At 41.7% G+C, this 144,179-nt stretch overlaps 3 protein-coding genes across 8 annotated transcripts; 2 read left to right on the top strand and 1 right to left on the bottom strand.

Moving 5' to 3' along the window:
* Window positions 1-19,371: 19,371 nt before the first annotated feature.
* On the bottom strand, window positions 19,372-61,274 carry RBM27 (RNA binding motif protein 27). Of its 2 annotated transcripts, none has more exons than XM_034778620.1 (21): window positions 61,115-61,274; window positions 57,003-57,121; window positions 54,639-54,763; window positions 52,185-52,276; window positions 51,493-51,686; window positions 50,418-50,678; window positions 49,532-49,774; window positions 46,742-46,876; window positions 42,822-42,971; window positions 38,836-38,983; window positions 38,101-38,251; window positions 36,470-36,745; window positions 36,193-36,333; window positions 34,971-35,093; window positions 32,711-32,785; window positions 32,401-32,565; window positions 30,295-30,399; window positions 29,992-30,183; window positions 21,666-21,752; window positions 21,077-21,187; window positions 19,372-19,808 (listed from the first exon to the last, which is right to left on the bottom strand). In XM_034778620.1, the coding sequence occupies exons 1-21, from the start codon at window positions 61,171-61,173 to the stop codon at window positions 19,722-19,724; spliced, it is 3,039 nt and encodes a 1,012-aa protein (XP_034634511.1). In that variant the 5' UTR covers window positions 61,174-61,274; the 3' UTR covers window positions 19,372-19,721. The 2 variants fall into 2 exon arrangements, with proteins under 2 accessions (XP_034634511.1, XP_034634512.1); XM_034778621.1 differs by having other exon boundaries at window positions 36,491-36,745.
* Window positions 61,275-73,639: 12,365 nt separating this feature from the next.
* On the top strand, window positions 73,640-125,042 carry LARS1 (leucyl-tRNA synthetase 1). Of its 2 annotated transcripts, XM_034778971.1 has the most exons (32): window positions 73,640-73,748; window positions 77,825-77,943; window positions 83,714-83,801; window positions 85,311-85,391; window positions 86,574-86,714; window positions 88,193-88,354; window positions 89,766-89,878; window positions 90,326-90,389; window positions 90,927-90,994; window positions 93,368-93,593; window positions 94,905-94,992; window positions 95,093-95,169; window positions 96,045-96,098; window positions 97,109-97,249; window positions 98,893-98,970; window positions 101,104-101,189; window positions 101,276-101,341; window positions 101,448-101,530; window positions 102,943-103,081; window positions 105,991-106,203; window positions 106,932-106,989; window positions 108,459-108,522; window positions 109,224-109,407; window positions 109,666-109,756; window positions 110,601-110,741; window positions 112,847-112,987; window positions 113,087-113,197; window positions 114,634-114,744; window positions 117,744-117,848; window positions 118,749-118,844; window positions 120,264-120,396; window positions 123,930-125,042. In XM_034778971.1, exons 1-32 carry the CDS (start codon window positions 73,746-73,748, stop codon window positions 124,133-124,135), a joined length of 3,531 nt encoding a protein of 1,176 aa, XP_034634862.1. In that variant the 5' UTR covers window positions 73,640-73,745; the 3' UTR covers window positions 124,136-125,042. The 2 variants fall into 2 exon arrangements, with proteins under 2 accessions (XP_034634862.1, XP_034634863.1); XM_034778972.1 differs by lacking the exons at window positions 73,640-73,748; window positions 77,825-77,943 and adding an exon at window positions 83,111-83,330 and having other exon boundaries at window positions 123,930-124,135.
* A 6,972-nt stretch (window positions 125,043-132,014) lies between these two features.
* On the top strand, window positions 132,015-143,949 carry PLAC8L1 (PLAC8 like 1). Of its 4 annotated transcripts, XM_034780243.1 has the most exons (4): window positions 132,015-132,314; window positions 136,712-136,845; window positions 142,356-142,492; window positions 143,712-143,949. In XM_034780243.1, the coding sequence occupies exons 1-4, from the start codon at window positions 132,190-132,192 to the stop codon at window positions 143,853-143,855; spliced, it is 540 nt and encodes a 179-aa protein (XP_034636134.1). In that variant the 5' UTR covers window positions 132,015-132,189; the 3' UTR covers window positions 143,856-143,949. The 4 variants fall into 4 exon arrangements, 1 of the variants encoding a protein (XP_034636134.1); XR_004646948.1 differs by lacking the exons at window positions 132,015-132,314; window positions 142,356-142,492; window positions 143,712-143,949 and adding exons at window positions 135,073-136,587; window positions 139,840-140,962; XR_004646949.1 differs by lacking the exons at window positions 142,356-142,492; window positions 143,712-143,949 and having other exon boundaries at window positions 136,468-138,978.
* Window positions 143,950-144,179: the final 230 nt, after the last annotated feature.

Raw genomic sequence — 144,179 nt, 5'->3', positions numbered from 1 at the left:
GCCAGCCCTAGTAACTTTAAAAAATATACAACGCCCCTAAAAAAATAAAATACCCAACTGTAGGTGCTATCATACTTCCAGTCCCCACAGGCAATCAGGCTATACCCAGAAGTATAAAGGACTGTTTTTTATACTTTGAAACAGACTCCTGGTTGACTGGAGCTACCATGTCATCTGACAGGAAAATTGTTAAGCTTCATGCACTCATTTTAGGTTCTTTGTATTTGGGTCCTGGCAGATGCACGCTAGTTATGGAACTCTCAGAAAATATCAGCCTTCTCCAACCTACTACACACTCAGGCAACTAAGTGAACCATTAATAGCATGTCAGCTCACTGAACCATAGCAGAGTAAGAAGCATGCCTGGGGCAGTGTGCAGCATTTTATTTTAAAACAATATTATTTGTAAAACACTGGGGGAGGGAGGCAGAGGACCCTTATTTGAATGCAGATTAAGTACAAGCAATTAAGTAGCAGCACTGACATTTGTCTTCCACAAGCAGCACTACCTCTACTGGTGCAATTTACCCCTCTTCTGCTTAAAGGGGGATTAAAGGAACTGAGGTGAGGGGCTCTTTTCCCTGGCTAGCTATGAGTTGAATACATGTAGGAGGGTGTCCCAGTAGCCATACAGCACATACCACTGAGATTGGACTTCCTTAAGAAGCCTGTTTAACTTAAATGCTGCTCCCTGGGACACATCCCTCTCCAGCGACACATGGCGTCCATTGATACCACTGAATAGTGACGTGTTTAGATGATTTAGTAAGGGTAGAGCGTGCCACTTTTGCTGGAGCTGGGCAGGAAGCAGCAACAGTTCTTTATTCAGGGCAAACAAAGTTCCACCCCAATTCTGTGGCCACTGACAGGATTAGGTCCACTTGCAGGAAAAGAGCATTGCTCTTGAAACTATCCTCCATTTACCAGGAATTTCTCTTGATGGAGAAGCAAGGTAGGATCCTAATTATCTGCTATCGCCTTTTGCTCTGTTAGTGTCACAAAGAAGGAATTCTGTACTAAGCATTGGTGACTATATAAGATGAAGATGAAGAACTGAAGCTTGTTCCTGCAGCAAGTCAGTCTGGACTTAAGTTACACACTATCCGAGATGCATAAAGCTTTATGTCATGAAGAGTGAAATCAGCACAGCTGCGCCCGGGGTAAAGCAATCTGTACTCATCCGTCTGGGAGAGAGAGGGTAGAATCTATAATTCACTGCATTCACTGCCACCGATGAGTGCTTGTCTGCCTGTGACTCGCAGCAATGAAATGAACCGTCAGTTCCAAACGAGTGTTGCATGCCTTTCCAAGAATCTGTACCTCGTACCAAGAGGCAAATACTGTATGTTCATAAATATACTTAAGACAACACCAAAATTGCATTAAGATTTGGTAAGGAGAAGTTTCTCACTTAGGTCAATCCTCCTGCACTCCTGTTAAAACTTCCATTATACAATACACAAATAAAGTCAAAAAAACCTTCAAGACCTATATTAAGCTTAGTATAGAAATACGGTCTATGTAATAATACAAAAATAAGTTCTATCCCCCTTTAATAAAATCGATTTTTGAGATGTGTTCTGTTAAAAACTGTTCCTCAATTTTTTCTGACCCACAGATAATCCAGTCACTTTAAAATGTGAAACTGAAGAGTGGATGAAATTGTTGTTTGACATATTTTTGGCCACAAGAGACCACACAGAAGTACATTATATTGAGCTGACTCCAAATAATTTTCACATGAATTACTAAAGTGCCAGAAATGTATAATTTATTAACATTTAAATAAATCACATGGAGTAGAAGCGCTTTAAGGTTATCAGTGTAAGATGCACAGAATACCAAATTATAATTACCAAAAAAGGTTATCAAGTACAATAGACCCAATTGTGTCATAATTTTACATAAACAAGGCAAGACAAATATTGAAAAGAAGAGGGGATCTGTCTTTTAAACACACTGAATGATCATAAATACAATACCTGGTTTTAAAAAAATGCACTAGTTAAAAAACTAATGCCAGAACTGGTCCCGTTCATTTGGATCCATTGCTCTTCCTGACACTTTCACTGGCAGTAATTCTCCCTAGGGTCTACAACACATTTTTCCTCTCATCCTCATATGTGCAACTTCCATAGCATGTTTTCTATCAATTAGCAACCAACCAGTTTACAGTGCACAGCTAAAATAACCTATTTGGGGGAAATTCTAACAGATCATGAGTATTCAACGTACTGCTTCATCTGTGGCGTTTCAATCTTGTATACAATAAATAAAGCTTGCAATGAATGGGGCCCACCACAAATTGTGTTAGGGTCATTCCATTTTGACAGTGTTCCTATTACTCACTTTCAATATAGTCAGATACTTAGAATGAAGACATATCTGCAATTATTTCCATCAACTACTGGTTAGGCATATATACAATGTAAATAAAGTGTGTAACACTTTTTTTGTTTTTTAAATAAAGTTCAAAATCTAAAAGCTACCTTAAAAAAAACAACCCACCTTTCTCCAGAAGCCACAAAAACTGAGAAATGGTAAAGAAAAGGGGTACCTGGAAGGCAGGAGTATAGGATGAAGGATAGTGTTGAGAAAACTTAAAGGACTTTAGATAAATCTTGATGGAATGTTTGACTCCCTGGTGGTAAAACAGGACTAAGAAAATAATGTCAATCATTAAAGTCTAGTTTTCAAATGTTCTTTACATATCTAAAACTTTTTAAAATGTTTTCTCTGTAACAACTTTGACATTAACCATCTCCTCCTGGAAGACCATGTCCCAAAAGCAAGTAGGACTTAATTCAAATATCTAATAAAAATCAAATGTTTTCATTTTACCTCTTTAAAAAAATGTAACAATTTCATCCCTTTATTGTAACAGGATTTGTGCTATATGAACTCTATGACAGATTATCTGAAGACAATGTTCTGCAAAAACATTCCCCCATGTATAATATGTATTTAATGTATTTTGCACACAAACATACACCCTAGATGTGATCACGACCACCATGGAATAAGCAATGTTCATTTTTTACCTTCTCACCTGCTGTATGCCCTATGAATCTAACTTCATTAAGATGGTTTATAACACTCTAATCCTGTCACGTCTTTCTCCAATCAGCTCTTAAAACAAAATCACATAACCACAAGTTTTTCCTCCACAGCTACCTAACTTATACATTTAATACAGGCAACTCCATGGTTTTAATCACCATACGCACAATTTAAACAATCTGAAAAGATCCTACTCCCATTCCACCACTGATTTAGCTGCTTCTGCAGGGTTGCTACCCCGTGGGAAGAGTTCATTTGGTGGTGGTTGGGGGAATATCTGTGAAAACACCTGTCTTGCAAGTCTGGCTCATCCTGATGTCCTGAGGAAGAAGGTTCAATGGATATGGCCTTTGGCGATAGAGGTGTGCCCCCAAAGTTGCACTGCTGGCTGTTAGCTTGAGCATTGCTACTGACTGAAGCTGTTGAGGCAAGTCTCTGGAAGAGAGGCAGACCAACAGTCATGCCTGCAGTCCAAGGTCTAGATGAAATGTCAAAGTTGAAGTGGATCCAATATGACAGGGAAACAGCGTAGAACAGAAGAATTAGTTTGATGTGCTCATCTGTATTGCTTTAGACTACCGGCTGCCACGACACCCAAGCGAAGCTTCCGTGACCCTCACCTCTCTTTCTAGAAAGTGTGCATGCCCAGCCTGAAGTTGACTGAAGAAAGCACAGATCATCCTGGCGGGATCCACATCTAGCAAAGGGTGCTGCCTCACAACCTGTATCAGGTAAGAGCAGGGACTGAAGGGTGGTTACAATGAGACTTGTCTGTTATAGTCAGTCCTAACCGGATGCTAAAAAAAAACAAAAAACACACAAAAATACCACTGCTACTTTTCAATAGCACTGCAAGCTTTACACAGTTCAGTATCTCTTGAGGTGTCAGTGCTAAACACAAATGTTTCGTGTTACAGGTGTTCTAGGAATCCTGGCTGTTCAAAACTATAAAAGAAAATCCTGTTTTGCCTTGAACTAATCGGTTTGCTTCAATTCTAGACTTTATAGGAACTAATTCGTACTAATTTTTCTATCCTGTAGTGAGTGTAACACTTTAGTTACTGTATTATACTGAAGAAAACAATCAGAGTTTACAGGGGAGCAATAGAAGAACAAAACAAAATTAAAACATAACTACTCCATAATGTCTATATCACACCATATTTTTATGTATTGCATTTTTATTGGCATTTTGAAATGATCTGCAGAACATACAAATGGCACAGCCATGAGTAATTGTTATCTCAAACTCTTTCCAATTAGCTGCATATCACACATCCATTTGGTATGTAATGCCAAAGCCTTTTATGGTCATGACATTACTGAATGAAAGTGAAAAATCCAAAAGTTTAACATAGGATTGAAAGTATAATAAAAATGAATGTACCATTGTTGGAAGAATGAGGGTCATAATTTCTGGTACATTGACAAGATTCTACTTTATGCATGCAATCGCAAACTAAAAATACTACATCAGCTCTTTCTATCAATACAATTTTACAAAACATATGAAAACTGCAAGAACACAGCTAAATAAGTTTATAAACTTTCATTTTAAGCTAAGGTTAAAAGAAAAGGCATCAAACTCACAAAAATATTGAAAAAAAAACATACAGAGGCACCATATAAAAACTGAAAGATCATCGTAATCCAGTTTGCTATTGTGAAGGCACATTTAAGATTAAATTGAAAATAAAATAAGCAGCCAAATTACTGCAAAATGCTTCATATTTCCTGGATAAACATTGCTAGGGTCACAAAAGATATTGCTTTAAAATATGTTTATCTACAGATTAGCATAATCCTGTTCTATATGGTTTCCAATAAACTTTTCTGTGCTGCTCTTCCCAAGGGATACAATACTCATACAACTTGCAGATGGCGACAGATGAAGCTAGGACACTGACACTTGACAGACACAAATAAAATGGCCTGCTGACAGCGTTACTATACTTACCTCTACATAAGCCCGCAATAAGCCAAATGGAGGGAAAAGCTATGCTCATTTTCTAAGACATGCTCATGCAGTTTTGTGTGACGGGTCAATACATTAATCTAACACAGGGATTCCCAAACTTGGTTCGCAGCTTGTTCAGGGTAAGCCCCTGGTGGGCTGCGAGATGCTTTGTTTACCCGAGCATCCACAGGTATGGCCGCTCGCAGCTCCCAGTGGCCGCGGTTTGCATTTTACATGGTCTGACTTAATACCATTATGACGCTGTCAGACAAGTTGCCAGCTCATGCCCAGGCCCCTAGGCCTCAACAGGGCACTGACCAATACATAACTGGAAACCAGTGTGTTAGTATTGTTTAAATAGATGTTAAGTTTATACAAATGTGTTTAGTGTTAAGGTTTTATGAAATGCTTATAGGATGCTGCACGTAGTAATCTCACTTACAACTCAGTACCCTATGTCATAAGGTAATACTGAGTGTTTGCATTGCCTGGTCCATGCTGCAAAGTTAGGTCAATGTAAGGTAGCTTATGTTGACCTAATGATGTCGGTCTACACTACAGCCTTGCTCCTGTTGATGTAAGGGCCCTACTACACCGACATGTCTGCACCTCCATGAGAGGTGTAGCACGTATGTCGGTGTAATTAGGGTGATGCAGTGTCCATGTAGACACTGCATTACTTACATCAACTGTTGGCTGAAATTCTTACCAATTTTATAGCTCCCCTCTCTGGCAGGGGGCTCAGAGCTGGAGCCATGAAACTGACAAGGCTGGTAGGCTCCCTACTATGAAACTGAGCCAGGGACCAAGCTGACAGCTGCCCCCTCTCCCCGCAGCTGTCAGCCAGGTGCTGGGCTCATAGCTGGAGCCCTCATCCCCCACCCCGGGGGTGACAGCCCCAGCTGTGAGCCCCGTGCTGGGCTCAATTTCACAGGAGGAGCCTAACAGCCTTTCTTGTCAATTTCACAGCTTCAGTTGTGAGCCCCTGGCTCTGAGACTGGCAGCAGCCCTGAAACTGACAAGAAAGGCTGGATGGCTCTATGCTATGAACCCCGCGTGGGGCTCAAGCTGATAGGTCTGCCAATGGGTACATCAACTCATCTAGATATTTGCCTAGTTTTACAACAGGCTACATAAATAACACTAGCAAAGTCTGTGTATATGAAATGTTAGTTTGTACAATGACTTGTTTATATTGCTCTATATACTACAATCAGCAGTTCTCAAACTTGGGTTGCAACCACAAAGTGGGTTGTGAGTTTATTTTAATGGGGGTGCCAGGGCCAGGGTTAACTTGCTAAGGCCCAAGGCAGAAAGGCAAAGGCTGAGCGCCACCCCCTCGGGCTGAAGTTGAAGCCAAAGTCCGAGCCCCCTGGATGGAGCTGGAGCTGAAGCCTGAGTAGTGTAGCTTTGCGGAGCCTACGGCAATTGCCCTGCTTGCAAACCTTTAAAGCTGTCCCTGTGTACAGAGAGAATACACTGACTTTAGGAACTATGTTTTGGCTTTCGGGTCAACATCTCTTTGTAAAGTCTCATTTTCTACTAAGACTGCCATCAAGACAAAGAGTAGGAATAGACTCAATGTGGAGAAAAATTTAACTGCTGCTATGCTTCACTGCTTCCCAGAATGACAAGGCTCACAAGTGAAAACAGGCTCCAGTACCACACTGAAATTTAAGTGCAATATTTACATTCCAATTGATTTATTTTATAATTATATGGTAAAAATGAGAAAGTACATTTTTCAGTAATAGTGTGCTGTGACACTATTTTTATGTTTGATTGTGTAAGCAAGTAGTTTTTAAGGGATGGTGGTGGTGAAACTTGGGGTATGCTAGGTAAATCAGACTCCTGAAAGGGGTACAGCAGTCTGGAGAGGTTGAGAATCACTGCCCTACCTCACCTAACAGGAAAGAAGCATTAACTCACGTAAAATGCTGGCTTCCTACAGAAGGTGTTACCTCCTGCCAACAAAAAGGCCCATTGAAACCAAATGAGCCACTGTGAAACATCAAAGAACAAAGACTTAATTGTTCTTCCCCACCCATGATGAGTAGATGCTTGAACTCTGGAGGAAGGGAATAAAAATCCCTGACAAGAAGAAACTACCTCTATGCTGCTTTGACTTTGGGAGGGCAAGATTTCTAAGCACAAGCAAGGGATCCCCAGCTGCTTACCCTGGATTAACCCTAAAGCTTGCATACTACAGTAGCTTCTATCATCTTTTGAAACTGAAGACTAACTCATTTGTATGTTTATGTTTATCTGCTTTAACCTTGTAAATAACTCATTTCCTTTTCTTAGTTAATACATCTTTAGTTAAATTATAGGATTGGCTACAAGCATGGTCTATGGTGTAAAATCTAAAGTGCAATTGACCTGGGGTAAGTGATTGGTCCTTTGAGATTGGAAATAACCTGAATATTGTTGTGATTTTTGATGTAAGGGGCCATCAACCACAAAGGCAAGTTTGCCTCAGTGGCAAGATAGACCGGAGCACCCAAGGAGACTGTCCGTGACTCCATGGTTATGCTGTTATAATACCGGAGGAATTTACACTTGATATTTGGTTAGAGAAATCGAAGTATAGAACTCATGCTTTTGAGTCGCTCCAGACAACTTGGCGACCACAGCTGATAAACAATCCAATTCCTGAGGAGGCCTCCCAGATAATCCATAGTACCTTATTTTAAGTAAGGTAACACACAACTAAATCACTCAGCTGGAGACCATGGCTTTTTCAGTCTGGGTGTTGTGAATAGGTGTTAAGGAATTATGACCACCCTGTCCTTCCTATATATTGCTAAAGGGAAGAAGGGGCTCCAGTTCCTGGTAAAAATCAAGCACTCCCGTTCCTTTCCTAACCTGTACACATGGTCAACTCTGATAGGCATTTTGAGAGCCACAATCCAAACAGCCATTTCAGACTAGAGAGATGAGCCCCTCTGCATGATGAGAATAGTGCTTACCTCCCTTATTACAAGGATTTGCTACAGTGTGTAAAATGCTTTGGAGATGTAGAGTTCTATATAAATGTAAAGTGATACTAATAAATGCAAAAGGTAATTGCAGGTTAGAAGTTTAAACAGAAGTCAGGAAATGAAAACAGGATTAACTCACTCACATTGAAGACCTCCCTTTTCATTGCCTGATCTGTATGCTTAAATTCATATTGCCACATTAAAGATTTTTACATTTAATTTCGCTTCAGAAAAAGGGACCTGCCTTTGCTTAATAATGTTAGCATTCAAACAGAAGGTCACACCTCCTTGATATGAAGAGGGATGGAGAGCAAATGTCCCTATTACTGTTATGTGTGTTCAGGTTTAGGTGCTATTAATCGCCTTTTGCTGGAGACAGGTCTTCTGCAAGGACTTGTCTACAGAAAGTTTCGTATTTGAACAAGATTTTGATTAACTGATTTGTGGTTGCCATCATGACAGCTAACATGATTCTTCACAGTGGTGTTCAAACACTCCAATGTTGACAAGCCCCAAAACTGATTTGGCATACTGGGCTGACACAGTTTACTTTTGCAAAAGGAAGTGTGATTAAAAAAAAAAATTAAAATTTTAACAATGCAGAAAAAATTGCTGAGAAACTTTTAAAGTCATAAGACGCTCAATTTTCACATTATCCCTGAAAAGGTTTTTTCAAAAAAAGTTTGTGTTGGTTATTTCAACAAAACATTTAATGCCAGATTTTTAAAAGTGCTTAACGTTGGCCTATCACTGCTTCAACTGAAGTAAAGGGAGTTTTACCATTGATTTTCCTGGAAATAAAATTAGGATAACGCTAAGCGCTTTTGAAAATTCACACACTCAGCATTTCTTTTGTTCAAACTGTCCAAGAAAGCAGCTTGAGTACAGAAGCCTCTATGTCTGTCAGGTCAGGCAGTGAACTGAGCTTTATTATGCTTTGCTAAAAACTCATGCCTACTGAAACTGTTCAAAAAAGTTTGTTTTTTATGGGGATTCATACCCCTTCCTCCGAAGCATGAAGTACTAGCCACTGTTGAAGACAGGACACTGACTAGATGAACTATTGGCCTGACCTGGTATGGCAAATATTTTGTACTTGTATTCATTTCTCATCTATTTTACCCCCAAATAAACATCCTCAAAGGACTAGCCACACATCAAGTATGGTGGGGTGTTACCAGAAACATTTTCTAGGTGCAGAGATAGGCGACTCCAGTAGGTTTTTATGATAAATATTCACTATCACTTACTCTCCAACATCCCTTCCACCAGTATTTCACCTTATATTATTATTATTGTGTCCTATTAAAACTCCTGAAAAAGCCTGCAGGCACCTTATCTGTTGGACCCTGATGGCTGTTTTTTTGGACTCTTAATACTTAGGGTGACCATACACCCCGTTTTGATGAGGACAGGCCCCTTTTTTAAGCCCTGTCCCTGCCATCCTGACTTTCTTGGCAAAAGTGGGCATTTGTCCCATTTGCTCTTGCCAACTGATCAAGTTGGCAAGAGCAAATGGGACAAATGCCCACTTTTGTGTAAAAAAGTGGCATGTGGCGGAACATGGGGGGGGGGTGAGCGGTGATGCCAGCCCTATGTGGGGGGAGGCAAGGCTCAGGTGGCGGGCAGGCAGAGCTTGAGCCAGCAGCAACGCCACCCCAGCCTCGCAAAGGGAGTAGTGAGGGCTCCGGACGCCAGCCCCACATGGGGAGGTGGCTCAGGCGAGCGGTTTGGGCCAGCCCTGCGTGGGGGGGGAGGGCTCGGGCTAGCCCCATGATGGGGGAGCAAGGCAGAGGGCTTGGGTTAGCCCCATGCCCTGTCCCATTTTCCCTTTGGGAAATATGGTCACCCTAAATATCTGAAGCTAGAAATCTTTCCTCTGGAAATCAAAGCTATTCAAACTTGCCTTTTCCCTTACAAAAATGGGTTAGAGGTACTGGAGTGTGAATGTTTAGACTGGTATCCAGCTTAAAATGCCAAGTTATTTCTTAAAAACAACTGGCATGGATAAAGGTCAGTACAAACCTATGGAGCAGGAATTTCTTTACTGAGGCTATATCTACACTATGGACCTTACAGCAGCTATGCCGCTGTAAGGTCTCCCGTATAGCCACTGTATGGTGATGGGAGAGAGCTCTCCTGCATAATTAAACCACCCCAATGAGCAGCGGTAGCTATGTCAGCAGGAGAGCATCTCCCACGGACATAACTCTGTACACACCGGCGCTTTTGTCCGTCAGGGGGTGTTTTTTTTCCCACATCCCTGAGCGACAGAAGTTTTACCAACAAAAGTGCTCGTGTAGACAAAGCCTTAGTTACAACGAATAATGGAGATGTTGGCTGCTACAGAGAGGCAATTTGTTTAACTTTGGCTCTGGAAATGACAAGCTTTAGGTGTAGAGTGCTTTATTCTGAATGACAAACTTATCACACTAACTTAAAAAATCTGGTTCTTTGTGCCTAGCTTAGGGCTTTAGTCTTACAATGTTAAGACCCACGACATCCATTATGTGACTTTCAAAAGTACCTACATGTCTAACTCTCCACCTATCTACATCTTTAGGCACCTAAACACCTTTAAAGTTCTGGCAGCAAATACAGAGGTACTCTTCTGACAAGCTTTAGCAACTTGTGATGCCACAGATGTATGAAAGTGGGTTTAAGAGCAGACAGTCACAGTCAGAGTTTGTGGTGTAAGTGTAAGATCTCTGTATTCTTGTGCCCTCTACAGGATAAACTTCCTACAGCCTCAATTTCTCACCAATTCTTATTTCAACCCACAAGGTTTTCAGCGTACAAAACTGAATTAAATGGAAACATGAGAAAGAAAGCATTACTACAAGTTACAGATGTCAATGTAATTGTAACCAAAAAATGCATCAAAACCCAACGAGTTTCAGAAGATCAGGTATAACCACACACTTGTCAGGAGATTTGAGCACTTTATCTTAAGCTTTATAGTGTCCAGTAGAGTTATGAATGTAAGCTCCCACACTCATCTTTTAGAAGTGTTGTGGAGGTTTCCGTTGAGGTCTTCATAAACACACTGGATTTATGGCTTATTACTCCAATCTGTAACCCACTAACCCTCCTTTTTTGTCCTATGACTGCAGAGGTGTTAACAGTCCACTTCACCGGTCTCTTAAGCAGTCATGTAGACAAGCCCCAAATCGATGCAACTTATGTCACTCATGGGTGGGAAAAAGCCACCCCCCCGAGCGACGTAAGTTACATAGACTTCAAGAAGTATCTACACTGTGCTATGTCGGTGGGAAACGCTCTTCCGTCAGCATAGCTTCTGCCTCTCACTGAGCTGGAGTAATTATGCTGACAGGAGAACACTCTCCATAAGCATCAGTTCATCTGTGCTGATGTTGCCTGGTAGCGTAGACTAGCCCTTAGAATGTGTGTTAACTACCTACGCTAAACAAACTGTTCCACCTTGTATTTAGCTGTGATACTCTACCTTTCCCAGATCCATATAGCTCGAAAGCTTGTCTCTCTCAACAACAGAAGTTGGTCCAGTAAAAGATATTGCCTCACCCATCTTAAACTTTATAGTTTAATAGTAACTATTTAAATTGTGGTAGCACCTAAAACTCGCTAGACACTTTCCAAATAAGCATACTACAATTATTTGAATAGTTAGCGCAATTCATTTTCTATACAGATATTCTCTTCAAATACAGATTTTTAAAGCTGTGAATGGGCAAAAAAGGTGATGTAGGAGAAGACAGACCAGAGAACCAAGATGTATTGTGAGAAAGCACTGACCTAGCAATCAGAGACGACCCAGGCCTGCTGATAGTGGGGGAGAAGGGGCAGAGTGAGGGCAGCTGGCTTCAGCAGTGTAGACAAGCAGCAAATTTAGGGGGCACGTGACCCTGCATGTGCCCCTCCCCAATGCGTCGCCTCTGCTAACACTTCTACAAAAGGCTCCTTCAGCAGATGTTGGTCTCAGTGAAATACCTTTTATCACTTGTTTTCTAGTTCAACCCTACGCTTTATTACGCTCATTTGAAAAAACAAAACTTGTCACCCACCAACTTATTTTTTATCTTCAGTATTTAATCGTTTTAATCTTTGATAAAATAGCTACAGATCAATGGTTGCTATCAAAATACCAGGCTGTACTACACGCAAGACCACTATAGACGTCTAACAGTTACTTACCACAGTCCTACCTATATCAAGTAGCCTAACTCCAAAACCTGGACTGGTTGGTTAACCTTCAATGGACTGCAGAAATGTGCGTCAATGGCAGATCCTGTAGAAAAATAAATAAATCTACAATTAATCTGTTTGCATTTTGCCCCACGTGAATTATTCCACAGCTATAGCTTTACTGTGCAGAAAGTAGTGTAGCAATATGTATGTAGGCTTTAGTGAGTTAAATATAACTGACAGGCACTGTTCAGTTGGCTTCCACTCCCCACCCCGGCCCCCTGTGATGAAAATCTTACAACTGACAACAAGACCATCAGTTAGTTGCCACTTTTATGTCAATTTTAAGGACAGGCTGAAATCCTCCTCCCTTATTCGATATACCAGGATGTGTTCGTAATTACGAAGGAATTGTCATACCAGACCAGACCCATCATGCCTTAAGTGTAACATTGTGGCTGAGACAGGGGCCAACGCTAGATGCTTCAGAGGAAGATGCAAAAAAAGCCCTCCTAATAGCTAGCAGTTCAAGATTGGTTCAAATTCTGAAGCATGAAGGTTAACATCTCTTACAAAATTTGATCGCATTATCCATTAAAACTTTGGATATTCTTGTCCATTAATATCTAATCCCTTTTCGAATCTTGCTATTTTTTTTGGTCAATGGCATCCTGTGGCAATGAGTTCCACAGTCTAATTATACATTGTGTGAAGAGTATTTCCTTTTATAGGTTTTGAATTTACCACATTTTAATTTCACTGAAAGTCTTTGTTTCTATGAAATAAAGCAGAAGCTCCTGATCTACCGTCTAATACCATTCTTTTTATATCCTTCTCTCATGCCTCCTTTTATCTAGTCTTTTCCAAGGTAAATCCCAATCCTTTCAATCTCCTCACACAAGTGTTTTTTGAAGCAACTAATCGTTTTCATCTCCTTTCTCTGACCACCCCCTAATTCTGAAATAGCCTTTTTGAGATTGATTCCAAGACCAGAAGGGACCACTGTCATCATGTAGGCTGACCTCTTATATAATACAGGCCACAAAATTTCCACAAAACAATTTCTAGAGCAGATTTTTTAGAAAAGCATTCAATCAGGATTTAAAAATGGTCAGTGATGGACAACCCACCATGACACATGGTAAATTGTTCCAATGGTTAATTGCTCTCACTGTTAATATACGTCATATTTCCAATCTGAATTTATCTAGCTTAAACTTCCAGCCATTTGATTGTGTTGTACCTTTCTCTGACAGATCGAAGAGCCCATTATCAAGTATTTGTTACCCTTATAGATACTTACAGACTGCAATTAAATCACCACTTATCCTTCTCTTTGTTAAGCAAAACAGATTGACCTCCTTGAGTCTATCACAATAAGCATGTTTTTTAATCCGCCAATTATTGTTGTGGCTCTTCTCTGAACCCTCTCTAATTTTTCAACATCCTTCTTGAATTGTGGCACCAGAACTGGACACAGTATTCCAGCAGTGGTCATGTCAGTGCCAAATACAGGAGATAAAATAACCTCCCTCCTACTTGAGATTCCCAATTATGCATCTAAGGTCACATTTGGCTCTTTTGGCCACAGCTTTGCACTGGGAGCTCACGTTCTATTGGATTATCTCAGATGACCCCTCAAATCTTCTTCAGAGTCATTGCTTCCAAGGATAGAGTCCTGCATCCTATAAATATGGCCTAAATTCTTTGTTCCTAGATGAATGACCTTACCTTTGGTGTGCTTGCGCACAGATACCCAAGTCAGCCAGATTACTCTGTATTAATGCCCTGTCCACTTCATTATTTGCCACTCCTCAAATTGTGAACTTCAGTGATGATTTTATGTTTTCTTACAGGTCACTGATAATGTTAAACAACATGGGGCCAAGAACAAATCCCTGCAGGACGTGACATGAAACACCCCTGCTTTATTCCTCATTTAGAATTCTATTTTGAGACCTAGCAGTTAGCCTGTTGTTGACCCACTGAATGTGTACCATGTTCATTTTATAGCCTTCTAGTTTTTTTAATCAAAACATCGTGCAGTACCAAATCAAATGCCTTAAAGAAGTCGTAATACATTACATCAGCCATTACCATTAGCAATCAAACTTGTCATTAAAAAAAAAAAAAAAAGTGGGGCGACCAGTCCTACACAAGCTCTAGACAAGGCCACATCACTGAGCTATATGATGGCATAATATTCTCCCTGTTCTCCACCCCATTCTTTATGTATCCTAACATCTTGCTGGATAGACAAATACAAGCCTACCCAACTGGGTGAATCATCAATACATTTCTAAAAAAATTTTTTTTTAAACGGTGAAGAATAAGACTTAAGAACATAATTTTAGTTTAAGGAACTTCATGTTATCACATCATGTGCTTGGGTCAACAATGTTTAAATGGGTAACGGTTATCAAAAATCTGACAAGTATTTCCTAGTACACATTTTATTTAATTAATTACACAAGCTACAATCTGATCTTGTATATTTAAAAAGTAAAAAAAACAAAAAAAAACAAATCAGTTATTAGCAAGTTCTAGTCCCACCTCTGAGGAAATTCTATGCATAGAAATGCCAATCAACTCCACAGGAGTCCTGCATATAGGACATGCATGTTGGTTTCCTAATTAGCAATGGTTGAAGTATAATGTAAAAATCTTTGAGTTAAATGCATTTACCTTCAATTTGTTCTGTTAATAGATTCCTTAATAAGTCTTGTTTTGACCATAAATAGTTTTAAAGAATACTTTCTTCTCTACCATAAGTGTAACTGCCACATACCAGTAAAAGGGCATTTATAAAATTCAGGTGCAAGACAGCTATATTCCCATACAAAAGATCTGCAAAAACATGAGAAAAAAAAAAATAAGAGTCCTGAAATACACACAGGATGATTTCTATTACCTTTTCTTGCTTAGAAAACATGTTCAATTAGTGGTTTTTGGGGCAACTATTTATTCTCTATTCCAAATCTCACACCCTAAACATCCCCATTTCAAAGCCTCTTTCCTTCAAAAGCCCTTATCTCGTAAGACAGATATTGCGCCAAGACTTTATATTTTAGGCAAAGGAAACAAGCTCCAAAAATGAAAACCTTTTTTTATTTCCATTATGGTACTGCCTAAGGCCCCCAATTGGGTTTGGGACCCATTGTGGAGAACACTGTAAAATACAGAAAAGCCAATTCCTGCCTTGAAGTACTTACAATCTAATGACAGACAGATGAAGGGTCGGGTAATAGGGATACAACACACCAGTGAATGAGCATGGTGAAGAAATGACACCACTGTTACATGTAGCATAGCCTTTTTTAAAAAATTGAGACTAGAAGTAAAAAAAGGGAGGAGGAAAAGTCACAGCTTGTCACCTGCCTGGCCATGATCAGTAAGCAAGGTTTTGTAGGCATCGTGATAGAGCGAATTCTAAGGAGTAATTTGAAGAAGGATAAGGATGAGGCTGGATGATTACGCCCCCCCCCCCCGCCCATGCGTAAGAGACAACACGGAAGAAAATGCAGAGGCATTTAAGGAACTGATTGGTGGACATTAAAGGATAGAAACAGTGGCAGTGGTAGAAGTTCTGATTAACAGATTGGATCAATTGGGGGCGGGGGGCGTGCTATGTTGTGACAAACTTTAATCTTATTTATACTCTGATACCATCCCGCCTTAGAGATCATTAGGTGATATGCATTTGCTCTAAGTGGCTGTAGGGTGTGTAACTCACTCCTAGTCTAAAATAATTCTCCATTCATTGCTACTTTTAAATTGAACTTTAGAAAGGAAAGAGAAGCTCTAAAGATTTAGTATAAATATGGGACCAACACTGGTTCTCACTTTGCATTAGATCACTCTTAACTTGGTTTTACAATTGGCACATTGTAGTTTTATTGTTTCAAATTGTTTCAAAAGGTCGATGGACTGGAATTCATTTTGTTCAGTGCACTGGCAAAGGTGCATTAAAATAATTAGTTTACCCTTTAAATAAAAAGATATGAAATGCTTTGCCGTTTTCTGCAAAACACAAATATACTCACAGTTTGCTGACCACATTACTTCATACTGGCTCTTACAGAACTGTAATGCTTTCCACAGAGAAACTGTATCTCTCTCCAGCTGCTTCAGCAATATTTGTTAACTATAAGGCAAGCAAAAGCCTGCACATACAGGGACACACGCACACACACACACATTTTTCAGAAGAAAAGTGATACAGCTCTTTTTGTGATGGTTGTAATTTTTTGGAATGGTTCTTCAGTTTTCCAATTTTTTTAAGTTAGAGTTATTTGTAGCTTTTTCTTTTTTCAAATTTTGAACCATTCCATATTATATCTTTATTGCAAAAAGTCAACATGCATCTTAGAAATTCAGATTGTAATCAATAAAACAAACATTACATATATGAATTTAAATGTATAAACAGTTAGAAATTCAACAATATCTCCTATTATACTATTACACAAGTTCACAATTTTGTAAAAACTATAGTACAAGTTTACTATACATCAAGAGGAACTTATATTCCTTTTCACATGATTTTGTTAAAAACTGTTGAAACATTTTCATCATAAATGGGCAAGTGTTTTCAAATGAATCTTTTCAGCTCATGGGCTTTGTTATGCTTAAGAACTTAATTTGATGATAAAGAAATGAAGAATAATTCTTCATACCAAGGTTTAATGTTTAGCATATACAGTTGTATTGTCTGTAAACTAGGCTTTAGTTTGGTAACATTTTATTTTAAATTTCCTATACATATGTTGCCTGGTATTCATATATAGATATAGTACTGATTAGGAATTAAGTCAACTGTACTTTCTGAAGGTGTACATTACAATTTCATAATAAAAATAAAATGTTACCATAAAAAAATAAAATGGGCATTCTCAGTTACTACTTAAAAATAAACAATTTAGTATTACCTACTAAGCCCTAAAATACAATACAGGGAAATCCTCTAGCTTTGGCAAAATGAAGGTCACTTTCAAACAGCTTTCCCACTCCTTAAATACCAGAATTAAGTCAATTACTGTTATATTATTGGGAATATAAGTGATAGGCAGCATAATAGCATGTTTTAAATACACAAGCTAAGTTCAGAGGCACAACTCATTTTTGTGCTTCAATGCTTAGAAATCATGTTTGGGATGTCACTTGAGGATTTATGTAAGGCTACCAATGTGTATACCAAAAGAAAATGTTATATAAATCTCTCCAAAGCCCATTAAATAAATCTTCCTCCCTTGCCTCTCGCCTATCTCACCCAACTAAAAAAGCCAATACATATGAGCAAGGGCAAAAGTGTCTCTCAACAAAGTCTGCCGATAAGGTGTGTCCTTTTAGAGCTAAAACCATATGAAAAGGAAACCCCATTCTGTTTAACTGTGTCAAAGGCTACTGAAATTTCTCTTACAGCTTCATTCGTTCACTGTAATCTTCAGTTTCCAAATACAAAAATACAACAATTCTTATTGAAATCTATACGCTGGTAGTTTTAGTACACAAAAAGCAAAATATTTACAAAATTATACAGTTTAAGAAAAAACTCTGTACAAAAAAAATATATAAATCCTTTGTTCCCTCTATCATTTTTTAAACCATCAGGACTCAAACATCTGCTGTAATGGATCTTTCAAAATATACACTGAGCCACAGACATTAAGAAAATATTAGAGATGGTGGGAGAAGAGCAAGGATTATTCTTCTAGGTTCAAAGTATTAATGTTTTTTCATCATTCCTTCATAAATTTAATTTAAACTCAGCATTAGTAGGAATGCAGTATTTAACTAGAAAATGGAAGTCTTAATATGAAGGGGGAAATATTGAAGGACATATTCCCTCCAACTGACACCGAAACTTAAAGCGATAAAGTTTTGGCTTCTTTTACATATTACCACAGCAAAAGGATATTCAAATGGAGAGGAAGAGTACAAGGGGCAACTTGAAAGAACATGACTTCAAGTAACTAGCTATGTTCAGCCTAAATTAAAATTTCTGGTATATGTTGTATTTATTTTGAATCAGGAACCAGTTGCCAAATACTCTGGTGTGCTAAATATCTGAAAGCAATATATGATTTCTAAAGCCAAGAATGTATGCATTTGGTACATGTATATAACAAGCTGTTTAGAATCCCAGCAGTTGGTAAGAGTGTTTGCTCTGCTCCTTCAAACTGACATTCAGAATGCAAAGACCCTATTTTATATGACTACTTACATAACAGATAACTCCAACTGTACAAAGCGTACAGTACAGATGCCTACAGAGTGAAGGAAAGCCTACTGGATAATGTATTTATGCTCACGAACAGCAAGACCCACATAACAGAGTTATGAAGATCTATGGCTCTTGAGGGTCTAAACTTCTTAGCCCCATTTTAACCAAAATCACCATCATTTCTTTTTTGGTGCTTTTTTGTTTTAAAGTGGTATAAAGACAAAGGCAATTGAAAATTTCATAGTGTCTGTTTTACCTGCTTTTAAACTAAACTGCACTTTAAGATATAAATACAAATAGTTTTCCTAAAGTGAGTTTTAAACACTAGTCTTAAGAATCATATCACTTAAAGTGCTGGTTTAGTATAATAGGATATCGACCTTCCGTGGGCCAAAAAACTTGCTCTGAACACTGTATGGGTTTGGCCCGAATATTAATAAAAGTGACAGACTTGGTCACATTGCGGAGGTGGGAGAAGAGGGTTCTCACGGTTGATTGTTTTAGAACTCTACACAGTTTAACAGGATTGACATTTACCAATACTGACAATGCAGTAAATCAACAGCCTGGATTAAGCTTGAATCTTGTATCCAAACTGTAAGAAGGAATTGACACTGACAGTGAAAGAATGTACACATATCAGTGTCACTGCTAATGTTTCACAGTGAAACAGGATTTAAAGCAATTTACAGTGAACTAGTACCAGGCAGTATCATACTAATACCCTGTTAAAGTATGCAAGAGGAAACAGAAGACAAAAACACTAGAATGCAGAAAAGTTGGGGTCTTCTACACTGAAGTTGTGTGTGGCTCTCAAGACAGGTCTTGAAGCAAAAAATGAATTCAGACATTTCCTACAATAGCTGACTTCACATGTAATAAAATGCTACCCTTTTTGAGTTAGCAAACATGAAACAATTGACATTTAATGAAAATGTGTCTGCAGCTCTCTCCTGCAACCCTATAATATTACTAAATAAAACCTGTAATATTTTTTCATTTATATCTAATAAATCAAAGCATTAAAAAACAAGATAATACAGGTGGTGTGAAAAAAGGGCTTGACAATATTGATAAGTTTCTTCTTTATAGCAGGACTACCACCACTGATGATCTTTATAACTCTGTAAAAAGTCATTGGGCCTTTGGCTGACCTAGTATCACAGCTAAGTATCTGACATGTTCATATCACAAACTTGTTCTCACTTGAAATCTACTGTGTGTTTTGAAAAGTAAAATAAAATAAAAATTTTTGGCTCATCAACTTTCTTAAATAAATTTTTAAAAGTTGTAGTTCAAACTATATTCCTAAAACTATACAATTCCAAATCAAGTTTCATCTTCTCCAAGAACGGGATTCATCTTCATCTTCATCATCATCGTCATCATCTTCGTGCAAAAATAAATCTGAGGTTTCAGTCTCCTGGATGAAGACAAAATTGCAGTCTGGTTTTAGAGCTGACACGCCAATGCACTTTTATATGTAAGAGGCAACATACTATACAAAGCAGCAGCAGCATCTTGATATTATTTTAGGGTTGGGTTTACACAATGGCTTCTAGATACTATTTGAAAGGATTCCCCATATAATATGCATACACAATGTGTTGGCTCTAAAAGAAGGAGCCATGTCCCCTCCTCAATGGCATCAGCATGTTGCAAAAATAGTAGGATCTTTTTCAATTAAGTGAAATAAAATTCTTTACTAAGGGGAGAATAATTTGCAACATTCCTATTAAGTTCTGGTTAACAATATATCCATATCCCTCCATGTCAAGGGAGGGAAACAATTATCCAACTTAAACTTTGCTTGGTTCAGGATGGCATGTGATTTGAGGAAGCAATACATAGTTTAAACTTAAAGATTATGTACTTTGCACATTTTTGTTGCTCTAAAGGGGTTTTGCACCATCTGGCCAGGATTAATAATACAAAATGTATCATCTAGTACCAATAATTAAGACTAGTAATTTCACCTTCTTACTAAATTGATTCTAGTAAATATTAGATTGTTAATGTTGAATTAGAGTCTCTTGCAAATATCTAGTAGTTTACAAGTCAAAGGGATAATCTTATCTTGAGATGTGAATAATTATTTCTACCAAAATTTATAAAAAAATACTATTTTGCCCCCATCATAAGAGAGGAAAAAGGGTAGGAAGGAAACAGCTACCAGTCGACAAATCAAATACTGTACTATGCTGCTTCTGAGCAGTCTTTATTAACTATAGTTGGTTCTCAGAAATGAGTACTTTCCTTTGCAGACCAGGCTAAGGCAAGTTTGTTTATCCATCAATCATTTATAAGTGCCCAAATCAGGGGGGGGAAAATAAATAAATAAATAAAAATCAGGTACTAGAAATGAAGGATTTTACCCCATATCAGAACCGCTGATGTGCACCTTTAACAATCAGCACACAGAACTCAAATGTTTGGTCCTGATAGTTTATACAGGTATGCATATTTTACTCAAAAATACATATTGCTCTCTTAAGGATGCACGTGCAGGTACAATATCCAAGTAAGGTTTCAACATTTCTATCTTGTAAGAATTACTGTGAATTTTGACACAATATCTCAAGACAATTTCCACAGCAAATAGAGAGAAAACATTCTGCACAACCAAAAATCCCTACACTGTTAGGAATCCTGTGAAAATGGATAAGCCACTATTCCAATGCACTACAGTACCTCTTCCTTGGACTCCTCTTCCTCAATTTCTGTGGACACAGACGGTACCTTAGGTTTGTGCCATGATATCTGAAGTCTTCGGTCTTTGAATCTTGATCCTTGGTTAGCAGCCTGGGTTTTATTTTAGATGTGTTTTTAAAGGGAATTAAAAACATATGGTTCATAAGAGTAAAGAAACAAGGTAACCAATAGTGAGCTAGATACTTTAATCAGAAGAGGTTATCCCCTTACGAAGTGTCAGTGTACATCTCCCAAATCTATGCTACACAACTACCACCTCCCACTCCCATGAGGATATTTCTGAGCAGCAACTTCAACACAGCTCCTAATTGGCGGGGTCACTGTATGTACATTGGCATTCTGGGAACAGCGACAGGGCTCAAAGATAGCTTGGCTGGAAGACTCCAGCCTTGAAGCTCCGTCAATACTGAGTTCACCAACCATTTAACTAATGGCAACAAATATCCACGCTGTCCATTCCAGACTGGTATGGAACAAAGCACCCCGAAGAAAGTTCAACTAGTACATTGTACCAAAGAGTAGGATTCTTACCCTCAAATTACAGGAAGAGTTCCCTTACTGAACTTACATTTTCAGCTTCTGAGCGGGACTTAAAAGTCAGAACGACACTTAAAGGAGAATCCTCTTCTTGGAGGTCTTCAATATCTCCAAATTTCTGTGAAACAGATGTACAACAAGAAAAAATCATCATTAAACAGGTGTTCTAGTCGGACAAACCATCATATTGTAACACGGGCCTATTCAAAGCTGAAATTTAAATATGGCTTTTTTGGTGGAAGGAAGAGAGAGCCTGAGGCTAGAAAGGTGCCACAGCTTGTACCATCCAGCAGCACTGTATAGCCTCGAGCCTCTCTCTCAAGAAACAGATTTAAATTACTTGCAATTAAAATTCACTGCTCAACTAGGAACACACATCCGCCCCCCTACAAAAAGGGGCCTTCACTTACCAGCGTGTTAAGAATTCTTTTTTCCCCTTAATCCGCTCCTCCACACACATACACACCCCTCCCCCATCACATAACTTCTCTAGTCCCATGAAGTAGTTCCTTTGGAGCTCATTAATTTGCAAAAGGGAAATTGTTCAGCAAGAGAACCATAGCACTCTGCCAGAAAACAGAAGCTTGATCAATCCACTATCACTAGATCAATCAGATGTTTACATTTTACAACTAACCAACTCCCTTTAATCTGAGTATTAGAGTGGCAATAACACTGGATCACAATACTAGAGAACTAGATTGTACACTAAAGCCAATCTTGCTGAAATGAGAGCAACTTAAATACAGTATGAAAGTTTGTGTCTTCAATACAAAAAGTATTTGTCGTGAATGAAAGCATTTCTTGAATCGTAGTCTGAGTAGGAAAATGAAAATTATTCTTGTCTTCTACCTTAATTTTATGTAGAAAACTACTAAGCTTCTTGGAAACACTTTATTAACTCAGTTAATAGAAACGATGGTATGCCAAATCTCTTACTGCAGGTCTAACAGCTGATGCTGCTGAACTAGCAGAGAACATTTTCATAAGAATGCAAGTCACTTAGAAAACGGGGAGAATTCCTAGAGGATGGGCACTATAGTGCAGTACTTCACGTTCAGCTAAAAAGTACTAGAGCTGGTTGAAAAAAATTCCAAAACAAAACATTTTTTCATCAGAATTTACCAGTCCATTGAAATCTAAAGTGTTTTGCAGATATAGTTCTATTTCTAGGCTCTCTTCCCCCCCCCCCCCCCCCCCTGCCACCTCAGGCCTGGGCTCCCCCCACACCAGTGCTGACTCCACCCACTCCCCCTTTGCCTCCAGCCGGTCCGGCGCTGGCAGGGTCGGGGTAAGCAGCGGGGCTCCTGGGCCGCACCTCAGCCCAGGGTCCCTCCAGCCAGGGTTCCCGCCTCTAGGACCGGCTGGGATCCGGGAGGGCAGAGCCAGGGGACCACCCGGCAGGAGGCTGAGGAGCCGGGGCAGGGTAGCCCCAGAGGGAGCGGAGCCCTGGAGAGCTGGACGCGGGCCCCGCACAGCAGCGCCCTGCCCTCTACGGCCCTCCTGCTGCTTCTTCTGGCCACCCTGCTGCAGTCCCTGGGCAGCTCGGGCTGGCTCCGGCGCTGGGGGGCAGTGGCGCTGCGGCACCTGCAGGCGGCTTCATGTGCCCCGTGGGGTGGCCCCCAGCCCGAGCGTCCCCTGCTCGGAGCCTGCCCGGCCCAGTCCATGGCGTGAACTGCAGCGGCCCCAGGGCGTGACACGCTGCTGCTGCCAGGGCCGGCTCTAGGCTTTTGCCGCCGGAAGCAAAAAATTGCCAGAATGCCACCCTTGAAAATTTGCTGCCCCAAGCACATGCTTGGTTTGCTGGTGCCTAGAGCTGGCCCTGCCCTTATTTCAGGAGCCCAAGAGAACCCGCCCTGGTCACATGGCAGGCAGGCAAGTTGGCAGGAGGACTGCCTCAGAGTCCTGAACCCTAGGTCTACCAGGGTTTGCAGCTCTGGGTTAACCCAACATATGGGACACAGCCATGATTCCATTCCCTTCTACAGAGAACTTTGAAATTTTTGGTTTTAGTTCCAATTTGGAATAAAATCAATTTCTGAAATATGAAAATTCTCTGTGAAATGAACTACCTTTCTCTACTCAACTCTAATAAATGGTTCTTAATATTGCCCAGTTTTTCCATATCACCACTTTCTCTTTGCAAAAGTTTAGGTATTCTTTGCATTAACTTGGTCAAGGTTCAGTGTCATGTTTCACAAACACGGCATGTGTTTCAATTGCTCAAAACGTTAATCGGCTTCTTGATTAAGAAGTGCCAGGATGCAGAAGACATTTAGGAAAATTTAACATGATAAACTGGTATTAAATTTAATTGTGTCCCATACCGACATTGGATGCAACAGTTCACAACCCAACAAAGGGACCTGAAAGCTGCAATATGAACTTCCTACAAAGTTAAATTTGTGAAATTGCTGCTTTGCTTGGAAAAGAGACAGACAGTTACCTTTTCCATAACTGGTGTTCTTCGAGATGTGTTGCTTATATCCATTCCATATTAGGTGTGCGTACTCATCACATGCACCAGTACCAGAAGTTTTTCCCTCATCAGTATCTGTAGGGGACCGGCTCTGGCACCCTCTAGAGTGGCGCCCGTATGGCATGGTACAAGGGACGCCGCCCACCCTCAGTTCCTTCTTGCCCAAAACTTCGACAGCGGAGAAGGAGGCGGGTCATGGAATGGACATGAGCAACACATCTTGAAGAACACCATTTACGGAAAAGATAACTGTCTTTTCTTCTTCGAGTGCTTGCTCAAGCTCATTCCATATTAGGTGACTCCCAAGCAATACCATCAGAGGCGGGTAGGAGTTCACGGACGCATAGATAGCAACACAGCTCTTCCGAACCCAGCGTCGTCTTTGGCCTGCTGAATGATGGCATAATGTGCTGTGAGCATGTGAACAGAGGACCACGACATTGCGCTACAGATGTCCTGGATAGGGATGTGAGCCAGGAAGGCCACAGAGGACACCTGAGCTCTAGTCGAGTGGGCTCTGACAATTGGTGGTGGTGGGACCCCTACCAGGTAGTAACAGGTCCTTATGCAAGAGGTGATTCAGTTGGAAATCCTCTGTGAGGATACCAGAAGGCCCTTCAGCCTATCCACTGTAGCGCTGAAGAGCTGAGTTGATTTATGGAAAAGCTTGGTGCGTTCTAGGTAAAAAGCCAAGCCCCTTCGGATGTCCAGCACATGAAGACACCTCTCATCTGGTCTTGTGCAGTTTGGGACAGAACATCGGGAGGAAGATGTCCTGGTTCATATGGAAGGGAGACATCACCTTCAGCAGGAAGGCTAGGTGGGGCCGCAGCTTAACCTTGTCTTTGTAGAAGACCATGTACAGACGTTCTGAGGTCAAGGCTTTAATCTCAGAGACTCATCTCACTGATGTCACTGCCACCAGGAAAGTGACCTTCCATGACAGGGAAAGGGATCAGGAGCCCAGCGGCTCAAAGGGCGGGCCTCTGAGCCTAGAGAGGGCCAAGTTAAGATCCCACTGCAGAATAGGGGTCCGTACCTGCAGGAAGAATCTGACCGTCATTGTCATGAGAAAACACCGTCTGGCCCTGGATCGGCAGGTGAAAAGCGGAAATGACTGCAAGATGCACTCTAATGGAAAAGTGTGCCAGGCCCTGGTTCCTCAAATGAAGCTGGTAGTCTAAGACAGGCTGTATGGAAGAACGTGAGGGAGAGATACCTCGCTCGGATGCCCAGCGGGAAAACCGTGTCTGCTTGGCCAGGTAAGTCAGTCTGGTTGAGGGCTTCCTACTCCCAGGAGAACCTGTTGGACCTCCTCCAAACAGGTCCGCTCCTCCGGGTTCAGCCATGCAGCATCCACGCGGAGAGGTGGTGGGATGTAAGGTTTGGGTGTAAGAGCCAACCGTGGTGGTGTGACAGCAGGTCCGGTTGACTGGGCAGGGGCCAGGGAGGGACCGCTGTCAGGTTCACGAGCGTGTCGAACCAGTGCTGGCAAAGTCACTCCGGGGCAATCATGATAACCTTTGCCTTGTCTCTCTTGATCTTTGCCAGGACCCTGCTGATGAGAGGAATTGGAGGGAACGCATACATTAGGCTCCCCGATCATGACAGGAGTAAGACATTGGAGATGGAGTCCTGGCCGAGAACAAAACTGATGACATTTTCTATTTTGCCTGGTGGCGAATAGGTCCACTTGGGGAGTTCCCCACCGCTGGAAGATCATGTAGGCTACCTCCAGGTGGAGTGACCACTTGTGGTGAGAGGAGAAGGCCCTGCTGAGGTGATCCACTAGTGTGTTCTTGATGCCAGGGAGGTGACAAACCTCCAGGTGGATCTCGTGATTGATGCAGAAGTTCCAGAGACAGAGTGCCTCTTAGCAGAGAGTTGACGAACATGCTCCCCCTTGCCTGTTGATATAGAACATTGAGGCTGTGTTGTCAGTCAGAACTCTAACCATCTTGCCAGACAGGTGAGGCAGGAAGACTCTGCATGCCAAGCGGACCACTCTTGAGTTCTTCGACGTTTATGTGTAGTGTCCTCTCCTTTGGGGACCACATACCCTGGGTCTGGAGATCTCCGAGGTGCGCACCCCAGCCGAGGTCCGAGGCATCTGAAACCAACTTGACAGAGTGAGGGGGGTTGTTGAATGGAACTGCCTCTAGGACTGTCTTGCGATCGGTCCACCATCGCAGCGAGGTGAGTATTGCCAGAGGGAGGGTAACCATCTTTTCCAGGTGATCTTTGGACTAGGAATAGACCATCGCCAACCATTGCTGCAGGGACCGCATCCGGAGCCTGGCATAGCAGACGACGTATGTGCACGCTGCCATGTGACCCAGCAGACACAGGCTGTAGTTAGGGGGAACACGGACACCTCCGTGATAAGGTTTGTCAATGTCCGAAACTTTTCTAGAGGCAGGAATGCCCTTGCGCAGGTTGAGTTGAGCACCACTCCAATGAATTCTATCCTTTGCACTGGAACTAACGTAGATTTTGTTGTTGTTCACCAGTAGGCCCAGGGAGTGGCACGTGGCTAGCAGCACCATGACATCCTTTTGGACATGAGACCTGGAGCTGCCTTCGACCATTCAGTCTTCAAGGTATGGGTAGATCTGGATACCCCGGCATCTGAGGTAAGCCGCCACCACCAACATGCACTTGGTAAACACCCTCAGTGCTGTTGCTAGGTCAAACGGGAGGACTGTAAATTGGTGAATCGGAGAAAACGTCTGTGTCCTTGGAAGATCGCTATGTGGAAGTCTGCGTCCTTTAGGTCGAGGGCAGCATACAAGTCTCCCAGATCCAGGGAGGGGATGATAGAGACCAGGGAAACCATGCGGAACTTCAGCTTCTTTAGGTACTTGTTGAGGTCTCGCAGGTCCAGAATGGAACATAGAGCACCCTTGGCCTTTGGAATAAAAAAGTATCAGGAATAAAACCCCTTGTTCCTGTACTTGAGAGGAACCTCCTCAACTGCACCCAGCTGCAGTAACACTTGAACCTCCTGCATGAGCAGATTCTTGTGAGAAGGGTCCCTGAAGAGGGACACGGAAGGTGGGGGGGTAGAAAGAAACGGAAGGGCATAGCTCTGCACCACTGAGTCCTGAACACAAGGTTATAGCAGACCATAGGGAGGAAAAAGTAAAGGCAGTTGGGAAAAAACGGGGAAGATGGATCCGGGGAATAGTCTGGTAGGTCATCCTTGGGCACACCCTCAAAAAGATTGCTTGTTTTGGGTGGAGCCTGACCGAGTCGAGGGTGGAGGAGGGTGACTCGGGTGGCGTTTCTAACCCTTGGCCTTCTTGTGAAGCGGGTCCTGCCGAGCCTGCCTCCCTTGTCCCTGAGGCTGTTGTGGTTTGAACTGCTTACGTGCCGGGCCTGGGACGTAAAGCCTCAGAGTTTTCAGGGTGGTATGGGAGTCCTTTAAACTGTGCAGCTTGCCGTTTGTCTGCTCTGCAAATAGGGCCTCGCCGTCAAAGGGAAGGTCCTGCATCAACTGCTGAGCCTCAGTGGACAAGCCTGAGAGGAGCAGCCAGGAAGCTCGCTGCATGGAGATGGCAGAGACCATGGTGCGGGCGGCGGAGTCCGCCACATCTAAAGCTGCCTGGAGGGCTGCTCTGGCCACATCCATGCCCTCCTTGAGGATCGCTCAGAATTCTTTCCCGGACCTCTTGGGAAGCAAAGCCTCGAACTCGGCCATGGCCCGCCACATGCTGTAATCATAGTGGCCATGGAGGGCTTGGTGACTGGCCACTCAATTGCAGGCTGGAAGACTAATAAATTTTGCATCCAAAGAGATCCAGCCTCCTCAAGTCTTTGTTTTTGGGGGTAGCCCCAGGTTGAGTTTGCCTCTCCCTGTGGTTAACTGCCTCAAACAACAGGGAATTGGGGGCCGGATGGGAATACAAGTACTCATGCCCCTTGGTTGACAGTAAGTACTTGCACTCGGCCCTTTTGGAGATGGGGGGCAAGGAGGAGGGAGTCTGCCACAGGACATTAGCAATCTTAGATACCCCCTCATGAAGGGGTAAAGCCACCCTGGCAGGGGCCGAGGAGCAGAAGACATCAAACAGGGAGTCCGAAGGCTCATCCAATTCCTCGGCCGGAAGCCCCAAGTTAGATGTGACCCTCTTCGATAGTTCCTGGTGAGCCTTGGCATAATCCTGAGGAACTGGGTGAGGTGGCTCCGGGATAGTCTCGTCTGGCAATGATGAGGACGATGCCGGTACCGCGGGATCCTCAACGTCCAATGGTGGTCCAGCATGCTGCACCCCTAGGTCCCCCTGGACCTGTGGGGTCCTTCCCCCCCAAAGTCTCGAGGGGGTCAGGATGTCGAGGCTGCTGGCCTGTCTGAGGCTCCCAACACTGAACAGACAGCCTGGGAAGGTTGGGAGAAACCCCAAGGGTTCCATGGCGCTGGCTACTGCGCTTGGGGCCATGGGACAGGTATCGATGCTGATGATGTAGGCAGCACCGCAGGCATTGGAGGCTGCCCAGCAGTTCGGGAAGCCTGCTCCGCGTCAAAGCTATAGCCAGAGACCACCTGGCGACCAGGATTGGGCGGAGCGGTGGCTCTTATCTGACCGGTGCCGGTCGCTGCACCCAGAGGTAGACCTGTCCAAGCGAGACGAATATCTTGGTCGGGGACTGATGGTATTCGGTGGATTGGCATCGGAAACCTGGCAATCTATGCCTTACGCTACCCGACTGGTACCGCGACGTCAAGCAGGACCGGGAGCTATCATGGGCTGGTTGCTGGGAGGATCTTCCCAAATACGGCGATCCCCGTCTCGGAGACCAATGACAGGAGGCTGGTGACCGGTGGCTTCGATCCCCCAATCAGTCCCAGGATTTGTACTGAGCTCTTGGTGACATGAGGGGTTGGTCTCGGTGCTCCTGCCAGGGGGGGTGCATGCCTCAGTGAGTATGCACCAGGCTACTGGTGAAATATGTCTCAAATCTCGCTGTTGGTGCCCAAGGTCCGGGGACCAAAGAGGGCTCCACTAATTAGCTTGGGATCTACTCACCACAAGACATGCATTTCAAGTGTTTGAGTACGCACTCAAATCTAGGCACCTAGACATCCATAGAGACTGCAGTGCAGATATACCAGATATGGTAAGTAGTATATTCGGGCTTGCCAGGATTACATTTTTATCAGTAAAAATCAATTTCACCATACACACACAAACCAATAAAAAAAGATTTTCCTTGATAAAAAAAATTTACAGATAGGTAATTAAGAAAAATGCTGCTTGAGAACTTTTTAGAGTAAAAATCTAGTGATGTATACTTTTGAATTAGGCTTGTGCCAAATGGACTAGGAAATGAATAAAGGTAGGTATGATTTGTTGATTTAAGGACATTCACTTTGTTTATTTTGACATATGACGTTGACAATTTCTGTTTTAATGGTTTATAAAGATTTAAATTTTTGAATGTCAACATCTAGTTTCATTAACAGTCTGCCCCTCCATAATTTCCTGGAACTGTGAAAATATAAAATTGATAAACAAAAAAACAAAACAAGTCCCCCCCACCCTCTTCAACATAGATATCCACTGAAATTATAAAAAATAAAAATTGAATTTTGCCAAACCTAGTTACATTTAATAATCCAAATCCCAATTTTGGAAAGCAAAATTATATACTTAACTTGCTCTATGATATTGGGAGAGTGATATGACTTATCTGTATTATGGAAATATGAATACAGATTCTCACATCTTCAAGATGGAGGGGGAGAGGGGAAGTTTGCACATGAAGTTGCTTGAGTTCCTCCATTGGAAGATGCTAAAGAAACACCAAGTATTGTATCTGCAGTACAGAATCATGACATTTTTTTTCAGTTTAAGTTAACTATCCAGAGCTGACTTACAGAGAAATGTTGTAGTAATTCATCTTTCTCCTCTTCTACGAAGCCACCGACAGTTAGAGCTTTGGGGCGGTGATCCACCACCATATGATTCAACGTGCCCCTTCCTCTCCCACCACGACCTCGTCCTCTTCCTCTGCCCTGAGCAGATATCGCCTTTCCTCGACCTACAGGCAAGATACCTAAACGGGCAGCCTGTTAAAAAGAAAGGCACATAGTGGGCAAAGCTATTTTCAGCTTTCAGGGGAGTTGAAAGCTTCATGTAACAGACATGAAGCAGTGGGGCAGCACTCCTTACAAACTCACCTCAACCTGTAGTTGACTGAGTTTTTTCCGCAACTCTGTTGTATCTTCTCCAGAAGACAATCTTTTATGAAAGTCCAGTTCTGCATCTAAAAGCTCCTTTTGTGCCTTAAAAAAATGGGGATATTAGTACTTATCCTCTAAACACCTTATTCCATTTTCTTTAGTCACAAACTTTAGAAAAATCCCCCAGTATCCATATTCTTCCCTAAGCCCAGTGGTTCATGCCCAGTAGAAGAAAATGATGTTCAACTCTGAAGGGAAGACAATTTGAATTCCTGTGTTGAAATTCGTACAATGCCAGGCTGGTCAAGTTCCTTTGGACAAGCAAACTATGATTTCAGTGATCTCTTCTCAGGTTGATCATTGAACTATATGGATCAAAAGTAACTTTCAAAAAGTTATTTTCTATTGGAGTTTATGTATTTGCCCATGCTTATACTTATCAGTAGGTATTTGGTTAGAAGGATCACAGTGAAGTAATTTTTGAGGTTTTCACAGGTATGAAAGGATTTTATACTCAATGCTGCAGGAGGACAACTTTACTGCTTGTGGAGTGCCAGTTAGTAGTCATTTATATTCCCACTAATCTATCTTGGCCTTTAAATGCTGGTAGAACTTGCTTTGTCATTGCATCTAAAGCTTTTGCTTATACCTTTCCAATATGGAAAGTTCAAACAAGTCACAGCAATTAAAAACAGTATCCCTAATGCTTTTTAAATAGCTGTATTACTGTAAACACTGTTACAAGTTATTGAATTAGAAAAGTAATCAATACCTTCCTGTATCATTCATGCAGTACAAACCAGCATGTACAGTAACTCCCCACTTAATGTCCTCTCGCTTAACGTTGTTTTGATCTTACGTCCCTGCTCAATTACAGAACATGCTTCATTTAAAGTTGTGCAATGCTTTGCTATAACATTTGGCTGCAGACCCCACGGACCAGTGCCTTCCCCCTCCTTCCCCAACCTCCTGCCTGCGAGCCAGCTGATTGCTGCGGGCAGGGGAGGGAGGAGTGGAGCCTGCGCGCTGAGTCCTCGCTCCTGCCCCCTCCTTTCTGCCCCCTGAATGTCACAGGCCAGCTGATTGCCGCTGGGGGGTTGGGGTTGGAGAACGAGGACACAGTGCACTTCCCCCGTCCCTCCCCTGCCGCTTGCCCGCGGCGATCAGCTGGCTTGCGGTGTTCAGGAGGCAGGGGGAGTCTGCATGCTGTGTCCTCGCTCCTCCCCCCTCCCTCCTGAACGCTGCAAGCCAGCTGATTGCTGTGGGCAGGAGGCGGGGAAGGAGCGAGGACGTGGCATGCGGAGTGGGGGGGAGAGGAAAGGCGGGTTTCAGGTGGGGTCTTGGGGGGGGAAGGGCTGGCGTGGGTGGGCCGCGGATTGAGACCCCCTGCACCTGGTGCTTGCAGAGTAGGGGAAGCTGCCGCTGGTGCTGCGCAACATGCTTCTCCTAGCCTACAGCACCCTCAGCCTCCTTGCCTGCCTCATTGTCTCCAGTGCTAGTGGGCGGTGCCCGTGCAGGGTAAGGCGGGGGCACCTCCCAACTATAGTACTGTACTGTATGGCAAAAAACATTTCCCTGCAACTTTACCCTCCCCATTTACATTCATTCTTATGGGGAAATTGGATTCACTTAACATAGTTTCACTTAAAGTCACATTTTTCAGGAACATAACTACAACGTTAAGTGAGGAGTTACTGTACTGGGTAACATAACAGTTCACATTCAGGACCCAAAGAACAGGATTGGCAAGAAAAACTAAATTATTAAATTATTACTCAGTTTGATTTCTTCTCAGAACTAGTGTGATACATTTTACTTCAGAAAGTTGACATTCAAGCAATGTCTAATCAACTTAAGGTTTGAGATATGCTCAGATTACTATAACAACTAGGTATACCAGTTCCCTGTGTACCAGTGTCCTAAAGTGTATTAGCTTTCCACTTTGTTCTATTCCCATGCTTCACTGTCCACTCTAAAAGATGAGGTGAGAAAGTAAACCTGAAGACTGCTATTGCCTGCTTGCTAAAAATCCTAGTAATGATTTATTTCAGAAGATTGTATGTATGCATGCATACATGGATAGAGGTAGGACAATGCACACACCTCTGTCTTGGACTTCAGTTTTGATGGCGTGGAGGCTACAGAAGAAGTTTTCAATTCATCCTTTAATTGAGAGATTTTTCCTGTTAGTTCTTTCAAGGTCTTCATTATTTCTGCCCTCTCCTCTGGTTTCGTGGCCTTATTTTTCTCCAGCTTAGATATTAACATCTATGTAATGTTAAAAAAAAAAAAAAACAAACAAACAAAACACACAACTGAGTAAGAAGATACAATTTAGACAAGCAACCACACTGAATAATTTTGGTGCCCACTGGAATCAGAATGCAACAGCTGGAATACATTCCAGACTTACCTTTTGGCATTCTATTTGTTTTTCTAACATCTCCTGCTTCTTTTTTCTCATATCTTGTTGTAGCTTCATTGCCTCCTAAGTGAGAAGGACATACTTTCAGTCAGTTATTGGGGAAATACAAGTTACTATGATTAGAAAGAACTAGATTAAAATCACACTACTTTTTCTTGGCCGAGATCTAGAGTAACATCCATTAAGTATTAGATTTGTCCTGCAGTGATACACAATGCTACACTGGACGGGGGATGGATTCAATAAGTCTTTCATCTATAATTTTCTGATTATCCCATATATAGCCAAGAAAGCCAATAATAATAATAATTTCTCTAACACTCCTCCTGCCAACTGCTCAGGTGTTATACTTTTTCTTTTAAAAATAATAAAAATGAAAGCACTAATGAAGATTAAAGGTGGGTGTGCTGCACAAACGTAAAGAGGCTCTGATCCTGATTCACTATATCACAGTAACACTAAATGCTTCAAGCTAATGCTGCAACATGCACACAAAACAAGGGACAGCACAGACCACTTAAATGAAAACATTTGTCTCTCCCAATTTCCCTTCATCTTTTTACAAACACTTTCTCGGTCAAGTAGGATAAATTTAAGTGCCTGAGAACTTTAGAGATAGAGGAAACATCCTCTGATACAAAACACATCAGCCACACAATAAGAGCATTTCCAGTAAAGACAAAAAGATATGATACACTTAACACCATACGCTCCCTTTACTGCAAGGGGGAACAACTATTGAAAGCCACTGGGCCCACCAGGAAGAGGAAAGTGGCCAAAAGGGCTGCTCCTGACCCTGCTTAGCCACACTGCCTCTCTGCAAGATATCCAGACAGCCCACTGGCTGTACTGAAAAAAAGTGGGATCACTGTAAGAGGCATGTTGTCTCAGAACTGATCACTGCTCTACAGGAAAAGCTGGAGTTAAAGCTATGTGACCAGGTATATTAGGCCCGGAAGCCCCTTGCTGGAGACCTCACAGTCTTATCCAAAAAAGAGTAGAAGAGGAGGATTGTCCTCCAAGCTACTTAGAGAGGCTGCAAGGATCAGCCAACCAGGGCCCAGAAGACTCATATAAAAGGAGCTACAGAGCCAGAGTGAGTTCAGTCTGCTGGCAGGGTCTGGGGAAACAAGGAAGGTGCTCCTGGCTGTGTGCAGGAGGTGCAAGGGCCAAAGTGAGCAGTTACTGGAAGGGACTGGGGGGAGCAGGGAAAGTGCTCCTGGCTGGCTGCTGGGACATGAGTAAGACAAGGGCCACAGGGAAGTGGCCCAGAGAAACACAGTAAATTAAAGGGACGCGGCTGCTACTTAAGAGCGTCCATGGGTTAGGACCTGGAGTAGTGGGCGAGCCCGGGTCCCCCGCCAACTGCCACTGGGGAAGTGGCTAAGCCCTGAGCAAGAGAGTTTAAACAGGCCCAGTGAAGGGCTGCATTTGGAACGGTGTTACCATGACCAGAAGGGGCGAACTGAGACTAAGGCCATGTCTACACTACCCGCTGAATTGGTGGATAGTTATCGATCTATCGGGGTTCGATTTATCTAGATGAGACGCAATAAACTGATCCCCGAATCGACGCCCGTACTCCACCTCGGCAGGAGGAGTAAGTGGAGTCGACGGGGGAGCCACGGTCGACTTGCTGCTGTGAGGACAGCCAGGTAAGTCGAACTAAGATACTTCAACTACGCGAACAGCATAGCTGAAGTTGTGTATCTTAGATCGAACCCCCTCCCTCCCAGTGTAGGCCAGCACTGACTCTGCTGGAGAGCTGGGGTCAGTGAACTGAGTTCAAGAAAAGTGGCTGAGTTGGAGAGCTGGAGTCACTGAGGACTCAAGAGAAGGCAAAAGTTGCTAGGGAGGAAGCCCTGGGGGCACTGCTCCACTCCAGAGCAGGAATCTTTGCAAGGTAGTCCGGCCCCAATTGAGGATACCATGATGAGCCCTATTGGATGGACTGACTAAGGACTGAGCCCGGAGAAGGACTTTGAGATAGGCTCTGTAGAACTGTACATCCCAAAAGAGGGGTGTGTGTGTGTGTTTTCGCACACGGACTGCGTGTGATTTGGCCGGAGAGCTGAGTCACTGGAGACCTGCCTGACAAGCACAGTGGCTGACAGTGGGCACTGTAAGTGGAGAACTTGAGAAAAAACTGCAGGCACATGCACTCAACCAGGGGCACAGTGACATAAGAGGTAATTTCTTTACAAGGATCTTGACTTCTAGAATATCCAAACAACATATATACAATTACCTGTTTCTTTTTAAGGGCCTCTTGAACATCATGGGATTTAGATCCTGTGCCAGATTTCACAGATGTCTTTAAGTTTGGGGAATTGTACACCATTTTTGTATGGCTTGTAGAAGTAGGAAATGTCTGAAATAATAGAACATGAAAAATGAATTAGGTTAAAGATAGCTTTTTTTTTATTTAAAAAAAAAAGACATTTGGTATTTAGGTGATGCATGACAACTTAATATAGAGACACAAGATGGGTGAAGTAATATCTTTTACTGGACAAGCTCAAAAACTTCTCTTACCAACAGAAGTTGGTCCAATAAAAGATACTACCTTGTCCACCTTGCCTCTTTAATATCCTGTGAGCAACACACTACAACCTTATTGATTCCCATATGCATGCGTATATATTAACAGCATAATTCTGCCCAGAAGGGTAAAGCCTGAATGCTTGTCAAAGGCATTTGACAAAAGAAAACCTCTCCCTTACTAAAGTTCTTATTTAGAGAATAATACAGGGAAAGATAAGAGCCAGTGAGGCCATAACAAGTTGATGCTGCCAGTTACACAAACCACATCAGGATCAAATTTATCTTTGCTAACCACTATGGAGACTAAGTGTATTACTTCTGCATTCTATACAGGTCAGCATTCACATGCCAACAATATTATGCTTTCTGCTCAGAGTTTTAGAAATGTGATTCCCATTAAAAGAGCAATAGTTGTTCAGCCTAAACCTTGCACGATTCCTTTCCACTACAAGCATATCTTTTGGTTACCAGGGCTGTTTTGCACCACAGCATCAGTGCAACTCAATCTGCATTACTCTGAACTGTATGAAGATTTATATGGTTCTATAGCAAAGTACCTATCCATGCAGATCAGTGCACATGAAGAGTAAGTTTACAGGAATAAGAAGTGAAATCTTGTCACTAGAGATCTAACTGACTATACTGAGGGATGAGATTTGTTAGCTAAGCAATACCTTTTGAATATTTATTTTTCTAATCATACCTATATTTTAAACCAAGATTCAGCAATTATTTCCCACAGACATTACTCTGCAGATAGGAAATTGGAGCTACAGAGATTAAATGACTTGCTGGAGGTCACACAGAACGTTAATGAAACCACCACAAACAGAACCCACAAATCCTATTTAGTCATCCTCTGATCTAACCAATAGTGAAAATATTAAATTTTGAGATTCACAGGCACTAATCTTTGTCAAACATACCTGAGAATCCTCTGCAGTAGCACTGGACTGGTTTAACAAATGTGCTGCATCGGTCTGGTTTCCACCTGCTGCTCCAAGGCGACGTTTAACTGAAACCTTATTAAGGACATAGGCACCCGATGCCAGTGGTTTAGTTATCACCTGCATATGAGTACACATAAAAAGGAAAGATTATATAGTTGCATCTTTAAAGCACTATCCACTTTGAAGCATCACTGATCTTCAATGCTCTGACCAGTTTGACAAAGCAGCCTCATTTTGCATGAGGGCAGTATACCTTTGACACATTGCTATGTACCGTTGCAGCTGGAGGTTGGGCAGTCAGTGTTTGTTGTTGAAGATGAAGCTGGTGATGCAGAGATTGTGGTGGTGGCTGCTGGTGATGGTGCAGGTGTTGCTGCAGCAGTGGTGGCTGCTGCTCATTTTCCCTATGCCACAGCACCCTTATAAATCGATTGTTTAAAACTGCCTCTGTGCTGGAAATGGCCTTTCTGGCCTCATCGTTAGTTAAATACTGAATTAGAGCAGCTTCAGGATCATTCTTGAAAGCAACCTAAAACAGAAGTTCGGCATATATGAACAATTGCCACTGATTCATATTTCACAGGAAACAAAGCATCTGAAATGTCATGTAAAACTGTATTCGACAAATGTTCGCCAGAAAGGAGGGAGTTGTATTTTTCAAGTATCGATTACACAAAAATGACACACTGATGAAGTCAAAGCCAAATGTCCTCTGACATACTTTACACAGCACAGACAATAGGTTTTATGTATGTAGTAAAATACACTACCATTGTGTTATCTGCTATCATCACTATTAAATATTCACTATGAAGTGAGACAGAAACAACCATTGCTGCTCCTATCACAGCTGTGCTCTGCATCTCCAGTTCTTCCTTTTAAAGCGCCTGTGGAAGGGCAGGGTTCGAATCCATACAAGACTAAATATCCACTGTATTAAGCATTTGGGTTACAGAAGCAAGGAGAATTCCGCCCAAAGGCCCAACAAAGTCATTACAATGCAAGCCACAAAGGTTTGCTCCACTTTTAGGAGAAAAGCCTCCTAATTCCATGTGATACATTTGAGGAAAAAAATGTTTTATTCAAGGTCAGTATCAAAGACCAATTTTATTTTCCAGTACGAAAAAGGTAATTACATTTTTTAAATACACTATTTTGGAGGAAGGTAGACTACTACCAATAGAGCAAGTCATTCTTAATAGAGAAAGCTAGATAGTTTTGGACTAAAAATGTCTTTACTCATATCAAACTCAAAACATAGGTAGATTTTCATAGGTCCCACTTTTTATTCAGTTTTCTTATCAAAGGCCTAAAGGAAGCCAAACTACTTTCCCAGCCAAACAGTGGGAAACAGTTGACTAAGATTTTAGCCATAGAACTAGAAATATTTTGTTTATATAGTTCCATTCCAGACAATCCCAAGCACCATCACCTGAACTGCAGTCACCTCTGTGATGGAAAATGGCAGTAAATTGCTACTTAGAGACTTTTGGTGAAAGATGCTTGGATAAAGCCCTGACCTTATGAGAAATACTATGGGATCTTCAATTCTCATACAAAAACAGGAAGGATTTTTGTTTACCAGGTCTCTTCCAAAAATCAAGTGTAGGGTGCTCAGTGAATGTTGGGGTTTCAGACCCGATGCTTAACCCCCTTGCTTCACCCCCAGCTTTGAGAGTTTAAAATGCACCTGTGCAGCTAGAAGCTACTGTATTAATTTTTAATAGAGTGGAGACAGTAATGCAGAGTGGACCAAGCACAAGAGGCTTCTGATTCAGTCCTTTGCCCTCCCCGCTAACTATCCTGAATTCCCAAATGATACAGTATGGTTTTTTGACAAAGTTATTGAAAAGAGACATCTGAAAAAAATAATCTTGATTTTACCTGAATGTTAACAATAGTTCCAAATTTGCTGAAATGTTCATTGAGTCGTGTAATATTATTCAACTCAGGTGGGATTTTTCGAACTTCCAGCTTGGTGTTAGTGTACTGATTCTTTTTCAGAAATCCTGGTTTATTCTGGTTATTGGCTTGCCTAGAAAAAGCAAGAGTGAGATAACATTTATGGGAAACATATTGCATACTAATTACTTAATAGCCTACTGTTCATTACTTAGGTTTATCCTTCTATAATAAGGGTAGATGACAAACTCAAGATTTAATGAGACTGTGGTATATGTAGCATTTAACATCTGTATTCTCAAATGGCAGGAGTCTGTTCACTAAGCCCCAGAGTCTTGAGAGCGCTCTGGCTCAGACAATTATATTCAGAACACTGAAAGAAATCCATTTTACTCCCTTGGTGTTCACACCTCAACTGCTAGCAGAGCACCTCACCCTCCCTGATTGAACTAACCTCGTTATCTCCATACTGATTTATACCTGCCTCTGGAAATTTCCATTACTTGCATCTGAAGAAGTGAGGTTCTTACCCACGAAAGCTCATGCTCCCAATACTTCTGTTAGTCTTAAAGGTGCCACAGGACCCTCTGTTGCTTTTTACAGATTCAGACTAACACGGCTACTCCTCTGATACATTTTACATTACTGATTAGTCAGCTGCATTTAGATAATCTCATCGTCCCTTACGGCCTTATACTCCGACTTATTAGTTCTTACTTTCCCATCCAGGGTTTCTTTACAGATGGGCCTTCCATACTACTTGGAGGTCTTTTCCTGTTGTCTGGCTCAAGCACCACTCTGGTTACATTGCTGCTGTTATTTGCAATGGAAATGGGAGTTTCAGTCTGGATGATAATGTTGGCCGCTGGAGGAAAAAGAAGCATATTATTTAAAGTGCTCTAACCGAGACATCCCCATAATTAGCATTTAAAGTTTAAAAAGCAGACTTTTGTTTAAAGAAAAGCACAAGTATACATACTACAGATGGGTATGTTCAGCTGTTAATACTAAAAATCAAAGGTTTTGACAAGCTGATCAATCTTGTTCATGGAATTACTTCAGGGAATGGAAGTAAGTAGCTTAACAATAAGCTGAGTAGTGGAGGGTAAGAATCTCTCTTAAAAATGACTTTGGACAAGCACCATATTAAAATTAGAGAAAAAAGCCTCAAATTAAACGTCATACTTTAATTTCCAAAGTAAGTGTCAGCCTATTTAACTCATTTAAGAAAGTATGAAAGCCTTAAGAAAGCCACAAATATAGGCTGAAACCTATCTGTTCAGACCACAATTAACATTTTTTAGCATCTTAGAGACTAACAAATTTATTAGAGCATAAGCTTTCGTGGACTACAGCCCACTTCTTCGGATGCATATAGAGTGAAACATATATTGAGGAGATGTATATACACACATACAGAGAGCATGAACAGGTGGGAGTTGTCTTACCAACTCTGAGATGCCAATTAAGTAAGAGAAAAAAAACTTTTGAAGTGATAATCAAGATAGCCCAGTACAGACAGTTTGATAAGAAGTGTGAAAATACTTACAAGGGGAGATAGATTCAATGTTTGTAATGGCTCAGCCATTCCCAGTCCTTATTCAATCCTGAGTTGATTGTATCTAGTTTGCATATCAATTCCAGCTCAGCAGTCTCTCATTGGAGTCTGTTTTTGAAGTTTTTCTGTTGTAAGATAGCCACCCACAGGTCTGTCATTGAATGGCCAGACAGGTTAAAGTGTTCTCCCACTGGTTTTTGAGTATTATGATTCCTGATGTCAGATTTGTGTCCATTAATTCTTTTGCGGAGACTGTCCGGTTTGGCCAATGTACATGGCAGAGGGGCATTGCTGGCACATGATGGCATATATCACATTGGTAGATGTAGAGGTGAACGAGCCCCTGATGATATGGCTGATGTGATTAGGTCCTATGATGATGTCACTTGAATAGATATGTGGACAGAGTTGACATCGGGCTTTGTTACAAGGATAGGTTCCTGGGTCAGTGGTTTTGTTCAGTGATGTGTGGTTGCTGGTGAGTATTTGCTTTAGGTTGGGGGGTTGTCTGTAAGCGAGGACAGGTCTGTCTCCCAAGATCTGTGAGAGTAAAGGATCATCTTTCAGGATAGGTTGTAGATCTCTGATGATGCGCTGGAGAGGTTTTAGTTGGGGGCTGAAGGTGACAGCTAGTGGTGTTCTGTTATTTTCTTTGTTGGGCCTGTCTTGTAGGAGGTGACTTCTGGGTACTCGTCTGGCTCTGTCAATCTGTTTTTTCACTTCAGCAGGTGGGTATTGTAGTTTTAAGAATGCTTGATAGAGATCTTGTAGGTACTTGTCTCTAACTGAGGGATTGGAGCAAATGCGGTTATATCTTAGAGCTTGGCTGTAGACAATGGATCGTGTGGTGTGTCCTGGATGGAAGCCGGAGGCATGTAGGTAAGTGTAGCGGTCAGTAGGTTTCCAGTATAGGGTGGTATTTATGTGACCATCACTTATTAGCACAGTAGTATCCAGGAAATGGACCGCTTGTGTGGATGGATCTAGGCTGAGGTTGATGGTATGATGGAAATTATTGAAATCATGGTGGAATTCCTCAAGGGCTTCTTTTCAATGGGTCCAGATGATGAAGATGTCATCAATGTAGCGCGAGTAGGGACGTTAGCGGATGAGAGCTAAGGAAACGTTGTTCTAAGTCAGCCATAAAAATGTTGGCATACTGTGGGGCCATGCAGGTACCCATAGCAGTGCCGCTGACTTGAAGGTATATATTGTCCCCAAATGTGAAAGTTGTGGGTGAGGACAAAGTCACAGAGTTCAGCCACCAGGTTAGCTGTGACATTATCGGGGATACTGTTCCTGATAGCCTGTAGTCCATCTTTGTGTGAAATATTGGTGTAGAGGGCTTCTATGTCCATAGTGGCCAGGATAGTGTTTTCTGGAAGATCACCGATGGATTGTAGTTTCCTCAGGAAGTCAGTGGACTGGGAATGGCTGAGCCATTACAAACATTGAATCTATCTCCCCTTGTAAGTATTTTCACACTTCTTATCAAACTGTCTGTACTGGGCTATCTTGATTATCACTTCAAAAGTTTTTTTTCTCTTACTTAATTGGCCTCTCAGAGTTGGTAAGACAACTCCCACCTGTTCATGCTCTCTGTATGTGTGTATATACATCTCCTCAATATATGTTTCACTCTATATGCATCCGAAGAAGTGGGCTGTAGTCCACAAAAGCTTATGCTCTAATAAATTTGTTAGTCTCTAAGGTGCCACAAGTACTCCTGTTCTTTTTGCAGATACAGACTAACACGGCTGCTACTCTGAAACCTGTCATTTTTTAGCATGACTTTCTTTCTTGGGCTGAAGATCAAGACAAAGGTGAGAGGCTGCAGAAGTGCTGGGAAGCTGCAGTTTAGAATTGGATGCAATTAAGAGAACTAGGGAGGTGAGGAATATTTGCCTAGTACTTGCTTGCATCCTGCTTAGATGCTGCTATTGCCATTAGTCTTTCACTTCCCACATGCCAAATACTCATTCCCCTAAAAAGAAGCTTGCTTAACTGTACATCATTTTATACGGTTTGTATAAGTACCAGAGACTTCGGTAACACTAGTTACACTGGTGAGAATGAAGGGTATAGGATGCACAGATTTTTTCATTTTAAATATAAAAACAGCTTCCAAAGTAAGTGCACCTCTCTTAGCCTTGAAAAACTTGAATATAAGGGATTGAAACAAATTTGCCTATAGTGTTCTGGATTTTCCCCGTTACTGAAATGCATTCTCAGAGAGCAGTCTCTTAGAGCTTGCAGTGAAGTAAATCTTGTGTTTATGGCATAACAATCCTATGCTATGGAAATGGCATATCAGATTCCACAATAATACTTCACTACTAGATCCTCTGCCACACCCTCCTCCACGCCTCTGGGAGCTTCTTTAATACTGTTCTGGGCCCCAACAATTTTTTTTTTTTTTTTTTTTAAAGCCTTACAGGTGTTATGCGCAAGCTAAAGTTTTTTTATACATGAGAATTAACCCTTCATTTAAACTACACCAGCTCAACTGAATAAATGCAATAGTTCCACACACAAAAAGATAAGATTTCCTGTGTGATAGTCTGTTTAAATTAAGATACCTTGCTTAAAATAAGCCAGACCCTCATGTGGCCAAGACCTGCCATAGCAGCTCCTTTGCCACCACCCTCACTTCAGCTGACACAGGGAGTATATGGAGAGAAGATGGTGTGGGTGGGCATTCTTGTGCCCCGTTACCAGAATGAACCTTTGTTACATTAAAGCAGTGTTCAGGCTGCTTATGTTATAATGGGTACGATTTTGGGATTAGGTAGCTTAAAGCTTTTTGCCCCATCTCACCTCCCAGCTGCACTAAGAGCTTGAGTGCTTTTGAAAATTAGAGGGAAAGTGATTTGTATTTCGCACTAGTCTGCACAGTAGCAAATCAGTTTTAAGTAATAAGTTTAAAAAAAACAAACTTTTAGATGATCACATTAGCATTCAAAATTATCTTCTACTTTAATAAGAACTTTGACATTTAAAGTGTGTGAAAGTTATGCCTGAACGTTAGTTCAAAGGTTCTATTGGTTTTTCTTTGTTCTAGGCTGAAGCTAAGAAAAACCAAGTGATGACAGACTCAACTCTGCTCATAAGAACAGTTACAGCAGTGTCAAGATACCTTTCTTACCTCTTGGATTTGTATCCATCTCCCCAGACGTTAGGCCAATCAGATTTGGACGCTGTGTCTGTGTTCTAGTAAAGAACTGTCGGTATTGAGATCTACCAGCACTGGTAATACTAGGTGCTTCAGGGTTATAACCATCTGGCTCATATGTATCTATCAAGAGACAGAAAAAGAAATGGGAGGGATTTCTAAATAATTCCAAAATTTCAGGTTAGTTGCCTTGAGGAAGATGATTTGAATGTAACACGTCTGATGTACTACACTGAGCACATAGCCCTTGTCTCAAGGAAAAGAAATTGCAAAATAGCATTCAGCTATATCATCCTGAAGGTCATCTCCCTACCCATGACCTGCAAAACCATGCTGAGGTCCAAGAATTAGAGCCTGGTTTGGGTGGGGAGAAGAGATGGGAGTAAAATAGGGCATAGAAATACACGTAGCTTGCAATCTAAAACACTTGAGTAATATTATTGAACTCTGTAGTAAACTCATGCTCTACTTAGTTTGTCACTGTTGCTAGTTTGAGGTGTGTTAATACTTCAACCTTTTTCATGCTGGTCCTCAATTCAGAAATGAAGGAAGATTTAAGCCATGTAGGTTATTTTTAATAAATACGCCAGGCAGTAGGGTTTCCTTATGGCACTCTTCACTAAATCTAATTATATTCCAGTGCCTGAGGGGAAGCAAAGCAGACACCCATGTATTTTGCAGAGCAGGGTGGGTAGGGAGACGGACCTTCAGGATGATATAGCTGAACTCTGTTGTGCAATCTCTTTTCCTTGAGAAAAGGGCTATGTGCTCAGTGTAGTACGCAAGACATGTTCTACATTCAAATAATTCTAAGACAGCTGAAATACCGGGCAATCATTTGATCAAAAATATTTACCCACTAAATGAGCCAACAAACAGAATTTAGCTATCTGACTCCAAGACCAGAAAGAAGAACTCTGTGTAAGCTTGAAAGCTTGTCTGTCTCACAACAGAAGTTGGTCCAAGGTATTACCTCACCGACCTTGTCTCTCCAATTAGACATTAAGGATCACAATAATCAAAAGGGATAAAGTAGGGTTGTTGATTAATTGCAGTTAACTCAAAAAATTAATTGCGATTAATCGCAGTTTGAATCGCACCGTTAAACAATAAAATATCAATTGAAATTAAATATGTTATTTTTCTACATTTTCATATATATTGTATTCTGTTTTGTAACTGAAATCAGTGTATATTTATTACAAATATTTGCACTCTAAAAATGATAAACGAAAGAAATAGTATTTTTCAACTCATCTCATACAAGTACTGTAGTGCCATCTCTGTCATGAAAGTGCAACTTACAAATGTAGATTTTTTTGTGTTACATAACTGCATTCAAAAATAAAACAATGTAAAACTTCAGAACCTACAAGTCCACTCAGTCCTACTTCTTGTTCAACCAATACCTCAGACAAACAAATTTGTTGATATTTACAGGAGATAATGCTGCCCGCTTCTTATTTACAGTGTCACCAGAAAGTGAGACCAGGCATTTGCATGGCACTTTTGTAGCCGGCATTGCAAGGTATTTACATGCCAGATATGCTAAACATTCCTATGCCCCTTCATGCTTCAGCCACCATTCCAGAGGACATGCTTCCATGCTTATGACGTTTGTTAAAAAAATAATGCATTAATTAAATTTGTGATTGAACTCCTTGGGGAAGTACTGTGTCTCCTGTTCTGTTTTACCCGCCTTCTGCCATATATTTCATGTTCTAGAAGTCTCGGATGATGACCAAGCACGTTGTTCATTTTAAGAACACGTTCACTGCAGATCTGACAAAACGCGAAGAAGGTACCAATGTAAGATTTCTAAAGATAGCTACCGCACTTGACCCAAGGTTTAAGAATCTGAAGTGCCTTCATAAATCTGAGAGGGACGAGGTGTTGAGCATGCTTTCAGAAGTCTTAAAAGAGCAATACTCCAATGTGGAAACTACAGAACTCGAATCATCAAAAAAGAAAAGTCAACCTTCTTCTGGTGGCATCTGATTCAGATAACAAAAATGAATATACGTCAGTCCACACTGCTTTGGACTGTTATCGAGCAGAACCCGTCATCAGCATGGACGCACGTCCCTGGAATGGTGGTTGAAGCATGAAGGGACATATCAATCTTTAGCGAATCTGGCACATAACTATCTTGCAATGCCAGCTACAACTGTGCCATGAGAATGCCTGTTCTCACTTTCAGGTGACATTGTAAACCAGAAGCAGGCAGCATTATTTCCTGCAAATGTAAACAAACTTGTTTGTCTGAGCGATTGTCTGAACAAGAAGTAGGACTGAGTGGACTTGCAGACTCTAAAATTTCACATTGTTTAATTTTTAAACGCAGTTTTTTTTTTACATAATTCTATAAATGATATTCTATTATTGTTTAATAGGGCGATTTATCCTAGGTCTGATAGCGATTAAGAACCAAGAACACAAGAGAAGCTAGGTTGGAGAAACAGAGCAAGTGTGGGGTCTTTCTAAATGCCACATCAAGGATGTCTCCTTCTGTCAAACGTATAAGGAAAAAAACCCACACAAAACCCGGAGTTTGTTAAAATTTGTGGAAAGCCTCCAAGTAAATATTGCATGGCCTGGAAGGTGAAGGACTGAATAGAGAGATTCATCTGACACCAAGTATCAAAAATCCACCAAACCAGCCTTTCACATTGCCAAGAGGCCATTGAAGTTTCCCCAATACATACTTTAAGTTTTAAAATGTATTCTTTCAGAAAAAGCAAGTGTGATAAAATGCTTGATCTTGGATATTTTTTAAAAGCAGTTTAGCTCTGGATTCTGCTGAGGACTTCTGTTAAGCATATGTAAATTGTCCTCTAGTTGCTCCTTTGTTGTATCCCATCTGATTTCAAGGGCACAGTCACTGAATGTTCCGATGGCAACAGTGAGAATTTATGTAGTGTCAAAGCATCAGTAACATCCTAAGAATTAAGACAGATTAATCAATCACGAAGAAAAACCCTGCAATTGAAGGACAATCATGTGAGGACAACATGGACTGGAAGTATTTGGGATAAATGAACAAAGATTTCAGCAAGATAACTGAGTGAGCTAAAGCAACACTGCCCTTCAGAACAAGGAAAACAGAAATGCCAATCGACTCTTCATTACAGGCAACAGTAGTGTAGCACTAAAGATATTGTTGGATTTAAGTTAACCATTTAAGGTTATCCAGTGACCAGATATATTCAGTTACTGCTTTCAATTACGTTTTATATAAAATCTTCATTTTCCATAGTAAAGAGGGACACATTCATCTTTTGGATAATTACAATGAAGTCGCAACATAAACTAAGTCTTATCTTTATAGCTTGCTTTTCTGGTAACAACATACTTGGAGGTGCAGTCTATTTTGGTAGCTGCATATATATTTTTTTTTAATAGAAAATTAAAAGATGTTACTGTAATCAAGAATAGAAGCCTTAAAACTGGCCAAAAATAAAAATATGGCTGAGCGAATGACTGGGGGGTGGGTGGGAAAGCTACTTAGAGGTTTAAGCGTACACAAGGTTACAAGTTTAAGTGTAAATACTGAGGATTAAGCGGATAGTTTTAGACGAGACTAATAAATCTAGTTCACCCCAGGATCCTCCACATTCCCTGAGGCTGCAGAGATCCTATGCCACAGTCATACTGCTTTAAGGAGATGATGCCTGGATGAAATTCCATTTAAATGTGAAACTGTCTTCTCCTCCCTCCTGCCCCCCTCTCCCCCAACAAATGGAGCATTAATCAAAGGAAAGCCACCAGACTGAATGTTTTTGGATTTGTATGCACTGCAAGAAAGTAAAAGTAATCACCATTTATATTATACAACATTAACAGAAGTAGTTTTAACTCTATTTTATCCCAGGCAGATTAAGACATTTGCTTACGTTCTGATACTGTATACAGTAGGTTCTGGGGTAAAGGAGGAGGTAGTCTTGCTCCCACGGGTGCAAGATTGGGCACCGCACTCGTCCGAGGCTGGTCACGGTTATTCATCAAACTTGACTGTGTTAAAGGTGGTCCTATAATGACAACATTAAATAGATCACTGACTTCATAGCCCTACAGATACTGAACATGTTTGGACTGAACTGTTTGTACATTTATACTCAGCCTTTACTATAACCAAGTTTCTTGAGACTGCAATATTTTCTAATCTGAGCAATAAAAACATTCTGTATATGAAATGTGATTTGGGTTATTTACTCAATGATATTTTATCAGAAAGAATAAAGCTTTAAACTAAAAGGCACTCTCTCTTTCCTTGGAGACAATAACTATTATTGTTAGGGCTTACATTTGCTAGAACAAATCCTCCCTCACTTCCACCAGGGGAATAAAATCTCATTGAGAGCAAGAGATTACAATAGCGCTGTTTAGCCAGCATTTCTCAAATGTGGCCACCAGTGGCTTTTCTTGTGGCCGCAGCCTTCCGGATGGTGATTGAGGGGCGGGCGCAAAGCAGTGACCCTCCCCTGGAGCCACAAACGCCAGAGGAGCAGACAGATGGTGTGAGTTCCCTATCTTCTCCATGGCGGTAGGGTTCAGGCTTTCAGCTTCACCCCTGCAGAGTGGCGGGTTCCGGCCATGCGGCAGTGGGCTTTGGCCTTGGGCTGTCCCTCGACCCCTCGTGCACCACCCCCAGTCCTCGCTGGATCCTCCGGCCACTCACCCATCCACTACATCACCCCCAGCTCCCACTGCCTCCCTACCCACATCGCCTCCAAGGCTTAATTTGTCTCCCGGCTTGCCAGGGCTGAGTAAGTCTGCTGTGAAAAGTGATATTTGCATGTTTGTTAATATCACTTTTCACAGCCTCCCAGCTATCTTAACACCACAAAACAAAACAAAAAAGACAAGAACATGCAAAGCACCTTATTTGTGTTTCTATTCTGTTTAGGTCCAGTAAAGGATAGAGACAACTGTATGCTATTTTTATTATTGAGCTTGCAAAAAAACCTTGCATAAATTACTATGATTTGGACATGTGCATATATATATATATATATATATATATATAAAATGTTTCCTAAAGTTAATTAAGTATTTTAGGAAAAATGATCATAGTGGCCACCACACTCTCACAAAAATTTTGTTGTGAGAACCCCAGGTTTAGACTACAGGTCTGAAAGAAGAACTGCAAGGACAAGAATTAATGCTTTTGTGGACAGAAGCATTTTTGTGTTCAAGCTCAGAGTTATTTTACTATGTTCTTTTCTACTTAAGTCCAGTACAAAACTGAGAACAGCTTTGATTTTTATTCATATTTTAAAGGTCCACAGAACAGTGGCTTAATCATGATATGCATCCAATTAATAAGGTTTCAACCATGATCAGACAGCACTACAGTCTGTTTTCTATTGAGCAAAAAAGGTGGTAAGCAGCTCCAAGTAGTTTTTCTGCTGATCAGACGTACTGGTTTTTGGGGGGGAGGAGCGGGGAAAGAGGGAGGAGAGAGAGAGTATGTTTTTCCATATCCAAATGATTTTAATTTCATTTTCTTATATTTTTAATACAAACATAAAAGTTAAATGTATCGCCACACAGTTCTTAAATCCTGAAGCCATTTCAGAAATCTTTAGAAAGTTTTGCACACAAGTTGGTCAACAGCACTATTTTTGGGGGGAAGGCTAGCAAACTCAATCCTCAAAAAGAGATTGTATGAATTATTAAACCTCACATTCACACACTTTTCTGAGTATCACTTATCTGAAAAATTTACAGGAGGCCCAAATGCTGAATGCTTGGAGAGTTCTGACTAGTCCACAGAATGCCACATGTACTGTGTTGATATAATGAATAAAACAGTGCTGGAAAACAGTGTACATGTTTCCAGTATTCTGCAAAATTCTTCTCACAGGCACAATTTATCCCCAACATTTCTCAGAACCAGCAAAATACATTGGGATATAGTAGAGAAGTGGCTAGGGAAACTCAGCCACCACTGACAAGCCAAAAAACCCTAATAAACCAGAAATGTTAGATGTGCTAGAATGCATCCTCTTTATTTTGGACATTCTACAGCTAAGAGAGGAAATTTTGAAAAATATTATTAAGTATGATATGCTTTATTACCAAGTCTAGTAGGACAACTACAGAACTTGAAACCTCTGCCTGTAAGCTAGTTCAGTTTTGATTACAGCACACATTTTCCTTAAAATTAGTTATTTGAATATTATATGATTGGTAAGCAGTTTCAAACTAATGTGAGAATCTTTTGACTAGACTAACCTAAAAAGGTCATCTAAACTAATTGTCAGCAATAATCAGCCCCATGTATATGAATAGCTGCATCTATTCCTTTGTATTTAACATACTTTGAGTCCTGAGTATCTACTAATCAAAGGGATATATTATACTGAATCTATAGTGAGACTTATTGGAGACTGAAGTGCTAAGTGCATGAATCTAAATGCTCAATCCTACACTGATGGATGGGGGATGGTTAGATTCCCCACCGTGTCTCTAGTTTCTATATTAGTCATTTATAGTGTTGTGAACACTACATTTTTAAAACTGCCTTCCAAGTTTCATTTTAGTAAATGTTTTGTACAGCATACAGATAGCTAAAAAGCTAGAACAATGTGTTACTTTGGGTAAATAAAAGTCTCTCTTAACAGGAGCCAAGTAATTCATACTAGGACTACAAAATAACCTACTGCAGTATTTTAACTTACTTGATACAGGAAGCACGACAGGAGGTGGTGGCCGAGGATGTACTTGTGGGCCTGGCATTCTCATATTGTGAGCTGGACCTGGCATTGGAGGCATTAGCATACCAGGAGGAGGAGGAGGAGGAGGGAGTCCTGGGGGTGGTGGTGGAAAAGGAATCATGCTTGGCAATGAAACTTCATCTACTACTAAAGGGTCATTTCCATGATCAAATTGGCAAAGGTCGCCAAGGACACAAAATCCTCGCTCTGCAAAGACAGACAGACAGACAGACAATTTCATTACCATGTTTCAAGAACTTCAAAAGTGATGACTATAAGATTTAATCAAGTATCACTATTTCTGTGCTTTCTCACTAAAGAACAAATAGATGCATTTAAGAAGTTCAGCATATTCTGATCTAACATTTCCCACCATTAAATAAAACTTCAAACTAGAATTCCAGTTGGAATATTAGTTTAGTGTCAAAGAATCTGAACTGTTTCCACAACAGTGTACAAACTTCAACAGCGACATGGGGGATGGGTAGGTAGGGGAGACAGAATCACCACCTGTTTTATGTCAAACCCTATAATCTTAATGAAGACTGCTACTGGCTGAAGTATTTGCAAAGGCACGCCTGTAGAATTATGAACTTAATACATTCCTGCCAGTGCCAAGAATTGTCAGATTTCAAGTAAACCACTTCCAGCAAGATTAAATCTTATCCAAGCAAACTGCAGGCTCATATGCATCCTTACATTAAAAAGAATCTACCTACCACTTAATCTTCATTTACTGCTTGCATTTAGTGAAGAATTTAGTAGATATATTTAAAAATAAAAGAATGAGTGAGAGGTAAGAAATAAGACACTAGGGAAGAAGTTGGAGAGAAAACAATAGCTTCCTTACCATCATAATCTCGACATCGTCTTTTAGGAGGAGGGTTTCTGCCAAATGAATTGGGAACACTATGATTGTTATAATAATTTGACCAACTCTCTGTGGTGTTCTCGGGATGGTGAGCAGGTGCAATCACGGTAACAGCACTGGGAATAGACTGCGCAGAGGAATACTGTTCAGTAGAATTACTGGATGACAAAGACACTGGGTTATATGAGCTCTCCATGTCATTCCTTTCACTCTTGAATTTTGCTCTCTCTTTGTGTTCCGCTTTAAAAAAAAATTAGCAAAATAAACCAGGTAAGTTTTCATGCTTTTGTTAGGTATATCAAAGTCCTGGAGAAATGGAATGCATAGATGGTTAGTGGACATTACACAGTAATACAAACTCACGTATTCACCATGCAGAACGTAGAGTGTTTATACTGTTTGTGTAAAATTACTTTTCTTAAAATGCTAGAACTGTAGACCCAAGACATCGAAGAAGTTTCCACCTCAGAAACTGATCATTACTCTCACAAAGCTCACATTCATCCATTTTCCTTTCTTGAAAATGAAAGCAACTTTTCCCTCTAATGTTGAATGAATGACAAACACTCCTTAACATATCCTGAAATACACAACACTTTATTCTGCCAATCGCTTCAGTTCCTGGATTCCCTATACAAGACCAATAGAACACGATGCCATCATTCCATTTAAGTATTAAAAAAAACCCATCTCCTAAAATTGAAACAATTTTATAGGAATAATCAACTTCTGCATAAAAAGATACCAGCATTTTGGAACAATAATATGTTTTATCAACAGACAGCACAATACCAGAAGCATACATCCACTGGAATACACTGATGAATAAATTAAAATGGAGTTAAAAAAAAACACCGTAATTCCCCTAACTATACTACACTACAGAACAGCATCTTAATTAGTTTAATTATGTCAGCAGCATGTACTTCTCCAAGCCAGTTCCATAGCTAGTGTTCTTAAACAACTCACAGGCATCCAACTTCTGTTTATACATTTTGCATTAATCACTACAATGAGTCAGATGTTCTTCCAGTGCAACTTTTTGGCTACTCACCAATATTTCTGTTCAGATCCCGGTCTTTGCTTCTACCCCCGCTGCGGCTACGACTTCGGCTTAACCCTCTGCTTTTACTACGACTTTTACTCCTGCCTCTTCGCCAGTCGTATTTGTCTCTATATAAATCATTCCGATCATAGTATCTGTCATAGTCTCTCCATTTGCCATCATCTCTCTTTTTCTCTCTGGTTCTGTAAGTCATGTATGTATAAGCCACATATATTGAGAGAAACAAAGCCACGGAACAAGTTTGGAGTCACAAATGGTAAATGTTCTTCCCTCCTTACTCTACTCAGACAGTGGCACCCACATGTGCCTCTATTGCCATGCTGTCTCACAAGAACGAACAGGTTCCTGGAATGGCCAACATCATCAGCTGCTGTTAATATTGTGCATAAAAAAAAACCCAATGTTCTTCTACTCTCTCTCTCTTCTTTCTGAAATGTGGGTGAATAGATGGAACTCAAATATCCCTAAGCACCAGCCCATGGGAGACTTTGCGGTGTTCTCAGAGGAGACTATATTCTATCAAAGAGCTACTGGAGGTTGATGGCAGAAGGGGAGGGAGGACCGAGTAGGCATTCTGGTAAAATTACTGCCTCAAGAGGTGAAAATCCACAGTTAAAAGAGTCTGGCCAGCAAGGAAAGGGAAAGAGATGAACATCTTGTGATTAAACGGCAATACTAACCTTTGTTCATTAGAATCTAAACGGTTTCTCTGTGGGCTAGGATACTTCTTTTTCCTGCCATCTCGTTCTTCCTCAAACGACTCTTGAAATATCTATTTAACAAACACCACATCATTAAACATAAAACAGCTTTAAAAAATACAAAGAAATAAACCTAGATTTAGTTCAAACCACAGCTAGCAGCTGTTTAAGACAACAGGACACCTATGCTAAATGTGTATGTAACAAAGCAGCAGGGTTGTAAATCTTCATGTCTTTTTAAAAGCTTTTAGTTTCCCTTTGTCAGTAAAGCTTTCCAAAATTAGAAGACTATTTTTGGGTTAAATTTACATTATACAGGTGGTGTTGAAGTTAAAGAAAAACAGTGTGTCATCCTCTAATTGGTTGCAGGGTTCCTTACTGTAAGCAAATAGGATCTCCTACATACGATTTCCCAGACAACGGGAACTTAAAACTATGCAGCTTTGCAGGCCTTCTTTCATATGTAGTTGCATCATTAATATGAATTCTGGATGTGGTAAATTATTCATATATTTGGATAGTACTGTACAGGTCATACCGCTTACAAAAATTAATAAAAGCCAAAAACAATTTCACTGGTGTTTTTACTCAGCTCCACCATAACTTGGTCTGTTAGAAACAGTACAAGGATCTTTTTCAAAGTTTATTTGTAGCCATTTTGTTCCAAACAGTGCATCACTTCTAAATTATTAATAATTTTGATGGCAACAGCAATGTTCTTCTATAAAAGCTTCAAGATAACTATATTTTATAAGATTCTTCCTTTGTCTGCATTATTTTAGCTTGTGTCATTCTATTTACAGGAATCCCAAAACATCTCTAGATGCACAGCAAATGACGTTTCACAATGAGTTTAAAAGACATTCTGGTCTAGGACTGGCTATATTATGTCCTGATCCCATGCAACCATACATAAGAAACCCAAATACCCAATTCTAAACCAAGAGAACAATGGCAGTTTTAAGATCTGTTCTAACATGAACGATCATAGCTAAATACAAGTGTTATGGCATCAAAAGAAGTGATAGACTTATAAGGATGCAGTATGATAAACTTTCATTCAGGATCAAATGGTATTTCAGAATTAGAATTTTGGTATGAAGAGATGGTCCTTAGATACAATGAAGGGCAACCTAGAAATAGCTAGATTGAACAGTGTAGATGTAAATCTACACTAAATTACACTTTTAGCAGAGAAATGTCTCCCTTTCCAAAACCCAAGGTTACATGACTATTCTTTGGAGGCCTGACTGACAGTTCGCAATGTGTGATCATTTACTGCCTCCATGACCTTCGGCTGATTGCTGACATTGCAGACGGGACCACAAAAGTATAGTAAGATATTTCCAATATCTATATGTAGACTCTCAGACAACAGTGGATATATGAAAAATCCATTTAGAGGCACTTGTCTTAAGCCGTGTTTCCCAACTGTTCACTTACCAAGGAGAGATTTTAGAAGGGAAACTTCTAGTAGTTCTAAGAGTACATGATATACATGCACATGAAGCGGGAGAAGGGGGTCAGAATATCATATATCCCATCTGACCTTATCTAAATATAGCCAGCTCTTTTCTGTAATAACTACATCACTTAAATCAGGCTTGTGAATCTCACTGATGACAGTACATCCAGAGAACAGAGAATTATTTCTATTGCATTCTCTATTAAACACTCCAATCAGGATCAGGGCACCACTATGCTAGGTGTTTTACAAACTTGTAGAAAGAGGTTCCCTGTGCTGGGGAATACACAACCTAAAAAGACAACTATAATAAAAAAAGGTAGTGGAAAGGGGTACAATATACAAATGAAGTGACCAAGGCTGATGATGGGCACACACTTTGGCGCCTCCATTTTTAAACATTTTTATTATTGTGGGCAACAATGAATACGAGTATAAAAAGCAGCTGCTGTGGAAAGAAAGCTGTATTATATCCAGGATAATTCCTTAAAAAAAGCAGCTTGCTAACATGTTTAATTGGTAACAACTTTTCTAAAAAACCCATTTGTTATGCATTTAATACTGCATACACAATAGCTACACCTAGAGTAGTGGTCTTTTGGAAATCTACATGCATCTTTTGAGGTAGCTAACAAGACCCTTACATCATTCTCCATTCCTTAAATCTGTCCATTGTAGAGTCATTCCTCACTGCCAAGGAGGGCCGAATGAGAGTTCGGAATGCTACTCCCACATTGATCAAAGGGAGATGTCTGCAAAAGGACACAAAATGCTCCCTTACCCAATGGACAGACCACACCACCTTTACAGTATTCATGCAAGCTCAGAGATGGTAGCACAGACCATTAGCCACAAAAGAGCCTGTTCAGAGCATGTTTTGTTTTTATAACAACTTCCTACAAAAGTGGATGGTGGAGGGACTAGTTTGAGAAGCTCACAGCAGCAGGTGGATGGGAAGTTAATATTACCTCCTCTTTGATTTCTTCTTTTTCCTGACCTGCAGGCTTCGGTTCTAGTTTTGCTGGTTCAAGGGAAGGAAGGTAGTTCTTTGTGTACAGACTTTCAAATAGTTTATCTACAAAACCTGAAGTTTCTGAGGAGAAAGATGCACACAAAACTTGATTATACATCTTGACTTAAGTCTATTGTCAGGAAGGACTATGTTGATAAGACAATTCCCCAAAATCCAACCACAAAATAGTATTACTTTGAAAAAAAAATCCTTATCTTAAATGTGTGTGAATTTTAGTGGTGTTAGGTACTGGAATGACAGCCCTAAAAAATGATGTTTTCCATACAGCTATAGACATAGGTACACAATAGGAAGCAGCATGGACAACGCCACATAGCCTTGCTAATACATCTTAATTTGTGGTGAAGGGACCACTTTTAGGACTGAATACACCACTATCTCAATTGCTCATTCGATTTTTGTCTCTGTAATAAGATTGCCGACTGCAGCAATTTTTGTGACGTAGACACTCATCCACAGGAAACAAGACAAAATTTCACACTGGATCCCAAAAGGCCATTGAGAAGTACTAAGTTACAGTCTCTATTAAATTGGTCTTCACTTGAACCAGTGGCTTAGAAACGAGAGGTTCTGTATCTCCATTGCCACTTCCTGGACAATACAGTCCATTCAATACAGGCTTAAAAAAAAAAATGCAAAAATACAACCTACCAATCTACATTTATTAGCAAGTGAAAGTTTAATATTTCAAAATCCCTGAAGTTTTAATTCCATCAACTTGTCCTTAGCAATTGAGTCCTAACCTCTTGTTTATTTATTCTTCTTACCAGCGCTTCTATACTGTAACTACTGCATGCATGCAAGCGGTGTGTGATATATTAACTTTTCACATTCTGTGCACAGGGGATAACCCTTATAGAATCATTTGACTTCAACTGCTGAATTCTTTGTGAGATATCTAGTAGGCCTATCTTGAGAGTCAGTTTTCTTTAACCTAGTTAATTAAAACATTTATAGTAAACAGAGATCATGCCTGCACTGAGAGTTTTAGGCAATTTTTGGTCTAGATACAGTAACGCTTTCAGGGTGGAAGCAACAGTGTAGACACACTGACATTTTTATCATCAAATCATCGAAAGATGCTCAAAGCAAGTCTAGATGACAAAAATAATGGTGTGCTGTCTACGCTGCAGCTTTCACCATTGTTAACACAGGAGGAGCTGTGCTTGTGCTCAACTTGCTTAAAATTCAAAGCATAGACAAGAGATAAGGGTTTTAATGGCATTTCAATTCTGGCTGCATGAATAGGAAGGGCTCCTCACAAAAATCAGAAATGGAGAAGGGAGATCAAACTGCTCTCCAGTTTTCAATAAAAAGGGGGTTCTTACAAAATGACTTTTTTCTATAAGAAGAGCCCCTTTTTAGTCAAAATTCAAAGGCTGTTTGAATTTCACTTCCTATCACACTCAACCTTAGTTATTTTAGAGACATTTGCAAGTGGGCATTTGTACTTTAAAGGACAATATAAGTCTTAGTATAACTCTGCTGAAGTCAATGGAGTTACACCTGAGATAAATTTGTCCCAGAATATCAAGTCTCTGATCTGACATTACAAAGATGGCATTGGGTTCCCTACCAGCAATGAGGAGGAGGATTTAGTTAGGCACAGGAGTGAAGTAGCACCTTTGAGCCCTGAAGTTTCCATCTATTATAATAAAACGGTTCCATCCTGTTGAGGAGCTGGTGAGAAACAGGCACCCAGGAAATACCTCAAATCCTCGGTGTTGTGAAAGTTCGTCATCTTCATTACTCATGTTTAAAAGCAATCTCATCCCACCATACCCACTAATTTGGCCACTAAGGGTCAGATTTCCAAGTTCTCAGCACCCATATTTGGGGCCAGATTTTCAATTGGAACTGAGCTTCCATTTTGGCACTTAAATAAGGGCCAGATTTTCAGAAGTACTCTACATCTGATAGCTCCTATTGTGAAACTTATGTATGGCCCAATTTTGTTTTGTAAACCTGGCCACTAGTGTTTAAGGAAATTAAGTGTTAATTTTTGCTTAACAGGCTTTAACTCAATTGAAGTTGTTTAAAAATCAGATCTTGGAACCTTCATTTCCTGGCAAAAAATGCTAAATCTCATTATGAATGCAATATACTTGTATATGGGAAGAAAAGAGTAGGCCCCAACATGACAAACTTTATACAATCCTTTCTAAACTTTAACTATGATGTTACAGAACAACAACCTTCCAACTCTAAACCACTAATCACAATTTAATAATTGCATTTAAATTTTATAAATTATGTTGAATATTAAGCTACATAGTTACAAAGAAAGCAGAACAAGTACCTTTCTGCAGAAAGACGTCTAGCTGATCAGCACAGAAAGCCTTCAGCTCTTTCTCTGGTTTGTCTTTCTTGACTAATGCCACAACGTAGTTAGCTAAGGCTGAAGGGTCTGCATCACATCTGACGAGGAGAGGAAAAAAATTCTTAGCAACATACAAATTGATTTTGTTAAACAATGTTGAAAATCACTAGAAATTACATTCTGGACAATCACAGTAGTTATAGAGGCATCATCAAGACAATCTTCTGGCAATGCATGTTGTTGGATCTTTAGGATAATATCGTGCAATCCAGTAACATCACAGTTGCACCTGGCTCCAGTGTCACAGAGCAGTTTCTGCCATTGTTCCACACCAGTGAGCTGTTTCGATTTTATTTTGTGCTCCACTAACAATGTCAGAAAAAGCTTCCATGCCTTGTGCTTATTCTTTGGCTTTGCTTGTGAAAAACACCATAATACAATTCTTAGGTCAATCAAGCAGATGCTATCATTTCTGGCCAACTCCCCCTTACCAAAGCACACCCAAAACAACTGTGCCCCACCATTAATGAGAGAAACTTACAGAAAAATGACCTGGAAGATTGTTCCACAGTGGAAATGTTGTATGATGTCTTAACAACCAGAACAGACTAACCAAACACATCTCACCAGGAAGAGATCTGAAAAATGTGTATTACGTACACAGTTTCATCACACAGAAGCACAAGTGAAAAGAATGAAGCCAACATGCAAACCTTCTTTCTTTTCTTCCACAGTACTCTCAAGGTAGAGATTTCACTATCTAAAAGTGCCTTTATTATCACAAACTAATTATATTACACTCACAGCCCAGCAGCCTTTATTTGGCTATGTGAAGATCACTAGAAACACATCCTCCCTTTGTACTACAATGCTCTGGTACCACTGGTTAAACTGAAGGTTGCTTTATATCGTACACTGTTCAGCCATCAGAAAACGTTCAAAAATGAGAACCTACTTGCCAATAGTGAAGCATTGTACAACACAACAAATGTAGCAGCTAGGTGAATAGATGCAGAGGACCCCTAAATGCCAGGGGTATGTATTTGTATTTATTCTAAGTTCATTATTGAAAAAAAAAAAAAAAGAAAAGATTCTAAAGAACCTTTGACTGTCAACATTTGCTTGCTTTTGGAATTGTCAATATAAAGCATACTAGACATAGCAAACAGTTTAGAGCCTCAAACTTGTAACAAATTATTTGTTGAAAAATGCAAAACTTCACAATTAAATATTCAATCACCTCTACACCCTATTAATTTGCTCACTTATTTCCAGTGTTTGATGGTTTCAGGAAAAAAATATTTTATGTTTCAAAAGGACGTACAGAAATACAGTAATGAAAAGGGTTAATCCAAAAAAAGTGGAAGATTATAATGTTTGTAAAAGTGCGGTTGATATGTTCCATGCCAGTCCCCATGTACAATTTAATGAAAAGAAAAAGCTTCAGAGGTTGCAAAAAAAAGGGAGCGCTTCCATCCCTTCTAAACATGTTTTTTTATTTTAAATTTTCCCCCTCCTTCTTTAGCATCCCAATTTCTCTCAGGATGACCCACTGGGATATTCTAGCACTTGCTTATTACATAACAGAAACTTGCATAAAGTGCTTATTATACCCCGGAAAGGATCTGTGCTGCACGTTCACTCCTCATTGATCTCAAATGCACAACCACCACCACAAAGAAATTCTAACACTGTTTGCCAAGAACCCTGGTCTCCAGCTGAAATTCATTCAGAGTATACCTTTGGTACCAGAAGTCTGAAAGTGCTCAGGTTAGAAGGACGATCAGAATCAATAATGAAGACAGATGATTTAATAGAGATTGTAGACAGTAATATGCTAGATCAGGGGTAAGCAACCTATGGCATGAGTGCCAAAGGCAGCATGCGAGCTGATTTTCAGTTGCACTCACACTGCCCAAGTCCTGGCCACCGGTCTAGGGGGCTTTGAATTTTAATTTAATTTTAAAGGAATCTTCTTAAACATTTTAAAAACCTTATTTACTTTACATACAACAATAGTTTAGTTATATATTACAGACTTATAGAAAGAGACCTCCTAAAAACGTTAAAATGTATTACATGCACGTGAAACCTTAAATTAGAGTGAATAAATGAAGACTCGGCACACCACTTCTGAAAGGTTGCCGACCCCTGGAGGCTTTTTTTTTTTTTATTAAATAAAGACATGATACTGTAATTCTCAATTTAAGCTTTTGTATCAAAATTAAAGCAAGTGAAAAGTTAAAGTATTCAGAGGAAAAGAACCACATTGTAAGTACAAACATTATACTTTAAATGTTCAAACATCCATTGGTAATAGGAAATGGGGAAAAGTTTCAGCCAGTCTCTATTTCTTTGCTATTATAGGTTTAGGACAGACCCCTAATATCGTTATAGCAAAGTGGAGAGTAATATCAATGTTTATTTCTTTTAATAATTACATACAAGTTGTTAAAGATTTTACTAACTCCTCATGTAAATATGTAACAAAACTAGTCTGCAATAACTTTTATCGTGTATCCGTATACAGACAATTATTTTACAAAACTGTGCTATTTAACAGATTGTAGCCAGTCTCATTGTAGGACCTCCACAAATTTTCAAATGGAAAAAAACACAAATACAGAATATAGTCAGTGATAAAAAGTAGATTACTAATAGCTTATAAATTACAACTGTGAATTCACATAGGCCTCTCTTTTCCTCTGATAAAAACTAAAAATTCAGATAATTCCATCCCCCCCAACAATCCTGTCCCACAGCTTTCATTATAGGAAAGCCCTGTTTCTGGCAAACTTTTATGAAGTGAGTGTGCATTTATACATAGACCTCTACCTCAATATAAAGCTACCCGATATAACATGAATTCGGATATAACGCGGTAAAGCAGTGCTCCAGGGGGGTCAGGGCTGCGCACTCTGGTGGATCAAAGCACGTTCAATATAACGTGGTTTCACCTATTACACGGTAAGATTTTTTGGCTCCTGTTATACCGAGGTAAAGGTGTATTTTACAAATATTTACCCAGTACATCAGGGACTCCTTTAGAATGACATTTCTTTGTAATTACAGAAAAATGGCACATTATCAAAATCCTTCAGAAGTTTGACTGGAAAGTTTCCTGCAGATCCTCAAGAGTGGACTTTGAGTGTTAACTTTTGCCACCTTTTCAATGTGACTAAAGATTTATTTTATGAACTATTTTATATATATTGTGTGTGGGGGAGGAGGGATTGAACTCATGTTGCACAGTTGAAGTTTAAATGCACGCTGAAGCCAAAAACTCCCAAACCCTCAAAATATGGTGCAAGTGTCACATATTCTGTCTGCAAAGCCCATGCAAGTGTTAACTAATTAATCCTTCACACTCCTGTGAAGTAGGAAAACAAGTATTATTCCCATTTTACAAGAGAACCAGGGAGATTTAAATAACTTCCCCAAGGCCAAAGAGGGCATCAGTAGCAGAGCTATGATTAGACCACAGAAGGTCCCTGGACCCCAGTCCTGCACTCAGACCATTTAAAAAGGACAGTCTCTAGGAGACGCTCTGCTTACTGAAAAGTATGAGCCAGCATAGGAGTGTGACAATACAGAAGCTGCCGCATCAACTTGTTAGCTACTAGGCCCTGCCACTAACCCACTGCATGGACATTCACGCCTCTGTCCCCTTGGCCTACCCCCCCCAGCCCGCATACCAGGCGCAGAGTCCAGGGCACCTTTCGGACAGGGGGAATATGGACCTTGCCTCGCAGGAGCCTGGGAACTCGCTGGCCGAGCCCAGAAGTTTATTTGCGAGCCCGAGTGGGGGCCAGTGGTGGAGTATCCGTTTTAGAGACAGCCAAGCCGTTTTCAGCGGGCAACACATTTCAACCCCCGAGTTTCCCGCCCCCCCATGAACACCCTCACCCCCCACGGCACCCCCCATTGTCTCCCGCGCCAGCAACAAGGCAGCCCCTCCCCCCCCATCGCCACACAGACTCCTCGCACCCTGGGGCCACCGGCCCACACACGCCCCCAGCCTTCCCAGTGCCCCCCGCCAGCGCCCACCCCCCCGCTGCCCTCCCGGGCCGCCGCCCCCTCCCCTCACTCACATCGGCTCCAGTAACTTGGCCAGCCAGGTCTTGAGGGCGTCCACGTTCTCAATGATCATGGTGCCCCCCGCTGCTCCGCCCGGCGCCTCCGTTACACCCCGGACACCATGGCCCCAGGCCCTCAGCGCCGGCTCGGACCCCGCCCCCCCCAGGGCAGTTACTCGCCAGCAGCCCCCTCCCCCCCGCCAGGGCCTAGTACAGGAACTAACCACCCGCACACAACGTAAACTGCTGGTTGCCAGCAGGGGCGGGACCCCGTTCACGGCTACCAATCACATGGGCGGGTATGCGCGAAGCCAGCCAATCGTAGCCGCGCAAAGCTGCTCGGCCCGGGGGTCACTAGGCAGGCAGCAGGTTAGGTCGAACTAGCACGTGAACTCTTGGTGCAACATGGGTAGAGGAGGCGTTCTTAAAGGGCCAGGCACTTCTATTTTCCACTCACCCCCCGTCCCAAATGGGTGAGCAACAGCCGTAGTGCCCTCACCCAGCCCTGCCCCCTGGGGCGAGCCCCTCATTCCCAGCCGAGCTCCCCGGCCCATTGAGGGATGAACCTCCCCATTCCTCATCCCCTTGCCTATGGGGTGGGCATCCCACCTTCCAGCCAACCCCCCCACTGGGGAGCACCCCAGGGGGAAAGCATTCCACATTCCTCCCAGCCCCCTCCTCACCCCCATGGAGTGAGAGCTCCCTATTGTCACGGCCAGAGCCCTAGGGACTGAGCACCTTACAATGCATCTTCACACTTGCACTGCAATCCTGTGCACACTGTTCTACTGTGAATCCTGCACAAAATGGCTTTCACGATCTTATTTTTAATAGGCCGCTACTATCACCAGTCACACACATGGCGTTCAGGGTAGGACCTGCAGGGGGCAGGGGATTGATTCCTCAGCTATTGGCCTCCAGGGGGGATTAAATTTATAAAACCAGCAGGTACACTTGCAGCTAGGGTGCCACTTACAGTTTAAAATACTTCCAGCTTCACTTGCTTCTGTTTTCTCTGGAAGAAATCCCCACAAGTCCATCCTTTTATGAATGACTGTGTTATCTTAAATTAATTAAGGCATAAAACAAAGACTCATACTCTGATGCTATATTTAAGAGGATTTTGTACGACCTGGCTCAGTGATTTCCCTACAGCTCCCCTGAATTTCCCCACCCCCCAGTTTTGTGAACTAGTTACATGCCAATTTAGTGACTGGAAATTTGAATTGAAATTGAAACATTAGTACACACTTTAAAAGCATATACAGTGTATGTTAAAATACATGTATCTGAAAAAGTATAATAGATTTGAAAAGTATGAACATAGACTAGCTTCCTTATACAGCTGTTGTTTTTTATGACAATGTCAGTGCATTCATTTCAGTGATGTTGGCCAATCTAATAATTTCAAATGATGATTTGTAAGCAAAGTCTAAATGAGCTGTCCCTGACAGCTAGTGATGAGCTGGGGTAGGGGGGAAAGGCTTCAATTACATTCACACCTAATCTAGGTATCCAGCAAACAGAGCTGTGTTGCCCAAGTGATAGATTTTGGCTGGGGTTGGGTTACAAATCACTTGAATGTGGGGGGAAGGAGGGAATGAAATGTTGTTGTTGTACTGGCTGATGTTTATGAGTCACATTTGTCTTACCGGATTGCTTATGCCAAATAAATACATTTGTCTTACAAAGAGACTATATACAGTGCAGCATGCTCCAGCCGTGCTTTTGACATGCCCCTTCACCAGTGCTTGGAACAAGACCAGTTTAGAGCCTTTTCTCCAGCTGTCCACTGACCAGGAAGGACCTCTGCACAGGCAATATTATCAGGGAGCTGTTTCACTTTAAAGCCCCCTTCCACTGCTAGAGTGGCATTGGGGGGGGGGTGTCTCAGTATAAATAAGGGATTGTCCACACTCAAAATGCTACAGCGGCATAGTTGTGCTGCTGTAGCGCTTTGGTGTAGACACCACTTATGCTGACAGGAGGGGTTCTTCTGTCAGCGTAGGTAATCCACCTCCCTGAGAGTTTTACAAGTGTGAATACATACAGACCTTCTCAAATATTTGTGATTATATTGCCCTGTAGTGTCCCAAAAAAGAATTACAAACCATAATAAAAACATATACTGCAGATTTTCTTGCAGCTCTAGTGCTGATCTTCTTTCAGCAGTGTTAGATATCTAAGTCTAGACTAGCGATCCAGTTGATTGCTTCAGGTGACGTGGCGTGGATGGAAAAAATATTACTGGGCTATAACTCTTTGGGATGTTGATTGCTGAGGGGTGCTGTAATCTGAAGTCCGTTTCCACAGTCACAAATACAATTGTGTCTCAGTCCCCGATTACGGAGGAGGTAGGTTCAACTGCCATGTGATTTGCAGATGTGGTTCAGAGTAGACCGTATTTTTTTATGGGAGTGTAAAGCGACTGAGTTCTTTGGTTGATCCTCAATGAATTGTTTCTTTGGGACATTTGCATCCTTCCACATTGTTCGCCATTGATCTTTGGGGGAGAACCCTGAGTGTTTGAATGCTTGCACTGCAAGCCAAAAAGGTTTTCTGGATTTAAATAATAATCTGTTTATTGTTTAGGTCTTCACATATTGGAAGATATTTGTTCCCTTGAATACAATGGAACTCCCACAGGATTCTCATTTTGTGAAGAACTTAAGGTGGATAGATTTGCACCAGTACAGGAATCCACAATTTTGGAATTGATTTTACTGTACCTGTAATGAACTGCATGATAGTGTTAAGTTGAGAATTGAAAAGTGATGTATGGGACTGTTCACCCATCCAGATGGGTGAACAGTATTCTGTGGAAGAGTGGACAAGGATGTGTAAAGAGGTCCATAGAGTTTTCACATTAGCTCTCCAGGTGATTCCTGCCAGTTTCTGGATGAGATTTAACCACATCTTTATTTTGCCATGTATATTTTTCAGGGGCTGTCGATACGTGAGGTTTAGGTCTAATGTCACACTAACATAATTCAGGATAGGATTGTTTCTTATCTGGTGGCAACAAAAGTCCATGAGCAGCTTTGCCCTACCCTTTCGATTGATTAGATGAAATGCTGGAGCAGGTGATGATCACCTTCTCATGGTCTGTCCTATTATGGGCTAGAGCACAACCAATGTTACCAAATAGGCATCTGAACATCACTCAGTGAAGTCCTGGAACGAACAGCAATAGAAATAGTTACTTTAGTAGTAATGACCTTGATTGTAGGAAGAAAGGTCCTGAGTTTTAATCCTTACTGACAGCTATGAAGTCTGCAATACAAATGGTGACTGTGAAACCCAGGGTGGCAATGGAATAGTTACATCTTCCATCATTTTCATTAGTCTACAGTGTTTTCATTCACTTGTTTGTTCATGGGCATACTAGCTGACGATGTCTGAAATATAAATGTGAGGAGATGAATAGGGACACTACTACACCTTAACGTCACTGAAATACCCTGGACTAAGGGAGATTCTGAGAAAGAGAAACAGGGAAAATGGTAAATAGTAAGACTATATGAGTGTTGCATCTGTGTCAAAAAGATCATTAGGCTTGTTTTCACTGAGTATTCATGCTCAGCAAGATAGAAATATTTTTCAAATGTCTCAGCTAAGCTCTGCTATGTTTTCAGTGTATACTCTTGAAACAGTAGATAAGTGAATACAGAGCGGCTCTTGCCATATTTTTCTATAAACGTAGCTTTTTAAATGAACAATCTAATGTCAGAAGATTTAAAATTCTCTCTCTGTTTGGTGCAGGAGAGACTAAAATGTCAGTTGTTTGATGCAGCTTCAAAACTATGTTTTAAAAGGTATTAAAACATTTTAAGATGAAACTAAGCTGTTGGAGACATGTATCCAGGATGTGATGCATTTCAGTTAATCAAATTATCAATTCTTAATGTCATCCTATGTTCTAGTTGTCTTTGAGTACTTAAACCCTATCAAAAATGACATTTAGAGGAAGAAAATACTGGGTCTGTGCTCCCCCCACTTAGGACTAATAAAGAGGGTCTGATTGTTCTTTTTATATTAGAGATTCAGATCTTCTTTAGTCTGGAAGACTCCGTGGACACCTGGTAAAATGATGATTTCACTAGCACTAAACAAGAAAAAGTTGAGGAGTTAGGCAAGGAATTAGTCGGACAAAACACTTTTTCAACTTCAGTGACTAATTAACAGTTTGAATAAAAGAAGCATTTGTTAGAGATGCAACACCCTCATACCTTCAATTAAGACATTAAGAGGTTTCCGTGTACATGCCTTATACCTCCTACTAGTCCTCCAACGAAACCAGGGAAGATTAGATGTTATATTCCTGATATTTCTAAGATTAAAAAATACTAGCAGGAAAAATGAAAGAGTTTAGACCTTTATACATCATAAAGAAACATAAAAAGAACAAGCGCAGTTGTTTTAAAGTCCTTTGGAGATCACTTTTAAAATAAGAATAGCGGTTAGAAGAATTGAAAATTGTAAAGCTAATATAATAAGCTACTGGTACAGTAGCTTTAAAAACACCGAAGTCCAGAGTCTCCTCTGCCTTACACCTTGTGTATTCCGTTACACCTCTGTAAATGGGAGGTAAACTGTTACTAAATCAAAATATCATTTTTGCACAGATTTAAATGTTGACACCGTACCAGACAGTGAAGAATCAGACCCCAATTCTCGTTAATGGATACAAGTAATAATTAATTATTGGAGCCTATCAATACAGCTCACACAGAATTACAGTATTAACTATTTGTAGGAGCCAGAAGGGGAGAGAAATACTTAGATTGTAAACTCTTTAGTGCAAGGGCTGTCTGTTTTGTGTTTGTACAATGCCTAGCACAATGGGGTCTTGATCCAGGACTGGGACTCCTAGATGCTACGATAATAAAAATAATAAATAATATTAATAAAGCAAAAAACACAGGCAGATTCTTATCAAGTACAGAATTCAAATTCTTTGCTGCTGAAGGTGATGCAGTTGCACCCATTTTTACAAACAGAGAATTGGTCCACATTGCAACCTAGAAGTAGAAAGCCATGTGATATAAGCCTGATGTTTTACATCTCCCCCAAAACAACAACAAAAACAGCCAACCACCAATGAGCCCTGACTTTGTAAAGGGTGTGCTGGAGAAGTCATTGAAAATGAAAGCTGTTTTCTATTTCGCCTTACAAAATATAAAGTAGTACCAGAAAGATATTGTGCTTCCTCAAATTACTGGCTATAGTAAATGACTTCTAGCTAAAAAAACAAGAAAGAAAAAACACGCATAACTGTGGAAAAAAAGAGAAAGCAGAAGCAGCCTTTGAATCAGAAATACTAAAAAATAAAACTTAGCCCTTATGTTGCATTTTAAATGTTCAAGTCTGTCTACAAACAACTTATTTGTCCTTTTAGATTTTGTTTGAGCAGAACTTTGAACATGTAAAGTGTAATATAAGTGCTAAGTTGTATTATTTCTTATTCAGAGGCTGGCTATAGAATGTGAGACTTATTTGTGCTGTTCTTTTTCTTCCCAAGTTATGCTATCTTATTTTTTTGTTAAGTTGACTTCTTGGTTTTTAAAATTTTTAAAATTTTAAGACTTTAATTTTATGCTGCTAGTCTGTGACTAAACTTGCAGCCGGTAATTTTTCTGGTGACTTTGTCAGTTTCAAAATGACACTAAACCTCACATGAACACATATAATATCCATTTACCACATTATCTTTGGGAAACCAGACCTATAAACAGACACTGGATGTATTAACTTCAGCAACAATTGAATATCTCGTCATGCCATTCCCTTCAGGTTGGGATCTTTCAGCCTTGAGAGTTTCACTAAGCAAAACTAATCAATGGTATATGAATTTATCTGGTCTTACGGTCTGATGATTTATGCCTTTGAGTTAGCAAACTTGATTCTTATTTGTTCCTTGCCTAACCTTCAGGCAGGAATGGTATTTGAGGGCATAGGTTCCTTGAATTCAGTGGCCATGCAAGGGCTTGCCCAGATCTCAGTGGAAATTAAAACAGTTTGGGAAAAGAGACTATATGTAGTGCAGAATGCTCCAGCCTTGTTTCTGACATGCCCCTTCACCAGTGTTTGGAGCAAGACCAGTTTAGAGCCTTTACTCCAGCTGTCCACTGACCAGGAAGGACCCCTGCACAGGCAGTATTATCAGGGAGCTGTTTCACTTTAAAGTCCCCTTCGACTGCCAGAGTGGCATTGGGGGGGGTCTTAGTGTAAATAAGGGATTGTCCACACTCAAAATGCTACAGCGGCATAGTTGTGCCGCTGTAGCGCTTTGGTGTAGGCACCACCTATGCTGACAGGAGGGGTTCTTCTGTCGGCGTAGGTAATCCGCCTCCCTAAGAGTCTAGAGCTGTGTACCTGGATCAGTTTAACAACATTGCTCAGGGGGTGTGGTTTTTTTAAACCTCTTTTAAACCTGTTGTTAATTAGGTAGTTAAACAACCTAATTTTCTAGTGTAGACCAGGCCTAAAAAACAGACCAAACACAAACCCAAGCCCCTTTGAAGTCATGGAGTATCTTTCCATTGACTTCAATGGGCTTTGCATCAGACTTCTTATTCTTGTCTCTATCTGTTATATGTGCTGGTATCCTCTGTAACCCACATACCAACATGGTCCCAGGCACTGTGTTTAGCTGTGCCAGACAGAGTTGCTTAAGGGCTGTAAAGGAATCTTGCATGCAGTTGCAGTCAGATATCTAGGTCAGTGTTTTCTAAATTTTTCCATGTCACGCACCAAGAGGCCGTTTGCGGCACAACCGAGGTGGCAAGATGTCTACTCTAAACAGGAATGGATACAGAAATGATTGGGCCAAGTCCCATTGGCAACATAGTTGGTGATGGTATGGTTGGCCCCAGGCCTAGCAAAGCTCAGACCAGAAGATGACCCCAATGGCTTCCTCTGAACATTTTAGAGAGGGTGACAAAGGCAGCAGGCTGGGAAGGGTCCACATGGGTGGCCTGGGTAGCACCAAATTTGACAGGTGAAAGGCAGGACGTTTATTGGGTGGTAAGTGATGATCAGGTAAACTCCTATCTGGTGGTAAACGTAGCAATCCTGGACAGATTAGAGGTGACTCCCAGACATACAGACAATAGTTTTTTCAGGTAGAACTGTTTCCACAAGGGGCACAATTGCAGGTAGTGTCCCAGAAATGACAAGATCTTGCAATGCCCTGGGAGCAGTATGATGGAGAAAGTCTTGGATCAGATCATCTTGGAGCAATTCTTGGAGGTTCTGCCCAGGGGAGCACAGAGTTGGGTAAGGCACTTTCAGTCAACCTTGGGGACAGTGTGGGATGTGAGGGAAGAGGTGGAGCAAACGTAAGCCTTCTTTGAGACCTGTAACACCGCTCTACAGCCAAAATGCTCCTGAAATAAATATAGTCAAACTTTACTAGTTCTGGGTCACTGAGAACGAAAATGATGCTTAAAATTGTTGATTGGCTCTAGATTTCAAGATATGCTATTGGGTCAGTATATACGACCCTTGACTTGGGAATGGCGGAGGATAAGTGAGTTATAAAGGGAAGGGATCTCAATTTAAACCAGAAATGACTAAAATACATCTTTGACTGGCTCTATGAATAAATCTATGACTGGGTTTGGACAGTACTTGCTTTTTAGGCAAAACAATGAATGATGCAATCTGAAGCTGGTATTGTGTCATACATGATATGAATTGCATCATGTTATTCCTAGAAGTCATGGATGATGCAATCATAACGAAGCTTACATCACTCTGCTGAACAAATTGCCCTATATCAGCTCTAGAAATCATACAGTGTCGTGCTCTCTTATTTGTCAGTGTTTGATTTTGCAAAGGGACACATTTCTGTTTAGCCAAAGTGAGCAGAGATGCCTTGTACTTGTGTGAACAGTTCAGATAACTTCTGCTATGTTTGTGGTGAAGTGACTTTTGCATCACAAAAGCGCAATATAACCCTATAGTTAAGAAAGCCTATCACCTTTATTTTGGCTGCAAAATTGGAGATCAGGACAAGAGGTGGGCCCCACACATATGCTGCAACACTTGTGCACCAAATCTTCACCAGTGGTTGAACAGGAAAAGGAAATCTATGCCTTTTGCAGTGCCAATTATTTGGAGAGAGCCAACAGATCATACCAGCAATTGTTACTTCTGCATGGTGCCTCCAATTGGTAAAGGTGTGTCAAAGAAGAAAAAGTGGACTGTGCATTATCCAAACATTCCATCAGCTATACGCCCAGTACCCCACGGAGAAGGACTGCCGGTTCCTGATGCACCAGAATCATTCTCACTTGAGTCAGACGAGGAAGAGGAAGAGGCTGAAACTTCTGGTCCTGAACCATCAATGTCACAGGACCCACATTTTCTCCCATCCTCCTCCTCTGAACCACACCTCATAACACAAGGTGAACTGAATGACCTTGTCAGGGATTTGGAACTACCCAAGAGTAAAGCAGAGCTGTTGGGCTCCAGACTACAGCAGTGGAATCTCCTGGCAGGTGATGTTAGGGTTTCCATGTTCCGTGACCGTCAAAAGGATCTTGTCCCATTCTTCTTCATGGAACGTGATCTTGTAGCCTGTAACAACACAGATGGTGTGATGGCAGCCCTCAACATCGTTCACGATCCAGATGAGTGGAGACTGTTCATTGATTCATCGAAGACGAGACTTAAAGCTGTTTTACTGCATAATGGCAATGTTTTGCCATCAATTCCAGTTGGTCATGCAGTCCACATGAAGGAAACCTATGACAACATGAAACAACTTTTGAGGTGCATAAACTATGACCAACATCAGTGGCAGCTCTGTGGCGATTTGAAGGTTGTTGCTCTCTTGCTTGGTCTGCAGACTGGATACACAAAGTACTGCTGTTTTCTCTGCGAATGGGATAGTCGTGCAAGAGATTCCCACTACATCAAGAAAGATTGGCCACTCCGACAGTAATTGGAGCCTGGGAGGAAAAGTGTTCAGCATCCACCACTTGTTGAATCAAGGAAGATTTTGTTACCATCCATACACATCAAGCTGGGTCTGATGAAGAACTTTGTCAAGGCTATTGACAAAACACAAGCAGCTTTCAAGTACCTCCGTGGAAAATTTCCAAGGTTAAGTGAAGCTAAGATAAAGGAAGGTGTCTTTGTTGGTCCTCAGATTCGTGAACTTCTTCGTGAGATGATGCATTTGACCATGCACTGTGTGGCAAGGAAAAGACGGCATGGAAAGCCTTCCAGTTAGTGGCAATAAATTTTCTCGGAAACAACAAGGCAGACAACTACAGGTTGTTGGTGGAAAACCTCCTCAAGGCATACAAAAGGCTTGGTTGCAATATGTCACTAAAAATACATTTTTTGCACTCTCATCTAGTTTTTTTTCCACCAAACTGTGGAGCAGTGAGCGACGAGTACGGCGAGCGATTTCACCAGGACATTGCAACAATGGAGAAACGCTATCAGGGCAAATGGAGCCCACCAATGCTTGCAGACTATTGCGGGACAGTGACAAGAGATGCTCCATTTAATGAATACAAGAGACAAGCCAAGAAGCGCTGAGTAGACACTGAATAGGACTAAACTATGTACATAATAGTTTTTTGCCTTTTGTTTCATAATAAATTTTATTTATATAACCCTTTTGCTGATTTTTAAAGTGTTACATAAACAGGACAGGTGAAATATTATCATGTAAAGCAACCATAAACACATGAAAAGACCTAGGTTTACAATTTATGATTAAAACTCTACTATCTACACAATATACATAGACATAAAATGTAAAAACTTAAATATCGTAGAAACAGTAGCCAATCAGTTGTTTTACTTGTCATATTTTAATTCAGCACATCAAAATACATAATAAATAGCACATTTTATCTCTGAAGCAGACGACTTCTCAAAAAGTATAGACCAGTGTAATAGGACATGCTCTATCCTCATCCTCTGATGCCCCAGAAACCTCAGTCTGTCTAGTAAGTGGCAACTTTATGTGAATTTATTTACATTGCCATCACCAATGCAGTCTCATGCAGCAAAGTATTTACAATGCTTTTTGTCCTTTCCCCCGGGTTGTGGGTGCACTCTGGTCTGGGAAGATTGGGTGAGAATAAATAACCTGGATTAACATTTCTCGAGTACATCTTCTGTATCCTTGGCAAGACCCATATTTACCCTAACATAAGAATGGCCATACTGGGTCAGACCAAAGGTCCATCTGGACCAGTATTCTGTCTTCCGGCAGTGGTCAATGGCAGGTGCTTCAGAGGGAATGAATAGAACAGGTAATCATCAAGTGATCCATCTCCTGTCACCCATTCCCAGCTTCTGGCAAAATTGAGGCTAGGGACACCATCCCTATCCATCCTGGCTAATAGCCATTGAAAGACCTATCCATGAATTTATCTAATTATTTTTTGAACCCTGTTATAGTAACCCTACTGCAGAAGTTGAGCTGGAGGTTCAGGGTTGGAGATCTTCACTGTGTTCGGGATGGTCAAGGTTCTGCCTTGGCTGATACTTCAGGGGAGAGAATAGTTTGGTTTCTCAGCCCTCATACAGCAGGGGCTAGAACAACCCAGCACCAGAATGGTTTGAGGTCAAGTAGAAAAGGAAGTAGGAGGGCTAGAGGCTGGAGTAAGAACAGCAAAGGGAGACTGAAAGAGAGATCACAACCTCCCCAAGGACTGAGGGATCAGCCTAGAAAATGCCAACAAGAGTTGGACAACATAAGCTCCATACAGGGGAAAATCATCAACCAACTAGTCATGTTAGAACAAGAGACCACGTTTGGATGTGGGCTAGGAGGAAAAGCAACAATGTCTAATCCTGCAGGAAGAACTGGTCTGGGCCCAGATAAGGAAAACTGAACAGGATACCGTGGAGATCCAAACAGAGTTCCAAATTCAACAAGGTGTCATAGGGACCCAGGCTGGACTCTCTCCGTTAAACAAGCCAGCAAGAGGATTCAGACAGGGCCAACATTTACTTCTCATGGTGAGACTGAGGTAGAGAGTCTGTGTGCAGAGACAGAAAAGCCTAGGCATGCAGCAACCCCGAAATCAGGGAGACAGAGATAAGACATTTTGTTGTCTCATCATCCAGTTTTGTGAGATCCTTTTGTAGCGCTTCGCAGTCTGCTTCGGACTTAACTATCTTGAGTAGTTTTGTATCATCTGCAAATTTTGCCACCTCACTGTTTACCCGTTTTTCCAGATCATTTATGAATATGTTGAATAGGACTGGTCCCAGTACAGACCCCTGGGGGACACCACTATTTACCTCTCTCCATTCTGAAAACTGACCATTTATTCCAACCCTTTGTTTCCTATCTTTTAACCAGTTAACAATCCATGAGAGGACCTTCCCTCTTATCCCATGACAGCTTACTTTTCTTAAGAGCCTTTGGTGAGGGACCTTGTCAAAGGCTTTCTGAAAATCTAAGTACACTATATCCAATGGATCCAGGGCCGGCTCTGGCTTTTTTGCTGCCTGAGGCAAAAAAGCCTCCCGACGCACCCCCCCGCCGGGAGCGCGGCAGGGGAGGGCGGCGAGCCCGGCCGCGGCCCCGCTGTCCCCAACCGGCCAGAGCGCCAGGGGAGGGCGGCTCCGCTCTTCCCGGCCGGCCTGAGCGCCAGGGGGAGGGCGGCGAGCCTGGCTGCGGCCCCGCTCTTCCCGGCTGGCCAGAGTGCTGGGGGGAGGGCGGAGAGTCCGGCCGGGGCCCCGCTCTCCCCGGCCGACCGGAGCGCTGGGGAGGGCGGCCCCACTCTTCCCGGCCGGAGCGCCGGGGGGATGGCGGCGAGCCCGCTGCGGCTCCTCTCTCCCCGGGTGAGCGCCACCCCCCTCCAGGTGCCGCCCCAAGCACATGCTTGGAGGGCTGGTGCCTGGAGACGGCCCTGATTGGATCCCCCTTGTCCACGTGCTTGTTGACCCCCTCAAAGAATTCTAGTAGGTTGGTGAGGCATGATTTCCCTTTACAAAAACTATGTTGACTCTTTCCCAACAAATGATGTTCTTTTCTCAAGACTAAACAGGTCCAGTTTCTTTAACCTTTCCTCATAGGTCAGGTTTGCTAAACCCTTTTATCATTTTTGTTGCTCTCCTTCTTCTCTGGCCTGTCTCCAATTTGTGGACATGTGCTGTCAGCTGCTCAGTCCCCAACAGCAAGAGGCCCTTGGTGCAGACACTGACCCCTCCACTGGGCTGGACACTAAATCCACTAAGCGAGACTCCCGGCTCAGGCAATCACTCAAAATGGCCAAAATAAAGGCAAGGGGCAACAGTAACCCCAATCCTACCCCTTCTCCTAGCCCCAACGACTAAGGAGGAGAAACTTGATACTCCCCTATCTTTGAGGGTTGGTATAGCCCAATGATGAGCATGATGGGACTTGTAGTACCACTGCGAGGCTTCTGGGAGCTACACGTCGGCCAGCCATGTGCCCGGCGGCGCGGAGATTTCTGGGACCTGTAGTGTTCCATCCCATCCTTCAGCATTAGACTAGCAGCGTGGAGAACTACATTTCCCGCGAGGCTTTGCGGTAGCGTTCTGGCCTTGCGCTTTCCGGAGTGTGCCTGGCAGCCGGTACAGCGTGGAGAAGGCTGCGGAGGCCAGCTGGGGACTCGGGACTCCGGTCGCAAAGGATAGGATAATGGTGAGTATGGGGCTGTGTCCCGGGGGCACCCCGGACAGCCGGTGAGAGAGCGAGAGGTTGGGGGTGTGTGTGTATTGTCCCACAGGGTGAGGGGCTGGGGGGACCAGGGAGCTGTGCATTATCCCACAGGGCGAGAGGCTGGGGCTGTGGTGGTGGGGTCTGTGGATTGTCCCATAGGGTGAGGGGCTGGATCCATTTCCTGTCATGCATTCTGTCAAAGGATCTCAAAACAATTTTCTACCATGGATTCACTGAACTTTACAATGCCTTGTGAAGCTGTTGTTCTCTCCCTTAGAAAAGGGGAAGCTGAGGCGCTGAAAGGTAAAGTGACTTGCCCAAGGTTACAGAATGGGATGGTAGCAGAGCTTGGGAAAGAACCTATGTTGACGCCAAGTGCTGTGCTTTAACTAGCATATGGCATGTATGCTCTTGCTCGACTTTGGCCTGTCAATATGGCACATGCACTTAAGGGGTTCTTCCTTTTTAGACTGTCCTGTCAGAGGATTTTTGTTTTACAGTGTAGTGACAATTATACCGTTGTGTTGAAACATACCCAAAGCTATCCAGGATTAGTCAGTGTCTTGTAAAATGCAGGACTGCTCCAGTGAAAATTGGCACTTTCCCTTGAAAGAACAGGCAAGTTTACTTAGACTTAAATTTGGGAATTATAAAAATGTTTATAACAAAATTTAAAAATAAGAACTTGGTTCATCTCTTCTCATTGTGTAAGGCAAGTGTTCTCAGCCTTTTTGTTTCTGAGGCCTTCTCTAACATGCTGTAAAAACTCCATGGCCCACATGTGCCATAATAACTGGTTTTCTGTGTATAGAAGTCAATGCTGGCATAAGGGGGTAGCAACCAAGGCAAATTGCCTGGGGCCCCATGCCACGGGGGCCCCTGCGAAGCTACATTGCTCAGGCTTTGGCGTCACCCCGGGTGGTGGGGATCAGGGTCCTGGGCTTCAGCCTCATTCGGTGGCGCTTCAGCTTTCTGCCCTGGGCTCCAGTGAGTGGCCCTGCTTGGTGGACCCCCTGAAACCAGCTCATGGCCCTGGACCTCTGGTTAAGAATCACTGGTGTAAGGTCCATACACTAATAAGATGTTTGGGATATCTCTGTCTATTGCACAGACAGTGGAAAAAATAGTGTTAAGAGTTTATGAGTATCCATTTTAATCTCAAATATAGGGATAATTCTATATCAAGCATAGGAGAACAAGAAGATGTCAGTAGATGGGGTAGATTCGAAACATTTCATCAGGTTATGTAAAGCCTTTTGTATGGTTTAGAGTCATTCTGTGCCTTTCAATGGCACCCTTTTATTTCAGAGGTCCCCAAACTGTGGGGTGCCCCCACTAGGGGGGGTGCAGAGGAATGTTCTGGGGGGATGGGTCAGCCCCCCACGAGGGCTTGGGGAGGGAGCGCTATCCAGCCCTGTTCCACCCCCAGCTCTCAGCCCCTTGCCTGGCCCTGCCCTAGCCTCAGCACCTGGCTGCAGCCCTGCCCCCAGCTTTAGCCCCTGGCCGCAGTTCAGGCCCTGGCCCCAGACCTGCCCCCAGCTGCAGCCCCCTTACCCCGTCTGCATTTCCCTCCCTCCTGGAAACCCCGGCCCAGCTCCTGGGGGGGAGGGGCACTGACAAGGGTAAGAGGGGGTGTGACCCTGAAAAGTTTGGGGACCACTGCTTTATTGAAGTCTGTGCTCACAAGTGTATTGGGTAATTTACAGACAGGTAAAGGTAGACACAATCCAAACCACAAATTGCTTACAATCAAGTCCCTGTCCTGAAACCAGTTCCCCTTGAATCTTCTTCTTCAATGCTTTGCTGGTCGACCATAGAGATTGTTCGCCATTTGGTCTGTTCCTGTGTGGGACTGCAAGCACTTGATGGGCTGAAAGTCCAATGTTAGAAGTCACTCGATGCACCCTTATAATAGGGGGTCTGCCTCTGGGCCGCCTCCACCTCTCGGTGGGTGGAATTTTAGTTCAGATGTTCCCCTTGAATGGTCCCTTGGGATATGTGCTAACTGCTTATGCTAAACTATCTGTTCAACCTTGTATTTAACTGTGACACTGTGAGTACCTTTCTCAGACCTGAGGAAGAGCTCTGTGTAGCTTGAAAGCTTGTCTCTCTCACCAACAAAAGTTGAGCTAATAAAAGATATTACCTCACCCATCTTGTCTCTCTATATATACATCAAACTTTATGCATGTTAGTAGTCTGACTTCAATATTCATAATGTTGGAAAATACACAATGAGTGCTAGTAACAAACAATGAGTATACAGAATAGGGAGAAGGAATAAGATTATGTGGTTTCCTCACGTTATGTAGGTCTTAATGGTTCCAGTAGTTGTGTTTTGTGGGAAAGTATATGTATATGAATGCATTTTAAAAATGTATCAATGTTCGTTGCTTATAAAATAATGCAACTTAATTTATTAAAACCTTTTAGTCAAAGATCTTATACTTCACGTGCAATAATGCAAGCAGACTCTGCTCTCTTGCACTTGTAGGAAGTATTATTTCCATTTCCTGTAGGGGGAAAATTGAAGCACAGTTAAGTCTGGAGATTTGTTCAGCATTACACAGTGAGGTAGTGAGAGAAATAGGAATAGAGATGCATGGCTTGTCATTCCTTGTTCTAACCGCTACTCATGCTACTTCCCACTAGATCTGAGCTGTTTGCCAATATCTAACTCATTACTTGACAACACAGTAACTGCCCAGGCATAGGCTGTAGCCATGATGTGCTTATAAGGCTTTCTTTGAGGCACATTTGCAAGGCCCTTTGTATGCTACTGTTGGCTACATCAAGCCTTCTGTCTTGAAAGAAGAGTATTAATTACTTCCTTTGAGATTTTTGGTCTTATCACATGATTAAATCTTAGGGCTACAGCCGTCTGTGGGTCAGTCCTTATCACAATATCAATGTCCTGAAGCTCGTTCAGGCACTATGGTGGCAGGGAACAGTGTGTTCAAGTATTGTCACTCCTTAAGGTGAGGTCAGAGCAATAGTGAAGAGCAGTAATATTTTAAATTCAATAGAAAACCAAAGTTAAGTTATAAGTATGGTGGTACAAGGCTGGTGAGATCAATCAGCAAGGGCTAATGCCGGTCTGTGGCATAAAGTGGAGATCAAGTTCAATCAGTTTGGAAAGAACATTAGTGGTTTTGAATTAACTGTTACAATTTATTGTCCAAGTGGACCTTTTGTGCCAGTGCTTTCATGTTTTAGAATTCATGCTGGTGATAAAGCATGCAGTATAGCCTCTTGGTACTTTATCACTCCTGCAACAACGCTCTCTGCCAAAGACTATGTACTGAAAGCCTCGCCATTCTTTTAAAACTATGCAAAATAAACTAACCTGTATTTTTATTTTTAAACTTCCTAACTCCTTGGTCTTTAGGGGCACAAATTGAACCAAACCACTTATAGTTTGCTTTGTTTTTTTCCCTAATGTCAGGGATGGGAACTCTGTAATGCACAAGTCCATGATAATTTAGTTGTGAAGGAAAGACAGATCATTTAGCAATAGGGCTCCAGGACAGGAGGCTTAATTGCAAGTGGCTTCCTAAAACTGACTTGGAGCTAATATGGAGGGAGCATGGTTTAGTTATCTGAGCACATGGGAGTGCGTTAGGAATTTAGGAGTTCTAACCTAATGCAAATTGCGCATCCCTATTTGCTATCATGGAAACTGAGATAGAAAAGTTAATAGTACTTCATTTAGGTAGCGAGTGTATGAGAATTCATTAATATTTACAGTAGTGCTTTGTAGATATGCAGCATTATCTGAGTCCTAAACATTTTACAATATTCACTGAATTTTAACCAGATGACACTAGTTTTAACCTTAAAAAAAAAAAATCTTAGGAGAATAGGAGACATATTAACATTTTGATAGATGGCAGAGTGCTCCAGTTTTGTGTACTCCAGAATGATGATTGGAAATCTGAGATACAGTTCTAATGTCCAATTACAAAATGAATGCAGAACTGTTCTGTGGTATAATGAGTGCAGAAATATGGTAAATGGTTGGCCAACTGGCTACATTTTTTTTCTCTTGTGTTGAATAGGAACGGAAAGGGACAGCAAAAGTGGACTTCCTGAAGAAAATTGAAAAAGAAATCCAGCGGAAGTGGGATGATGCGCGAGTGTTTGAGGTTAACGCATCTGATATTGGGAGCCGGACAAGGTAACACTTTTGTGTGGGGAGGGAAAGCTTCTAAATAGAGCTGGTTGGAATTTCTTTGATGGAAATTTTTTTCGGTCCAAAACTCCTCCCGCCCCCCATTTTTCAACCACTCTGTTTTTACATAATCCGAAATATTTTTCTGTTTCTACATTATGTGGGAATCCCCGTTGCGGTGACGCATGTATGTTGGCTGAAATACCAATGAGCTAAAAGAGATTTCTTCCATTTCCTTTGTAGCAGCAGGTGCTGCTGACAGTGAATGAGGATGTTTCTGAGATCCCTTCTGTGACCAGATGATTTCCTATACTTTATGGTCCTGGTAAAGATGTGTTGGTCTTAATATTTCAATATGGGGCAGTCTGCAGTTCCTGCAAATCAGATAATTGGTGACCCAAAAGGGGCAAACAATCTCTGAATGCTAAGAGAACTAGTGCAACAAACCATGTGTGGTTATTTTCCTTGTTCAGATTTCAGGAGGATACATGGGGCAGCTGCAATCCCCTATCTTTAATATTCATGATGTTATCCTCCCAAAAGGTCATGGATTCAAATCCAGAACTATTAATGTTTTTGAAAGTTTCAGACTGCAAAGGAAAGCTACAGGTCAGCACTCCATAGACAATTTTACAGTAATAAATCCTTTTATCTGGAATTCCACGGGGCACTATGGTAACAAACAATCATTCTATTCATAAATGGAATAAAAGCTGCTTTGCTAAATTAAGCTGTTTATACTTCTAGTTAGCATGCAGTTCTATTTATTTTGGGGTTTAAGATCCTATGGCTTTAAACTCTTGGCACTATTTGTAAAAGTTAAAATAGGTGAAACTGGCTAGAACTACCCCAAAACAGAGAGTTTCCAAGTCACTGGTGCAGCTGCCCTCTGCAAACAGCTTGTCCTTGAATAGTCTAATTAGGAGTCAACCAAGTCACCAAATAGGGTATGTCTTACATTGCACTGAGCCTGAGCTCTTCTAGATCAGCAGGGGGAGCAAGTTATGAAAGTGAGGGCCTCTTGCTGAGAGCTCTGCTGCCATTCCTGGATTCAGTCCTAGAAACTGACAGCAGGAACATCCCTGTCAGTCTTAAATGCTACAATGAGATATAAGGTTTCATAGATTCACATTAATAGATTGTAAGGCCAGAATGAACCATTGTGATCATACAATCTGACTTGCTGCATAACACAGGCCATATGACTTCCCTGAATTAATTCCTGTTTAAAAAATTCCAGTCTTGATTTGAAAATATTGAAAATGAACATTAACAGTCCAGAGAGTCTGTCAGCCAGCTCTCTTAAAACTTGAATGCAAGTTATCTGCACATGCTGATTTAAAAATCTCTAACTTTAACAGCTGCTGTTTAACATGCTCCTGAGTTATTGTTGGAATGGAAAGTGATATGACTACATCATCAGGCTTTTTTCCAAATACAGAACAGAAATATTTATTGAATACTTCTGCTTTTTCTTCTTTATTGTTGACAATTCTGTCATTTCCATATGGTAATGGACCAATACCATTGTCCTTAATATAATTAGAAAAATTCCTTATTGTCCTTAATTCTGCTGACCATACATTTTTCATTGTGCCCTTCTGGTTCCCTTATTAAATTTATACAATGCCTAATTTCTAATCTATCTTAGTTGCTATCAGTGCTCCATTTCTTCCTTTTGTTATATGTTGTATTTTTATTTTTTTAAAGTTGTTTTCACTTCCCCTCTAAGCCAGGTTGGTTTTTTAACCAGGGTAGCCTTATTTCTTGACTGTGGCTTCATGGGCACTCATTAAAATGTTCTTAAACAGGTCCCAATTATCATATATATATTGTGTTTAAATTGTTTCCCACAGCCAATTTTGCTCGTAATTGTTTTCAGCTTTGTGAAACTGACTTTTTTAAAGCACCCAGTATATAAAATACTAGTTTGGCCTTTTATTCTGTTTGCACAGAAAAAATTAAGTCTTGATTGCTTGTACCTATGCAACCACTAATTTTTAGTTCTGTAATCAATTCCTCTTTATCTGCCAAGATGAGGTCTAATTATAGAATTCCCCCTGCTGAATGCAATATTTTTTGAGTTAGGTGAGAGACCACCTCCACGTTACCTTAGTCCCAAAATATTCAGAACTCTAAAGACTATAATTAGGATCCTACCAAATTTATGGTCCATTTTGGTCAATTTCATGGTCATAGGATTTTAAAAATTGTAAATTTCATGATTTCAGCTATTTAAATCTGAAATTTCATGGTGTTGTAAATGTAGGGGTCCTGACCCAAAAAGGAGTTTTGTGTGTGTGGGTGTCACACAAGGTTATTGTGGGGTGAGGGGTTGGAGTACTGCTACCCTTACTTCTGCACTGCTGCTGGTGGCGGCGCTGCCTTCAGAGCTGGGCAGCTGGAGAGCGGCGGCTGCTGGCCGGGAGCTCAGCTCTGAAGGCAGAAGCCACCGCCAGCAGCACCGCAGAAGTAAAGATGGCATAGTATGGTATTGGCACCCTTCTGAGCAGCTGCCTCAGTCAGCAGCTGCCACTCTCTGGCCGCCCATCTCTGAAGGCAGCATGGTATGGTATTGCCACCCTTACTTCTGTGCTGCTGCTGATGGGATGCTGCCTTCAGAGCTGGGTGCCTGACTAACAGCTGCCGCTCTCTGGCGACCGCTCTCTGAAGGCATCGCAGAAATAAGCGTGGCAGTACTGCGACCCCCTTAAAATAACCTTGTGACCTCCACACAACTGCCTTTTGGGTCAGGACCCCCAATTTGAGAAACATTGGTTTCCCCCATGAAATCTGTTTAGTATAGGGTAAAAGCACAAAAAAGACCAGATTTTTACAGGGGGAGACCAGATTTAACTGTCCATGACGTATTTTTCATGACTGTGAGTTTGGTAGGGCTCTAACTATAACCAACAATTTGAATTGTACCTATAAGCACTGGATGCATATCAGCAGAATATGTTTGTGCTTCTGGGAGGAACACCATTCTGTTGGCGAAAACAGGGTGGTCTGGAGATATTGAGTTGTATTTCCAGCTCTACTTCTGACTCAGGGTAGGATTTTCAAAAGTGCTTATGTGACTTAGGAGCACAATTCCACTGAAAAGCAGTGGGGCTTATGCTCCTAAATTACTTAGGCAGTTGAGAGAAATCCTTGCTTTTATCTCTGTGTCTCAGTGTCACCATCTTTAAAAATGGAGATAAATACCCACATCACAGGGCTGCTGAGGCTTCAGTGTCTGAGGTGTTTTAAGATCCGCAGATGAAAAGCACCATAAACATGTAAGGTGTGTTATACAATTTGATAGCTGAAATCAGCTGGGACTCTCTTACTAAGAGTCGCTAGTTTTTGAAGCTGGGTGGGATGGAAGCAGAATGTGCTTATGGGGGGAGATATGGGGTGTGTCCCTCAGGTCTAGAATCTGCTTTCCTGTCGGTCCATTGGTGCAAAAAAGCCTGTTAGCTGACTCTCAAATCTTGAAACATACCTTATCAGTTTATAATAGGCACCACTACTTTTACCTCTCCTAGTTCTTTAAATTTACTGTGAGAATCATGATGGCTCCCATCTGAATGATAGAGAATATTGTGATTGGATTAACATCCTTACTTTTGCTTGAATAAGGCGGCTTGAGTAGATTGTTCTCTTGTGGTTCTGAGGAGGGAGTCAGTTTTGTTGTCTTCCTGTTATTTGTTTAAATGTTTTCAAGTTATCATACACGTGCCCAGACAATGAGGAGGGTACAAATAAATACACTTTTAAAAACTGATAATATGACACATAAGGTGGGTGGCTGCATTCTGCACGAGCTGAAGCTTCTGGGCCTGGGTGCTGGGGGTGCTGCCGCGCTCACTGGGTTGAAGTGGTTTCCATTATATACAGGGTTTAGAGTTTGGTTCAATGGCTCTCAGTATCCCCACTATAAAAATTGTTCCAGCACCCCTGCTTCTGGGTGGTCTTCACGATGAGCCCTAAGCAACGACAGTTGTGGTAGTAGCTTGTCCTAGATATATGATAGGAAATAGCTGCTCTTCCAGGGCTTTTAGACTGTCCTTCCTTCAGAAAACTGCCTTAATGATGCTTTGTGTATTTACTCATTTAATGCATACAGCCATCAATGTAAGAATAACTACACTGGACAATCTGAGAACAGAAATCCATAGCTAATGAAGCTCGAGGGTAAGACTCTAAATAGCATTGTAGGCATTACATATTTATAATAATACATGTTCATATGCTGGGAGAGTGGAATGATAGGTGGAGGAGGATTGAAAGCAAGGCAGAGAGAGGATGTGGGGAGGTGAGCCTAGAATTTTCTAACGTTCCCAAGGCTTAGACATTATCTTGGTAGTTTTGACATTCCAATCTATAATTGTAGCAGTACATAGCACTTTAATGTTTGCACAGCATTTTGAATATACAAACAACCCAATGCTCGTGTGAAGTAGGTCAGTATTATCTTCATCATGCAGATGGGGAAACTGCCCTACAATGTCTTATTACCAAGTTCTCTGATTCATACAAAATCTTTGGGCTAGCAATAAGCTTGAAGAAGACAGTTGTCATGCACCAGTTCCAGATATCACCTTAGATGGTATTTGTCTTGATGATGTTAACCAATTTTGCTACCTTGGCTCTACTGTTACCAGCAATGTAGATCTAGATGCTGAGCTCACTAGTAGAATCAGCAAAGCAGCCAGGAACTTTGGTCTTTTGCAAGACAGAGCCTGGAACAATAATAAACTGTCAACTAAAGTGAAAATCCGTATTTATGAGAGAGATTTTTTATCCACTCTTCTATATGGCTCAAAAACACAGACAACTTATGCCACACATACCGAAAGACTAACCAGTTTTCATATCCGATGCTTGCGTAAAATTCTTCAAATAAGATGGCAAGACAGGGTGACAAATGTGCAAGTGTTAAATTGTGCTGATATGTCATTCCCTGGAATTTTGATTAGTAAGAAAAGACTCAAGTGGCGTGGACATGTCAAGTGAATGCTGGATTACGTGATCCTGAAGAGCATGTTGTACTTTGAAGCTCGCAAAGGGTCTGGAAAGAGAGGCAGACTGCTGCACAGATTTTGGAATGCTTGCAAAGATGATTTAGTATCCTTTGGAATCTCTGTGAATGATTGGAAAGGAGTGCAGAATGCCACTCTGGTTGGTGGAGTCAGTTTGTAGATGGAGTGGGGCATTGCGAGATGGCCTGGATCAAGCTTTGTGATGACCGGCATCAGAGGAGGAAAGGATCTGTTGCTCTGATTCAGAGCATTGCTAGTGTGTGGGTGTGACAGGACTGTCACTTGTGCATTGGACTCGGCAGCCATCAAAGAACTCATCGGCTCATACACCATGCTCTGTAAAGAACATTGGTGTCATTGTTGCAGGTGGGGAATCTGAGGCATAGATAGGTTAAGTAAATGACTTATCCAAGGCTATGCATCAAGTCACTGGCAGAATCAGGATTAGAACTCAAGTGTTTCTTGGTTCTTAGTCCACTGGAAGATGCTTCATCTAGTTACCACCTATCTTGTTAGAACAGTATTCAGTTTATTTATGAAGACATTTTGCTTATAACCAAATAGATGTTGTTGCTGGGGACACTTACGTTATCGTAGTTGTGGATCTACGGTAGCTAAACCGTTTATTTAAGCCTGTTTGTTTAATAGATTCATTCATTTAAAATAGGTGGTGCTAGTCTCTTATTCTGAAATTCACTTTAAAAGCTAGTTATGGTGGCCTTTTAAACATCTTTTTAATCCTTCCTCAGTAAAGGGAAGTACTTCGTCACCTTTCCATACCCATATATGAATGGTCGCCTTCACCTGGGACACACGTTTTCTTTATCTAAATGTGAGGTAAGAATTTTTCTTTCCTAATAGCTTTTTATTTTAATGCCTCCTCAGAGCAAATGTTGTTGAGCCACCAGAGTGCCTCACTTATTATTCTCTTGTCTTAGTAATAACAAAGACTTAAGATGCCAAGTTTTCTGTTTTCTCTACATTTTAATGTCTCTGTCCTTACATAAGTAAGTAATCCAGTAAGTAAAAAGTAAAATGTTTCTAATCCCAGCAGATTGTGAGATGTTGGACCTTAAAGCCAGATCATTCTGATTATCCTGTCTTGTATTCTTTGTACTCCCATTTCAAATTCGTCATGATTTTAACAGCTGCTTTCTCGCATGAGTTAGAAGATTAAGGTCTGAGATTTCCAAAGAAACCTCAACACATCTTTCTTTTGTGCAAGCTCTAACACCCACGTCCAAGTGTTTTTAAATCCTAACAGCTGCGCATGCACAAAATCCGCCATCTGTGTGCATATGTGTTTGTGCACACACTTGTTCGTATCCAAAAGTAGACTATTTTCTGAAATTCTACCACTAGAGAGACGGTATAAAGCAGTGATTTCTAGTTATATTGGTTTTCATAGTATTGTCTGCTGAAATCATACTGGATTTGAAGCGTGGATGGCATAAGAGAGTTGCCATAATCACAACTGAAATATTTTTTCAAGGTGCAATGTTTGTGACTTGCTGGGCTAGAGAAGAATGATACATAATATGGGAAAGATGAGAATTCCAACTTTCCTAATGGGGCACAACATGAATTCTATCCCTGAAGTTCAGAGATATCACATCTTAACTACCATTTGATCCTTCAGTTTAGCGGTGTCTTTTTGGCACTCATACAGGCTGAACAGACCATATGATCATTCATTAATGTATTATTCATTGTTATCTACTTGACACTGTTTTTTCCTCTTTGTTGATCTGTGCCAATTGAACAGGCACATTATAAGGCGAACTGCTATTCCCTTTCCTTTCTTAATATAAATATTTGTGAAGAAGAGTATTAGTCTAGATCATTAGAATAATTTTATAGAATTTCACTGCTTATTTAGTGAAAGTACAATGGGTGTTATACTTAAGTTCATGCTCATCTTCCTAATGTACCGTGTCTTGGAGTGAACAGTTTATATAAAATTATGATACTGCTGTGCACTCTTTTCATCCATGGAAACTCAGTGCTTTACAAACATTAGTCAGTCAAGTCTTGTGGGATCTGTCATATAGGTAAATATTGATTTCGCTTTTCAGATGGGGCACCTGAGATAGAGACTGAATGAATCGCTCAAGGTTTCACAGCAAGTCAATGGCAGAACTGGGAATATAGTCCTGATTTCCATTCCTTCGCTCAGATCATTAGACAGTATTCACTGCTTTGTGTATTTTTAGTAATTTTGACTGCAAAATGAATCTGAGTCGGAGATTAAGGACTTAATGTGTCAAGTCACCTGTTATAGCTTTTTGCAGTTATTGCTTCATATTTCTGATGGATGCCTTTTTTTTTTTAAAAAACTTTCTGTAGTTTGCAGTTGGGTATCAAAGGCTAAAAGGAAAGAATTGCCTGTTCCCATTTGGCCTGCATTGTACTGGCATGCCTATTAAGGTAAGACTGCTCTGAGTTACTAAGGTCTCTTCAGCATAGTTCTGTATTTAAGTGAAGTTTTCAGTTAGGCCTACCCTGCATATTCAAAGTATTGATTGAACTGATTGAAGAATGTATAGATGCAGTTTGAACTGAAACCTGTCAATTTTTAGGATTTTTACAGTGTGAAGGCATGGCTGAATTTGAATTGAAAAGTATCGCCTGTGGGCACTTCTGGAAGTTAACACCCTTGTCTCAAACCAAAGTGTTTAGATCATATTTACATCCTTTCCACACCCACACTGATGTGTGGTATCCCCTGTCATAATAGGTACAGACAGAATCCACAGTACTTGGATTTGGACAATTCCTAGGATGAGGATGGTATTTTAGATTATAGTGGATAGGATTAGATCCTTGCCATGGTAATTCTAGCTGACATGCATAGGATGGAATTGATTGCTATGTTATTCTCCAGTGCATGCAGCCAGGGAGCTGGTGGGGTATATCTCTGCTCTGATGCCTTATATATTTATTAATTAATAAATATATATTGCAATAGGACCTAAAGGCCACAACCAGGTTTATTATGTACAAACACCTAATGAATGACTTACTACAAAGATCTTACAATCTGAGTCATTTGGGTGTATCCAATGTTATCCGTGCACGAGGGCCTTTTAATAATCTATTTTCATGTTCTAAAGTTACTTCATAGCTGCAAAACTTACAAGCAAATTATGTCTTTGTTCCTGCGTAGCCAACATTGCTTATGCACCTAGGACTATGATAAAATTGAGCAGTGACTAATAATATTTTTTATTGATTAATGGCTAATAAGCTGTCCTGATTATAACTGAGGCTTGATAATTGCTTTCCTATCTCCATCACTAATTAAAATATGAAGTGGAGGAGAATTTTTTCAATTCCTAGCCAGTGGTCAAAGATGGACAGGTTAGTAGTGAATTAGGGGGAATTAGTGAACTACAAGCCAGGACACTTGCAACTTATCATGAGTCTCCAGAAGTGGTTTAAATTGCTCTAGTGGAAAGGCAGATCAAAAGCTGAGTCCTGAGATAAAAAAACATTATAAATATAGTCTTTCAAGTACATAAATAATTGATATAAAAATCAGTCATTGATAATTGTTCCAGCCTTAGCCACTGAGCAGTTCTGATAGGTTACCAATGACTTTTTATTTAGGCATGTGCAGATAAGCTGAAAAGAGAAATGGAATTATATGGCTGCCCACCTGAGTTCCCTGATGAGGAGGAGGAAGAGGAGGAAATGGCTGCTAGAAGAGAGGAGGAAGTGGTCATCAGAGACAAGGCAAAAGGCAAAAAGGTAAAGTTTTGTATCAAACCTTTGTGAAAGTATTTGTATAAATACATATGAGCACATGGCATATATACCTATGCACGTGAAATGTAAACATGGAGATTTTTAGTGTACATTTGTTAAAGCTATTTTTTCACTTTAATGTAGTGCTTTAATGTTGGCTTTGAAAAGATGCTTTAATTACATGGTCTTCAGAATCTCATTTTAAAGCATAAAAGCTTTCTAATGATGAGCTTTCTTAGACTCTTCAATAGTCTGAGGGAAATGGAGTCTCCCCCTTGCTTGGGATGTTGAAAAGGATACTGGACAAAGCACTTGAAAACATACTGAAGGAAACAATCCTGCTCTGTCAGTGTGATGGATTAGACGACCTAATTGGTAGTTCCATCTCCAGATTTTCTCATGACTCTCTGAGCTAAATTGAGAGTCTAACCCTGGCTAGACGTATCCAGTACAACCATATTCAGAAGAGTGGCTTATCAAACAAACTATTAAGGAGATTTATGAATTTGGGAAGATGCAAGAAATATTAGGGCCAGGGAAAACTTAAATTTTGGGGGGGTTAAGTCTTGTTCCACACAGATTAATTTATAGTTTGTTAGATAATTTGTGAGCAAAGGATTTTGGACACAGTCTGTTCTCTCCATGTGCGTATATGTGTGAAAAACAGATCTTGCATAAGGCGTTGTCTACACTGGCAACTGAACGACAAAACTTTTGTTGTTCAGAGGTGTTAAAAAACCACACCCTCGAAAGACAAAAGTTCTCTCTGCGAAAAGGGCTGGTGTGAACAACGCTTTGTCGGCAGGAGCGCTCTCCTGCCAGCAAAGCTACCGTTGCTCGTTGGGGGTGGATGTTTTTTGTTGGCGGGGAGAACTCTCTCCTCTCTCAAACATCGTCTACACTGCGTGCCTTTTAGTGGCACGGCTGTAGTGGCACAACCGTCTCACTAAAAGGTGCGTAGTGTAGACAACGCCTAATTTGGCCTGTGGCAAGTGAATATTTTGTTTTGTTTCTCCACAATCTTCAATCTTAATTTCCAGCTATTTGTCCCTAGCATGTGCAAGCAAAATAGGAGCACAAGAGATTATCAATCAATCAGAAAGATCAAGAGCAGAGCTACTTAACCTTTTCCTGCAAACGTATCTTTACTAGACCAAGACCTCGCCTGTACCAGGCAGTGCTTGCTAACTGCCCCACAGCGTGCCCTGATCTCTGAAAGTATTAGGACTGATCTGCACTTCATTCTCATGGCTGCAGCATGTTAGAGTAGACACATGTGAATGTGAGGCAGACTGTGAGTATATACCAGCACCCATTGCAGTGTATCCTCATTAAATCACAGAAAGGCAGCCAAAATAACAGTACTAGTATGCATCTCAATGATTGGAAGGTGTTATGTTAGGATTGAATGATTTCCTGCAGGAGAAGAAACAGTGAGACATGCTTGGAAGTTCTTTTGTTCATTATATTTGTCTTTTTAGAGTAAAGCTGCTGCCAAGACAGGCTCTTCCAAGTACCAGTGGGGGATCATGAAGTCTTTGGGTCTCTCTGATGAAGAAATAGTGAAGTTTTCAGAGGCTGAGCATTGGCTTGATTACTTCCCACCCCTTGCTCTCCAGGACCTAAAGAGCATGGGGCTGAAGGTACACATTTAAAATCTAAAATGCTGTTACAAACATGAATTCTCTAACTGATTTTACTAAATTAATGTTGAGCTCTCTTCTCCCCTTGATGTGTTTGCCTAACATTAGTGGCAGTGCAGTAAGTATTGGAACATCCAAAGTGCTATAAAGCATTAATTAAGCTTCACAATATCCTTGTATGATCAGTAAGTATTATCTCAGTTTTACAGCTAATGCACAAAGATTACCTGAAACACTGAAGCTCATATAGCAAGACAGGAATAGAACCCAGGAATAGAACCCACTGTGTATTGCCCCAGAAGATATGTCAAATGCCAAAGTATCCCTGCAGTTACTTCCACATCACACAGGAAACTCTCAATGCCAAATTGCTTTCTAGTGATGGAATTCCTTCATTTTTAGGACCCTGGTTTACAAGTGACTTGATGGTGGTGCAAGTAATTGATAGGTTTTTTTCTGCTATCCACGACTTCCCGCTGCGTCAGATCCTGCCCTGGTGGTTGATAGCCAAAAGTTGTTGCTGTCTCACGTCTGTGCATTGATTTGTTATTAGTACTACTGTGGTTCCTTTGGGCAGTCTTTGTAGAAAATCCAAGGACTGAATGTATATTGAAGACAGAGCTGCCTCAACAACCCTCGAGGGAGTCTCTTCCACGTTACAGTTGACTCGCTGTTTTTCTAACTGGTTGGGAAACTTTCACTTTGTTTCTCGTGGCTGCACCTGTTATGTGGATAGAGAGGATGTCAGATTTTTAGTTCTTTTAATCTGGCCCTTTTCACCATCAAAAAAACTTATTTAAATACAGAGAAATAACTGAGGGGAGTCTGTTCATTTATTTATTTTAAAAAATGCCATCTCCCTGAGCTTCAGTGATGGACGTTTGCTTGTCCATAAAGGGTGTGTGTGTGTGTGTGTGTGTACACGATGTGATTTTTTTTTTTATATAATCATACCTTACTTTTCTTTGAAGATTTGGGGGTGAAAGGTGCTACAGATCATTTACATGCGATGCCATTTACAGGCAGCCCCCTCTAGGGTGTAGCATAGCCTTCAGGTAGATAACATGCAAAACACATGCAGAGGAGAAAGAGAATCCATAAAGGACATCAGAGAAATATGTGCCCACCACCCTGGTCTTACAAAAAGTGCCATGGAGCAAACTGAAGACAGAACCCAGGCTTTTGAAGGTCTTTTCTGAAAGACCCACATGCAATCAACTGCATAGACTTATATATACATACAAGTGTCAAACAATCAAAGGTTGTTGTTTTTTTAATTTCATGGAGCAGATACCTTGTAGGGTTTGAATAAGCATAGCAAGTGAGTGAGATGAAACAAATGTTCTGTGTGTGAATGTTCACAGAAATCTTTGGCTGGATTTGCTTACTTGTTATTTGCATATCTTTCCAGGTGGATTGGAGGCGTTCTTTCATTACCACTGATGTTAACCCTTATTACGACTCATTTGTACGGTGGCAATTTTTAACACTGAAGGAAAGAAATAAAATTAAATTTGGGAAACGGTAAATATGCTCTCTTTAATTTACTAAGTCTGTACTATTAAGAACCTAGCAAAAAATGTAAAATTTCCCCCCATGCACTGCTTTAAAAAGTTGGGTATAATATTATGTGTCTCTGTGACTTAGTTATAATCGTTTTGTAATTTATACAGACTCACCCCAGCAAGCCCTCTGAATGCAGATGTCCCACCGAAGTTAGTGGGGCTACTATGCTCAGCCAGCTGTCAGATTTGGTCCTTAGGCTTCAGGGGTGAGGTTTTTAAAAGCTTTCAATATTTACCTAACTTTGCTTCCATTGATATCTCATTGACATTAATGGTAGCAGAGTTAGCAAATTGCGTGCTATTGAAAATCCCACCCAAAGTTCTTTGTGCCAGGGACCTTCTCCTCCTCCTTGTCTGTAGATTGGCCTGCATACCCCTTAATGAAATAATTTACTGTGTCTCCTAGGTATACAATTTATTCTCCAAAAGATGGACAACCTTGCATGGATCATGACAGACAAACTGGAGAGGTAATGTATTTTATTTGACACAGGTTCTTTGTACATTGTATGTATCTTTTAAATAATGAAGAAGTATGCTCTATGCTGAAAATGATTATTAAATATATTTTCATATTGACTTATCTGATCTCAAGCTAGTCATACGTGGGAAGCTTGGATGTCTCTAGAAAAAATAATAATAGTTGTGACACATGCAATAGATAGTGTTAACTTTAGCCAGTTTTCTCTGAGTGATAATCTGGCAGTTGATGTCCTGACTTTCACAAGAGCATGATTCAATGCCCCCTGAAGTCCAATTCATTTACTTTAGTAGTGTAATATAATAGCCTAGATGAGTAAGGTGTTTGATCAGTAGGAATAAATAGGACTCTGTCCTGCAGTCTGTATGCTGCTAAGCTCCCATTGACATCAGTGGACTCCAATATAAGATCCTGAAATAGTATTTGAATTGTGCTACTACAAAATGTAGAATTGATTTTTGGGAAATGGTACTTTTGCTGCATGAGTGGACTTTTATATTTACTGGTCTGTTTGTGTGACTCTTAGGGTGTTGGACCTCAAGAATATACGTTAATAAAAATGAAGGTGGTAGAGCCTTACCCTGCAAAGCTAAGGTATGTCTCATAGATTCATGGATTTTCTGGCCAGAAGGAACCATTAGATCATCTAGTGTTACCTCCTGTATAACATAAACCACAGAATTTCAACCATTACCTCTGCATTGAGCCTAATACCTTTATTTGACTAAAACATATCTTCCTGAAAGCCATCAAGTCTCCTTTATAAATGTATTTAAGAGGGATCCAGTCTCCTTAATTAAAAAAAAAAAAAAAATTGGCCAGGAAAACCTTTAAATTCACCTGGATTTTTTCTCTCTTGTAATTATAATATTTAAAATGCACTTCCCATAGACTCAAATTTTAAGGCCAGTGGGGACCATCGTGATCATCTAGTTTGACTTCCTGCAAATCACAGGCCACAGACCCTCATTCGCCCACTCCTATAATAGACTCCACAACCTCTGGCTGACTTATTGGAGTTGTCAAATCATAATTTAAAGAATTCAAGTTACAGAGAATCCACCATTTACTCTAGTTTAAACGAGCAAGTGATCTGTGCCCCATGCTGCAGAGGAAGTGAAAACCCACCAGGGTTTCTGCCAATCTGACCTGGGGGAAAATTCCTTCCTGACCCCACATATTGCAGTCAGTTAAACCCTGAGCATGTTGGCAAGACCCACCAATTAGACCCCTGGGAAAGAATTCTCTAACTCAGTGCCCTGATCATCTAGTATGTCATCTCTGGCTGTTGTGTATATTCGCTACTAGCAGTCACAGATTGCATACAATGGCATGTGCACCATCATACTTATCCCCTCAATAAAGTTATCAAGCTCAGTCTTAAATCAAGTTAGGTTTTTTGCCCCCATTGCTAGTCTGTTCCAGAACTTCACTTCTCTGATGGTTAGAAACCTTCGTCTAATTTCAAGCCTAAACTTGTTGATGGCCAGTTTATATCCATTTGTTCTTATGTCAACATTGACGCTTAACTTCTCTCCCTCTCTAGTGTTTATTTAAGTTATCCCTCTGATGTATTTATAGAGAGCAATCGTATCTCCCCTCAATATTCGTTTGGTTAGGCTAAACAAGCAAAGTTCTTTGTCTCCTCTCATAAGATAGGTTTTCCATTCCTCTGATCATCCCAGTAACCCTTCTCTGCACCTTTTCCAGTTTAAATTAATCTTTCTTAAACATGAGACCAGAACTGCACACAGTATTCCGGATGAGGTCTCACCAATGCCTTGTATAATGGCAATCTCTATCTCTACTGGAAATATCTTGCCTGATGCATCCTAGGATTGCATTAGCCTTTTTCATGGTTGCATCATATTGGCGTCTCATGCTCATGCTATGATCAACTGATACACCTTTCTCCTTCTCTGTCACTTCCAACTGATAAGCTTATAGCAAAACATTTTTGTAGTTAGTCCCAAAGTGCATGATCTTGCACTTTGCACTATTAAATTTCATCCCATTTCTATGACTTCAGTTTTCAAGATCCTCCAGCTCTTGTGAGATAGTTCAGTTCTACTCCCAACTTTGTGTCATCTGCAAATTTTATTAGCACACTCCCACTTCTTATGCCTGGGTCATGAATGAAAATGTTAAATAAGATTGGTCCCAAGACCGATCCCTGAGAAACTCCACTAGTAACTTCCCTCTTGCCTAATGGGTCACCTTTCAGTATGACCTGTTGTAGTCTCCCCTTTATCCATCTTTTAATTCTCACATTAATCCCCATCTTCTCCAATTTAACTAATAATTTCCCAGGTAGAACTGTATCAGATGTCTTACTGAAATCCAGATAGATTAGATCTACTGCATTTCCTTTGTCTAAAAAATCAGTTATTTTCTCAGAGATCAGATTGGTCTGGCATGATCTATTTTTTGTAAAACTATGTTGTATTTTATCCCAATTACCATTTACCTCTGTCCTTAACTACTTTCTCTTTCAAAATTTGTTTTCATACGTGACAGAATGTCTCCCTGTGTCTGCTCAGTTTCACATCTAGTGACTTAATTGACAGTTTACTGCTCTTTATTCCTCTTGGCCAATAGTGACCTTTACTGGGAAGAGAAAAGTGCTTTGGCTAAGATTTTTCAAAAGTGATGACTGGAGACTCCTTAAAGGGGCCTGATTTTCAGAAAGTGCTGAACATCCATCACTTGAAAATCGGGCTCCTTTAAAGTGTCTCAAGTTGGGCACCCAACTTGTGAAAGACTTGTTTGTTGTCTTGAGACAGTGTATTCATGAATCTAAATAAAGACTTACTAAATTCTACAGTATTAGATTAAGTGAAAAAGCCTAATAGACCATCCTGATTCATCCCTTACAGAACTTTCCTTAGGGCTAGGTTTAGCTTGTGAGTAATTAGACTGTGTAATAATCCGAGTTTTCTTATTTTAATGTGCCCTATCTTATTTTAGTGGCCTTAAAGGAAAAAATATCTTCTTGGTGGCAGCTACTCTCAGACCAGAGACCATGTTTGGACAGACTAACTGTTGGGTTCGCCCAGATATGAAGTACATTGGCTTTGAGACTGTGAATGGGGATATTTTTATCTGCACCCAAAGAGCTGCCAGGAACATGTCCTACCAGGGCTTTACAAAAGATAACGGAGTGGTACCTGTCGTCAAGGAGCTGATGGGAGAGGTGAGCATCTTGCAGCTTATAGGCCAAGTTATGGACTCCTGCAGGAGTTGTGCTTTGCCTATTTATGGCATCCAAACTTGATGACACTTTAATCTATATTGGTAGCTTTTTGGTGAGAGTTAAGTGGCCAAATAAAGAATGGGGAGGAGATTACCAGACTAGTGCAGATGTTTAATCTATGGACAAATGTGTTAATGTTGCCACAATCTTAATTGAGAACTAATGGCACAAGTAATGTGTGTTGCAGTATGTAAAGCAGTGACTCGTTATTTTTACTACAAAGAATGGAGGGGAAATAATAGTTAGGTAGAATGAGTTAAATGAGTCCAGGACCATTCTCTACTGAAATACCCAGTTCACCCTGGGTGAGAATAGCTACTTCCTTTGACTGCTCCCTGTCTTTAATGCTTTCGAATGCTTGGGCCAGGTGTTCAGCATATTTAGCTTCTCAAACATTGAATAAAAATGCTGACCCAATGGCATTTATTCAACATAACAATGCAATATGGGGTGTGCCATTCTACATCACTGTCTAACTAGAATGCCACCTGCTAAAACTTGATGCACTGGATCTCCTAACAATGTCCTTAGTAACACAAAGTCACATGAAGGACAGAAAGTGCAATATTCTATTCCATCTTGTTAAAGATAGAATCCATATAAATTGGAGTTGGGGAAGACTGCTAGGACACCTACTCCAACCCTTTGTCAATGCATGAGTGGTCCTCACAATATGAGTGCTTTTCCAGTCCTTCATTCAATTTAGCTATACATTTCCCAGTTCCTTCCTCCATTTTCTTTGGGAGACTATTTTTCAGACTAATAGTCCTCTGGAAGTTTTTCCTGATATTTGGCCTTTAACCCTCTTTCACCTAAATGTACCACACTAAACCATTCCATTCTCTCCTTGCTGTTTACACTTTTCGGTTATTTGGAGACAGTCTCTCCCCACTCAACCATCCCTTTATCAAAATTCTTCTGTGTCTGGAAAACGGGTATAATCCTCTGTACTGTTCTCCAATTCTAATAATTTGCGCTTCTCTGAATTCCTTCCAGAATCTGGTACTTCGTTTCCTAGTAATGAATAAAACAGTCCATTATACTGTCCCACAAAGCGATATGCACGGTATCTAGTTACTTTGCAGAAGAAGGGCTTCTGCAGTTTGAATTGTGTCATGGCCTTTTAATTTATTTATCTATTTGCACTATGTGGGGAAGATCAGCTGGGTTTAAAGGAACATCAGCTCAGCAGGGTCCTGCTGAGCCAGGCCAAGACAGTGCTCCTTGTTCTAATATTCCTCTCTTGCACAGGAGATTCTTGGAGCTGCACTCTCTGCCCCTTTAACTTCCTACAAAGTTATCTATGCTCTTCCTATGCTCACAATTAAGGAAGATAAAGGTAAGATAAAAGTAATTTTCTTGCATGAGCCTGTTCATTACATCCCATGTTTCATAGTATATATTAATTGATTTTTGTTACCTGATTGATTTTTTGCAAGGCACTGGAGTGGTCACAAGTGTCCCATCTGATGCTCCTGATGACATTGCAGCCCTGACAGATTTGAAGAAAAAACAGGTCAGCCTCTCATTCAGATCTGTATTGCTCACAGTTCAAGTGTTCTGAGTGACAAAAACAAGTACATTGATAAATAAAACGGGGACCTTTTTTTTTTAATTGAGGAAACTTCCATGAGTGGCCTCTAAACTTATGTGCAAACTAAGTGTACGGTGTTGCAGACTCTAGTTTGGAATACACTTGTAAATAACATTTTTTAAAAAACTGATCTTCAGTATCGTTTTCGTGCAGACTTTGGAAATGATTTTGTACCAGAACCTTATCACTTTTATATTATATAGGTGGGGTTGACAAGACTATTAAGGTGGAAATTAGTACTGGGTGTGAGAGGGATTTCTCTGGTGTGGTCACTTGGCCTTTGGTTACTAAGTTGAGACCACTATACTCATTTCACATAAGCCAAGTAGCAGCCGTTTGATTATATAGTACCAAAAGCGTGCTAGGTGTTTCAAAAATATATGAAACTGGTCCCTGTCCTGAAGAGCTTAAAGTCTAGACATATACATTTTCTAGGTAGTGTGGTACCTGAGCACCTAACAAATGCTAATGTATTTATCCTCACAACACCCCGGGCGGTACAGAAGTAGTATTTTCCCCATTTTGTAACTGGGAAGATTGAGTCACATAGGGATTAATGAGTTGCCTGAGACCAACTGGAAATCAATGGCAAAATTGGGGGACTGAACCCAGATTTCTTAATTCCCAAGGAGTGGTGGGCAAATAGGGTTGACAGCATGTCTGAGAACATGATATATTGTTCATTCAGCAGGACATTCTTTTTTTAAGGAATTACACATAATGAAAAAATACGTTAATAAAACAGAGGGATTTTTTTTTTAGCGTGCTTTTTTGTTTTGTTTTAACATCTTCTGTAGGCACTAAGAGTGAAGTATGGAATTAAAGATGAAATGGTCCTGCCTTTTGAACCGGTGAGTGCAGCTAAGTGTGTGTCTCAAATACACACGGCTATTTTTACTTGGATTAGGAGCTTGCATACCTTTCAGAAATTTTGGTTTTAAAATCCTTTATTGGCCAAAAGAGCTTGAAGCATCAGAAGAACTTGCCCTCATAGTTGTGAAACTGCAGTTGTTAGACTGTGGCCTTGAAGGAGCAAAGCTCCATTACTTCGAATTTTTTTTTACACAAAATACTATTTTTGTAGCAAGTGCTACTTTGAGGCTGCAGTTTTGAGTTTGAGTCTCTCTTTGTGGATTAAAACTTTCTGTGATAATCTTGACTTAATGGAGAGTATATTATCTGCTCCATGCAAAGTGCTATATCTGTGTCACTTCTGTTACTGCTAATGGAATTTATGGGGATTCAGCCATTTATGTCATTTTGAGAGTATAGGTTACAGCCAAATACATCTCAGATTTTCTGCATTGCTCCAGCTCTCCTCTCAGTTAGCTGCTCAGCACTCCTTGTCTGTCTCCTGCGCAGGGGAAAAAATTGGGTTATTGCTTGCAGACGTGCAATCAGGAGTCACTCTGGGGAGTGCCAGAAATTCCTGATGAGCTTAGTGGCATTGTGTTGAATTTTTGTAAAATTCCACCAAATTTGATTAACAGTAAATTCTGGAAAGCAGCACGTTATGTATAAAACAGCAGGAATTCAAAGACTGCTGTAACTTTGACAGCTGCTTTTAATAGGTGTTTTCTCTATAATATCACTTGTTCTGTGCAAATCATACAAGTATAACGCTCATGAATTTTCACAATTGGTAGCTATATGCCTTTCTTCCTCCCCTCCAAATCTCTGGTTTCAATTCCCATGTTGGTTGTTGGATTGTGAACATGGAAGAAAAATGCACTTGGCTCTGCATTTTCTTCGGAGTACAATTTCCACTGAAGGCTGCGAAATTCAAGAGATGATTCCCTGTGGGACTGTGTTGCGTTCACACAATTTGAAACAAATCCTGACAATACCATGATATTCCCAGGTGCCCATCATCGAAATCCCAGGCTATGGCAACCTTTCTGCTCCATTGGTCTGTGACGAGTTGAAAATCCAGAGCCAGAATGACAAAGAGAAACTTACAGAGGCTAAGGAGAGAGTGTACCTGAAAGGATTTTATGAGGGAGTAAGTAACTAGGCTTCCCTAGGTGTGTTGTGAAAACTGCTTTTACTGTTTTTTTTTTTTTTTTAAATACTGAAGTTGAGAAACATTTGAAAGGAGGCAGATCGGGGGTGGCCAACGTGTGGTTCCAAAGCCATGTCCGGCTCTTCAGGAATTAATATGCGGCTCCTTGTATAGGCACCGACTCTGGGGCTGGAGCTACAGGCGCCAACTTTCCAATGTGCCGGGGGGTGCTCACTGATCAACCCCTGGCTCTGCCACAGACCCTGCCCCCACTCCACCCCTTCCCATCCCCTCCCTTGAGCCTGCTGTACCCTCGCTCCTCTCCCCTCCCACGCGCCCTCCCCTCCAGCCTCCTGCGCGCCATGAAACAGCTGTAACGGAGTGCGGGGGAGTCACGGCCCTGCTCCCCTCCCTCTTCCTGAGATTCACCGTGACTCTCAGCCAGCCAGTAAAACAGAAGCTTTATTAGATGACAGGAACACAGTCCCAAGCAGAGCGTGTAGGTACAGCCAGAACCCCTCAATCAAGTCCTTCTGGGGGGTTTAGGGAGCTTAGACTCCAGCTTGGGGTTCCCTGCGTTGCACCACCCAGCCCACACTGAAAACAAAAACTCCTCCAGCAGCTCTCTCCCCCCTCCCCTCTGCTCCTCCTCTCCTTTGTTCAGTCTCCTGGCCAGAAGGTGTTACTTCTCCCAACCCCCCTCCTGGCTCAGGTTACAGCTCAGGTAGCTTCCTTCCCATCCCCAATGTAATTCCCCTGCAACATTCCCAGGTCAAATCCTCCTGCTCCGTCACAACAGCTGATTGGGAGGTGCGGGGAGGGAGGGGGAGGTGCTGATCTGCGGAGCTGCCGGTGGGGCGGGCGGGAGGCTCTGGGAGTGGGGCGGGGGGGAGGCAGGAGCTGATAGGGGGGCTGCTAACCTATTACTGTGGCTCTTTGGCAACGTACATTGGTAAATTCTGGCTCCTTCTCAGGCTCACGTTGGCCACCCTTGTAATAGATTAATAAATTGGGAAGGTGAAGGTGTATGGATTTTTTGGGGGACGAGGGTCAGGTCCTATGGGATTTTTTCATGGCCCACATTCTAAGGAACTTCCCCTTAAGTGAGCCTCTGTATGTGCTATGGGGATAGTTTAGAATCCCAGTTGAGAGGTTGGAGGTGTGTCTGTCTCAAGATGAGGCCCACGGTATGGCCACTGGATGCACCTTTCTCAGGAAACAGTCAACATCATTCCAAACCTTGACTTGAAGAGGCTGGTAGAAAATGACAGAAGGGTGGTTCTTCCCCATTTCTGCTCATTCAGTGGGCTTCTGTCACAGTGCCCTAAGCCTCAGCCCATCTAAACTATTTGGAATTCTAAGACTAATTTCCTGTGTGGCAGGACTGTGCATGTCCAGCTAGCCCTCCTGGTTTGAATGTGCATAAGTAAAACATATAATGTATAAATATATATGTGGGAGTTAAGGGAGATCTTTTTTTTTTCTTTTAAAGGCAGATTTTCAGCATCTAATTTTTAAGGTACATCAAAAGTCACAATACCAGTATTTCTTGTAGCTCAAAAGAACTGGTTGTTTTTACATAATACTTGAAACTTTAATCCTTTTAAAAAAAACTAACTTCTGCAATGGTCTCTCCCTTACAGATAATGTTGGTGGATGAGTACAAGGGGCAAAAAGTCCAGGATGTCAAGAAGCTTATACAGAAGAAGATGGTGGGCAATGTATGTGGTAGTTTGGATACTGCTTTCCAAGATGATCCTCTGTCTTTCCCATAGCAGGATAGTCACTAAATAAAGTATATTGTCTTGTTTCCACAGAAGCATTGCCTTAGATGTTCTTTGGAAAGAGCAGTAGCAATAGAGTACAAAGTGATGCTAAAACAAAGTACGGTATTCTTAGATAAAGAGAAATGTATTGTACCTGATGGATCAAGTAGAAAGAGACGTCTGTTTTTTTTAGCTTTGTGTGTCTTGCCTTATATAGAGGCATGTCTTATGGCCTAGTCATAGCCCACAGAATCATGATGGGTATATGGAAAAGGCTTTGGTTATTTAGTCTATATCTCTGTCAGTGCAGGATTGTTCCCTTCAGTCTGTAGTGTGGTGCTCTATCTCGTTTTTCTGATACAGAATATGGATGCAGAATTAAAGCTAATCACTCAGTTCTCTCCCATTGCCCATTTTCTTGAGGATTTTGTGCATCATAGATTCATAGATTCATAGATTATAGGACTGGAAGGGACCTCGAGAGGTCATAGAGTCCAGTCCCCTGCCCGCATGGCAGGACCAAATACTGTCTAGACCATTCCTGATAGACATTTATCTAACCTACTCTTAAATATCTCCAGAGACGGAGATTCCACAACCTCCCTAGGCAATTTGTTCCAGTGTTTAACCACCCTGACAGTTAGGAACTTTTTCCTAATGTCCAACCTAGACCTCCCTTGCTGCAGTTTAAACCCATTGTTTCTGGTTCTATCCTTAGAGGCTAAGGTGAACAAGTTCTCTCCCTCCTCCTTATGACACCCTTTTAGATACCTGAAAACTGCTATCATGTCCCCTCTCAGTCTTCTCTTTTCCAAACTAAACAAACCCAATTCTTTCAGCCTTCCTTCATAGGTCATGTTCTCAAGACCTTTAATCATTCTTGTTGCTCTTCTTTGGACCCTTTCTAATTTCTCCACATCTTTTTTAAAATGCGGCGCCCAGAACTGGACACAATACTCCAGCTGAGGCCTAGCCAGAGCAGAGTAGAGCGGAAGAATGACTTCTCGTGTCTTGCTCACAACATACCTGTTAATACATCCCAGAATCATGTTTGCTTTTTTTGCAACAGCATCACACTGTTGACTCATATTTAGCTTGTGGTCCACTATAACCCCTAGATCCCTTTCTGCCGTACTCCTTCCTAGACAGTCTTTTCCCATCCTGTATGTGTGAAATTGATTTTTCCTTCCTAAGTGGAGCACTTTGCATTTGTCTTTGTTAAACTTCATCCTGTTTAACTCAGACCATTTCTCCAATTTGTCCAGATCATTTTGAATTATGACCCTGTCCTCCAAAGTAGTTGCAATCCCTCCCAGTTTGGTATCATCCGCAAACTTAATAAGCGTACTTTCTATGCCAATATCTAAGTCGTTGATGAAGATATTGAACAGAGCCGGTCCCAAAACAGACCTCTGCGGTACCCCACTCGTTACGCCTTTCCAGCAGGATTGGGAACCATTAATAACAACTCTCTGAGTACGGTTATCCAGCCAGTTATGCACCCACCTTATAGTAGCCCCATCTAAATTGTATTTGCCTAGTTTATCGATAAGAATATCATGCGAGACCATATCAAATGCCTTACTAAAGTCTAGGTATACCACATCCACCGCTTCACCCTTATCCACAAGGCTCGTTATCCTATCAAAGAAAGCTATCAGATTGGTTTGACATGATTTGTTCTTCACAAATCCATGCTGGCTGTTCCCTATCACCTTACCATCACCATCACCATCATATTTTAAAGCCTTGTTATACACATTTTTACCATATGTACATAGCTTTAAACAGTAAAGACTTTGTGCTTCTGTAGCACCTTTTAACTTAGAATCTCCACACAGTTTACAACATTATATAAAATAAGTCTCAGGGTCCCCTCTCTGATACAGTTGATAGTATTTTCTCTATTTTATAGTTGCAAATACCAAGTCATAGAGAGGCTGGGGCTTGTCCAAGGCATCACAGTAAATTGCTGGCTGAGTTGGGATTATAATAGGGGGTTTATTATTGGTAAACTCCTTTCATATAATGCCCGATGTGTTATAACTTCTTTAAAGGTATAAATATACCTCTTCCCTTTTATCTCAGGGTGAAGCAATGATTTATATGGAACCTGAGAAACAAATTATATCAAGGTCCATGGATGAGTGCGTGGTGGCTCTTTGTGACCAGTGGTGAGTGAAGTGAAATCACTTAACCCATCCCTCTGTTACACCCTTATGTGAATTTCTTTATTCTAATTATTTTGCTTGATCTTAAGGTACCTAGATTATGGCGAAGTAAACTGGAAGAAGCAGGCATCTGACTGCTTGATGGATCTAGAGACGTAAGTTCTGGGAAAGAGATGGATAAAGTGTAGGTTGGGAAGTGGCATGTGCTAACAATGTAACTCTGAGGGAGACCAAGGATTAATAGTAGTCTGTTCCACATAGGTTTTGTGAAGAGACCAGAAGGAATTTTGAAGCTACACTGGGCTGGCTGCAGGAGCATGCCTGCTCAAGAACGTATGGCTTAGGTAGGGAAAATGCACAGCTTTTCCTCACTTGCTGCTTGAGGAGAGTAACTCTCACTGTTTCAGCCATTCATGCTTTTCCTGGTGTGGCTTGCAGCAGTAGCATGAAGGAAAGGGAGATCTGGTCCTCCCTATTCTCCCTTTCCTCCGCAGGGCCTACTTCCAGAGGGACTTGCCCGGTAAAGTTCCAAAGGGAGCCTCCCAGGGGGCATCCTTATCAGGTGCCCGAACCACCTCAGCTGGCTCTTCATGATCCAGAGGAGTAGCGGCTCTACTCCAAGGCTCTCCTGAGTAGCCGAGCCCCTCACCCTGTCATGGAGAGTAAGCCCAGCCACCCTGTGAAGGAACCTCATTTCCGCTGCTTGTACCCAAGATCTTGTCCTTTCAATCATTACCCAAAGTTCATGACCATAGATGAGGATGGGGGCGTAGATCAATCTGTAGACCAAGAGCTTCGTCCAAGAACTCAGCTCCCACCTCACCACCCTGGATCGGTATGGCGCCCGCATCACTGTTGACGCCGCACGAATCCGCCAGTCGATCTCATGCTCCTGCTTACCATTGCTTGTGAACAAGACCCTTAGACACTTGAACTCTTCTACTAAAGGCAGCTGCTACACCCTCACCTGGAGAGGACCTAATTCCCCTGCACTAACCTTTCAAATAGATGTAAAATCACTAGACATACTGATCATTTTAAATCTAATCCAATATCTAATTGAGAGGTTAGTGGGAGGAATTAGGTAGGCAGAACAGAATTACCCCAATTAGAATTTGACCCGGGACATCAAAAAGATGACACCTTCCACATGACCTGAGTTAATCAGGAGCTGTTTTATTTTTTGTATGGAAATACCACCAGCAATAAAGCTCCCCCCCCATCACCATGCATGGCCCATTTGTTCAGAGATGACATTGAAGGAACCAGTACCATTTCCTGCAGCGCCTGGGGGTTTTCCTCGCAGGTCTCCCATCCAGACCCAATCGTTATTAGTTCACAGAATAGGATCCTGATACAATACCACCTGACTCAGTATGGCAGCAGGCCAGGATAATCTCTTTCTATGAAACATGCAGAGCAAACGATAAGGTGAACAGGCGCTTCAGTTTGTTGAATTTAGAAGTGAGCTAACCGTTGCATTAGGAAAGCTAAGGACAGTCCCCTGAAAGGATTCCCTCTGTCTGCCAAGATGTTCAAGAACAAAAAACCAGCTGCAACTGGCCCATTCTCCTGAGTGAGAGTTTCAGAAGCACTGAAGTGATTTAAGAGCGCAAGTCCAACTGGAAGTCAGTGGGACTTGTGCTCCTGAGTCACTCGGGCACATTTGAAAATCCCATCATCTGTTTTGAATTCTGCAAATGGAAATTCTGGCCTGTGCCTGGTAATGACCATCTTTTTTTGGGTCTTCTTGTAGGTACTCGTTTGCCTTGGGATGAGCAGTGGCTGATAGAATCTCTCTCCGATTCCACTATCTACATGGCCTTCTACACAGTTGCTCATCTGCTGCAAGGAGATAATCTGCGTGGACAAGGAGATTCTCCACTTGGCATCAGGTAAGGGGTACAGGTTGGTGGGGAATGGTATGTTTCAATGTATTTCCGCTCTGGCTCTTTCCAAAGGCATAACTTGTAGGCCGACTCTTCAGATCTGTGCTTAGAGCATTATATATAAATAGTAGCATAGATAAAGGCAGAGCCCCGATTTAGCAGAGCTTTTAGACTGGTAGTATTGGAGGAATTGGGAAGGACAGAAGGGAGTCCCTCCAAGGGCAGCTGAAGGAGGTCTGTTTGCAAGTAACCTTCTTTGCTCAGCACTTGCAGCCTTCAAATGGAAACTGCATGATATTTTGGTAACTGATTGACTGGTTTCACTGTGGCTCCTGCAAGTACTTCTGTGGTAGCTGCTAAAAATCTGCTTTGTAACTTCTTACAACCTCAGCAAATTGCAGCTGGTCCCCTTCTACATGCCTGCTTCTGGGGACAGAGTGGACAAGGATAGGTCTTGCTCTCGATCACAAATGAACCCACACTAGAAGCTGGCGGTTTTCTAAGAAACTGGGATTTTTACTATGCTGCAGCCAATATTTATTTGGAAGGCTTCTAGCTTTTTCTCCTCTCTCGAATCTGAAGGATGTTTGACATACCAAGGATAGGTTTCACTTTTGGGGTCTGGCTCATTTGGTAAGTGTCCTGTGAAAAGCAGTTGTGCTCGGATATTTGCCTGGTCTGCTCCATGACCTCTCAGATGGGGTGGCTGTGACCTGTGACTGATAGTTTGTGTTCAGTCTTCTCTTCAGGACAAGAACAGCCAAGTTTCCTGCCACTGCTACTCTCCCCTTTTGATGCTGGGGCTTTAGTTTAGCGTTTCATGTGTTCAGGAGAGTAGTTCACTTATGCATCCGAGAGAATAGAGAAAGGGGTGGAAGCTTCCTTCAAATGTTGGACGGAGGGATTGGAGGGGAGTGAGGAGAGGTATTCAGACGCTGCTGGTGGGGGGAGGGGAGCTGAGACCATTCATGGCTGAAAAGGAGGGTCCTTGGGGTTTCTACCTGTTCCTGGGCTTCGCAGTGGCCTTTTTGGGTCCTGCTCCCCAAGCCCGATCCTGGGCCCTGTGGCAGCTGCTTCAGTCCCTCTGGGTCTCATTCTCACACCTCCCATGTGCAAGTTTAAGGGGGGGCAGAGCCCTCACAATTTCCACTGCAGGGGCTCTAGCCTTTCTGGCCTCCCAGTTCTGTCACTCCTGTACACATCTGCTTTGGAGCCTCGTTTGATGCTTTAGTTAATCTGGAAAGGAATTCCAACATAAGGTACCTGCAACAAAAACTATTCTTAAGAAGCCTGGCAGGAATTTCATCTGACTCAAAGAACACATACATGAATTACATACAGAAGATATTTTTTGCACTAGGTATGTCTGGAAACAAGGTTTGAAGTGAGCAATCTGAATTGCATTGAATTTTAGATGCACCTGTAAATTGTGTGCTTTGCCTAATATAGAACATCTAAACATCCAAGGTTTGCAAAGCACTTTTTGCAGAGATTAACACTATTGTGTGGTAAATAAGGGATGTTTAGGGATCACTTCACCCTTTGCTACAGTGCAGCGATCTTTGGCATGAAACATAGCTGTTGAGTAACAGCACACATCTCTAACCTGAAAGTCTTTCAGCAATAATCCACCAGAACTAGAAATTTTAAAAACTTTGGGGAAATAAGAGCAGGTAGAGGCTAATAAACGTCAATGAAATCCCCACAAGAAATGGAGGATGAAATCCCCCATACAATAAGTGCCATGGGATCTTGAATGACTGCAGGTGACTGGAGCCTTGGCTTTGTATGTGATCTCTAAGACCGCACTTCAGGGTAGCACGTTTGTTCTAAAACTACTGTCGTTCTGCCTCTAATGTTTTATAGTATATGCCTTTCATAGTCAGAAAATGTTAATTGTGTGGGGATTCTGTCTCTTGGCCTGTGTTGGAAGAGTCTGGGAGTGCTTGCTATGGGGACGAAATACTCACTCTCTGAAGTGGGAGGTTGCCTTGTGTTGTTGAACAAGTAATTCCCTCACTCTTCTCTTCCTGCCCTCTCCGTGACAGTTAAGGGGAAGGGCTGAAACACGTGAAGGAGATTTAATCTTGTCCTCCACCAGAAGGATGGTAGCATGACTTGTGAATGACCCATGGCATAGAGGCTTGGGGAGGACTTAAATTCTGGTTCTGGGTTTTCAGGATAGTATTTAGGACACAAAGGATGCCCAGACAGGAATGGGGAAGAGATATACAATCAAGTTTCCAGGGCATTAAAGTGTTTGTATCCCCCTCACTTTTCAGGAGTCAAAGGACACTGTCAAATAGAGAGGGGTATGGCTGAGACAGGACATCCTGAGTTCTGAGCCTTGCTCTGACATCGACTCAGTTGTCTGTGTCCAAGGGTAGGTCCTCTATGGGTACATCTGCACTGTAAAAAAAAAACAAAAAAAAAAACAAAAAAAACCGAACAAACAAAAAACAAACAAAAAAAACCCTCTCCACAGCACTGAGTCTCAGAGCCTGAGTCAGATGACTCTCCCCTCATCAGGTGTCAGAGATTAAACTCCAGTCTGAGCAGGAATGTCTATGCTGCTATTTTCAGTCCCATAGTATGAACCTGAGTCAGCTGACCTGGACTCCGACGCTTGCTGCTGCAGTGGGGTGTTTTTTTTTAAAGTGTAGATGTACCCTCTGTGTTTCACTTTCATCACCTGTAAAATAGCAATAAGAGTAACTAGCTCATAGGGACTGTTGTGAGAATTCATTAGTTATTGTTTGTAGATCACTTTGAATTAGTAAAGTGCTAATTTTTGAATTATGTAGTGATAGGCCTCAGAATCAGATTTTGTTAAAAACATCCTGATTTTTAAAGAAAAACTAACTGTGTATGTGTGTGTGTGTCTTCTTTATTAAGACGTTAATATTTCTACGCAGGGCGCATCAGATGTCCAAAGAAGTCTGGGATTACATATTCTTCAGGACTGCTCCATTTCCCAAGACACCGATTCCAAAGCAAAAGTTAGACAAACTCAAGGAGGAGTTTGAATTTTGGTATCCTGTGGATCTAAGAGTCTCTGGCAAGGATCTTGTCCCAAACCATCTATCATATTATCTCTACAACCATGTAGCCATGTGGCCAGATCAAAGGTAAGTTTGGAAGCAATGTCAAGCAAGCGTGGAGATAAAACTACGAACGCTCCAGCCTTGGTATCTCCATCAATGGCTCTTGACAGAATGTTCTGTATTTGGGACTGGGTAATAGCATGTGTGTTTATTAGTGGGCTGCTTTGCAAGTATGCGTATATACCATCAAGACCAGTGGTTCCCATATTGTGGTATGTGAGCTTAATGTTCCATCCATTCACTTCTCAACAATTCCTTAAGAAAGTGATATGTGAACCAATAAAGTTTGGGAGCTGCTAATCAAGATCATAGCAGGAATGGGGCAAATTTCCTCTCTCAAGCATCCTTAGAGCTCATAAGCTTCTTCTATCAGCAAAGGTGTGTGAAACAACTGGCTTTATCCATTGCTACTGGTCCCTAATTTCATTGGCACTATATTTAAAATAAAAATGTAATTGAAGAGAGGAGAATGTGTGGGGGTAAGTGGAGTATAGTGTTGTTTTTTTTTAAGCTCTGTAGTGCATGTTTTGAATTGTAGTAGCAATAAGGCTTAGCACATGTACTGTAGCTCTGTTGTCTTCAAAGTGACAACATTAATCCTCAAGATCCCCAGTAGGTGCCTTTTTTGAAGGTTCCACTTAAAAACATGCCCATTCCTAACTGAAATCACTAGACTTTTGTTCTTTATTGAAGAAAAAATGTAATTGCTTTTTAAAATAAAAATACTCCATATTTTGTGTCTTCAAATGCAGAGACAAATGGCCTGTAGCTGTGAGAGCAAATGGACATCTCCTCCTGAATTCTGAGAAGGTACAGCAGTTTTTCATCTGTGATATTCTTGTGATGGTCAAGACAAGTAGAAACTCCTGGGCCCCCTTCAAAAATATCTTCCTGCAGATCAATCAGGGCAGCATTTAGCATGCTGATTACTTCCTCCCGTTAAATGCCTCAGTTACCCATCTTCCAAAGCAGGAGCCTGCCTTTCTTCCATTCCATCTGTCTAGGTTTTCTACTATAGTGTCTGACCATTGAATGGTTCTGCATAGATCAGGGGTAGGCAACCTATGGCATGTGCGCCAAAGGCGGCACGCATCCTGATTTTCAGTGGCACTCACACTGCCCGGGTCCTGGCCACTTGTCAGGGGGGCTCTGCATTTTAGTTTAATTTTTAAATGAAACTTCTTAAACATTTTAAAAACCTCATTTACTTTACATACAACAAGAGTTTAGTTATATATTATAGACTTATAGAAAGAGACCTTCTAAAAACGTTAAAATGTATTACTGGCATGTGAAACCTTAAATTAGAGTGAATAATTAAGACTCAGCACACCACTTCTGAAAGATTGCTGACCCCTGGCATAGATCATCAGCATACCTGATCCGATAATGCTTTGTAAGTTTACCTGAGGTATCTGCTTAATTCTCCCAGAGTTTCAGGATTACCTGCCTTTATGGGAGTGTTTCTTATGTCAGAATCTTAATTATAGTACTTTAAAGGTGCATTTCATTTTGAAGTGAAAATGGGGGGAAAAGGGGAAAGTTCATGCAGACAAAATTTGCTTTACTGAGTGTGTTTTGTCAAAGTGAATTAAATGTGGTATAATTGTCAAAAATGCCTAAATGACATAGGGAATGCCTACACTTCTGTCAGAATTGTGACTGCAGCACATGTAGAAATACTTGAGCTAACTTTGGTCTAGCAAACTTGATTAACAATAGCAGTACAGGCCGTATCGAGGACTGTTCATTTCCACCCAGGTCCCTAGGTATGTACTCAGGTGGCTAGCCTGTGCTGCTGCCCTGGCTTCGCTGCTGCCCTGGCTTCATTGCTGCTGTTCGAGCTAGCTAGATTAAAGATAGTTCAGCATGTCTATATGTGCTTCAGGCACATCTGTTTGCAGTGTAGATTGAGGCTGTGCCTACACTACAGAACCTATGCGGGTGTAGCCCCCTAGTGTAGATGCAACATATGCTGATAGATGGAGGAGTCCTGCCAGTGTAGAAACACCACCTGTGCAAACAATGTTGACAGAAGCCCATTATGGAAAACAGGAGACTGAATCAGGGACTGAGTTTGGGTGTCTTGTATGGTAATGCAGAGAGCTAAGTCCTGAGCAAGCCACAGGAATCTCTCTCATCTATCTTGGTTATCAATGATGCACAATCCTACCCTCTTAGGTGGGGACAGCTTGTTTTATTTGCATCTTTCCCCCTTTGTTTATCAGACTGAGCAGCATGAACGTGTCAGAATTTCTCTTGTCTGTCTTCTCTTTCAGATGTCTAAGTCTACAGGCAACTTCCTCACCCTGAGCCAAGCTGTTGACAAGTTTTCTGCAGATGGTAAGTGCCTGTTAACTTGCATTTGTTTTAGTGATGCTAAATTTTTGGGTGTGTCGTGCCATCTTCCAAGGAGTAATGGGTTATTTGCAGCTTTGATATTTGAATTGCAAAAAGTACAATGGTTATCGGCTGCTCTTGTCTGTGAATAGTCACTGAGCTCTTGTATCTGTAGGAATGCAGAGTACATGTTAATCCTGGCATTAGTTATCAGGGACTCTGGGTCCGTAGGAAGGATCTTTTTTTCCCATCAACTGCAAGGTTCTTTGGCACCTCCTTTCGGCATCCTTTCCTGTCGCAGGTCCCCTGCTGAGGCCCAGGGCCCAGATAGTGAATGAGAAAAGTGCAGAATTGTGCTGCTGTGCTAGACTCTCATTACTTTGCTCCCTCATACCCCTCTCTTTTTGGACATGTCCCCACCCAAAATCATTCCTGCCTCTTGGGACACAATGGTTTTTGTCCCCCTCACTCCTGTAACAAGGCGGTACGCTGCCCTCCTCACTCCAATCAACCAGATCCCTTTTGAGGCACTGCTTTCACTCACATTGACCACATGCAACACACGCTTGTCCTTCATAGGTGAGTGTTCTGTCTGCATTTTGCTGGCCCTCTGCATAAAAGACCAGTTAGGATTCAGGCAACCGCATTTACTAGTTGGCTGTGGAGCCAGACATGTTAGTTAATCCTGTCTCTCATTCCTCTAGGCATGCGTCTGGCACTGGCTGATGCTGGCGACACAGTTGAGGATGCCAACTTCGTGGAAGCCATGGCAGATGCTGGTATTCTCCGTCTCTACACCTGGGTGGAGTGGGTGAAGGAAATGATTGCAAATAGGGACAGCTTAAGAAGTGGGCCTCCCAGCACCTTCAATGACAGAGTCTTTGCCAGGTATCTCTCAGAATAAATATCTTTGTAGTTTTTAGCTTCTTATTGTGAGTCTAATTTTCACATTTGTTTGTTTTATGAAGCTATTTCTACAGAATAATGAATGCTTTAAAACAAACAAATGTCAGACTATTGTGTGATCCTGCCAGATCAGGGTCATTTATAAGGTCTCATTACCATTATCTTTAATTATTATTGGCATTATTATGTAAGTTGGACTGTGTGATGCTAATGTTTTCTCTTCTCTTTTTTTCTTCCTAGCGAAATGAATGCAGGCATAACAAAGACAGATCAAAATTATGAGAAGATGATGTTCAAGGAAGCTCTGAAAACGGGCTTCTTTGAATTTCAGGTAGGAGGCCTACTCTTCAGGGGGCAAGAAACCAAATATTGACATTTGTAACGTCATGTGGCTTTTTCTTTTGATACTGATGTCTCTGATTCCTATTTAATTGTACAGTTGAATCAGGGTCCGTATGGTGCTAAGAAACAGGAATAACTAAATTAAATAAGGATCTGAGGTCATGGTGGTCTGTTTGTGGCATAGTACTTCTACAGGAAGCAGCTGTGATATTGCAAATAGAGCCCTATGATCTTAGGTGAGCAATATGCAGCAGAAAAAGCACAAATGGTTAAAAAGTGTTTCCTTGCCTCAGCTTTTTTTAAACAAAAATAATATACATGAGAAATACAGAAAATACATCAGCAGAACTATTTGGAAATGGAATGTTTTTCAAAATGTTTCATAAGGTGTCAGCATTTCTCTAAAGTGTCTGCAGAACCATCTGATTTCACTTAATAATATCTTGTAGAGACTGCTTTACATGATTGACTTGTGATAGATCATATTTATTGCCTTTTTTCTTAGTACTTAATGGCATCTTTTATACGGGCCATCCAGAATGATAGCACCTAATATACAATTACAGTTATCTTTGACTTTTATGTCTGTGTCGATAGATGTCTTTTTTTTTTAAGAGCCATAATAATGTAAAACTACTATGTCCAATTGGCAGAAGTTCGTACTCTTCCATTCCCAGCTGTTTAAGAAAATATAGTTCTTTTAATAATCCATTATCGGATTCTAAGTAGTTTACATTTTAAAGACATATTAAAGCAAAGAAATTGGCTTTTTAAGAAATGTTTCTCCATGACAGCTGGAATGTTTAACGGTGGCTGTGCTGGCTGTGTTTCAGGCGGCAAAAGATAAGTACCGAGAACTAGCGATAGAAGGAATGCACAGGGACTTGGTCTTCCAGTTTATTGAAGCTCAGACCCTGCTGCTGGCTCCAGTCTGCCCTCATCTCTGCGAACATGTGTGGACACTGTTGGGAAAGGTACTATTATATAACTCAAGAATGCTTCTTTGAGACTCTACTTTTGGTCAGGTTAGTCACAGTAAGCATGCATGCTTCGTCAGCGCAAAGTCTGGGGCAAGAGAAAAATTAATATGCGTCATGAATAACTGAACTTTGACAGCATCATCAATCTATTTGAGTTGAAGGGACTGCCCCAGTTTTGGTTGTTAGTGTTTAAAATTTTAGGCCTCTATCAATATATGATATACACCTCTACCTCGATATAATGCGGTCCTCGGGAGCCAAAAAATCTTCCCGCGTTATAGGTGAAACCACGTTATATTGAACTTGCTTTGATCCACCGGAGTGCGCAGCCCCGGAGCACTGCTTTACCGCGTTATAGCTGAATTTGTGTTATATCAGGTAGCGTTATATCGAGGTAGAGGTGTACATATGAAGTGTATATTTGTGATACTTTTGTTATGTGAACTTAATAGGTGAGAAATTTGATGCTGGAGTGTTCAAGATGGAGCCTGATCTATAGATTATGTATAAGAATTCCCAGTTACCACTTTGAGGGTTGACAGGTTATTGTCCCAAGATCAGACCCAGTATTGTTAAAATTACTATATAGTTGCGAAGCCCGATGTACACAGTTGCAGCTCGGACTATAGGAACTCTTCTATATTTACAAATAGTTTATTAAAACATTTAGCACAGTCACAAACACTTTAACTCAGTAAGGTAGATAGCGATAATACAGAAAGTACAACTGAACATCCATACTTACACCATTCCTTGCAGAACAACCGGAAATCTTAGCCATTATCTTCCTCGTAATCATCACCTTCCTCATCTGCACCAGTGGCCATCATTCTGTCACCTCCCAAGAACTACATCTCTCTCTCTCTTCTCCTGCCCACAGCAGGGATGCCAGTTTTATAATATGCTATGCTGATGCTACCATATCTAATGCATATTCAGTAGGGGTTTCTCCCCTCTTCCTTATTTGTATTTCCTCCCCATACTAACGTTGAGGTATCCTTCTTCTATAGGTTAGTATATTAATGCTTTCAACTCATTATCATACATGTCAATTCGTTGCCATGGCACTCTTGTGTTTGAATGTTCTTTCCAAAACCTGGTGCTAGCTCATGTTTCTGTGGTTGGCTGATGTCATTATGGACAAAATCCCCCCTTACACTCTACTTCTAGTTTCCCAAAACATAGGGGTTACTGTTGGGCCGTTTATCTATGCCAAAGTTCATAGGCCTCGAGCCTCGTGCTAACTGCTGAAGACAATGTCTTACAGAATGCAAGCCTGTAGGTTCCTTGCATTACTACTGAATATAATAAAGGCAAGGCAGTGAATCATGTTTTCGCCCTGCTAGCCCTATGAGCTACAGAGGGTGTGTGTGTGTGTGTGTGTGTGTGTGTGTGTGTGTGTGTGTGTGTGTGTGTAAAGTGCCGTATTTGCTATAAAATTAATATTGGTGTGAGAAATGTAATTGTAGTTGATAATCTGTAGATGAAGGCTTTATCCAAAGCCTGTTGAACTCAATAGAAAGACTTGTATTGATTTCAGTGGATCTTAGATCAGGTTTGTGCTTAATACCTGGATGTCTTCCATATATAGATAGAGGAATTGTGTAAATGCATGTCATACAGCAAGGGAGTATGACAATGTGAACCTTGTATATGCGGCTATGTTTGCAAGGATGTTGTGTTAACATACATAATCTTAATGTGGTCATATGCCTCATTGTTATGAGGTGACCTAAAGTTAACCCAAATAACAATGTGGAGTTCATTCACTTAGTCATATAGCCAATATCCACCCTTGTGTAGGTAATTTAACAACCACAGAAGTAAATTTCAAGTTTGCATATGAAAAATTATGTAATGGTATAAACATGAGCATGTGTGTGTGGGCATTAATGCACTTTCACAAATGCATGCTAATTAGGAGTATATTTCTGTACTTCACAGCTGAATTATAGGGTTAGTGAGTTGGTGTACTGCGAAATTTAAACTCTTCATGTATCTCCTGACTGCTCAGTTTCCAATTAAAATACAATAGATAGAGAAGTCACCAGAATTTCTTGTCCATTAATCCCAATGCCTGTCATTTTCTTTGTTGACAGCCTGACTCCATCATGAAAGCTTCATGGCCAGTAGCAGGCCCAGTGGATGAAGTATTGATCCGTTCTTCTCAATACCTCATGGAAGCAGCCCATGATCTCCGACTGCGTCTCAAGAACTACATGGCACCCCCGAAAGGAAAGGTGAAATACACTAAGTCCCTTCTCCAAAAATGTATGTGAAAGTTAACAGATTCAGGGACTCTTCTGAGATGATACATATTTTCCCTCTTCTTTCTTTAGAAGGGTAGTAAGGAGCTGCCCCAGAAGCCATCCCATTGCACCATCTACGTGGCAAAGAACTATCCACTTTGGCAATATACCACCCTATCAGTTTTGCGCAAGCACTACCAGGTGATCTGCTTTTGTTGACACTTGTTGCAGTTCTCATATGCTCTCTATTTTTCTGTCCATGAAACAAAAGTTAGCTTGGCACTGAGGTATTTGAATGCAAGGAGAAATAGTTTTAACTTGCTTTATTATGCTCTTATAACTCGACAGGGGATTACAGTGTTCAGTAAAAATGGGTTTTGGCACATGATTGAATCCACAATATGACCTATAACTTTTGACATTTTAAAAATAAAGACTGGCCAGCATTCCATTACTTTTAATCTTTTTCACATGCATAGATTAGTAAAATATTCCCCTCCCCCGCAATAACGTTTTTGAGGAAATATTGCCTATTGTCAGACTAATTCTGCCTTATTATGCAAGGAGGTTTAGAAGCATCAGTTCTGGTACTTGGTGGGTATGGTATTCAGCAACTTTGCAGGAAATTTGCTGAAATGCAATCAATTCTTCTCTCTTGTAAGTAATACAGTGTAAGGAAATCTGGCTTAAAAGCAGCAGACCCTGCTTTGCTGAACAGCTAGAACTGATCCTGTAATTGTTATTGTGCATGAACAATTGTTCTACTCAGCCCTGACAAGTCACTATCATAATTGATAGATTGTAAAGTTGTGTTTTTCCACCCTCATCTGTAATACCATGGTTACATTTCACATATGGTTGGAAATGAACAAATGTTGGTATTCTGAGGGTAAACCAAATTGGAGTGAAGTATGCATTTTCTTCACATCAGGGTCCAAGTCTGCCATTAGATGCAGAGGTGCAATGGTCACCGCTGCCAGTGAAATTTGCAGAGCGAATATTTAATTGTGGAATTTGAACCTTAAAAAAAGAATGACCTAAGATACTGCAGCTTCACGTCTGCTTGAAGGAGAGTCTTTATTACACAAGATTAAAACATGTGGCGAAAATCCAGGCATACTTAATGTTATAGGTTTATGCGTGTTGCTTTACATAGTGAACAGAGACATTGGGTAACGTTTTCAAAAGTGCCTAAATCTCATTTTCGAAGTGATTTGACAATGGGACTCAGACTCTGAAGTCACTAAGGTGTTCTGAAAATATCCCTCGTCCCAGTCTCAAATAGCTTAAAATCTATGTGGCTGGGATAGACCGGATGCTTGGAGAAACACCGAGTTAGGAGAGTGAGGGATATACATCATAAGCAAATTGGTCGCCTGGGTGGCATATAGTCATGTTTTTTTTTCAAGCTTTTTTTAGGTTTACTTTTTAAAAGTTACTTAAAGGGACTTGGAAGATCGTTCCCCATGGGATTGTGGGAGCAGGTGGATTTTGAGGTGTGTGCACTGTAGGTGGAGGGAGGACATTACAGGCATATGAGGAGTGTGAAAGAAGGTGCGGCGGAAAATGGTAAATCCCTGTGGAGTGTGTTGATATTTGCTGTGCAGTCTTTAATGGATTGTTGTTCCATGTTGTAGATCAATGGAGGACAGTTGCCAGATAACAAAGTAATTGCTGGTGAATTGAACACCTTGCCGGAGCTGAAGAAATTTATGAAGAGGGTTATGCCTTTTGTTGCCTTGATTAAGGTAGGTGCCAGAGAACAGGACCAAGATAAGGACAAATTTTCAGTCGGGAATAAGAGAATTATCTGAAATGTAGGCAGTGCTATCGAATGGTTAGAGCATAGGCCTGGGTGTTAGGACTCTCTAGTCTATTCCTGGCTCTGCCTTACTCTGCCATTTTGGGCAGATCATTTAATCCCTCTCTGTTCAATTTCTTATCTGTAAAACAAATGATATATCCCCAAGAAGAAGAAATGGGGCTTTTTGTTGTTGTTAATAAAGCACTTTGAGACTCTTGGACAAAAGGTGCTGTGTAAATGCCTCCAATATGTATTGGCCTAAGTGAACTATGGACTAGTTGACACTCAGTAGCTTGCAACTAGAAAATTTATATGATTTGTGCCACACTGCTTCAAGTGTATCCCTCCTGCATACATCAAATGCATCATCTCTTGTTTGTGTTCTCGGAATGAAAACTGGAACAAGGTGGTGTTATGGGGACATTAAAAATTGTCTTAGCAGAATGCTTAGTATAGTTTAGAAGTTTGGCACAAATCTAGAGTTAGTTACTGGGCACTCAGTTTTTAAGAGTGCATCAGGGGATTGCTGATCTGGATTATTAGTAACGGAGTGTTACCAACTTTCACAATTGTATCATGAGTCTCAAGTTACTTAGGAATTTTCTTAAAGCCCCAGCTCCTTGTCATGTAATGTTCATGAGAGTCAGAAAAGTAAGCTTCTATCCCACATGGTGGCACAGAAAAGCTCGAACACAAGAACTTGGAATGCTCAAAAACCAAAAGATCAATAGAGTCCAACATTTATTATATTAAAAATCATGAGATTTTTAAAGCCAGTGTCCTGATTTTGGGGGCCTGACTCATGATTTTGGAAAGTTTGAATGGGGAATGTTGATGGTGAATAGAAGGGGCTAAGGCATGAGCTTGTGAAAATGTTACATTTTTTTCTAAAATAAACTAGAAGATGTTAACTTTTTTTTTTTAAACACATGGAAGCAACGTTATTCACTTAGTAGAGCAGTGAGTTTTATTGCACCATACAAATGCAGGCTCGTTCTTTCCATGTGCATCCAGCACTAATCTAATTACCCCCTTCTGCTGAAGCACACAATGTTCAGAGAAATAGAATGGGTAAGACCAGCTATAAAGCTCCCTGCTGACTATTCTCCTGGGCCAGTATCTGCTGCATTAAAACATGCCAGGGGATATGGCATCCTTTTAAGATTAAACTAGTTTAATTCTTCCATCCCATATATAAAACACACCATATGGCTTTTAGGGATTAAGGGGAGAAGATTTTGTTAGGGAATGTTCTGCTTTCTTGATGCTGCAGAACTCCATTGATGTAGATGCTGGAGCTGTTGTCTGTCTTGCTTTGGCTCCAAAAAGTCACAAGGTTCTGCTGTTTAGTGTTTTAACTGTTCAATGTGTCTCCTATACTGAAACAAGCCTATATTTAAAGATCCTATCTGATGCGAGGAGGCTGGCACAAACTAGATGGCTTGCCTTCATCATGAGCTTTAGTCATGCTTACCACTTCACCTCCCTACGCATAAGGCTTATCAGACAGGCTCAGCATGTATGTTTTGAAGCAACAGTAGATAGCAGTTACATAACGAGACCTAGAAACATCCAGCCCAGATTTTTAATTTCCTAGGCCAGTGGTTCTCAACCAGCGGTACACGTACACAGATGTCTTCTGGGGGTACATCAACTCATCTAGATATTTGCCTAGTTTTACAACAGACTACATAAAAAGCACTAGTGAAGTCAGTACAAACTAAAATTTCATACTGACAATGACTTGTTTATACTGCTCTATATGCTAACTATACACTGAAATGCAAGTACAATATTTATATTCCAGTTGATTTATTTGATTTATTTGATTATATGGCAAAAATTAGAAAGTAAGCAATTTTTTCAGTAGTAGTGTGGAGTGACACTTTTGTATTTTTATGTTTGATTTTGTAAGCAAGTAGTTTTTAAGTGAGGTGAAATTTGGGGGTACGCAAGACAAATCAGAATCCTGAATGGGATACAGTAGTCTGGAAAGGTTGAAAGCCACTGGGCCAACATGCTATGCTCAGAAGTAGATTATTCAGCAACTTCATTGTACAAAAGATATTTCTTATGTTGTTGTTTCCATTAAAGAAAGGTTTTCTAATTTACAAACTGAAGCAAATTACTGATAGTTTTTTAAGTTTCTTGGATATTAAAAAAAATGTATAAAAACAAATTCTCAATGAAGCAGAAAGCCACGACCACCTGAAATTTGATCTCATTAGACGTTAAGGGAACAGTGCTCAGTTTGTGAAAGAAAGAGAGGGGCTGGAGCCTTAGCTTTGAAAAGGAAGTTCTGTTTTGTTCTCATTAGAGATTTCATACATAGGAGATGACATGCTGGCCCCTTTTGAAGTCAATGGAAAAAAATCCCATTGATTTCACCGTGGCCCCGATTTCACCCATTGTGTGTGTTAAATTAAATGTTGGAATTTTGAGTAACTGTGCTTTAATATACAAAGTACTTTTTTTCTATGAAGAACTTATGTCCAATTTCTGCCTGCCTGTCTCAAACTAGGTCATCAACTGGACTTCCTACTGTGAAGCAGCAGAAAAATGGCAGCTTACTGACAGTGTCCTACAGTTTGCACATTTAAAGAGAGAGTGAAATGTTCACAGCTGTTTCTATATACTTTTCCAATTCTATGTTAAAACGCATTCTTGCTTTTAAAAGAACATTTAGCTGTACAAATAGTGGAGCTGAGGTTCGCTTCCCCTTCCATCAGTGTCAGTATCTCGCTGTAGAAACAGCCATTTCACTGTCAATTATAACTACTGTACTATAGTGCGTGGTGAAATTGTTGCCAGCAAAGAGCTCTCACAGCGAATAGCCTGGTCTACTCAAGACTGATGCAGCTAGAGCGTGTAGCTTCCCAGTTTTCTCTTCATTTACAACCGGGGAGAGTTTTAATCGAAATTTCCCTTCTTTTGACATGACAGGAAAATCTGGAAAAGAAGGGTCCACGTGTTCTTGATCTGGAGCTGGAATTTGATGAACGGGCCGTGCTCCTGGAGAATATAGTCTATTTGACAAATTCCCTGGAGGTTCGTATTCATTTGGGGGCATATTTTATTTGACCTTTATTGGAGTATCTGGAAGCCCAACACTTGCTGAGATTTTAAGCCTATCTAAATTCATTTCTGACTTGGGATGACCATGAATGTTTAATGTTTTTATCAACACTGACACGCACACTAACACAAAAAGCAGAGTTTGCTCTTATTGAGAGATTCTTTTCGTATGTACAGTGATGACCTCAGTGGTAACCCAGCTCTGAAGAGCCAGTTCTCTCTGGAATTGTGTCTGACAGAAAGTCAGTGGGAAAAGGGTCTTTGCCGGTGAACAGTGGAAAACGTCAGACAATATTCTGGCTTACTCAAAAATTACAGATAATCAGCCTCTTCCATGGGCAGAGCCATAGAGGGCTGTTCCAAGGGATGCCAGTGAGCATAGTCAGAATTCTGATGCTGTTACAGCTTTTGATCTTGCCATGGCAACTATGTCATCTCCTCAATCTCCATGCCAGGGCATTTAGAGCTAGACTGTGGTGCATGCTACTTTTACAGTGCATGCAGATGCCAATTTGGGAAATTGAAGGGGAAAGCCTAGGCGCAGTTACAGAAAATAACTTATTTCAGGATTTCTAATCTCATGATATTTAGATGTAAAGCAATTGAATGCCTCACTTTCTATTCTGTAATCTATGCAGTCGGTGAGCGTAGCTACGTTTTGAATTCAATCCTCTGAGCAAGATCACCATGCTGGCAATAGTATGCTATCAACTTTTAAGTTTGCTGTTCCTGTTGTTCTTTGTTTTGCCTTTTATCAATGGGGATTGCCTTCCTCTGTACTGTAGAAACAAATCTACTTCAGTGGCCTGGTATCTCTCATTAATTCAGAGGGGATGATAGTACTTTTATTTCTTCTTTCCCAATGCACCAAAGCTGGATCATATCGAAGTGAAATTTGCTTCCGAAGCAGACGATAAAATAAAAGAAGATTGCTGTCCTGGAAAACCTTTTTCTGTGTTCAGAATGGAAGTAAGTTCAGAAATCCAGAGGCATTGGAAATACAGGGTACATCATTAACTAATTTAAAAAATAAAATGCACTGGAGGGCTAGATGGCTCAGGGCACTTTGTGACAGGACATGCTGGTTCATGTTAAGCTAAAATGGGTAAGGACTAAATTGTTGTTATCTTGCTATCCAGGAGCTTGTGATATACGAGTTTGTTCTCAGTCCAGTTCCCAGTGGATATGATTGCACAGCATAAATATCCATCCCCCTACTTGCACCTTGATCGGCGTTTCTGCCGAAAAAAGCCACAGACTGGATGTGTGTGGAGACTAAACTACCTTTTCATGTCTATAAGTGAGCCCTCTGGTTAAGGGCCAAAGCACATTGACAGGGTAATGATGGGGTTTCAAGTTATGTGATCAGTAGAAAAACCTCTCCTGTTGTCGATCCAACACCTTTCACAAGCACTGAATTAACTTAAAGAAGTGATGCTTGTTTTGTTCTTTAGATGTAGAATTTAACATGACTGTGATTGTGTCTTAAGTTGACTTTCAGTAGAACCTCTCTAACTTACACTAACTGGGAGACTCATCACAGATGACTGAATTTGGAGGAAACTTCCCCTCCCTCCTCCCCTCCCCTCCCCCCCCACTCACTCACTCGCACACAAGTGCACAAGAATAACGCTTGCTAGAGAGGGGTGGATAATCTTGTGGCTAAAGCACAGGGTCAAGTCTTGGGAGTACAGAGCCCTGGGTTCTATTCCTGGCTCTGTCATGAAAATCCTGTGTGGGCTTGGGCAAGTCTTGCTTCACCTCTCTCTGTCTGAAAAATGGAGCTATTACTCACCCTATCTATTGAGGGTATTGCAAAGCTCAGGGTCTAAAAAGGAATTTGAGCTCCCACATGGAAAGTGCTATTGTTGATTTGATGCATCCCAAAATGTGCTGTGATTTTGATTATGATAACTGCAATAATGTACTACTGTTTTGCATTGCATTTTGTGAAAACTTAACAAATGCCTGTAAATTGAGACCTCATTACACCTCTCTGTAGTGAAATCTTTGAGAGGTAGAGTGAATAATAAGGCATGGAGCTCAGTGAAGTTCACCGTAATGCTACCTTGTACCAATCCTTCAGCTAGTTATAATAATTTAATATGGCTATCTGGATATCTTAAAAGCAAAACACTTGAGTGTATTTAAAGAAACAGTAAGCATTGTTATACATATGCTGTAGCTTATTTTTTTAGGTCTGTGATGGTGCTTGCATCCATCCACTGGTATTAAGTATTTCTGAATAAAAGGTTTTCTTGTCCATCTAGAATGCAGTTGGATGCCAGACATTTCTCTTTGTTCCCTTGCTGGTTGCATGCTTCCTGTGCAATTCTACCCACAAAAAGCATGATTTAAAAAAAATTGTTTATTCTTAATTTCTTACAGCCCAGCATATCTCTATTTTTGGTGAACCCCCAACCATCTAATGGCCACTTCTCTACAAAAATTGAGGTCAGGCAAGGAGATGGTAGAGATGCAATAATCAGGCGTTTAATGAAGGTGGACAGAGGAATCAAAGGTAAACGTTGGTTTGGAAGTACAGATATCACATTTCAACCAGGCAGTCTCTGAACAATTGTGTAGTTTCTCGAATTCCCAGGAGACATTGGGAATCAGGAGGCAGCTTGGCAGGTCTTCATTATCAACAGGAATCTCTTTCTGAAATTTGGCCTGTTTTAATAATTGCTTAGTAAGAAGCCAAGAGCTCTGTGCTCAGTGAATGTGAATACGGGATAAAGCATGGTGCACACTCCTTTTGAGGTGTAAAATTACAGAAGCTGAGGCATTATTGACAAGCAAATGAGTGTGCCTCTGATATGAACCCTTAATATGCACTGTCTTCCCTCCTTGGGGTACGTCCAGACTACCTGCCGGTTTGGTGGGTAGCGATCGATCTATCGCGTCTTGTCTAGATGTGATAGATCGATCCTCGAACGCGCTCCCGTCGACTCCGGAACTCCACCACTCCACCAGGGCGAGCGGCGGTAGCGGAGTCGACGGGGGAGCCGCAGCTGTTGATCCCGCGCCGTGAGGACGGGAGGTAAGTCGAAATAAGATATGTCGACTTCAGCTTCGCTATTCCCGTAGCTGAAGTTGTGTATCTTACATCGCCCGCCCCCCCCCCCCCCCGTGTAGACCAGCCCTTGGTTAGTCCTTTATTATCCACCAAAAGAGCCACTTACTCTCTCTCTCAGTGATTTGCACAGTGGATGTGTTCTTGTGCCAGGGATTCCCAAAGGGGGGTTTAATGGTCCAATAGTCTGCTATATGGAGCTTCTTCCAGGAGGGTGAGGGCCTCTTAGGTTAGAGCCCTCTGAAGAGAATTGCCGGATTGCAATTTATTTTCTGTTTAGACATTTAAAATGAATTCATTGCGGAGAAGGTGCCAGATGGACATTTCAAAGCTTTTCTTTATCCTGCGAAGCTTCTCTACACCCCATATCCTTACCAATACCCAATCTACAGATATAATCTGTAGGGGGGGGGAGCTCTTTGTCACAGTACATCTCCTCCTTAAGCCACTCTTTTAAGACAGTTGACATGAAGGCCAAACAGTGCCAACTACAATAGCATGATTTATAATGTGAACACTTGTCCTCTAAGAACCTAGACAGAAGCCGTTAGTTCATTTCAAATAGGGACCACTGAAAAATTGCCCCAGTGGTCTATCAGTCACTATTGACCTCTGCTAAATTGGAACCAGTGACCTAAATGTGAAAGGCTCAGTATTCCATTACGAGTCCCCTGAGCCATCCATTCCCTCCCATTTCTTAATACACTGAATGCCTTGTTTTAAATTTCAGACTCTCTAGTGTTAAAAGAAATAGGGGATAAGTACCAGCAGAAGCTTTCTGAAAGCACTTAAAGTTCATTGGCAGTAATGAGCTGCAGTGTGAAGGCATTAAGACAAATGCGTTTTGTCACCCAGGAGCCAGAGTCTGCAGGTAAACTGCTATAAATTCTGTTCCCCCCCCTTAGAACAGCTGAAGTGGTAGCTGTGTCACATAAACATCAAAAGGTTATATGCAGGTGCTGCAACCTCCTGTAGCAGCTCAGGGTGGTTTTCAACAATGAAAAATTGGGTCATGGTAAAGTTAATGTGTGTTAAACAAAACCAAAAAACCCCTGGACTCTATGCAAATATGAATGTGCCCATCTCGAATTCCCATTGTGCTAGGCTTGTGTGGTTTCCTATTTAGAGAAATTATCTCCAAAGTAACCTCCACAAACTTTCTCTTGGAGACTTCCAAGGTTGCTGCTGATATTCATGTGATTCAGTGTCTGTTCTTGCTTCTTTGCTTTCCAGACATTATAGCCTTGTGTCCTGTTGTTTGACTTCTGCCTTATGTTGCAATATAGCATCCCCCCATTGTAAGTGCCAGAGGGGCCGCATGCATAAATAAAACGGAGGAAAGGAAACCCTGTGTTCTCCTGCCGACTCTGCCATTGACTTACTGTATGGTCCTGAGCAAATTCCTTAGCACATTTGAGGTACAGAGAGGCTAACGGTACAATGGGGATAATAGCTGTTTCTCACTGGTGCTGTAAGGGTTGATTTGATTAATATTTTTATAGTGCCTTAACAATGAAAGTGCTTTGTAAGTAGCATAATTTCAGAGGTCATGTGGGCAGCATTTTTTTAGCGGTTACATTATCCTTTTCATTTTCAGCTAAAACAAGTATTTTTCTCCAGCTTACATTAATAAATTTATTTGTTTAGCAGTTCCTAGTTTCTCCTTAATCACTTGCTAAAGAACGCCTTACTGGAGAATACTGTGGCCATCAAACACATTGTTGGAAAAATGTTACATTTCAGGCTAGTATGTTGAAGGGTAACAGTTTTCCTAAAGGGACAGCAGCTTTTCTTTGCCTGGAGACTTCGCTAATTCCAGAGCCAGACAAGGAAACCTCAAGCAGTGCAGACTGGCAACCAGATATGAAATGAAAACTGGACTTGGTCTACAGGCTTGTAACACCAAGGCTGCTTTTGTTTCCATGTGATTTAACAGCTTTCATTTGTAGTAATGCTTATCTCAAGAACAAAGAGACAATTTTATAGTGATGTATAGGGAAACAGTACTTTAAAAAAAAATGCTCCAAGGAAGGAGTACATGGTAATGTGCATGGCAAAGCACAAACAGAAAGGACTCATACACACCGTTAACTAGAGCAGTTGTTCTCAAAGCCGGTCTGCCGCTTGTTCAGGGAAAGCCCCTGGAGGGCCGGGCCAGTTTGTTTACCTGCCACATCCGCAGGTTTGGCCGATCGTGCCTTCCACTGTCCGCAGTTTGCGGCTCCAGGCCAATGGGGGCTGCAGGAAGCGGCGTGGGCCGAGGGCCATGCTGGCCACCCTTCCTGCAGCCCCCATTGGCCTGGAGTGGCAAACCGCGGCCAGTGGGAGCCGCGATCGGCTGAGCCTGTGAACACAGCAGGTAAACAAACTGGCCTGGCCCGCCTGGGCTTTCCCTGAACAAGCAGCTGCCCTAGTTTGAGAACCACTGAACTAGAGTTCTGCAGACTAGCAGTTTGAAATGAATGAAAACAATAGAGAGAATAAATCAATGATTCTTCCAGATCTTTGTTGCTTCTAGGAGATATCACTGTTAAGCAAGTACCTGAGGAGTTTCTGTCTGATGAAGGCTAATGGTGAGAGAGAGCTTTATTCGACAATTAGTTTCTGGGCTTGTTAGTAAAGCTCTTGAGATGTGAATTTGTTGTTTGTGGTCTGTAATAGCTGCTGAAAAAGCAGCTAGTGTCATTCAGTGCTGAGCTTTAGGAATTGGGACTCCTAGGTTCTGTTCCCAATTCTGCTAGCAACTTGCTTTGTGACCAAATTGTATAACCTCTGTGCCCATTGGTAAAATGGTCATAATACATATCGCATATGGCTTGAGGCTTAATTGGTGTTTATAAAGTGTTGTGCGTTTCTTTGAAGAAAAGTGCCTTAGAAGGGCCCATTATTAATTAAAGATCTCCATTCTGGTTAGTTTGGGTGAAACCCAAACCTGGGTATAGACTCCTGTGACCTGAGAATTGTTAATTCTTTTGTAGAGCTCTCTAAAGTAAAACTAATGCGATTTGATGATCCTGTGCTGGGCCCCCGTCGTGTTCCTGTGCTTGGAAAAGAAGATGCAGAGAAAACGCCCATTTTAGAGCAAGCTGTCTTCCACCTTGACCTGGCTGAGAAACGGGTTCGCATAACCGAGAACGGGCTGACAGCGGATATCGGCGACACAATTGTCTATCTAATTCATTAATTTGTGGACTACACTAGCTTGATCCAGGGTTAATATGATATTTTAAAACTCCAGAATGGCTTTGAAAACATCTGTAATGGACCAAGATAACTGTCATTTCTTAAAAGAAATGTGTTGCACGCCCCCAAAATCTTTTAAACATGGGTATAATAAACATTTTCTTCCTTCCCCTTGGCTCTTCTTGAAAGAAATAATTTCCCCAAATGCTGAGACAGCAAATTCACCTTTTTCAAGAGCTTCTTAGCTTTTTGGTATTAGACAAAGCTTTACGTGGTATTATTCTTGTCAGCTAGATACTGATTTCTGTACATAGAAGGTGATCAGCTCTCTCATGGATAGATTGATAAGAATAATAGAAAGTGGAAAAATTGCATTTACTTACATTGTCTGATGACTCTTTCAAAGATTGTGGTCAGGCTTTAAGCATAATGCAATGGATTTTTATATGGACCTGTAGCTCAGAAGGAATTGCGTAATGAGGACCCCTCAGTGAAAGCATACATGGAAGTTTCCTCATTGAATATAAAATATAATAGGCAAGCATTGATACTAAGAATTGAGATGTACCTCAAGCAAGGTGCTGTTAGTTGAGGCCTTCCACTTTACTCTGTTCTTAAAATTGTTTGTAGAACTGTTTTTAAGTGGAGAGATGAAGTGTCCTTTTCCTAAACAGTTTCAGTTTGAACTATCCTGGCTTTTGGTATTCCAGGACTACCAAATTGTTTTTTTAAAATGAGCTGTTCTAACATAAGGCACCAACAGTACTGTAAAGTATGTTCAGCTCATCTAGAGAGAAGCGTCTATATTTGACTTGAGGATCAACACACACTGCTTCAGAAGTCTTACACATACAAAATTTGCCTATGCAGATTTATATTTAAATAAAGGTCACTGGTGGCAGGCAGAACTGGGATAGTTTGTTCTGTACAATCAGTCTTTGACTGAGTTTCACAACTTCTGATACTGCACTTCGCTTAGCATGTTACCAAGGGAAGATCAAATTTATAATGGGGGTGAAAATAAAGGGAATAGTGTATTAGTCTAAGGGCAGGTCTTCACTACCCGCCGGATTGACGGATAGCGATCGATCTATCGGGGATTGATTTATCACATCTAGTGTAGATGCGATAAATTGATCCCTGATCGCTGTGCCGTCAACTCCGGAACTCCACCACTGCCGAGAGGCGGAAGCAGAGTCAACAGGGGAGCGGCGGCAGTCGACCCCGCACTGTGAGGACGTGAGGTAAGTCGATCTAAGATACATAGACTTCAGCTATGCTATTCTCGTAGCTGAAGTTGTGTATCTTAGATCGATTTCCCCCCCCCAGTGTAGACCAAGGCTAAGAACTCTCATTATGATTGTAAATATTGCCATGTCGTTTTCCTCGTCTCCTGTTTCATTGTCCCATCTTATGATATGTATTTTTAATGTACATGATGTGCCCTCTCACCATGGAGTGTGCATATACAAATGAAATTAGACCTACGTTATTTGCCTCTATAGAGAGAACTAAAGCAAAATACCAATAAACCTCCACCAACATAAACAAACATTCCTTTGCCACTAATCCTTCCACAGCCCCACCAAGAAATGTTTGAGAAATAGGCCTTGTCTTGATCCCTAAAGATCCACCCTCACACCAGTGGGGGAAAATAAGTTCCATAGCTGAGGGCCACCCACTGAGCATGCCTGGCCCGCAGGGATTGTTAGCTTGAAGTCAGCTACCACTGCAGAATTTGAGGAAGAGGCTCTACTTCAGCTACACCCGGCAAAGCCTTGAATTGAACCCAGGAGCCAATACCGTTGTTTTAGAACGGGTGCCATTTGTTCTCTCCATCTATCACCAGCTGATATAGCAGCAGAGAGTAACTAATGATCTCAGCTATCATAGATGAACTCTATAGCTCCCCTCTTTACAAGTCAGCAGGGGGGAGTGAGTCCAACGTGTAAGGTCACTGGCAAAGATCCTCTAGAACCTCAGTCAGTGAGACTGTCCCAGTCTCTGTTAATCTTATCCTGGAAAATCCCTCATGGTATGAAGATCAGATGGTTTCCAAGTGGGAGGTAGCCATGGTCAACCGCTTAGAACTAGAGCTGTGCAAATCATTGAGTGTTTTTTGGGGTTCTCTGGCAATTCTGAAAATTTTTCATTTCAGCTTGATCCAAAATGAAAAGTTTTCGGTGAATTGAAAAGTTGAAGAAAACCTTTGTTTTGGGTCAAAAGAAATCTCTTGTTTGATCCGCAACAAAATGTTTTATTTCAACTTCGAGCATTTTTTTTACTTTAAAAAACCCAACCCATTTTGAATTGAAAAATCAAATTGTTTTTGTTTCAAAGAGGTTTAAACAAGATGTTCTGATTCTCCCTCCCCCCACCAGAATTGTTTAAAGGCTCTTTCGGCCAAATCAATTTGGCACAATCTTCAGGAGTTCACGAAAGGTTGACCCAATTTTTTCATTTTTTTGCAACAGAAAATGGCTGAGAAACTTCACTCGGTTGTACTTGGCACCGTTCTTCTTCACATGCTCTGTCATGTCCAGAAGTATGGGCTTTACTGCTGCTGTGCCACAGGTCTTCAAGAACTCACATAGAAAAAATCTGAAGTATTTAAAAATAAATAATAATCCAAGCCATTTCTATTTCCTGTCCAATATCCTGGGCAGAGTGGCAGCCACCATCTTTTTCAATAACTTATTAACCAGTGTGGAAAAGGGGGTTGAGGGTGAAAGACACTGGTCCTTCTCTTGCCTTTTTCTCTGTGCTCTGATTTATTTCTCTTCAGACATCCAGGCTGCCTCCTAACGCCTCTTTAACTAGGGCTTGTCAGTAAGAAAATGAGCTATTTTAACTGTGCAATTACAGTGCCTGCTGAATGCTTGTCATCACAGCGGTAGGAACCTGCTCTGAAGTGTATATCTGCTTGAGAGGGAATTACAGCAACCAGGGCAGAAGTTATAAATATGCAGTGAGACTCACATACCAACCCCCCTCTGTTTGTGTAAGTATATAAAACACTGACAATAAGACTCGGGTTTTTTGGCCAGCCAGGGAAATAAATGTTCAGAAGACTCCATGCTTTTGATGGAGTTATACTCAGGAGAAATAAATAGTTAGGTGTGTTCATAAAAGTGGGTAGAATTGTAGGCACAGGTATGTAAATACATATGTATACTGTCCGAATAAGATCTCCAGTGACCTCTTCATCAGCAAATCTGAGGTCGTCTACATCATCCCCATCCTCCTCAATCTTCTTTGCTGCTTTTGACACTATCACTTGTCCTCTTCTTGAAGTGACCTCACTGAGTTTGAGATCCTCGCCTTTCTACCTGTTTTTTCAACATGTTTAGTGACTTAAGGCAGTATATATAGCAGAGTGTTGCTGGTAGAGAGAGTAGTACAAATCAGAGAGTGAGGGAAACGAGATAAGGAGCCTTAAAAGGCAAAAAGGTTGGGAATAACAAATGGTGAGGAAGCCAGGGAAAATGAAAACAGATCTGGATGGTAAGTGAGATTACATTGGGCCTGATGAGGCTGACATGAAACCCACTTCTGGCACCCTCAGTAGCTCAGGCTAACACTTCTGCTTTTCTTCTGCCTGCCTTCTCTCAGAAGTGCCTCGCTGTGCTAATCTCCAACATCACCTATAACCTAGAGTTAGACAAACGATGCAGTAAACTTAACTAACTAGGTCTGACTATTTAGTTACAATCAAGCAGGAATAACTTTCATGCCCTCTACTCAGACTGACAGTGCATGATTTCATCCTCTTTTTGTCATGCCCTAGCATCATGTCAGTCCCTCTGTGAGCTTCCATTAATTGCCCCTGTCTCCATGTGTGAGCAATGATCATTTTTGCCCCTCACCCCTATTTATAATGTCTTGGTCAGCTCAAGGTGTTAAGTCTTGATTAGCATTGTGCACTTTGCTGCTTCTGTTAGCTCAAGACTCAGCACCTTGCATTCTCAAATTCCAGTCTTTGCTTTAAATTCATTATCCTCATGAAATCTTTAATTCATGGCCTCCTAATTTCACACAGGTGTATATTGAACAGTGCAATGGGCTTTTCATACATTTCAAAGAATTCTTCTGAGTCTATGTAAAGGGCTCTTGAATAAACAGACCTTGCACATCACAACCAATTCGGTGTTTTGTAGGAGTTACCTCTGACACTGGATCTTTTTCAAAGGATCTCCATACACCCATTCTCCTCTCCGGTGTCTCTGGGTAAACATCCTGCTTTAGGAGAACCTTTGTAGGTTGTTAATGGTTCCTCCTACTCCTCAGGTTTTTCAGGCTCAATTGTCAAATAAAATCACTTCTTTAGACTCAGTATTATTTTTTCTTACCTATTTTTAGCAAATAGTTTATAGCAGATTGTCAGGGCTCTGAATGTCACAACTTGTTTGACTTTCCTTAAGCAACCCTCACTAACTTTGGGTCTGATACTGAAAACTGAGTTTTTAACAAACAGAGAAGGAGTGAAGGACGGGTAAGTATTTCTAGATGTGCCGCCGTGGTCCCAGTTCATAACACTGACACCAACTTCAAGCCAGAATGCTAAAGGTTTAGGTGCTATCCCAGGAAGGGACGATATACTAAAGCTGACCCTTCTATGCTGTTCCAGTAGGTTGTTGTTACATTACAAGTCTCCTCCTTTGGAATAAGGCCTAAAACCTTTCCACCAGCTTTGGTGGATATCCAAGTGGAAGTAACAAATAGGTGCTGCTGCAAATAAGTACAGATGTTATTGGCAACAATCCCCAAAAAGCCCAGCTGAGTTTCAGGCCAAAGTGTAGAATGGAGATGATCAAAAAAAATTTCTTAAACGGCTGCTTTCCTTGTCTGGAATCACCCTGGCTGGCTCCAGAAATTGGAAACCAAGCAAGCAAATAAATAATCCTGAAGTAGTGTGGACTGAAGTAGTTTGGACTGACAACCAGATAAGCAGGGCAGGCTGGACTTGATCCAAAAGCTTCTAACAGCAAAGGTTGCTTCTTGACCCTCCTCATTTAACAGATTGTGTTAAAGCTTATTTCAAGAACAAAGAAGCTTTTAGACTGATGTTGCACAGTGAAATAATGTTTTGGTTTGCTTTTTAAAGAAGGCATCTAGGAGGAAAATCTTGTACTTTTCATTGTGAAGCAAAAAACGAAGACAAATATGCTTCACATTTGCTCAAGGTTCCTGCAGTCCAGACAAGCTAGTTGTTTTAAATGCATGAGAAGCAACTGATAAACTAAACTGATTATTCTTCCTAGTCTTGTTTTGTTTGTTTGTTTCCAGGAGATGTCACTGTTATGCAGCTACGCATGCAATTTCTGTCTGATAAAAGCTAATGACGATATAAAGAGATTTGTTAGTGTTAGATTCTCCTTATTAGTAGCAAAACTCTGGCCCTTCTTCACAGCCTTACTGGAAAAAGTTTGGTTAGGTAAGCTTTAACGGAATTGCTTTTAAAAAACATTGATGAGCAATTTTTTGCTCATGCTAAAGTATAGCGTTGTTCAGTGGTATGGAGCAGAATGACTATCAAGGCTCAGCTATTAACCCTTTATGTGGCCTTTGGCAAATTCTGTTAATTCATCTGTGCCTTGGTTTCCCTATCTTTAGCAGTAGTATTAAAAGATCTTCCCTTCTCTCAGGAGTTTTGTGAGGCTTCATTCTAAAACTTTGAGATCCCCTGAAAAGTGCTATAAGTGTGCAAATTATTATGGCTGCATTACCTAAAGCCATCACAGATTGGGTGAAATCCCAAATTGTGCATAGATTTCAGCAATCTAAAAATAAACTCAACACTGAAAATAGATTTCCTCTCCAAAGTGACACAAATGTGGCTTGATTTTCCCTCATCAGGTGTCCATCTTAGAAGATTCAAGGAAAACTCCAATAGCAACAATCTTTTCCATGGGTCCTGCCAAAAACCACGTTAACCTCCCCGGGGGCAGTGTGGGAAGCCTGCTCTAATGGAGGCAAGAAACCAACCCCTCCTATGTGAACTGTGGGTCTGTAATGTGGGTACTTGACCAATTTATGTCTGATAAGTTAGTGACAAGATAAAGAGATTTGTTAATGTGTTAGATTCCCCGTATTATCAGCAAAACTTGGGGATGACTTTGCCTTACGGGAGAATGGGGGTTAGGCAAGCTTTAACAGGGAATAGCTTAAACAAAATCACGAGCACGAACTTCTTGCTGCCTTACAACAGCATTAAATCTGTTTGCACTTAATTCCTCCTGTACCTGGTTTATCTCTGTCTTTCAAACTTGATTTGGGAGAATGCTCTGTTTTCAGAGCTGTCAGCCAGCATTAAACTGTAGCTGTTTCTTTGCCCTCTCTTCCCCCACCCCTTTCCCTCCCTCATCCAGCCTTAGGCCTGGTCTACACTTTGAAATTAGGGCAGTATAACTATGTTGCTTAGGGGTGTGAAAAATCCACAGCCCTGACATGCAGTTAAACCAACCTAACCCCTGGTGTAGACAGCGCTAGGCCTATGGGAGAATTCTCCCATTGACCTAGCTCCCACCTCTTGGAGAAACCCTCCTGTCGGCGTAGGTAGCATCTTTACCGAAGTGCTACAGCTGCAGCGTTTTAAGTGTAGACATGCCCTTAGCAACTGTCTTCTCGCATTGCTTTTGGTAAATTGTTGAAAGATTTCTTCAAACACTGTGAAATAATATATCATTAGTTGTATACTATAACTGTTAGTAGTTCTAGTTTGAAAGGCTATGGGCAGGGGCGGCACCAGCGCACCAAGCGCGTGCCTGGAGTGGCAAGCCGGGGGGGGCGGCCTGCCGGTCTCCTTGAGGACGGCAGTCAGGCTGCCTTCGGCGGCATGTGCCTGAGGTCCGCCAGTCCTGCGGCTTTGGCGGCAATTCGGCAGCGGGTACGCCGAAGGCGCAGGACCAGCAGACCTCCCGCAGGCATGCCGCCAAAGGCTGCCTCGCTGCCATGCTTGGGGCGGCAAAATACATAGAGCCGGCCCTGGCTATGGGAAAGGTGGTAATTAGGGTTACCATATGTCCGGATTTTCCTGGACATGTCTGGCTTTTTGGGCTCCAAATCCCCGTCCGGGGGGAAATCCCAAAAAGCCGGACATGTCCGGGAAAATCGGGACATGCGGGGCCGGCAGTGCTGGGCCGGGGGCTGGGCCGGGGGCCGACGGTGCCAAGCGCTGGGGGTTGGCGGTGCCGGGGGCGCCTGGGGCGCCGAGCGCCGGCGGTGCCGAGCGGGCCGGGGATGCTCGGCCGGGGGGGCCAGGGACCGGCAGTGCTGGGTGGGCCGGGGGTGCTCGGCCGGGGCCCGGGCCCGGCACCCCAGGGCCCGGGCCCGGCACCCCAGGGCCCGGGCCCGGCACCCCAGGGCCCGGGCCCGGCACCCCAGGGCCCGGGCCGACCCAGGCTGGAGACGCCAGGGGGGCCAGACTGGGCCGCGCCTCCTCCCCCCACACCACCCCTTACCTGCTTCAGGCTTCCCGCGAATCAAATGTTCGCGGGAAGCAGGGGAGGGGGCGGAGTGGGGGCGGGGCTGGGGGCAGGGCCGGGGCCCTGTGGAGTGTCCTCCTTTTGGAGGCTCAAAATATGGTAACCCTAGTGGTAATACTACTGGATCTGATATTTATACCATTAGACACTTCTTAGCTGGAGCTATAGGCCCACTCGCCATTGGATCATGTCTGTGGCAAAAAGATACATGGGCACTGATTAGCAGTTCTTAATCAAGGGGGACTGGATTATCTTCCATCACTTTAAATTTCAGGCCTGTATCTCCAGTCATTCATCATTTTAAAGGACTCTCCCATCCACAACAGACATGCTTTAGAGGCAGAAAAGCTATCTTCAGATTTAATGTAAAGGGATGTGTGTGTGTGTGTGATTTCTGGGGGAGGAGGGGGTTTCACTTTCTAATCTGGAGATTGTTTCAGCTGTTGGGACCCTATTGTGACATCAGACCTGAGCATGCAATGATGTCATCAGTATTCAGCTGTGAGCAATCTTGAGGCACTTCTGAATCCAACAGAGGAGAATTTTTCTCTCTCCTTCCCCTCAACACCAAATGAACCAGTTGGGAAGTCACTGCTTCAGTGTGACTGAGGAGGCCTCATTGCCTGAGATCCAAGCGCCGCTTATCCTTTCCTTACCAACACCTGAAGATGGGACCCTTTTTCTTTCTGCTCTACGGTAAGAAATAAAATGAGGCGCTTGCCTTTCACTTCATAGTTGGCATTACAAATAAATGGTGTGTAAAAAACAAAAACGTATTACAGGTGATCAGAAATGTATGCTTGCTGCAATATAGTGCTGTGTACAGGATTCAGTTTGGCACAAGTCTTAGAGATTATTCCTTGTTATTCAGTCTTGTGTGGATTTCAGCTGAGAAGCTGACTGGTCCTTTTAGACCTTCATGGCCAATGAAGTGAGAACCATGGGGCACCAATAAAGCGAGACTGCATGGGGCACCAACAAAGCACCCAGAATCCAAATTTTGATTAAACCACATCTGGATGTATTTCAGTAGTGTCTTATTGGGCTAGCAAGATAGTTTGACCTTTGCTGGATTTATTCTCCACTGAGATTAGGAACAACCTGAAATCATCAACTAAATGTTAATGAGACCCACAAATCAGCTGCTGAGTAGGAAAGGAATCCCCTTTAGGAAACAGCCATGAGTGAGCACATTTGCAAATACTCATTTTTAATTTTTATGTAGTGCTGTGCACTTTCATGTGGCTGTACGTTAATACTGATCAACTCTCAAATTGCCTGTGTGGGATAGATAAGCATTATCCCCATTTTACAGCATAGGAAACAATGGCATGATACACTGCGGTTGAGTCTTGCCTGAGAAGCATCAGTACAAAACTGGGATTACAGCTCAGGGCCTCGATTGGCCCTCCTTGACCCACATGGAGAGGATCTTCCCTCTTGTATGCATGTGTGTGTTAATTGCTTCCACAGCACCTTCCTTGTGCTTCCATGGGGCTGGGAATGAGGCTGAGAGAGCCCTACAACCCCCAGGCCTCCCTCCAGCAACTCTGCGGAGAATTCACTACTCAAGCACTGATATAGCCAACATCTATATTACTTCATGAACCAGAGCTGCTCTGTACTGACCCAAGGTACAAGAGACCCTGGCAACATAGAAGGAGTGGATCCCAAATCCAGTGTGGAGGCACAGGGCCTCCATGCAGATGAACCTCATTCTCCAGCAGACCCCTGATTTTTACAGAGTTTGGCTTGCCACAGGACACCTTCCTGTGGGACTTTCTATAGAAGAGCGTGGCTGGGCCCCAGGAGTTCTTGGCTCTTAGGTTCATGTCAACTAGACCTTGCTGCCATTTCTAATTTAAGTGCGTGTTGTCCCGTATGGTCAAAATATTGACCAAATCATCATCAGATTGTTGTGTGTTCTCAAAGAATAACATTAAGAAATGCTGAGGATTGATACAGGCTTCCTCCTGAGTTATATAGTTTAATAGCAAAACCTATTGATATTGGCATGAAGGACAGCTTCCCTGATTTAGCACAGCAGCGAGACTTCCAGTGTTCTTCCACTGCTGGAGAAAGGGGATGGAGAAAATAGTTCCCCTAGGATACTATAGTGGAGATTTAACTGTTGTGATTTACTGAGGTAGCATTGCTGCAAGAAGCATTAAAAAAAAATCGTTCGGCAAAAAGCAGCATTACTTCACCAGAAGTCCAGAGAAACTAGTCAACCTCTCAATCCCTTTTTATTAAGGTTCTTGCAGTTTCAGTTTCAAAGCAAGTGGAACACCATTATTGAACCTAGGGAAAATTAATTACTATGTGGAGCCTTTTAATAAATAATTTTAAAAAATCCATGCAGGTCTGTTGCTGCCAACTCTTGGTTTTTAAATGGGGATCGAACCACTCTGGTTTGACTCTCCATTTGTATGAAATAAACCTTTTGGTCCCCACTCTGGCCTCTGTTTGTGCTGCTACCATGCCATGTAGGCTGGGGCTGTAAAGGTGTCACCTAAGCCCTACCGCAAATTCCCCCAATGCTGGAGCTGCTTAATGCCAGTTTACGTGGTCCTATTTTCATTGATTTCATAGAGTTTAAGTCCAGAAAGGACCATTATAGATCATCTAGTCTGACCTCTTGTTTAACGCAGTCCATGAATTTTCACCCAGATACTCTTATATAAAGGCTAATATTTTGGGGAGTATTAATGGGGAGTGTTTTATGTAAGACATGGGAGGTAATTGTCTCACTCTACTGGGCACTGGTGAGGCCTCAGCTAGAGTCCTGTGTCCAATTCTGGGCATCACACATTAGGAAAGAGGAGAGCAACAAAAATGATACAAGGTTTAGAAAATCCTACCTATGAGGAAAGGTTAAAAAAACTGGATCTGTTTAGTCTTGAGAAATGAAGACTGAGGTGAGACCTGCTAACAGTCTTCAGATACGTTAATGGCTTTTATAAGGAGGACAGTGCTCAGTTCTCCAGGTCCACTGAAAATAAGATAAGTAATGGGCATAATCTTTAGCAAGGGAGATTTAGGGTAGATATTAGAAAAAACATTCCAACTCTAAGGGTAGTTAAGCTCTGGACTAAGGGCTGGTCTAGATTCATAGATTCATAGATTCATAGATTATAGGACTGGAAGGGACCTCGAGAGGTCATCGAGTCCAGTCCCCTGCCCCCTGTCTACACTGGGGGAGGAATCGATCTAAGGTACGGCACTTCAGCTACAAAAATAGCGTAGCTGAAGTCGACGTATCTTAGATCGACTTACCTCGCATCCTCACGGTGTGGGATCAATGGCTGCGGCTCCCCCGTTGACTCCACTTCCCCCTCTCGACCTGGTGGAGTTCCGGAGTCGACGGGGAGCGCATTTGGGGATCGATTTATCGCGTCTAGACGAGACGTGATAAATCGATCCCCGATAGATCGATTACTACCCGCCGATGCGGTGGGTAGTGAAGACATACCCTAGGTTTCCAATGGAGGCTATGGAATCCCCGTTGGGATTTTTTTTTTAAGAACAGGTTGGATAAACACCTGTCAGGGATGGTCTAGGTTTACTTGGCCCTGCTTCAGCGCTGGAGCTGGGCTTTGATGACTTCTCCAGGTCCATTCTAGCTCTACATTTCTATGATTTGATGCATTCAGATTGAGCCCAATGATTTTAGTTAGACAAAAGCATTTCAGTCCTCAGGAAATAAAACCATTGAGTGCCATAGGCAGAGAACAGGAGAGACCGAGGTACCACTGCCCGAGGCCCCTGCAATGGCAGGAAATAGATTAGATAAGACATGCCCAGATGATCTGTGACCCTTGCTGAAGAGAGAGCCAAAACTTCCCCGAAGTCCCAGCCAGTCTGACATGGTGTGTGGAATCTTCCTGATTCCAAATCTGAGGATCTGTATGACCCTGAGCATGTCAGCAAGAAACACCAGCCAGGCATCTAAAAAAGAGGATTCTCCATGCCACCTGAGAGCACTGCTCCTCCCCATTTGTCATCGTGGCTCCAGCTGTGGCCAGTCTCTGGTGCTTCAGAAGAGGGCAAATAAATAAATAAATAAATGTTCAACAACCCTAGAATACATCTGGCCAATTGTGTATCAGAGAAAAAATTCCTTCCTGACCCTGCGGGCAATTGTATGAACCTCTGACGCATGAGATCTGATTTGCTGCTCCTCTCCCTGTATTTCAGCCTCCCTGCTGTAGGAAGCAGGGCTGGGAACATGGCATGGGTGAGGCAAGGGTGTTGGCAAAAAGAAGGGGAGTGGATCTAGCATTGAGCACTTCTACCATTCTAGGCTGCAAAGATCCCTGCAGATAATGGTGAAGATGCTGCCATAATTTGGGGTTTGCAGCATTGGCTGCAGGCACAGTCTGGGTGGTACAAAGGGGGATTAAAGGTACCTTGGCACACCCTACACCCCTTGGGGGCATCTTCTGGGCTGCACCTCTTGGAAGATGCAGCACCGAATGCAGCCTTAGATATTCCACCAGAAGAGTTGCTCACAATACTACTTTAGAAAGAGGCTGGGTCTGGCTCAGAAACCAAGTTTCATGCTATGTCCGAAAAGGAAAGAATGCAATTTCAGCATGCAAATGAAATCGTTCCACTCAGAAAAAAATCAGTATCAGTAGCTCAGCCCTTGAAAACCCCCTCTGGTGAAATGATGAATGATTTGATACATTCATCATAAGGATGAAAGGTCTGTGCTAGGAACAGATTTCTAGCGTTAACATTCAAGAGGTAAATTGCAGTGATTTGGCTGGTGGATGCTGAAACTTGCATAGATATTGTATATTTGCACTTGAAGTACTTGGTTTCTGATCATTTCTTTGTTTGCTAGAGACTGAAGGGCACTGGTGATCAGCTATATTTTCTGCCACACTCTGAGAGGATAGAGAGCAGCAGCAACAGAATCAGAGAGAAACGAAACTGCAAAAGAGGATAGCCATAAAGCAAATTGGTAGCACTAAAATAATGAATTCCACTTTTTTTTTCTGTCAAACTCAGGATTGCTTCGTTTATGAGCAACCTTGGTGGTAAAAGCCCAGCCTCCCTTTTATATTTTATTGCTTTTTTTCAATCAGGAACAAAAAGCCAACAGAGCCCGTGACAACTCAGCCGACTCGTGGGGTTGGCACGTCCTCCATCACAACAGTCATACAGACCGGAGGAGATTGGACCACTGGCCTCTTTGGTATCTGCAGTGACAAGAGTGTTTGTAAGAGTTTGCAGTGTTTTATCATTGCTTTAATTCCTCCTTTGGGGATGAATCCAAGTAATACGGGGAGGAAAACAAAATGAGACTTTTATAGACCAGTTACCAGACGCTGGAGCTTGAAGATCAGACCATCCATCATGGCTGGTTTAGGGGTAATGAAATTAATATAACCGAGACTCCCAATAAATCAATAGTCAAATCATAAAAACAAATAACACTTGTGGAAGCCTCTTTCATGGATTCTAAAGGTTGGGTGTATTTTATTGTCCCATTTTGTCAGTGGGGAAACTGAGGTATCGGACCATTAAGTGTCTTACTGAAGCTAACACAGTGAATCAGTGGTAAAGTCAGGAATAGACCAATTCTTCTGACTCCAATTCAGGCGCTGAAAGCTGTAGAATGCCTGTCACAGAGGCCTTAGTTGTTCCATGTTTTTGTTTCATTCGGGTGCTCCATGTAAGTGAGTGCTAACAGAACCAAGTATTAGCCCGCGTAATGCAGGAACTCATTAAGGATTTTGCAAATAGTTACAAAGAATCTTTCACACACACACTTTCCCCTTTGGTTTATCTGGTGTGTCTTGCAAGCTTCCTCTACACAGCCCGGCTAATGAACTCCCTTGCTGACTTACATTTGCGAGTTCTGTGCCTTTCCTGAACAGGGGATACCCATCTTCTCATATTGCATGGTGATTTATAGTGTGGGCGAATGATGGGATCAAAGTGAGATCTCTACGCGAATTTTACTTGTGACAGTGTTTATCTCAACTTCCCTGCATTCTGGAATGGTCCCTAATTTGAATGGCTGCTACTATTTCCGTTGCCAGAAGGAAGGGAAGGAGGGGTGTCCTGAAGCAGGTTTGAGCTAAATAGGCTCTGTCTATTTTCCTCCCCTGCGGGCTGAATTAAACCACATCAGTACTTGAGAGAACCAGGGAAGATGGGTCTGAAAGACTAGATATCTCCAGCCAAATCAGTTTGTTCTTGTGCATTAGTGAGTTGCTTATAGCCATGTTGTTTGTTGAAGTAGTTTGTAGTTTCTGGTGCCAACTCACTCAGTACCAAAGGACCTCCGAACCAAAACTCCCCCATCTACTTTTCTTCCATAGTTGCAAAATAGCTTTAAATATTGGAGCCGTTCTTGAAGATTAGTTTCTGGAATATTGAGAACAATCCTTGTCAAAAGAGAATTGATTCGGAAAGTTATCATTTTCAGAGGAGTTACTCTCACCAATAGGAAGGCATGATATTCCATCAGATGACTAGAATGCCCCATTTTGTAAGATAGAGTATGTACTATGAGAGGTGCATGTTACTGGATTACCTGTGTGTTAAACACATTTTGAACAGACGTTCAGAGAGGAAGGATGGTCTAGTGATTCAGGCACTAGCCAGAGACTTGAGTTCAAGTCCCAGCTTTCCCCCCCTGCATTCCTGTGTGATCTTGAGCTAGTCAGTGTATGTCTGTGCTGCAAACAAACAAACAAACAAAAACCCAGGGCACTGAATTCTGGAGCCTTGGGTCAGTAGACTCTGACTCAGGTTGTGGGGCTAAAAATAAAAGTGTAAATGTTTGAGCTGGAGCCAGGGCTCTGAGACCTTCCTCTCGCACTAGGTTTCAAAGCCTAGGCTCCAGCTTGAGCCTGAACATCTACACCACTATTTTGAGCACTTTACCTTGAGTCCTGCAAGCCTAAGTCAGTTGGCCTGGGCTCTGAGACTTCGTGCTGTGGGTCGCAGTGTAGACATGGTCTTAGCCTCCCTGGGTATGTCTGCATTGCAGTTGGGAGCAGATCTCCCAGCCAGATAGACATTTGAGCTAGTGCGCTGAAAATAGGAGAGTGGCTGTTGCAGCATGGGGAGTAGTTCGGGCCAGCTGCCAGAGTCCAAGCTCACCCGAATTCCTGGGTCCAAGCTCGGGTGTCTAGCCCGAGCTGCTGCCTGTGCCACAACGTCCACACTGCTCTTTTTAGCATGCTAACTTGAGTGGAGCTTGTCTGTCTACCTGGCTGGGGGACACGCTCCCAGTTGCTGTGTAGACATATCTTTTGTGCCTCAGATCCCCATCTGTAAAATGGGGATAATAGCACTGCCATTCCTTGGGAGGGTAAATATGTTACAAACTGTGCATTCCTTGGGAACCAGATACGCCGGTGATTGAGGCCAGACAAGTACTTTAATTAGACAGAACTTGATTTAAAAAACCAAATGAATTGAAAAAGGTCAGTTCTCCAGAGCTGAAAAGCTAGTTTAATTGTGTGATTTTCCCTGAAGGAAAGAAGCAGGGACTGTTGAGTGGTTAAGGTGCAGCACTTGTGAATCATGAGTTCTTCTCCTGGCTCTTCTAAAGACATGCTGTAGCATGATTGTAAGCTTGGGCAAGTCGCTTACCTTCTCTGTCCCTCAGGTTCCCCTTTTGCAAAGTGATATCTTTGTCTCATGTTAGACTAAATTCCTGTATGTCTATCAAGGTCTTTGATGTCCTCATTTAGGAGGAGTGGAAAGTATTAATTTCTATTTGAAAACTGATCCTTGAACTTGCCCAATATTAAATTAGCTTAATGCTGCCATTCTTTTCAATTTGAGAGAATAAATTTACATACATGGTGGCACATCCACATATAGCGCTTGGAGTACCTGCTGCTACCGAGGGGTTGAAATGATAGGCGCTAAAGCCAGAAATACAGCCCCTTTCCTCCTCCTCCCTTATTTCAGTTTAATTAAATAACAGAAAAGTAAAAACTCATTATTTTCAACTTTCCATTTTCTTTGGACTTGAGTCCCCTTCCAACCAACCAGAAAATGGCAGGATAACCCAGAGCTGTAATTTGTGTGTGCCTATGGGCTTGCATGCGGTGGGTGGAAGACATATACTCTCTTTACTCCCTTATTTAATTTGGTCATAAATTATGTTAAGCAAGCAATAGAGTACATAAGCCCCTCTCTACTGCAGCTGTGTTAAATCTTGGCTGCCGAATAACTCCTTTTGCTACAGCCGCTCATAATGTCACAGTTATTAGCCGTCATGTGGGAACATTTAAATCTAGTTGGGCTAGATCCCTGAATAGTGTTCAGCACTGACATCATCCATGGAAGTCTGCTGGAGTCAGGGATGCTCAGCATCAAAAGGGATTTGGTCAGCTAGTTGTTCTTCTGTCATCCTCATCTCCTGTGTTACACTGAGAATTTGCATTATCCCCATGGCTTATAGCACTAACTAGGTGCCATTAATCAATGGCTTCCTGCCATCCCTGACTAAGAGAGAGATGGTATGTTCGTAAACACAGGTTTTTTTAAAAACCAAACTCTTTTGTGTATAAGCAGTTGCTAAAAATTAAAAAAGGCAATGAACCTGCCTTCTGTATCTTAGTCTGACACACCATGGAATCCTAAACATGCATTATTTTCCCTCTGATCTTTAAAAAGAAATTGTTTCTTTGCCTTAACTAAAAAAGAAAGGGAAAAAAAGAAAAGAAATTGTGGCGGAAATTTCTAATCCTTTAAACAGAAGGTAAACAACTAATAGCAATGTTTTTTCTTTGTTTCTTTTGATGTTTTATTCCTTAATAGCACTTCAGGTTTTCTTGTCTTTATTTTCTCTCGCTTATTATTTTCTTCTGGTTTCTTTTGTCCTTTTATCTCTTTCATAATATGTCAACAATAGCAAATCATCACTATTAATTTGCAGTAAGAATACAATCTGGAGCAAAGCCAGATTCGAAGGCACAAGGTGCTTCATATTGCTCATTGTGAACTAGTTCTCTGAATTTTATTCTGAACACAACTCTAAAGGCCAAGGCTGCTTATTTTATGGAAAAAGTATTTTTAATGCCAGTTGGAGGAATAAACTGGCATATGTATGTGTTTGCAATTGTTCAATAGATCAGTGAACTTAAATTCACAGTGGAGCAGCTGAAACAATACAGCTGATGTGCATGTTCTCAGAAAACTGCTACTGCTTTGCCTGATTTGTCTGAAGGTAGCTCAGCTGAGCTTTGGATGCAGGTATGAGGTCAAACTATGCCCTCATTGACACCTGTGGATTCCGAAGAAGTGGGTTGTAGCCCACGAAAGCTTATGCTCTAATAAATTTATTAGTCTCTAAGGTGCCACCAGTACTCCTGTTCTTTTTGAGGATACAGACTAACACGGCTGCTACTCTGAAACTAAAATCAGTGGAGTTCTACATGGAGGGGGCAGGGCTTTTTAATTCCAGTTTCTGGCTGGGTTGATTGGGCCATAAAAATAGGTTGCAAGACCTGGTTGGCATCGCTTCTCAGCTGAAGATAGAACTGGGGATTCAGTTTTGGCTTTCAAATTTTGCTCTCCACCACGTGGAGAAATACTGGATGAAGAACTCTGTTTAGTTTCTCCTGCTGTGTCACCTGGGATCGTTTGCATTGACTTTGTTGTCTTAGCCAGTCCCCTGCTCCCAGATTAGGTGAGTGGAGGGCTGTGGTTTTACTATTTCTTTCAGCTTTTGTCATCTTCAGAACATAATATTTAAAGTAATTACAGATTTAGGCTTCCACTGAGATTAATGTGAAGATTTCCCCAAAAGGGGGCTATGGACCACAATTAACAGAACAGGAACTAATATATTTTATTGAAAAATACTGTATCTATTGTCACCAAAGAAATTAAATGAATGATTCCCTGCGGTGGGCACTTGTGCTATAATTCTGCTGTAGACAAATGCTATCCTAGGCGCTTTTACTCCTGATCTGAGAACAAAAGACATTTAAATGAATTGCATGAAACTGTGATAACAATGCTGTTGAATTTACCTTTTTCAAGAATTTTTAAAAAGAAAAACAAATGAAGCCAAATGGGATTCAATGCTGTCTGGAAAGATATTTTGAATACAATGCATTTTAAGCTTTGCTGTCAGTTCATCCCCCTTGTTGTTCATAGAGTGACACTTCTGGAGATTTAGGGCCCATTTGCACTACAGGGGAGTGTATCTTCTGACTTGGTTGGAACAGTCATATAAAAAGGCCGTTAGTGTTAGAAAAGTGTTATATAGATTACTTTTGTGGGGGTGGGTGATCCATTGTATACCTGTGTTGGTTGTTTTAGCTCAAAGATTAAAATCCCTATCCACACTGATCAGCAAAACCATAGCAGCATCCTGCTAGCAATGGTTGGTTGAAGATAGCATAGTTCATAGATCCATAGACATTAGAACCAAAAATGACCTGCTGGGCCAAGTAGAGTAGTGGTTATCAAACTGTAACTTATGAAACCCTACCTGGTGTTCTGTAGAAAGCTACATGTTGAGAACTAAGCACTAGGGGATTGGGAAGAGGAGATGGGACATGTTGGAAAGCCACCACCTCCCTGCTAGCGTAGGGTTTGCTAGAATTCTGTGAAGTGCAGTTTAAAACGTTCTTATCCCCGAGGGGACAAGGTTATTAGAATAAAATTAATGTCCCAGGTTATTTTCAAAGTGCCGTTTGCCTCTTGATAAGTGTGAACCTACAGCACTCCTGTGATTGTGGTTACTGGCAGGTGTCTGTGGGGCCTTGTGTAGCCCATGTCTAGAATGCGACCTTGCAAGGCACTATGGGGAGTGCCTGTGTTTCCCATTGCTGCCAGGTTCCACCTTAGCGTTGAGAGTCGGCGCCAGAGAGAAATACAAGATACGAGTAAGTCTTTGTGTGTGTGTGTGTGTGTGTGTGTTTGGGAGGGTGGAGGCGGGAGGCTCTTTTGTGCAGCTTACATAATGCTAAGAGGCATGTTCCTCCTGTTCCCAAAAGAGAGACTGCAGAACAAGCTTAATATCTGTAGACGTGGTCAAATGGGATTAGTGTGCTAGAGTGTGCTACTGAATATTGATGATGTAGAAATTATGCAAATGTAAAAAGTTCATTTGGGGCCTGATCCTGAGAACAGGGAGCTCAGCACCTCACTGGCCTTCCTCCTCCCTTAGTTTGAACAGGGTCCTCTAGCCAAACTCCTCTGTGATCTGAGAATCTGTTGTTTAGATGCCTTAATGCATTTTTAAAGCAGAACTAATGCATTAAACCTCAAGAATGCCCTTTCTCTTTGCACAGAGGCAAAGGCAGCATTTGATTTATAATAGAATGCCAACTCCAAGCAACTACTCATGTTTTTTAAAGTACTTTGGAAGAACAGAACTGTGGGGGTAGGTGGGTGGGGATTGTTGTTTTTGTTGCTGTACATTTACATAGCCCAGAGCTGATGCTGTAAAATATTCATTGCTATGTAATCAGGATGGCAGGGAACAAAGAACATTGTTCAAACCATGTGTAGAGACACTTTAAAGGCTTATGAGGTCCTGAATATCCTCAAATCTCATTGGCTTTAATGGGAGTCATGGGCACTCGGCACCTTGCAAGATCAGAGCCTAAGGTTATGTCCGTGCTGCAGTGCGGGGGTGTAACTGCAGCTCGTGTAGACATACCCAAGTTAGCTTCAGTCTAGTTAGCTCCGGTACTGACCGCAGCGAAGCTGCAGCAGCCTGGGCTTCAATATGGGCTGTACAAGCCTGCCCAGGACCCTCAGCAATTACCTGGGCAGCTAGCCTGTGTTGAAGTCTATGCTGCCGTGGCTTCACTGCTATCCAGTACGTGAGTTAGCTGGATTAATGGTACACTGCAGTGTAGACAGATTCTAAGTCTTCTGTAGGCCAGTAGATTAGAAAAGATCCTGTTAGGCAATGGGCCCAAAACAGATCTCATTTACCCCAATGTAAATCCAGGGTAACTTGTTGATTTAGGTCCGAATCAGGCCCAGCAACTTGTCCTGACTGTAGGGTGATTAGAATAGGAAACACACAGCGAGGCGGAAAAGCTGCTTCACGATCATTCCATTTGTGTGAAATGATTTTCCTGCTTTCCCCAGGGAACCCTGTGTGAAGACTGGATGGCAGTTCATTGTTGCTGGCCTTTTGCTGTTTGCCAAGTGGCCCGAGAGCTGAAGAGGAGGGCTACGACCCAGATCTATGAAATAAACACTGCTCCTACAGCTAAAGATACCCTAGTTTAAAAATTCCCAGCCAGAAAGCTTGACTCGTGATACTTCCCCTCATGCCAATGTAAAATACCTTATTTTTAGAAATAAAATGCATTTGTGTCTTACAGCAAAGGCTTTTTAATACTCCTGCAAGGCTGTATATGTTAAACTCTGATATAACACCTAACCGCCTCAGCTGCAAATTTCCACAGTGCAACCATATTATGTGGTTCAGTGATCTAGGGCCTGCTCTGAAGTATGGCACTGTTGATGACCTCTCTCTCTCTCTCTCTCTCTCTGGGCACAGGGATCTGGAATCTTGATGCAAAGCATTTTGCATGCAATTCCGTAGCAAAG

The sequence above is a fragment of the Trachemys scripta genome, chromosome 8 (genome assembly GCF_013100865.1).
Source record: "Trachemys scripta elegans isolate TJP31775 chromosome 8, CAS_Tse_1.0, whole genome shotgun sequence".
Taxonomy (NCBI): Eukaryota; Metazoa; Chordata; order Testudines; family Emydidae; genus Trachemys; species Trachemys scripta.
The sequence above is the reverse complement of the archived record's forward strand: the minus strand, read 5'-3'. Positions and strand labels throughout refer to the sequence as shown.

Bases quoted from the DNA above. Each gene is read 5' to 3' on its own strand.
- RBM27 (XM_034778620.1), bottom strand. From the start codon at position 61,173: ATGATCATTGAGAACGTGGACGCCCTCAAGACCTGGCTGGCCAAGTTA. The intron at 36,746-38,100 runs GTAAAATCAAGA...CTTCTGTTTTAG, and splicing joins GAACTATTGTTAACATTCAG to GTTGCTTTCAAGAATGATCC. The intron at 35,094-36,192 runs GTATGTTTGACA...CTATTATTTCAG, and splicing joins CTACTGCAGAGGATTCTCAG to ACATTTCCTACTTCTACAAG.
- LARS1 (XM_034778971.1), top strand. The intron at 103,082-105,990 runs GTAAGGGGTACA...ATTTCTACGCAG, and splicing joins GATTCTCCACTTGGCATCAG to GGCGCATCAGATGTCCAAAG. The intron at 108,523-109,223 runs GTAAGTGCCTGT...TCATTCCTCTAG, and splicing joins TGACAAGTTTTCTGCAGATG to GCATGCGTCTGGCACTGGCT.
- PLAC8L1 (XM_034780243.1), top strand. From the start codon at position 132,190: ATGAACCAGTTGGGAAGTCACTGCTTCAGTGTGACTGAGGAGGCCTCA. The intron at 132,315-136,711 runs GTAAGAAATAAA...TTTTTCAATCAG, and splicing joins CTTTTTCTTTCTGCTCTACG to GAACAAAAAGCCAACAGAGC. The intron at 142,493-143,711 runs GTAAGTCTTTGT...TGCTTTCCCCAG, and splicing joins GAGAGAAATACAAGATACGA to GGAACCCTGTGTGAAGACTG.